This window comes from Oncorhynchus kisutch, linkage group LG10, assembly GCF_002021735.2.
Source record: "Oncorhynchus kisutch isolate 150728-3 linkage group LG10, Okis_V2, whole genome shotgun sequence".
Lineage (NCBI taxonomy): Eukaryota > Metazoa > Chordata > Actinopteri > Salmoniformes > Salmonidae > Oncorhynchus > Oncorhynchus kisutch.
Window position 1 is genome coordinate 37,091,179 of NC_034183.2, and position 133,674 is coordinate 37,224,852.

A 133,674-nucleotide genomic window follows, 5' to 3' on the forward strand; every position below is an offset into this window, starting at 1 on the left:
CTGACTTCTGTTGACTCCACAACATGGCAGGTATCTGTATGGCTTGTTTTGGTGTCTGAGCACTGTACTAAGATTATTGCATGGTGTGCTTTTTCCATAAATCTTTTTAAAAATCTGACAGTGGTTGCATTAAGGAGAAGTATATCTTTAATTCCATGTATAACACTTGTATTTTCATTAACATTTATGATGAGTATTTCTGTAAATTGATGTGGCTCTCTGCAAAATAACCAGATGTTTTGGAAGCAAAACATTACTGAACATAACGCACCAATGTAAACTCCGATTTTTGAATATAAATATGAACTTTAACGAACAAAACATACACGTATTGTGTAACATGAAGTCCTATGAGTGTCATCTGATGAAGATCATCAAAGGTTAGTGATTAATTTTATCTCTATTTCTGCTTTTTGTGACTCATCTCTTTGGCTGGAAAAATGGCTGTGTTTTTCTGTGACTTGGCGCTGACCTAACATAATCGCATGGTATGCTTTTGTCGTAAAGCCTTTTTGAAATTGGACACTGTGGTGGGATTAACAACAAGTTTATCTTGAAAATGGTGTAAAATACTTGTATGTTTGAGGAATTTTAATTATGAGATTTCTGTTTGGCGCCCTAAACTTTCACTGGCTGTTGTCAAATCGATCCCGTTAACCAGATTGGAGCCGTAAGAAGTTAAAAGTCTTTCTCACATCAGCTATGGAGAGCGTGATCACACAGTCATCCGGAACAGCTGATGCTCTCATGCATGCTTCAGTGTTGCTTGCCTCGAAGCACGCTTAGAAGTCATTTAGCTTATCTGGTAGGCTCGTTTCACTGGGCAACTCACGGCTGGGCTTCCCTTTGTAGTCTGTAATAGTTTGCAAGCACTGCCACATCCAACCAGCATCAGAGCCGGTGTAGTAGGATTCCATCTTAGTCCTGTGTTGACGCTTTGCCTGTAAGATGATTCATCGGAGGGCATAGCATGATTTCTTCTAAGCGTCCGGGTTAGAGTCCCTCTCCTTGAAAGCTCTCCTTGAAAGTACGGATGTTGCCTGTAATCCATGGCTTCTGTTTGGGGTATGTACGTACGGTCACTGTGGGATGACGTTAACGATGCACTTATTGATGAAGCTGGTGACTGATGTGGTTCACGCCTCAATGCCATTGGATGAATCCTAAAACATATTCTAGCCTGTGCTAGAAAAACAGTCCTTTAACTTAGCATCTGCGTCCTCTGACCACTTCTGTATTGAGCGAGTCACTTCCTGCTTTAATTTTAGCTTGTAATCAGTAATTAGGAGGATAGAATTATGGTCAGATTTGCAATTGGAGGGCGAGGGAGAGCTTTGTACACATCTCTGTGTGTGAAGTGAAGGTGGTCTAAATGACGTGCTTGTAGAAATGAGGTGAAACAGATTAAAATTACGAATAATATAGGTGAAAACTGTCTTGGTAGATATTGTAGTCTTCAGCTTATCATGAGGTACTCTACCTCAGGCGAGCAATACCTCGAGACTTCTTTAGTACTAGACATCACGCACCATCTTTTACTGACCAATAGACACACACCTCCACACCTTGTCTTACCAGACGTAGCTGCTCTGTCCTGCAGATGCAACAAAAACCCGGCCAGCTCTATATTATCCATGTCGCCGTTCAGCCACAACTCTGTGTAACATAAGATATTACAGTTTTTAATGTCCTGTTGGTAGGATACTCTCGAACGGAGCTCATCTAGTTCATTTTCCAATGATTGCACTTTGGCCAATAGAACGGATGGTAGAGGCAGTTTCTCCACTCACCAACAAATTCTCACAAGACACCCTGACCTCCATCTTTTCTTCATGCAAATGACAGGGATTTGGGCAGTATATCCTTCGCATCATTCTCATTCAAGAAATTGCCCTGCCCCTTGATGCTGTTCAATGTGTCAACAACTATCTGCAGATTATGAGCAGTCAGCAGTTCACACACCAAGTAAGCCATTGGGAAGACAGGCAGCACTTAAAGTAGACGGCCCTAGCTAGCAAAAAAGACAGTACTAGACCACAACAGATTAAGACAAACAATTACAGTGGCAAGAAAAAGTACGTGAACCCTTTGGAATTACCTGGAGTTCTGCATAAATTCGACATCAAATTTGATCTGATCTTCATCTAAGTCACAACAATAAACAAACACAGTGTGCCTAAACTAATAACACACACTGTCAGACTGTGTGCTCAACTAGTCAACTGGAGTCAGGTGCAGGAGAGCAGAGATGAGTGAACAGGCACATTTTAATTGGCAGAAGCAAAAGAGTCGGACACAACAGCATCGTAACACTCCAGCCAAAGGCAAAAGCGAATAGTGCCCTAGTCACACAAAATAATGTAGAACAATACAATACCACAGGTATTGTAAAAAACAGCCTGACGCGTCACAAAATAACGTAACGAACAATTTCACACACAGACATGGGGGGGGAACAGAGGGTTAAATACACGACAAGTAATGAGGGAAATGTAAACCAGGTGTGCGGGAAAACAAGACAAAACAAATGGAAAATGAAAGGTGGATCTGCGATGGCTGGAAGACCGGTGACGCCGAACGCCGCCCGAACAAGGAGAGGAACCGACTTCAGCGGAAGTCGTGACACACACATTATTGTATTTTTCTTGTCTATATTGAATACATCATTTTAACATTCACAGTGTAGGTTGGAAAAAGTATGTGAACCCCTAGGCTAATGACATTTCCAAAAGCTAACTGGAGTCAGGAGTCAGCTAACCTGGAGTCCAATCAATGAGATGAGATTGGAGATTTTGGTTAGAGCTGCCCTGCCCTATAAAAAACACTCACAGAGTTTGCTATTCATAAGAAGCATTGCCTGATGTGAACCAAGCCTCGAACAAAAGAGATCTCAGAAGACCTAAGATTAAGAATTGTTGCCCTGCATAAAGTTGGAAAGAATTACAGAAGTATCTCTAAAAGTCAGTCCACTGTAAGACTAATTGTCTATAAATGGAGAAATTTCAGCACTGCTGCTACTCTCCCTAGGAGTGGCTGTCCTGCAAAGATGAATGCAAGAGCACAGCGCAGAATGCTCAACGAGGTTAAGAAGAATCCTAGAGTGTCAGCTAAAGCCTTACAGAAATCTCTGGAAGATGCTAACATCTTTGTTGACTAGTCTACAAAATTTAAATCACTAAACAAGAATGGTGTTCATGGAAGGACACCATGGAAGATGCCAGTGCTGTCAAAATAAACATTGCTGCACATCCATCTGTAGTTTGCAAAAGAGCACCTGGATGTTCCACAGCGCTACTGCCAACATATTCTGTGGACAGATTAATCTAAAGTTGTGTTGTTTGGAAGGAACACACAACACTATGTGTGGAGAAAAAAATCTCACAGCACACCAACATCAAAACCTCATCCTAACTATAAACTATAGTGGAGGGAGCATCATGGTTTGGGGCTGCTTTGCTGCCTCAGGGCTTGGACAGCTTGCTATCATTGACGAAAAAATTCCCAAGTTTATCAAGACATTTTGCAGGAGAATGTAAGGCTCTCTGTCCGCCAATTGAAGCTCAACAGAAGTTAGGTGATGCAACAGGACAACAACCCAAAAGATAGAAGTAAATCATCAACAGAATGACTTGAATTATCTGCTAATTATCTATGGGTTATGTTTTAAATGATCCATTTCTAATTATTTTCTAACAAGTTTTATTTTCTAGCAACAGTTCGAATTGAGGTGTGTGCCGCCTCCTCATTAATTCACATAGAAGTAGTCCATTTCACTGTTGTGGACAATTTATGTTTGAGGGTTTACAGAGCCGAGAGCCCAAGCACTTCCCCTGTGTTTCCCAGGATCAAGTATGCAGACGTGTGCAAACTTTTTATCCCCTGGCACATTTCCTGGCTGACGCTAGCATTGTCTGCAATGTTATTTTCCTTACAAATAATAACTTTGGACATGTGTGCGTTCTTATCAAAGTAAGTGCCTTATTTTCTGTATATCATGTTGTCGTTTCAACTGTAGCATACCGTATGTAAGTATGTATGTATGTATGCACAGTATGTAACAATATTTAGTATTTCGAGTTTTATTCACATTTTCAAGTACCGGTGACAAATCATGCATTCTGATTATTTGCAAAGATTTTAATGGACACATATGATGTGTGTAAAATACTTTTTTGAAGGTTGTACTGAGTATGATTAGCTAATGCTAAGCTATTTGCCAGCTATGTGTGGCCCCATGTTTGTTGACATGATACAATGGGAGTCATGCAAACGTCTGTCAGACCAAAGATGTTATAACAAAATGAGGTGAAGGGATGGTTCACACATCTTTCAAGTAAACTTCCCGGAAGTGAATGAAGAGAAGTAAATGATGGTAGACGACACACCCCTTCAACATGCATACTGCGAACAGACCAAACTCATCTTGTCTCCTCTTCTTATCTTTGTTGGTGGTGCGCACAAACAACCCATCGTCGGATTACTTTAGAAAGTGTTTTACTCAATTATTTCGATCAATGGTGAGCTCACACCTTGACGTGATGAATTGTAAATTGTAAATGCTATTAGCTAATTTGTATTATGGTTTCTGTCAGCCGAGAGTTAGCGAAATATGACCGCTGTGTTATGTCAATCTTGCCCCAGTTAGCACTAGGACTAATGTAGCCTACATTTTCCAGTTTGTGTTATGCTGTCGCTACTTCCGTGAATGTCTCAACATTGCATGCAAAAATAAACTGGGACAAAATATTGCATGTAAAAATTATCTTGGACAAAACATTGTAAAGACTGTTTGTGCAAAATGTTTCTGTGACAAAACAGTGTGGCCAGCTGAAATGAAGACTGTTGTGTTAATCGAAACTGAACATTTTAAATATTCATTCTAATCACACTGGTTTGAGCGTACGCTGCATGGACCACTGTAGAACGATCACACCCATGTGTTGGTACGTCTCAAAGGGTTAAATGACCTATTATTGTATAATAAAGATAACCTTTCATATTAAACAGCTACAGTGCTGTTCTTTATTTACACCCATTTAGCATTGTTCACACCCTCTAAAGTCTTAGACCCACCCATCTCTTAATGAATTCACAATGGAACGCATTCTCTGGAGTGATGAATCACACTTAACCATCTGGCAGTCCGATGGACAAATCTGAGTTTGGCGGATGTCAGGAGAACGCTATCTGCCCCAATGTATAGTGTCAACTGTAATGTTTGGTGGAGGAGGAATAATGGGCTGAGGGTGTTTTTCATGGTTCTGGCTAGGCCCCTTAGTTCCAGTGAAGGAAATCTTAATGCTACAGCATACAATGACATTCTAGACAATTCTGTGCTTCCAACTTTGTGAAAACAGTTTGGGGAAGGCCCTGTTTCAGATTGACAATGCCCCTGTGAACAAAGCAAGGTCTTTACAGAAATTATTTGTCTAGATTGGTGTGGAAGAACTTGACTGGCCTGCACTGAGCCCTGACTTCAACCCCATCAAACACCTTTGGGATGATTTGGAACACCGACTGAAAGACAGGCCTAATTGCCCAACATCAGTGCCCGACCAAGTTTTGTATGGATTATGTGTATGGATTCTGATGATTCGGCGTTTGGATTCTGATGATTCACGGCAGACTGAAACACTTTCAAAATAATCCTTCCCACTCAGCTTCAACCAGTCCAGACCGCTTTAGCTACAGAAGGCAGAGCTGTGTCAATTACAGCAGTTGTATTCAGAACAACCCTGGTATTGAAAGCTTTAGCTACACTTTGCATACATTCCATTATGAAAATATAAGTAAATCTAATAGGTCTTTTAAACATCCGTGGTGGCAAAGAGCCATTTGAGAGAGAAGCCTTGAGTGACAGAATGGACAATTTTCCTTGTGAATGTCCCAGCCCACTCATTACTCAACCAATCATGCTGAGGCAAGATTCTGTATTTTCTCCTTGTCTCAACAACTTTGTGATTTCACATTGTATTTACATTTACGAGTTTGTTATTAAGGCACATGAAAGTTCACATCCTCTTGAAGGCATTTTTGCAACAAAAAAAAACATTTTGATTATTATTATTATTTTTTAACATTCAAATTCCTCTCCTGTGAAGTAGTAATGTGCGACATATGCCCACCTTTCTGTAACGGGGTCACATTTGTTGCACCCCGTTAGTGAGAGACCAGTTCCAATTTAAGTGATGGATGGTAGTAGTTCTCTAACAGTTAAATGTACAGTTCAAGTTAGAAGTTTACATACACCTTAGCCAAATACATTTAAACTTAGCCAAGACCTCAGAAAAAAGAATTGTAGACCTCCACAAGTCTGGTTCAACCTTGGGAGCAATTTCCAAACGCCTGAAGGTACCACGTTCATCAAGTATAAATACCATGGTACCACACAGCCGTCTTACCGCTCAGGAAGGAGACGCGTTTTGTCTTCGAGAGATGAGCGTACTTTGATGCGAAAAGTGCAAATCAATTCCAGAACAACAGCAAAGGACCTTGTGAAGATGCTGGAGGTGTCACGGCCGTCGAAAGAACTGGACCAAAGTACAGCGCTGTGAGCGTACATTTTTCCTTTATTTAAAATGAGTCCAAAAAAACAATAACCATACAAAACGACCGTGAAGCTCAAGGGCTATAGTGCCACAAACAAAGACAACTTCCTACAAACACAGGTGGGAAAAAGGGCAGCCTAAGTATGGTTCGCAATCAGAGACAACGATAGACAGCTGTCCCTGATTGAGAACCATACCCGGCCAAAACAAAGAAATACAAAAAACATAGAATGCCCACCCAAATCAAACCCTGACCAAACCAAAAATAGAGACATAAAAAGCTCTAAGGTCAGGGCGTGACAGCAGGAAACAGGTACAAAAGTATCTATATTGTCACGAAGGTGAGGAGAGATGGACCAAGTCGCAGCGGATGTTGAGTTCCACATATTTATTATAAAGTGAAACTTAGCAAGAACAATATGTTGTGAATCTTGTGGGAAAATCATCTCTGCATATAGCTAGCTACCATGTAAAATATGTCTACAAGACAACAGCTAGACAGGGTGGGATATTTTGTGTTTGTTCCACTAACACTGTCCCTGATCAGCTGATGGCATATCCATCTCGAATGTGGATGAACCTATCTAGACACAAACAAGCGTTTTACCTTGCCATCGTGCTTCTACACCTGCATTGCTTGCTGTTTGGGGTTTTAGGCTGGTTTTCTGTACAGCACTTTGTGGCATCGGCTGATGTAAGAAGGGCTTTATGAATACATTTGATAGATTTTCTGTAAGTCAGATAATGTCTTTCCGGTTAGCCTACAGCCCTTAATTGACTCAAAATGTTTTTATAGTATGTGTTATGGATTTATGAATCAATAAATACTCTATCTCTCTTTATCAATTCAATTTCAATTAACCCTTTAGAACCCATAGCGGCCGTCGACAGCCTTTCTTTAATTTACTATAGCGGCCATGAACGGCCTTGTTTTTCTAACAGTAATATCGCAAAATGTACTTGCTAACAGCCTGTTGGCGTGTTCGTGTCGCTGTTGTCATCAACCAGAAACCGGAAACAGGGTATGCTGTCATTTGACTTTTCAATGTTTTTTAAACTTTATTACTCAAAATGACACTGAAAATGTTTAATATGAAAGAGGCCGTATCTATGTTGGTTGGTGATACAGATTCGGACACATCCTTGCAGTTTGAAAAGCAATGATGTTGAAGTGAGTGAAATAAGTAAACAGCAGATATATGTTTGGTGTTTCCGATGTTTGAAACCCAGGGAATAGCTCTGTGAAACTCGGGGAATAGCTGTCAGATTAGCAAATCATGTCAGGATAATTTGGTTGGTACAGGCTCATGGACATAGTTGCAGTGTTTAGATGTATATAGTCAGCTTACTAGTTGGTTGTTTTGTCTTGATTTACCGATGTAATTAATATGGACAATTCCCAAGCTGCTTGCTATAGCTAGCCAACTAGTTAGTCTGTCAAACAAGAAAACTTGTACCAGGACGTCGGGGAGGTTTTCAGCAAGGCTCATGCCATCTCACTTCCTCCACATCGGCCCTATAACTACGCCATCAACTACGCACTATACCGCCTTGGGGGTGGCTTTATTCCCTTGGTCCGGAGACCAAGGCGATGGAGACGTACATTGAGATGGATATCCGTCCTTCTGCCTCCCCCGCCAGCACAGAGTTTTTCTTTGTGGAGAAGTAGGAGAAAACCCTGCGCCCGTGTATATCGAATACCGGGGCCTGAATGACATCACGGTTAAAATCCGTTACCCGCTTCCACTCATCGCCTTGGCTTTAGAGCCTCTCTAGGGGGCTACCATCTTCTCCAAGTTGGACCTCCAGAACGCCTACCATGTGGAAGACAGCCTTTAACATGGCTAGCGGGCACTACACATACCTGGTGATGCCATTCGGACTGACCCAACACTCCTGCTGTGTTCCAGGCTCTGGTTAACAATGTTCTCAGTGACATGTTGAACCAGTTTGTGTTCATCTACCTCAATGACATCCTCATTTTTTCCTGCTCGGCCCAAGAACATGTCCTCCATGTCCGATAAGTCCTCGAGCGTCTTCTGGAGAACCAGCTGTTCGTCAAAGCAGAGAAATGCGAATTACATTGCTCCACCACCTCTTTCCTTGGATACACCATAGCTGCAGGCAACATACAGATCGATCCTGGAAAGGTGAGAGTGGTGGTGGATTGGCCGCATCCCACCTCCAGAGTGCAGCTGCAATGCTTCCTGGGGTTTGCCAATTTCTACCGCCGGTTCATCTGGGGTTAAAACACTCTGGCGTCCCCTCTTTCAACACTTACCTCTCCCAAGGTCCCGTTCACGTGGTCTCAAGCTGCAGACTGTGCATTCTTGGACCTAACGCACCAATTAATTACTGCCCCCCCCCTAATCCATCCGATCCGTCCTGGCAGTTGGTGGTGGAGGTCGATGCCTCGGACATCAGAGTGGGGTCTGTCCTGTCCCAGTGTTTGGCCGAAGACCAAAATCTTCATCCCTGCACTTTCCTCTCTCATTGTCTCAACACCACAGAAAGGAATTACGACGTGGGTAACCGAGAACTACTCGCGTTGAAGATGGCGTTGGAAGGGTTTAGGCACTGGTTAGAGAGGGTAGAACACCCATTCATAGTATGGGAAGACCACTTGGAATATCTTCACACCACCAAGCGCCTCAACTTCACCATCTCCTACCACCCGAGGTCCAAAAATGTGAAGCCGGATGTGCTTTCATGCCTCTATAGCCCCACTGCTACACCATCAGAGCCCGAGACCATCATCCCTACCTCTTGTCTTGCCAGGTCCATGAAACGCATAGCGTTCCCAGCCGGACAACGGGGGTTAGCCTGGCTAACTGGATGTTTATCCCGGACTCTGCCCGCTCCCCGGTTCTGTAATGGGCTCATTCCTCTCGACTTGCCTGCCATCCTTGCTCTCGTTAGAGCCTGGCCTTTGTACGACAACCTTTTTGAACCTTTTTGTTCCCGACTTCTCCACGTTTCTTCGCCGCCTGCACCGTGTGTGCCCAGAACAAAACTCTGCGGAAAGCTCGGGCCATTCTTCAGCGCTCCTGATCCCATATATCCCTGGACTTCGTCACAGGTCTCCCTCCATCAGATGGCAACACCACTATCCTCACGACGGTGGATAGGTTTTTCAAAACCGCCCATTTAATTTCCCTTCCCAAGTTACCCTCTGCCTTACCCTTACCCTCAACCTGGAGCCAGCAACTCATGTGGGTGGACTATGCCCGCGACACCATACCTGCTCAGCCACTGGTCTCTCGCCGTTTGAGTGTTCAATAGGTTATCACCCTCCACAACATACCCTCGGCCCAGATGTTCGTCTGCCACCGTTGCTGTACCTGGAACAGAGCACGGTCTACACCCTCCAGGTATCGGCGACAGGCGGACCGCCACCGGACCCCTGCTCCCAGCTCCCTGCTATCATCTCGGGCAGAGGGTATAACTGTCCACTCGGGGTCTGCCCCCCTGGGTGGAGTCCCGCAAACCTTCCCCCTGTTTTATTGGCCCTTTCTCCATCTCTAAGGTCCTTAGCCCCTCTGCTGTTCACCTTCTATTGCCCCGCACTCTCTGCATCTAGAATCTCTGCATCACACTTTCCATGCATCTAGAATAAACCCCTGTCTCACAGCCCTTTGTCTCACTATATTTAACCATTCTGCCTGCCCTGACCCTGCCTGCCGTGTCGTACCTTCTGACACTGTCCTGGATTAATGATCTCTGCCTGTCCTGACCCTGTGTCACACCCTGACCTTAGAGATCCTTTATTTTAAATTTTGGTTAGGTCGGGGTGTGACTAGGGGGGGCATTCTTGACTATTGTGGGATCTTGTCTATGTATAGTTGCCTGCGAGCACTACAATGGTTTCACGTTTTGTTTTGTGCTTTATTGTGTTCTGTGTGTTTCACTTCTAATAAAACATGTGGAACTCTACGCACGCTGCTCCTTGGTCCGATTCTTACAACAACTTTCATGACACCCTGAGCCTGCCTGCCGTTCTGTACCTTACTGATACTGCCCTGGATTACTGACCTCTGCCTGCCTTGACCTGTCATTTGTTTGTAAACATCTGTGATTCGAACGGTCTGTATCTGGGGCTTATCCTGAGTCTTGATATGCTCAACATTTCCATCATAAATGCATACATTGTGTGGGGGACCCTGCACAGGACCCTTCCCAGAAACCACAGATGCTGGTCTCTGAAGGCATTCAAATTGCGGCTTGTGCATTCACTTTGTGATATGGCTACAATGGCAGGAAGAGGGGAGCCAAGACTGTGGCACCAGGGCATGTGGACCGAGTTTCAACTCATTTGAAAGTAGGTGAAGTTTGAAGGGTGCAAGAGAGGGTGTGTGGTGTCCATCCAGAGTTGACGCAGGGCAAAGAGTGGGATATGTCTAGAAACCTCCTTTAGGTGCTCTACGTGTGCTGTGGAACTTTGCAGGATGGGGCTGTGCTCCAAGAAATTCCATATGTTGTAGGCTAAATGCAAACACTAAAGTGACAGTGTGAAATATGAATTTGTCGTACAAATATTTGATTGTCTCTGAACAGTTGTGTTCTGTATCTTCTCTATTTATCTCCATCTAATACTTGTTGCATTCACTGAATTGTTGTCAAAGTAGGCTACAATTTCTACATTTTGTGTCAGGCCTGGTCTGTACTAAATGCTATTGAGAGAAGTTATCTACATTTTGAAATAGTCTCTGAAAAGTTTTTTGTTGCATTTTTACATGCATTACCAGTCAAACATTTGGACACGCCTACTCATTCAAGGGTTCTTCTTTATTTTAAAACATTTCTACAAAGTAAAATAACTATGAAATAGTAACCCAAAAAAGTTTAAAACAAAGCAAAATATATTTTACATTTGAGATTCTTCAAAGTAGCCACACTTTGCCTTGATGACAGCTTTGGACATTCTTGGTATTCTCTCAACCAGCTTCACAAGGTAGTCACCTGGAATGCATATCAATTAACAGATGTGCCTTGTTAAAAGTTCATTTGTGGTACTTATTTCCTTCTTAATGCGTTGGAGGCAATCAGTTGTGTTGTGACAAGGTAGGGTGGTTTACAGAAGATAGCCCTATTTGGTAAAAGACCAAGTCCATATTATGGCAAGAACAGCTCAAATAAGCAAAGAGAAACAACAGTACATCATTAATTTAAGACATGAAGGTCAGGCAATCCAGAAAATTTCAAGAACTTTGAAAGTTTCTTCAAGTGCAGTGGCAAAAATCCTCAAGCGCTATTATGAAATTAGCTCTCGTGAGGACCGCCACAGGAAAGGAAGAACCAGAGTTACCTCTGCTGCAGAGAGGAGGAGGAGTTCATTAGATTTACCAGCCTCAGAAATGGCAGCCCAAATAAATGCTTCACAGAGTTCAAGTAATAGACACATCTCAAAATCATCTGTTCAGAGGAGACTACGTGAATCAGGCCTTCATGGTCTAATTTCTGCAAAGAAACCACCACTAAAGGACACCAATAATAAGAAGAGACTTGCTTGGGCCAAGAAACACGAGCAATGGATATTAGACCGGTGAGATTTTTGGTTCCAACCGCTTGTCTTAGTGTGTCTTAGTGAGACGCAGAGTAGGTGAACGGATGATCTCCGCATGCGTGGTTCCCACTGTGAAGCATCCACCGTGAAGCATGGAGGAGGAAGAGGTGTGATGGTGTGGGAGTGCTTTGCTGGTGACACTGTCAGCAATGTATTTAGAATTCAAGGAACGCTTAAGCAGCATGGCTACAGCATACAGATACGCAATCCCATCTGGTTTGCGCTTAGTGGGACTATTGTTTGTTTTTCAACAGAACAAACACATTTGACCAAGAAGGAGAGTGATGGAGTGCTGTATCAGATGATCTGGCCTCCACAATCACCTGACCTCAACCAAGTTGAGATGGTTTGGAATGAGTTGAATTGCAGAGTGAAGGAAAAGCAGCCAACAAGGGCTCAGCATTGGTAGGAATTCCTTCAAGACTGTTGCAAAAGCATTCTAGGAATTCTAGGAGGTGGTGAAGCTGGTTGAGAGAATGCCAAGAGTGTGCAAAGCTGTTTTGGTTTACATGATTCCATATGTTATTTCATAGAATTGTAGAAAATAGTAATAATAAAGAAAAACCCTTGAATGTGTCCAAACTTTTGACTGGTAGTGTAAGCCTCTGTGTGGGGTTTGAAACACTTTCTGAATTTTTTTCCTCTGGTACCATTTGATAATTGTATTTTTTTATATGTAAATAATATTTATAAATATCCTTAGTACAATTTGAGTGAGTAATTTAGTCAAATTTACTACAATTTAAATACTCTAGGGTGTGATATTCCGTGTTTTTGGACAATGGAAGACAAAATGGGTGTTATTCCTATTGACCTTCAAAAATGGCAGTTGTGCTCTTTAAAAGTAATTTCACTTGCAATTGTAATTTGTTCTTTGGTTATGAGCTATGTCTGTTTGTTTCAAATGTGTGAGAAAATGAGCTTTATCTTGAAAATTCTCAGTAATCTACGTACAGCAGCATTCTAGAATTCTATTGGGGTCTAAAGGCTTAAATTCAAAGGGCTTTAATGGAATGGGAAATATATGTTTACACTGCCAAAGCAAATTGAATAGACAATAAATAAATACATAAATAAACAACGGAATAAATAAATAAACAAACAAACAACGGAAATAAACAACCAGTAAACATTACTTTCACAATAAAGAATATAGGCATTTCAAATGTCATGTTGTTGGTTATGTACAGTGTTGTAACAATGTGCAAATAGTTGAAGTATGACAGGGAAAATAAATAAACAGATAAATATAGGTTGTATTTACAATGTTGTTTGTGCTCCACAGGCAACAGGCCACAAATCTTGCTGCTGTGATTGCACACTGTGTTATTTCACCTAATAGATATGGAAGTTTATCAATGTTTGACTGGTTTTCAAATTCTTTGTGGGTCTGTGTGATCTGTGGGAAATATGTCTCTCCAATGTCGTCATACATTACGCAAGAGGTTAGGAAGTGTACCTCAGCTTCCCCATCATTTTGGGGTTTTGCTTTGTACAGAATTCTGCATGCAGTCTCAATTGGGTGTTTGTCCCATTTAGTGAATTCTTGGTTGGTGAGGGGACCCCAGACATTACAATGATAGAGGGCAATTAGTTTGATAACTGATTGAAGTTTGTTGCCAGATCCTAATCAGGATGTTGAGTTTTATGTTCCTTTTGATGGAATAGAAGGCCCTTCTTGCCTTGTCTCTTAGTTTACAAAGTGTGCAACAGTGTCGAGATAGACTTTGTATGTTGTTGTTTTGGCTACTGGACCATTTTTGTAACACCAATATTTTTTGTCTTACTGAGATTCACTGTCAGGGCCCAAGTCTGACAGAATCTGTGCAGAAGATCTACAGTAGGTGCAGCTGCAGGCCCTCCTTGGTTGGGAACGGAAGCGCCAGATCATCAGCGAACAGTAGACATTTGACTTCAGAGTCCAGTAGGGTGAGGCCGGTTGCAATAGACTGTTGTAGTGTCCTTGACAATTCAGAGATATACAGTATACGTTAAAGAGGGCGATGCTCAAGTCTTTATCTCGCTCTCTCTCTGACTGTAGGAGAGTGTGGTGGACTGTCGGCTCTCAGACCTTCATGAGGTCGCTGTCCCCACGGTGAGAAGGACAGGCAGGACTGGAAAGACTGGACAACATGCTCCCGAGGCTGCAGAAAGGCCCGAGGGACAAATACACCATCACAGGACACACCCTCACCGCCCAGGTGAGCACAATATGATAAGGCAGGGTAACAGGACACACCCTCACCGCCCAGGTGAGCACAATATGATAAGGCAGGGTAACAGGACACACCCTCACCGCCCAGGTGAGCACAATATGATAAGGCAGGGTAACAGGACACACCCTCACCGCCCAGGTGAGCACAATATGATAAGGCAGGGTAACAGGACACACCCTCACCGCCCAGGTGAGCACAATATGATAAGGCAGGGTAACAGGACACACCCTCACCGCCCAGGTGAGCACAATATGATAAGGCAGGGTAACAGGACACACCCTCACCTCCCAGGTGAGCACAATATGATAAGGCAGGGTAACAGGACACACCCTCACCGCCCAGGTGAGCACAATATGATAAGGCAGGGTAACAGGACACACCCTCACCGCCCAGGTGAGCACAATATGATAAGGCAGGGTAACAGGACACACACTAACCGATACACATGACCGGCAGGTGAACATTGGCTGGCAGAGAATCAACATTTGGCTAGCCTGGTGCCAGATCCGATTATGCTGTCTTGCCAACTCCTATTGTATGAGTGTTTTCATGCCATGTTACCTTAGAAGTTGGCTTTTCATAGGAGTTGGTCATATGGCGCAATCTGATAGAAGACCACGCTAACATTTTTCAGAACAGAAAGAGTGAAACTAAGGTACTGGAGGACTACTCTAGAAATCGTAAGCGTTGTTTTTCAGGAAAGATGGAAAGGAGAATAGTAAGTGTTTTGTTTGTGTAGCACCTGAATGCGAGGGCAAGGGTACTGAAATCCCCTACATCGTAGGGGACCGAAATAGATTTAGGTTGTGGCAGTCTAGTTAGTGTGAATCATTGTGTACATAGGCACCAGTAAAGGTAACTATCAAAGATGTCTACACTGACGCCCCGTCTAAGGAATAGGGTTCCATTTGGAACGCAACCCAAACATTGAAAGATTATCAACTATTGTTCCTCCTGTGCAGTTCGAACCTGGCGTTGGCCTACACTGAGCTGACAGAGGAGCTGGGTCATGTGAGAGGTCTGAGTTATAAAGAGGTCTGGCTATAAAGACAGACTGTTTTTCCAGATGATTGTGTGATCTCGCTCTCCGTTGCATATGTGAGTCTTCAAAGACATTTTCAATCTATCCTTGTCCCAGTGTAATCCTAAAAATGTTCAACCAGACCACCATTGTTCCTGTTCCCAAGAGCTCCAAGGTAACCTAAGTATTCAGTAATTTGTTGAAGCACTTTTGGCAGCGTTTACAGTCTAGAGTCTTCTTGGGTATGACGCTACAAGCTTTTGGGGAGTTTCTCTCATTCTTCTCTTGAATGGGGAGTGTTGCTGCACAGCTATTTTCAAGTCTCTCCAGAGATGTTTGATCGGGTTCAAGTCCGGGATCTGGCTGGGCCCCTCAAGGACATTGAGACCTATCCCGAAGCCACTCCTGCGTTGTCTTGGCTGTGTGCTTAGGGTTATTGTCCTGTTGGAAGGTGAACCTTAGGACCTCAGACTGGGGCAAAGTGCTCTGGAGCAGGTTTTCTTCAAGGATCTCTCTGTACTTTATCCTCAGCCCTGACTCGTCTCCCAGTCCCTGCCCCTGAAATACACCCCAACAGCAATGTGCTACACCACCATGCTTCACCGTAGGGACGGTGCCAGGTTTCCTCCAGACGTGGCACTTGGCATTCAGGCCAAAGTGTTCAATCTTGGTTTCATCAGACCAGAGAATCTTGTTCTCATGGTCTGAGAGTCTTTAGGAGTCTTTTGGCAAACTCCAAGCGGGCTGTCATGTGCCTTTTACTGAGGAATGATTTCCGTCTAGCCACTCTACCATAAAGGCCTGATTGGTGGAGGGATGCAGAGACGGTTGTCCTTCTGGTAGCTTCTCCCATCTCCACGATGGAACTATAGAGCTCTGTCAGAGTGACCATCGGGTTCTTGGTCCCCTCCCTGACCAAGGCCCTTCTCCCCTGATTGCTCAGTTTGGCCGGGCGGCCAGCTCTAGGAAGAGTCTTGGTGGTTCCAAACTTCTTCCGTTTAAGAATGATGGTGGCCACTGTGATCTTGGGGACCTTCAACACTGCAGACATTTTTTGGTACCCTTCTGCAGATCTGTGCCTTGACACAATCCTGTCTCGTAGCTCTACAGACAATTCCTTTGACCTCATGGCTTGCTTTTGCTCTGACATGTACTGTCAACTGTTGGACCTTATATAGACAGGTGTGTGCCTTTCCAAATCATGTTCAATCAATGGAATTTCCCACAGGTAGAAACATCTCAAGGATGATTTAATGGAAACAGGGTATACCTGAGCTCAATTTTGATTCTCATAGCAAAGGGTCTGAATACTTATGTAAATAAGGTATTTCAATTTTTAATTTTTAATACATTCACACAATTTTTTAAAATTAAAACCTGTTTTCACTTTTCATTATGGGCTATTTTTATTTATTCCATTTTAGAATAAGGCTGTAACGTAGCAAAATACTTTCCAAATGCAATGTATCTCACGAGGCCTTATTGTGAGGCCTAATTTTACCCTAATACAGTATGCCACAGAGACTTTGAATACCGTATGTGAAAATGTAAACGTGACTAACTTTCCAGTTTTAGAGAGTTGGAAACAGGAGCAAAGAGTCTGAATACTTGTAAATAAGGTTTTTCTGTTTGTGTTTTTAATACATTAGCAAAAAATCTAAACTGTTTTCGCTGTGTTTTTATGGGGTATTGTGTGTTTATAAAAACTTTTGATTTTAGAATAAGGCTGTGACGTAATTTTTTGGGGAAAAAGTCAAGGGGTCTGAATACTTTCCAAAGGCACTGTATATTATCCATGTTCTTGTTCCATCAGGACTCTAAGAAACACAAGGTATTACAGTTCTTTTGATAGGATCGTCTCCAACGGAACTCGTGATTGTACGTTCGCCAATAGAACAGAGGGTGGAGGTGGTTTATTTATTTATGTAGTTTCGTCAGGGTGCCCGCGTGTCGGCCTCACTTTCTCTTTTCTCTTAAGGGCTGGTATGTCTTGCGCTGTCGACTCGTTGAAGTGAAAACCATCATCAAAATCAAGGTTAGTGATTGCTGTTCTGATGTCCAAGAAGCTCTTTTCGGTCATAGGAAACGATGGCGGGAACACAAAATAGCAGAATTGGTCAGACTGGCATTCCTCTCCTGAAGGCTAAGTCAAAGACCCACGCACTGACAGTTATACAAATACTGTACCACACACACAGAAACGACATCCTACATTTCTTTATTTTGTGATTGATCTGTGCCATCTACTGGAAAAAAATTGTCAAATTGACATTTTCATATGGCTGCGGCCACACAGAGATGCATGAGCGCAGATGAAACCGTATATGCATTCATCAGTTTTCTGTTTTTGTCCATCAAAAGTTTAACTCAATGAAACTATCTTAGGACAAGTTGCATGTGTAAAAAGACAAGACGACTTGTGTAGTTTTTGTCTGACAATAATTAACGGATAATGAAAAAGCATTTGCTCAATCTGGAAGTTTTGGACACAACATATCTACGTATCTATGTGGCTGTAGGCTAAATGACAAAAGTAGGAATGTAATATATGAGTTCTAGTTCTATTTTCCATATGTGAGTGAAGTAACATGAATTTACAAATTCTTAAAATAGAGCAGTGGAGGCTGCTGAGGGGAGGACAGCCTTTGCGGTAATGGCTGGAATGAAGTAAACAGAATGGCGTCAAACACATGGAAACCATGTGTTTGATGCGTTTGATACAATTCCACTCCAGCCATTACCAGTAGCCCGTCGTCCCCAATTAAAAAGGTGCCACCAACCTCATGTGCAATAGAGTACTCAAGTTATGCTCTTGGGCCAGAGAACTCAGGAAAACACAGAAGTAGGAGACATGGATCACAGAAACATGTGAGTATGGAAAACAGTTCCCTGAGTCCATCGACTCTCCAACAATACGACAAGGAAGAGACTTCGGTGTACATCCCAAATGGGAGCTTATTTCCAATATAGTGCACTACGTTTGACCAGAGGTACACTACTGTTCCTCACACAGTTACCAGTGCTACACCATGCCATTGTCAAGAACAAGACAGTAATCATAGTACTCCTTACAACAATATGTTGCACTGTTTCATATCTCCTAAGACTTATTCATCTTTCAAACATAATGCATCATGTTAAATATACAGACAATTATGTGTTCAAAGACATAAGTATTTATAAAAACATATGCACATCAATTATAAATATTTCAGCCAATGTATAAAACCCACATCTTTTAAAATCTGTTAATATCTGTTGAAAGGGACACCAGATATAGGCTTTTGTCTAATATAACAAACGTGGGCTGTACGCAGAAGATGCCTGCTGGGTGTCGACGAACGGAGACGATTCAACATGTAGTATTGTCAGGAGATGAATAAAAAATATGTCATATGCAATAGAACGGTCACTCGCTAATTTTAACCGATCAGTGTGGTCTGATTTGTCTAAGACATCAGTGCTCTAGCTTTAATCTTAAACTCTATGATATGGTGCTACTCCATGGTGGGGCTTAACTATTAAGTTGATGCTTAAAACAAACCCAGTCGATTGTAGCAGTGCTTGACTGAAATCCTTTTGTGTGTCGGTACTCATTTTAGGTGCCGGTACAGTTTATATTGGTGTGTTCCGGGCCAAGTCAAGCACTGGATTGTAGAGTATCCTATGTTTCACTGATGATATGAGTTCAAAAGGATTGGCTGAAGTGATTGAAAGTGACCCTATTCATTGTTGAAAGCCTTTTACTCGGCATGGCAGGTATAGCCAGACTAGTAATGCTGTGTGATTATAGGGTAATATCATATAGATTACAGTTAAACAAATAAAGTTGTTGGAAAAAATGTCCTAAAAATACTAACATACATGACAGATTCCCTCCCTTTACAATGACATCCAGATCATATACATACATATCAGTGGTGGCTGGTGGGCGTCAATATAGGAGGGCGGGACCATTGTAACCATGTGTTTGATACCGTACATTCCAGCCATTACAATGGTCTCTGCCCATCAGCCTCATCTGATAAGCAGACTTCGTTAATATAAGCATTGGTTTTCTTGAGAAGATTAAGTCCTCGGTGCACTTCAGGGTCAAGTTTCCTCTAGGAACAGATCTATGATCAGTTCAGATTTCCCCTCACCTAATCTTAACCATAAGTGGGGGAAATGCAAAATCTGACCAGCGTCCAGGTGAAATGTCACCCTACAACTCTGGTGGCAGGGTAAAGATGTTGCTACTGTGCTGCCCTCTGCTGGTAGTTTACAATAATGCAACACATTAGTCTTCTCTACATCGGCATTTCAGTGCAGTATGTACCAGCAGGACAAACTGTATGTGTGTGAGTGTGTGTGTGTGTGTGGTGTGTGAGTGTCTGTGTGTGTGTCCAAGTCTTATTTCTTCAGTGATCCAATCATCACCTTGGAGATGAAGTTGACGATGGCACTGGCAGGTTGTTCGGGGTCGTGTTCAGCAAACAGGTGACACACATTCTCCGTCCCACTCATCGACTTCCTCGCCACAAAACCAAAGATCCTGACAGGAGGAGAAACAGCAGAGAAGCTCAGTAAGCCTTCAGCTTCAACAGCTAAACAGGAGAATCGAGGGTCATATTCACTAGGAATACAACAGAAACATATGGGCCAAAATGGAGAGGGACCTTCCTGAATTTTTCAAAAAATAAAAACTATTGTTTTCATTGCAAAACATTTCCTCTTGCTATTCAGCAAATACAAGTTATATCTCTCTGTGGGATAGAGAGAGATTTGTAAAGATAGAAAGACAAATTGTGAAACACAATGAGAAAGGGGGTTCGAGAGGAAGACAGTGCATAAGAGAGAGAAAAATAATGACAGGAGCTGAAGTGTGGGAATGACTTACTTAGCAGAGGAGCAGCCATCTCTTGTCCACCTTGTGAGGAGAGAATAGTTAGTTGCCGTGCATGATTTTCTGAGACACACACACCCACACAGGAGTGGACAGTACTCACTTGCGGTCCTGTGGGTCAAGGGCACAGAAAATGACGGTATTGACGGTGTAGTGTCTCCTGAAGAACAGCCTACAGACAGAGACAGTGAGGGGTGAGTACACTGTAGTGTAGGTATACAATATCTGTCGTAACTATACTGTTGGAAAAAAGGTTTGGATATTTTTTATTTTTTTCACCTTTATTTAAGCAGGTGAGCTAGTTGAGAACAAGTTTTCATTTACAACTGCGATCTGGCCAAGATAAAGCAAAGCAGTGCGACAGAAACAACAACACAGAGTTACACATGGAATTAACAAGCGTACAGTCAATAACACAGTAGAAAAAAAGAAAGTCTATATACACAGTGTGTTCAAATGACATGAGGTGGTAAGGCAATAAATAGGCCATAGTAGCAAAGTAATTACAATTTAGCAGATTAACACTGGAGTGATAGTTGTGCAGATGATGATGATCAGATGATGATGTGTAAGTAGTGATATTGGTGTGCAAAAGAGCAGCAAAGTAAATAAAAACAATATGGGGATGAAGAGGGGGATGACCGCGGCAGCTTTCCTATCTTTAGGGATCTCGGACGAAACGACAGAGGTTGAACAGATTGGTAATAGGGGTTGCAACAATGGCGGCGGATAATATTAGAAAGAGAGGGTCCAGATTGTCTAGCCCAGCTGATTTGTACGGGTCCAGGATTTGCAGCTCTTTCAGAACATCTGCGATTTGGATTTGGGTGAAGGAGAAGCTGGGGAGGCTCGGGCAAGTAGCTGCGAGGGGTGCGGAGCTGTTGGCCAGGGTTGGGGTAGCCAGGAGGAACACATGTTCCTAAAGGGCTACCAGCTTGTTAATGGGGTGGTACCATGTAAGGTAGTCCTTTGAACCTTTAGTTACAGGTGCATAATTCTACCCCAGTTCATTCCTCAGATACAATACGATATACGTTAATTTTCCATGGAAATTCATTTAGTGACGCCAGCATACAAATACAATAATCACAACACAATATATTACATGCAGCACATAAAACTGGAAAGTTAGTCACATTTACATTTTCACATACGGTATTCAAAGTCTGTGGCATACTGTATTAGGGTCAAATTAGGCCTCACAATAAGGCCTCGTGAGATACATTGCATTTGGAAAGTATTCAGACCCATTGACTTTGCGACATTTTGCTACGTTACAGCCTTATTCTAAAATTGAATAAATACAAATAGCACATAATGAAAAGTGAAAACAGTTTTTTTTTAGTTTTTTTGTGTGAATGTATGAAAAATAAAAAATTGAAATACCTTATTTACATAAGTATTCAGACCCTTTGCTATGAGAATCTAAATTGAGCTCAGGTGTACCCCGTTTCCATTAAATCATCCTTGAGATGTTTCTACAACTTGATTGGAGTCCACCTGTGGGAAATTCAATTGATTGGACATGATTTGGAAAGGCACACACACCTGTCTATATAAGGTCCCAAAGTTTACATTGATTGTCAGAGAAAAAAACTAACCATGAGGTCAAAGGAATTGTCTGTAGAGCTCCGAGACAGGATTGTGTCGAGGCACAGATCTGGGGAAGGGTACCAAAAAATGTCTGCAGTATTGAAGGTCCCCAAGACCACAATAGCCGCAATCATTCTTAAATGGAAGTTGTTTGGAACCACCAAGACTCTTCCTAGAGCTGGCCGCCTGGCCAAACTGAGCAATCGGGGGAGAAGGGCCATGGCCAGGGAGGTGACCAAGAACCCAATGGTCACTCTAACAGAGCTCCAGAGTTCCTCTGTAGTGATAGGAGAATAACCAGAAGGACAACCATTTCTGCAGCACTCCATTAAATCAGGCCTTTATGGTGGAGTGGTCAGACAGAAGAAAGGCACATGACAGCCCGCTTGGAGTTTGCCAAAAGACACCTAAAGACTCTCAGACCATGTGAAACAGGATTCTCTGGTCTGATGAAACCAAGATTTAACTCTTAGGCCTGAATACCAAGCGTCACGTCTGGAGGAAACCAGAACCAGAAGCATGGGGGTGGCAGCATCATGCTGTGGAGATGTTTTTCAGGGGCAGGGACTGGGAGACTAGTAAGGATCAAAGGAAGATGAACAGAGCAAAGTACAGAGAGATCCTTGATGAAAACCTGCTCCGGAGCTTTCAGGACCTCTGACTGTGACGAAAGTTCATCTTCCAACAGGACTTCAACCCTAAGCACACAGCCAAGAGAACACAGAAGTGGCTTCGTGACAAGTCTCTGAGTGTTCTTGAGTGGCCCAGCAAGAGCTTGGACTTGAACCCGTGGGGGAACTGCAAGGAAATATGATAAGTGGTGGAAAAAGTACCCAGTTGTGATACTTTAATAGAAAATGACAAGTTTATTTATCTGTTATTTTACCAGGTAAATTGACAGAGAAAACATCCTCACTTACAGCAACAACCTGGGGATTAGTTACAGGGGAAAGGAGGGGGATGAATGAGCCAATTGTAAACTGGGGATTATTAGGTGACCGTGATGGTTTGAGGGCCAGATTGGGAATTTAGCCAGGACACCAGGGTTAACACCCCTACTCTTACGATAAGTGCCATGGGATCATTAATGACCTCAGAGAGTCAGGACACCCGTTTAATGTCCCATCCAAAACACGGCACCCTACACAGGCAATCACTGCCCTGGGGAATAGGGATATTTTTTTAGACCAGAGGAAAGAGTGCCTCCTACTGGCCCTCCAACACCACTTCCAGCAGAATCTGGTCTACCATTCAAGGACTGACCAGGACCAACCCAGCTTAGCTTCAGAAGCAAGCCAGCAGTGGTATGCAGGGTGGTATGCTGCTGGTGAAAGTCAACCACTAAAATAAAAGTGAAAGTCAACCAGTAAAATACTACTTGAGTAAAAGTCTAAAAGTATTTGGTTTTAAATATACTTATGTATCAAAAGTAAATGTAATTGCTAACATTTCCTTAAGTATCAAAAGTAAAAGTATAAATCATTTAAAATACCTCATATTAAGCAAACCAGGCGGCACCATTTTCTTTTATTTCTGGGAGAGCCAGGGGCCACGCTCCAACACAGTCATATTTACAAACAAAGCATGTGTGTTTAGTGAGTCAGCCAGATCAGAGGCAGTAGGGATGTTCTCTTGATAAGTGCATGAATTTGACCATTTTCCTGTCCTGCTAAGCATTCAAAATGTAACGAGTACTTTTGGCTGTCAGGAAAAATGTATGGGGTTCAAGCATTTTCGTAATCCCTCAATAACATCTGCTAAACACGTGTATGTGACCAATAACATTTGATTCGAGTTAAAAGAACATCATTTTCTTTTGGAATGTAGTGAAGTAAAAGTAAAAGTTGACAAAAGTATAAATAGTAAAGTACAGATACCCCCAAAAACGACTTAGGTACTTTACACCACTTATGATAATGAAGACGGCACAAAATGTGCCTTTTTAGTGTACAACCCCAGTGACAGAGCCATTAGTTCCTTTTAGGTGTCATAAATTAATCATTGCGCCTTATGGTGGGTACAAATATGTACCTTCGTTCAATACATTGCTTTTCTGCAACGTATTGGGAAACCGAAATGTACCTTCAACATACGTCCAGAACTAGAGTGTGATGATTGTATCTTAATATTCAAAATATTGGGTACAAAAATGGACCCTAATACTCTTTATCCGCACATGTACCAAAAGGGTAACGAACAATACCATGTGATATCATTATCTGTACCTCTGAAAGTACATTATCTGTACCTCTGAAAGTACATTATCTGTACCTCTGAAAGTACATTATCTGTACCTCTGAAAGTACATTATCTGTACCTCTGAAAGTACATTATCTGTATTTAGATATTTTTGTTCCCCAGGGAACAATACATACCCTTATTTTGTAGGAGGTTCTTTATATTATATGTGTGTGCAGGCATACGCATGCATGCTCAAGCGTGTGTGTGTGTTCACATGAATGCATGGCATGCCGCGTGCATGTGTGATCATGCAAGTGTGTGTATGACTCACTTCCTCTGATTGTCGGTGAGAGTGATGCCCTGTGTTGAGACTTTGAAATTAACCACAGTGGAGGTTGGAGGAGGGTCCATGGCCAGAGTCAGACTGGCTGCCTTTTGTACAGCCTGGTACCCTGTCAAAGACTCCAGCTCTACTGAGCCCAAGAACCACACACTGCAAGCTAGGGAGAGAGACACACACCAGTTACACACATACAGACTGGTACCCAGTCAGAGACTGCAGCTCTACTGAGCCCATGAACTACACGGAGAAGCATACATGTTACACAATGTCAGAGAAGAGGAGAGCTGAGACTATAAAGTACCTGCTCCCTGTTTGAGTAGCTCAGCAGCAGAGTTGGTTACTGACTGCGTTGAGGGATCACTTGTCTCTTCCAGAGGGTTTGACAACACAGGAAGAAAAGGGAAGTTTAGTGGGAACTGATATAATTGTATTTATAAAAACACAAGGAAAGACACACACACACACACACACACACACACACACACTTACCTCTTTCGGGGATGATGAGTTTACAGGGCAGGGCCAAAGGGGTAATGGAATGTTGACAGACCAACGCAGTCAGACTTCCTGTGAGGAACAGAATACACTGTCTCAGATGCTTCAATATACCTTTCCATCTAGTCATTGGTCAACCAAAAATATTTTTGGGACCAGATTTTGTGGACCTGTTTAGATGCACTACTGAGTATGTCCACCAGAGGAATACATTGTATTACTTCACAAAACTGAACAGATGCACCCACACAGTACACATATGCATAGAACACAACACAAAACACCATAAAAGAACAGAACAGAACACGCATACGTAGGCACATAGCACAACACACATGAATATGTCCTCACCAAAGTAGGGTTCATTGGGACAGCCCTTAAGCTGCACCCCTTTCTGTGTGCACTCAATCAGGAAGTGCCTAACCAGTTCATTGGATAGGTCGCCACCCACTATGGAGATAGGAAGTGACATCAGAGAGGATTGGGGAAATGGCAAGTGCCCTAGGTACAGATCGAGGATCAGCTTCCCCTACCCTAATCCTAACCTTAAATATTTGTGGGAAAAAAATGCTAAAATGACACAGGATCAGCATCTAGCGGCAACTTCACCCTACACCGCCCTGGACTGACAGAAATATCTCATTAGAAGAAAGTCAGAAGTGACATATAACTACAATAGTAAAATGTTATGACATATTCTAATGAGACCATGTTGGAACTTATGGACCTCTCTGAGCCTGCGTCCCAAATGGCATCCTATTCCCATAGGGCTCTGGTCAAATGAAGTGCACTTTATAGGGAATAGCATGCCATTTGAAATGCAGTAATTTGTGGCCTATCACACCCACCTTTCTTGCTCTTTGTTAGGACAGAGGGAGGGGGTGTGGCCACCTTCATAGCCAATCCGTAGGCTCCGCGGAACGAGTGACTGTCCCTGACGATGAAGGATCCAGGTTCTCTGTCCTTCAGCACACCGATGGCTACAGAGCACCACAGGAGTCAAAAAACAACGTTTAACACAGTCACAACACCCATGTCATAGTCAGTAGCGACTGCGATGCCCTTTTCAGACTACTGAGACAAACAGAGCCAAGCCAAGCTGTGCTGCTCTGGCCTGGTTGCACAATGTGTAATGCACATCTAGCATAATGGCTGGAACTGTGCTGGAAAGCAGTGTGAAAAGAAAATATCCAAGGCAACACACACACACACACACACACAGAGAGAAAGAGTTCTTGCAGCACCCGTCTAATTTCCGGAAACAATATTTACCTTGATCTCTGGAGATGTCAGGCTTGTACCAGAATTTGGAAGTGTCCTGAACAAACTTCACATTGTCCTGCTTACTGGAAAACGGGTCTGCAACACAGACAGAGACAGCCACTTGGTGTGAAGAGAGAGAAAGAGAGAAATAGAGCACTATAGCATATAAACATATTTTTTGAGACACAGTGAACATCGTGTACGACAGTATGATTGAGTGCGAATTCAGGCGTGCCATTGTCTTTTAATGTACGGGTGAGAGTCAACGTATAGCTGTCTATACATGTTTACAACATGGGACAGACTCTGTAATGAGTATGGCTGTGGCAGAAGTGGTGGGCTGATGTGTGATTGCAAATGTAAATGTGTGGGTGTGAGTGTGGGCCAGAGTGTCTGTGTAGGCGTGATTGGCAGATGTACATGGAAACAGGGCTGAAAAGTGACTGGTAGCAGAAATACTTATGGTTATATAGTTATGGTAATATATAGAGTGAAACAAATCAAAGCACATTTTATTTGTCTCATGCGCCGAATACAATAGCCTTACAGTTAAATATTTACTTACAAGCCCTTAACCAACAATGCAGTTTTAAGAATATACCTAGAAAAAGTCAGATAAAAATAACAAATAATTAAAGAGCAGCAGTAAAATAGCAATAGCGGGGATATATACAGGGGGTACCGGTACAGAGTCAATGTGCGGGGGCACCGGTGTCAAGGTAATTGAGGAAATATGTACATGCAGGTACAGTTGTTAAAGTGACTATGCATAGATAATAACAGAGTAGCAGCAGCGTAGAACTGTGTGTGTGTGGGTGGGGGGGGGGGGGGGGGGGGGGGAGACCCATGCCAAATCTTTTCAGTCTCCTGAGGGGGAATAGGTTTTGTTGTGCCCTCTTCACGACTGTCTTGGTGTGCCTGGACCATGTTAGTTTGTTGGTGATGTGGACGCCAAGGAACATGAAGCTGTCGCCTCCTCTCTATAGGCTGTCTCATCATTGTTGGTGATCAGGCCTACCACTGTTGTGTCATCAACAAATGATGGTGTTGAAGTCGTGCCTGGCCATGCAGTCATGAGTGAACAGGGAGTACAGGATAGTACTGAGCACGCACACCTGCGGGGTCCCCGTGTTACCTACCCTTATCACCTGGGGGCGGCACGTCAGGAAGTCCAGGATCCAGTTGCAGAGGGAGGTGTTTAGTCCCAGGGTCCTTAGCTTAGTGATGAGCTTTGAGGGCACTATGGTGTTGAACGCTGAACTGTAGTCAATGAATAGCATTCTCATATAGATGAGTACCAGTCAAAAGTTTGGACACACCTACTCATTCCAGGGTTTTTATTTATTTAGACTATTTTCCACATTGTAAAAAAAATTGTTGTGACATAAAAACTATGAGTAAACACATGTGGAATCATGTAGTAACCAAAAAGGTGTTAAACAAATCAAAATATATTCTTCAAATCAGCCACGCTTTGCCTTGATGACAGCTTTGCACACTCTTGTCATTCTCTAAACCAGCTTCACCTAGAATGCTTTTCCAATCGTCTTGAAGAGTTCCCACATATGCTGAGCACGTATTGGCTGCCTATCCTTCACTCTGTAGTCCAGCTCATCCCAAACCATCTCATCTCAGCTGTGACCAAATATTTCACAGCCATTTTAGGCATGTTGACGCTCTTCTTGTTCTAGTCTGTCTGCATGCTCATCTGGTCTTTCCCTGTGCTCCACCTCTAATTTCTGTTGTTCCGATTTTGCCATTAGTTCTATCTCCCTCAGTTGCAAGTCTATGGGAATTGACCTACTACCCACAGGACCCTTTTCACCAACATCCCTCTACGTAAGGATTTCCTCCTCCAGCAGAGCAGCACCGATCAACTCTTTGACTACTGATTTCGGATGGCCAGACACCACCTTGATGTCATAATGATTTGCAGTGACGAGCAGATTCACCTTTGTACATTTATCTAGCATCTCCCATGTAGGGTTTTCCACAAATGTTTCCAACTTAAGGCCCATGGCTTTTTTTTATTACCATGTGTGTTTATGAAACTTTAAAAAAAAATAAAAAATAATAATAATAATAATATTTCCACCAATCAGTGCCGGAAACTCTACCCAAAAGTGTATTCTGAACACTCAAATGTCTGGGCAAAGCAAAGCTTCAGAGTAGGTGATTAGAGCAACTACCATACTCATGGGACACTAGATCCCGGACGAACCCCCATTTTGTTACATTTCCACAAGACAAACTCAACAAGTCTCTCACAACAAAAGGAACTAACAAAGAAAATCACTGACAACCAAACAAAACAGAAAGGGGTTCTGAAAAGCAGTGGGTGCTCACTGAAAGTTGGCAAAGCCATTAGTAAGAGGTTCTAAAAGACACCCACCATGGATGCCCACTAGGTTTGCCTCCAAAAAGACAAACTAAAAGAAAAACCCACAACAACTTAGGATAGGGAGTTAAAAGATGGAGCCAAACAAACAGGGGAAACACCAAAACACAAACAGGTTGAGCTCGAAATTCCACCACAGATGAGGTGAAGTGTAGCTCTTCCCAACATCTCTCAAGCTCCACTGGAGCACTGGGCCAGCCACACCTAAATAGCACCTGGGTCAACACAGGTCAAACACCTTCCCAGTAATGAGTTGGCAACCAGCACACGTGTAACACACACGGACTGACGAGGTGACACCAATCAGTGCACCCTACGTGTTAACAAGCTATACGTGCTAAAGTCCATCCTCAAAACATAAATGGAAAACCAAAGCCAGTAACAGAGGACGGATGATTTTTACGCGTTACACTTTTCAGCACTCGGCGGTCCCGTGTGAGCTTATGTGGCCTACCACTTCTCTGGTGAGGCGTTGTTGCAACTAGACGTTTCCACTTCACAATAACAGCCCTTACAGTTGCATGGGGCAGCTCTAGTAGGGCAGAAATTTTACTAACTGACTTGTTGGAAAGGTGGCATCCTATGACGGTGCCACGTTGAAAGTCACCGAGCTCTTCAGAAAGGCAATTCTTCAGCCAAGGTTTGTCTATGGAGATTGCATGGCAGTGTGCTCGATTTTATACACCTGTCAGCAACTGAAATAGCTGAATCCACTAATTTGAAGTTGTGTCCACATACTTTTGTATATATAGTGACATGTAAATAGGAGTAATAGCAGGAGAAATAAATAGATACTAATGATAATGGCAATCAATAATCAATTAACAGCAGCATAGTGATAGTAATACATCTAATCAATAATAATTTTAGCAGCAGTGTAGTTGTGAGGTTGTGTGTGTGCCATTGGGTATAAGTGTATGGCGTCAATAATGAGTGTGTAAGTGAGCATGTGGTGCCTGGAGAAGTGGGTATACTCAAATTTTGCCAAAATGTTTCCAAACGGCCCTCCAAGCTAAGGAAAGGCGCCCTGTGTGATAGAATCTATGAGAAACAGTGACACTCTGAATGACCTAAAAGAATAAAATCCCAAATTGGTCTTTCACATTCAGGCTACCTAAGTTTTACTATGCAGTAGGCTAATAGTAGGGCTACAAATATTTTCAGGTTTTCGTCCAAAACAATGCTTAATCCACATCAGGAGACCACTTTTGAGGTCTGGAAAAATCTAAGAAATTTAGGTTTTTGAGAGTAGTTACCCTTTAATTCAAGTGTGCAGGCTGCTAGCACTATTGTCTGATTAACAGTGTTTGTTGCACATGAGATGGAGTTTACATTGGAATGGGCACTGGATTGACACCAATGCTCATGATATCATTCTGACAGGTAGGTATATACCTAACAGGTAGCTATATATACACTTAGCTATTTAACATTTAATAGAGAAGGTTTTTGGGAAAGCATTTCCGTCTACTTAAAGACGGTTAAGCCTATAATTAGTGTTGCTATATTTTTCCTGTTCCTTAATCCTTCATTGTTTGAGGCATGTCTTACCTTGCTTCAAAGTAGCCTATTGACAAATTCACACCTTTTGTGTGGACAATTATTTTTTATAAAGACTAACTCTTATGCATTCTCCTGTTCTATCGGTTTTCTTTCAGCTTTCTTTCATTGTCTAGCAGCCGAAGGCTTTATCCTAATCATATTAGCAACCCATGATAGTTGTTGCATCTTTAAATCCCCCCCTTTTTCGAACTGATATTTCCATCTCTGTCCACCAAACCGCTTCCATGTGCGGTGTGCATTTTAGAAGAGTGTTTACCCGCAAATGGCATGTTGCAACATTCACACATAGGCCTACTGCCGTGTGTATTCTGCTGTGCCTAAAATGTGAAGAAATAATAGTTGATCTGCATTTTAATATAAACATTCCAATCTGTTCCATCAGCCCTATTAATTGATACGGCATATACCTCCAAAGCACTACTTTGATAAGTATCAATCGGGATTAAGAAGAGAGTATAAGCAATGTCCACCACACCACTGTGTGTGTAAGTAAGACAGTGAAGGTGTATATGTCTGAGTGGGTGGAGTCCTGTGGATGGGCATAGAGTCAGTGTGGGTAGTCTGTGGGAGAGGGAGAGCAGTAGTTGTTAGCCATTTAACAGTCTTATAGCCAGGGGATAGAAGCTGTATAGGAGTCTGTTGGTCTGAGCCTTGATGCACTGGTACCGCCTGCTGGACAGCAGCATGGCTGTAGTCTTTTGCAATTTTTCTGTCCCTTCTCAGACACTGCCTGGCATGTACATCCTGGATTGACTGAGAGCTCACCCAGAGTAATGTGCTGGGCCGTCCATAACATCACCCTCTGTAGGGCCTTTTGTTCAAGGGCGGTGCAGTTGCCATGCCAGACGGTGATACAGCCAGTCAGGATGCTCTCAATGCTGCAGCTATAAGTTCCTAAGGATCTGAGGGGCTATGCCAAACCATGCCTACTTCACAACTGTTGTGGTGTGAGAGGACCATGTTAAGTCCTTAGTGATGTGGACACCAAGGAACTTGAATCTCTGGACCGTCTCCACTATGGCCCAATCGATGTGGATGGGGGTGTGCACCCGCCCTTGTTTTCTGTAGTCAGCTCCTTGGTCTTGCTGAAGTTGAGGGAGAGACTGTAGACTGTCTCATAGTCAGTCGTTGTTGAGGTTGAAGAGGGCAGTGTGGAGTGGAATAGAGAATGCGTCATCTGTGGATCTGTTGGGGAGGTATGCAAATTGGAGTGGGTCGAATATGTTTGGGAGGATGGAATTGATGTGTGCGATGACCAGCCTTTCAAAGCACTTCATTATTACAGGTCGGTAGTAATCGTAGCAGGATGCCTTAGAGTTTTTTGGGAACAGGAATGATGGTGTGTGTGTGTGTGTGTGTGTCTGCATGCATGTGTACCTGATCCAGGCAAAGGGGCTCCACCACCACCAGGGCTGAGTCCTCTGAAAGGGGCTGGGGTCATGGCTGAGGGGAAGGGGATGCTGAGACTACTACCACTGTGGGGGCTGGATAATCCACTGAGAGAGGGGGAGCGGGACCCAGCCAGCCCTGGTACCCTCTTCTCAGGCAGCACGGGTGGCAATCCTGTCAGTCCACCCTCTCCAAGCCCCAGGCCTAGATCCAGGCCCCCCAGCCCCTCCACAGCTTCCAACAGGCTGTCCTCCAGACCAAGATGTCCATTCCCCAGCAGCAGAGAGACTATATCCCCCTGGCTTTGGGCATCCTGGTTCCTCTCACCCCGGCTCTGGCCCCCAGACCCCTCCAGGTCCCTCTGGGCCCCCAGGGGAGATCTGTGTGCATTGAGGAGGCTGAGGGGAGAAAGAGAGGAAGAGGAAGGGGGGAGGAATGGGGAGGACAGGGACATAGGAGTCCTGTCCAGCCACACTGGAGGTGGGGTTTGGCTGAGGAGAGAGAGAGAGAAGGGGATGATCAAGTACAAGCACAAATGTGTAAGGACAGCAGCTGGGAGATGAGAAGCAAGTACTGGGAGTGAAAATTGAATGCATAAACAGACATGAAACAAACAACGACAGCGTCTGAACAAGGGACAACAATAATGCTGACACGGGGAACAAACTGAGGAACAGACAGATATAGAAGGGGCAATCAACTAAGTGACCAGGTGAGTCCAATGAAGCGCTGATAAGCGCAATGATGTTGACAGGTGTGCGTAATGATGGGCAGCCTGGCATCCTCGAGCGCCAGAGAGGGGGAGCGGGAGCAGGCGTGACAAAATGTAGCTACGGTTAACACACACACACAAAAACATTGCAGTGTGAAAGAAAGACAGTACCTGTTTGTGTGTGGGAGGGTGCTCCTTGACGATACAGAGTGCATGGATCCGAACATTCTCTGACAGGTGGCGGGAGTGAAGGACACTTCCGAGCAGAAAAGCTCTTCATTTGACGAGGCTGGAGTTTGGTTCATACTACTGTCCAGGAAACTTCGGGAATCTGCAAGAAAATAAAAACAACAGCATCCCTTTAAGACTGTGGCATGGCTTCCCCTTTAACATTACAGATAGGTGCATACGTGTCTACTAGAGAGCTCATCTCTTATCTTTGAGACGCTGAATAGATGCCCATGCTAAAACATGCTTTGGATCAAATGCGCCCTCTATCCAACTCTATGGTGCATACAGTGCAATATGTGACTGGAGGTTTGTATGAAGGTTATCCTTTAACATAATCTGTTCAGTTCCCCACTTCCAAAATACGTTTGCTTCTAATTTATTTTACTGTAGCAAGTCTCAGATGAACAGTCCCTGAGATATTTTCTTACACAATGCTCTTTGTGAGTTCTCACCAAATCCTGTGTATTGGCTCTGTACTCCAGCCATATGTTCTGTCGAGAGACAGAGAGAGCAACAGACATGCTCAGCATGAGTTCCTGATTTATCTGGTTTTTGTTTTTAAAATGAGATGAACATCTCCAATCTAAAAATAAATCAAGACAAGACATGATGAACAACTATTCATTCGGAATATATATTTTCTTTAACTTTGCGCCTCAAATGAAGTAGTTTTTACTCTCCTTAACTAGCTACACAACACAAACCTAGCAAGTGCAGCTAACACAACTACATCAAACGACCAAACTGAGTCAATAAAACAAAAAGCAGCATGGACTCTAACTTTAAACATCTATTTTTTTGTGTGTGTAAAGATTTTTCACTATTTAAGATTTTTTTAAAGCTAAATTAGAGTAAGCCAGCAACATAAGCAGACAAACAAAAATGGTTGCCATGGCAATGGTGCAGCAGAACAGGGCAGCAACAGCAGCAGAGCCCACAGGCACCATGTGTTCCCTCAGCGCTGAGTCCATTCTCTACCCTCCAGAGACCAACAAATGACACAAGGAAAGCTTTAACAGAAACTACTAAAGGGGAGGCAAGAAACCCTTTTCACAGACCTGTACAAAAACGGTGATGTGAGTAATTTCATCTCTCTCACTGACCAGCCAAATGTATGGCGCTCAGCAGTCTGCTCTCACTATGGGTGAAAGTAAAAGAGACCGACAACCCTGACAGCACCATGATAACAAGCAAGGTAACCTATTTCATTTAAAGACTGAACATTTGATGTCATTCTCCAAAGATCCTACAAACAAGCCCCTTCAGGCAGGAGAAGCAGTGTGAGTAATGAAGAAAAAATGTAGCCATCATAAAGACCTCCTTGTATCCACTACAGCCCCCTCCTGCCCTCCCCACCTCAGCCCCCTCCCACTCTCCCCACCTCTCTTTCTCTCTTGAGCTCTCTTTATTCCTTCTCTGAAATTCTTTCATCCCTCTCTCTTTCCCTCTTCTCCATTGACTTTATGTTGAGGAATTTAGGCTGAATTAAACCCTCTCTTGTCATCTCTAGTATTATATTACTTACACACACACACCCTGGTCAAAAGTAGTGCACTATATAGGGAATAGGATGGCATTTGGGATGCAAACTTTCTATATGTTAATGGTGACCTTACCCTACATCTTCAATGTAAACTAAAAGCTGGTGCCAATCTGGCCTGGGGAGGTGAGAGAATGCATGTACAGTTGAAGTCGGAAGTTTACATACACCTTAGCCAAACACATTTAAACTCAGTTTCACAATTCCTGACATTTAATCCAAGTAAAAATTACCTGTCGTAGGTCAGTTACGATCACCACTTTATTTTAAGAATGTGAAATGTCAGAATAATAGCAGAGAGAATGATTAATTTCAGCTTTTATTTCTTTCATCACATTCCCAGTGGGTCAGAAGTTTAGATACACTCAATTAGTATTTGGTAGCATTGCCTTTAAAATGGTTTAACTTGGGTCAAACGTTTCAGTTAGCCTTCCACAAGCTTTCCACAATAAGTTGGAAGAATTGTCCCATTCCTCCTGACAGAGCTAGTGTAACTGAGTCAGGTTTGTAGGCCTCCTTGCTCGCACATGCTTATTTCAGTTCTGCCCACAATGTTTCTATGGTATTGAGGTCAGGGCTTTGTGATGGCCACTCCAATACCTTGACTTTGTTGTCCTTAGGCCATTTTGTTACAACTTTGGAAGTATGCTTGGGGTCATTGTCCGTTTGGAAGACCCATTGGCGACCAAGCTTTAACTTCCTGGCTGATGTCTTGAGATGTTCCTTCAATATATCCACAATTTTCCTCCTCATGATGCCATCCATTTTGTGAAGTGCACCAGTCCCTCCTGTAGCAAAGCACCCCCCACAGCATGATGCTGCTACCCCTGCGCTTCACAGTTGGGGTGGTGATCTTAAGCTTGCAAGCCTCCCCCTTTTCCTCCAAACATAACAATGGTCATTATGGCCAAACAGTTCTATTTTTGTTTCATCAGACCAGAGGGCATTTCTCCAAAAAGTACGATCTTTGTCCCCATGTGCAGTTGCAAACCGTAGTCCGGCTTTTTTATGGTGGTTTTGGAGCAGTGGCTTCTTCCTTGCTGAGTGGCCTTTCAAGTTATGTCGATATAGGACTCGTTTTACTGTGGATATAGATACTTTTGTACCCGTTTCTCCAGCATCTTCACAAGGTCCTTTGCTGCTGTTCTGAGACTGATTTGCACTTTTCGCAACAAAGTACATTCATCTCTAGGAGACAGAACCGCTCTTTACTGAGCGGTTTGACGGCTGCGTGGTCCCATGGTGTTTATACTTGTGTACTATTGTTTGTACAGATGAACGTGGTACATTCAGGCATTTGAAAATTGCTCCCAAGGATGAACCAGACTTGGCTGATTTCTTTTGATTTTCCCATGATGTCAAGCAAAGATGCACTGAGTTTGAAGGTATTTCTTGAAATACATCCACAGGTACACCTCCAATTGACTCAAATTATGTCAATTAGCCTATCAGAAGCTTCTAAAGCCATGATATAATTGCTGGAAAAAATACTTGTGGCAAGAAATTTGTGAAGTGGTTGAAAAACAACTTTTAAGGACTACAACCTAAGTGTATGTAAACTTCCGACTTGTATGCCGATGGGTGCGTGTATATGTGTGCGTCCCACGTATTCCTAGGATGGTTAACATGTTAAAGGAGAACTCCTTTCGAGATAAGCAAAACTGTTGATACAACCTAATATCACATCCATCCATCTCTCTACCTTTATCCCCTCTTTCTGTCTGGACTATTGGGGAAGGAACCACTGCCGCTACCACACTGTCCAACCAAATTGCATTAGTTAAGGAACAAATTGAAGTGAAAAGGAATTACAAACAACTCTTGGAGGACGGTGGAAGTCGATAAAAGTGCTTCTTTATTGTTAAATGTAAGAGCAACACGTTTCGGCCCTTAGACTTGTGTAGACCGTTGACCCCGTGCTGATCCCTCTGAGATTGAAGAGGATCAGTCACAGGCCTTAAACTTTAGAGGTTAATGGTCAACAGTCAAGAGGAGCTGATTTCACTGCCATTCTCGAATTACAGCAATTACACGTTCCATGATGCAGTCACAGACACACACGAGGACACACACAAACAACCACACACACAAACACAGGCACATACACTAGATCTGGGCGGCAATGTTTTTTTTTAATGCTGGTCTGCCTTTAATGACTCGATCTCGGTCTTCAAAATTTGAATCTGATCCATTTGCATCTGCATCAGATGAGCGGAATGGTACCACCCTGAGCCCCATCGATTACAGTGGTCTTTGATAGAAATGGTAGATCAATTAAGAATTAAAAGTGACTCATCTCAGCTCTGGCTCATTTTAAAGTCCTCTCGTGGTTACGGTCCTAACCCTAGAACAGGTAGCGCCATAGAAAGAAGCTGGCTTGATGAAAACGATGTCCATTTCGTCTGTCCTTTCTTTTTTTTAGATAAACAGCTCGTTTTTGAACGGTAACTGTGTTAAGGGTGGAGTTTGTGGTGGGGTGAGTACTGGACAGGTGTGACTTTCAGCTTACAATAGGCCGTAAGTATACAGCATATCGCCGATTGTCTTCACTTTGATTATGCTGCTAATCAGGCTAAAAGTGTTTGAAAACCTGTTTTCAAAATGCCACCAGCTTTCCATCACTACTGTAAGTAAGTAAAAACACAGCATATTTTTTATATCTTATTTACATTCTTTATTGTAACCACAATGTTCCAAATAATTTGTATCTACCTTTCAAATTATGTTTAGAGTTTGGGATTTATAAATGTGTGCTTTTCATTTATTTTTGACTGACGCTTTTAGTGAGAGGTCTAATGCTTTAATATTTAATAATATCTGTCCTCCGAATTAATACCAAAGAGACATTTTTCACGCCATTATTAGTTGCATTGTTTTAGTTTGAACATGCAAACTGGCACTAACAACGGGAACGTTTCCCCAGTCAGCGCCATTATTAGTGCAATGCCCCTTAAAGTGTTGCTCTGTGCTACCCCGTGGGGCGGTGTAGCACCCCCCCCCCCTTCCTCCTCCTCCATTCCCCATGGGCTAGGTCCATTTTCTGTGCTCGGCTCTGCCTTGCCCTCATGTCTTGAACCTCGTGCACCCACCACTATTTCAGTGGATACAGCTGGAGAACTGCAAAGGAAATCCCATTGTGCGCCACATGGGAGCCATGACCAGTATGACCAATATATATTGTCCTGCTAATAACAGGGTTAAAAAATATGTCTGTGAGAATATCCAAGGGGCGTTTATATAATTCTAAATTAATAATAATAATAATAATAAATGATAATAATAATAGCATTGTTTAAAAAATAACAATATATTTTGGAGAATATTTTGTTTTCAAATAACGTAAAATGAGCGAGAAAAGGCCATCTCCCAGTTGAGGCTGGCACAGGTATTGAACCAGAATCTGTAGTGACACAGTTTGCACTGTGATGCAGTGTCTTAGACCGCTGCGCCACTGGGGCGCTGCACAATTTGACTGGTTGGGAGTAGGCTACAGTACTACAGTAAGAGCAAAAATAATCCTAACATTTCCACACTCTAAGCGTAGTCTAAGTTTCTCTTAGAATAAAAACCTTAGTGTCGCCCATTCATTGTCAGTTAGACACACAGTAGCGCCTTGGGACCCAAAAGCATAATTAGTGCTCTAACTCCCCCTTGCGCTGGTCTGGAGCAGTGAAGTAGTGACACAGGGTACCGTACTAAACCACAAACTACCTCTAAGTGCCACAGCACAATCACAAAACATTTAGTGGAGCGACCACTTTTTCTTTGCTGTTAAAGACAAACTAGGACCTCTGACTTTATCAGAAACTTTCCCATACTGGTATAAAAAGTTATATTGATAACACCAACCAACCTCTTTAGACCTTGGGGAGTTTATTTATTTAATGCATTATACTGCCATTGTACTATGGTAACGCACAAATAATAAAGATGGTACCATATGATCATTTTTGGTACCATTTGGCATGATTGTACTTTAACATGGTAGAATGTATAATGCAGGTTGAAGCAATGGTATTTCCATGATCCACATCTATACCATGGTAAAATGAGACAATACCATGGTATGATTTAGGTGCATGGCAGTACCATCATACTTCAAAGCTTGGTACATTTCCATGATTCAGACTATACCACTGTATAAGTGAAAGTACCCTAGTAGTACCATGGTATAAATGTAATTATAAACTGTGTTTCGAGCCCTATATGCTGGTTGGCTGACAGCCGTGGTATACCACTGATATGACAAAACATTTATTTTTACTGCTCTAATTATGTTGGTAACCAGTTTATAATAGCAATAAGACACCTGTATATGGCCAATATACCATGGCTAATGTCACGCCCTGACCATAGTTTGATTTGTATGTTTATAGGTTTTGTTTGGTCAGGGTGTGATCTGAGTGGGCATTCTATGTTGGATGTCTAGTTTGTCTGTTTCTGTGTTTGGCCTGATATGGTTCTCAATCAGAGGCAGGTGTTAGTCGTTGTCTCTGATTGGGAACCATATTTAGGTAGCCTGTTTTGTCATTGTGGGTGATTGTCTGTTAGTTGCTTTGGTCCGCTTCTTACGACGATCGTGACAGCTAAGGGCTGTATCCAGCAATGCGTAAATACAGCCCTTAGACGGGGTATATTGGTTATATACAGTACCACACTCCCTCGTGTCTTATTGCTTAATTATAAACTGGATGGTTCCAGCCCAGAATACTGATTGACTGACAGCCGTGGTATATGAGACCGTATACCACGGGTATGACAAAAAATGTGTTTTTACTGCTCTAGTTTCTAATAGCAATAAGGCACCTCAGGGTTTGTGGTACATGGCCAATACACCACGGCTAATGGCTGTATCCAGGCACTCCGCGATGTGTCGTGCCTAAGAACAGCCCTTAGCCATGGTATATTGGCCATAGGCCAACCTCCCTCGGGCCTTATTGCTTAAGTAACATAGTAGTACCATGGTACATTTTGTAAGGGCTGTGTCACTCTCTCACACTCACAGTAACCCACACACACACACACACCGCACAGCACGTGCTAGAGCGTCACCTCGCTCTACCTCTACCTCACGCTTTATCAGCTACAGTTAATAAAGTAGCTTAAAAAATTAAGTAGCGGTTCCAAATGTTTGGTATACTCAGCGTATGTTCTTGGCAACAAATAAATATCTGGTGGCACACTGCTGAGACATTAATGAGCTCCAGACCAAATGGTTGAATGTTCAAATCCCGAGAGCATTTATGCACACTCAATCAAGTACCCCCTGAGCACTGCTACTTTTTCGTTGGGGTTGTCAGATAATCGTACAATTATTGACTTAATTCTGAGCCACGTTTAGCAGTGCATAAATGTATTCTTGCCAATAAATACATTTGACGTGTGAAACCACTTGTTTTTGGAACACTTCACATGACATTTCAGAATTGAAAAACGTGTATTTGGAACACTTCACATGACATTTCAGAAGTGAAAAACGTGTATTTGGAACACTTCAAATGTGACATTTCACATGTGAAAACATTTGTGTTTTTGCTAAATGCTTCAGTCACTCGAAAGGCTATTTTACATGGGAATCAGAAGGATTGTTCGGGACCTTTAAAACCACAATTCCATTTTATTACTTTACATATAATGGTTTAGAACTGGGATCGTCACATGACATCCTGACGACTGTAAATCTGAGACAGTTTACCAACCAATGTCCTTCCAGTAATGCATTGTAAATTCAGCATGCTGCTGTCTTTAGGTGTTCAAGTAAGAAGCTGTAAATGTGTGTTATAGTAAAGGTCCTGAAACTCTACGGTAATTTACTGGCTACCCCAAAAATTACAGGATTTTTTTTACAATGTAGCTAGCCAGTTATTAGCTATCACCAGTATATAGATATAGCGCTGCCGTAATCCACTGAAAACTTCTGATGGCGCATGAAGCCGGAAGCATTTGAATTTGAAGCACGCGATATTGGTGAATGGGGGCTGAATGGCACCAAAAGATTGCTAAAGATTATGGTAAAAGTGTCCATAACTAGCAAAGGATTACGGTCAATGTAGTCACTTTCATCCTTGCTGAGAGTCAACAGGGAACCTCTGATCCTAGCCTGCTGGACAGACAAACGACCAATGTAGTAGTCAGAATAGATCACTATTTAATTACATGTATTTTTTTGTAGCAAACTTTAAAATAATTCACTGTGGGGATGGAAGTTTATCATAATAAACGTCCCAAAATATTGTCGTACATAGGCTTTCTAGGGCAGACCAGAGCTTTTTCCAGCAGAGCTTGTGACTTCAATCTCCAGACCAGACACTGGGGGCCTGCACCAAACCAGATGAAAGCGGAAACATTCAGGTATCTTTGCCTTAGATGAATAATGGAAACCACAAATTATATTTGCTGACACGGTGCAGTCAAATTTTGGAACAACTAGACTACCTAGCAATGTATAAATAAACCCCTCCCTTCCATGAACCCGCCCTCTGTGATATTGGTTACAAGGTGGTACTTATTTAAATTAGGTAAGATAAGATGTTACCATTGGTGTATTCAAATCAAGTTTTTTTTAGGGACTACTTAGTCCAGGACTAGTTTTAATCTCTGTCTGGGAAACTGACTTAGTATTTTCCTCTCCTTTTCTCTTCTCTTAGTATTTTACTCTCCTTTTTCCCCTGGCGTGTGTTCCTCCTCTCTCTCTGCTGTATGTCCCTGACAGTCTGACACACAGTGGACAAAGACTCCTCAGTTAGGACAGAACCATGTAGTACCACTTCTAGATGGCAACGAACCATGGGCATGATTCTTGCCAAACCCCAAACACACACACGCATGTATGTATACACATTCCTGCAAGCATACACACATATTCAGGCAAGCCTACATACACTAAAAAGCAAGCAAACATTCACACATACCTCTCTCTCTCCCTCTCTCAAACATACATTCACACTACGCAGGAACGAAAGGCACTAGCATCCACAAAACTCCCTATTGACCACAGGAATGTGCTCTCGCTCACTCCCCTACACACACTTAGCTGTCAGACTGGGCCTCTATTCACACAGACAGAGAGAGACCTCGCGCAGATCACACAGACAGAGACACAGAGAGATCTCGCACGCACACACACAGGTGTCATTATTCTCATCCTATCTGGAAGTTATTCATCAAAATTAATAGTGCACACTACTCCCATTAGCACCTCCTCCCCCATTGTTCCTCTCGGGACCTCTCAGGGGCTAGCTAGACTCTAAAGCATTCACCTGCACAGAAGACAAACTAGCAGGCTCGTCCCTTTAAATCAACTTCACCTATCCTCTTCTCTGTTGTGTTTTAAATCAGCTTCCCCTGTCCCCCTCTGTTTTATTTGGCCTGAAAGCTTTACCTACTCACTGGAATTTGAGAAACCAGAGAGAGTTATGGGCAGATTGAAGAGTAGAGTAGATAATAATACTAACGCAAACAGGAGAGAGTAACAGAGACAGAGAGACAGAGAGAGAGAAACAAACAGAGAGAGTGCGAGCGAGAGAGAGAGAGAGTAACAGAGAGAGAGAAACAGAGAGAGCGCGAGAGAGCGAGCGCGAGAGCGAGAGAGAGAGCAAGAGTAACAGAGAGCGAGAGAGAGCGAGAGAGAGAGTAACAGAGAGAGCGAGAGGGAGAGTAACAGAGAGAGCGAGAGGGAGAGTAACAGAGAGAGCGAGAGGGAGAGTAACAGAGAGAGCGAGAGGGAGAGTAACAGAGAGAGCGAGAGGGAGAGTAACAGAGAGAGCGAGAGGGAGAGTAACAGAGAGAGCGAGAGGGAGAGTAACAGAGAGAGCGAGAGGGAGAGTAACAGAGAGAGCGAGAGGGAGTGTAACAGAGAGAGCGAGAGGGAGAGTAACAGAGAGAGCGAGAGGGAGAGTAACAGAGAGAGCGAGAGGGAGAGTAACAGAGAGAGCGAGAGGGAGAGTAACAGAGAGAGCGAGAGGGAGAGTAACAGAGAGAGGGAGAGTAACAGAGAGAGGGAGAGTAACAGAGAGAGGGAGAGTAACAGAGAGAGGGAGAGTAACAGAGAGAGCGAGAGTAACAGAGAGAGCGAGAGTAACAGAGAGAGCGAGAGGGAGAGTAACAGAGAGAGCGAGAGGGAGAGTAACAGAGAGAGCGAGAAACAGAGAGAGCGAGAGGGAGAGTAACAGAGAGAGCGAGAGGGAGAGTAACAGAGAGAGCGAGAGGGAGAGTAACAGAGAGAGCGAGAGGGAGAGTAACAGAGAGAGCGAGAGGGAGAGTAACAGAGAGAGCGAGAGGGAGAGTAACAGAGAGAGCGAGAGGGAGAGTAACAGAGAGCGAGAGGGAGAGTAACAGAGAGAGCGAGAGGGAGAGTAACAGAGAGAGCGAGAGGGAGAGTAACAGAGAGAGCGAGAGAGAGCGAGAGAGAGAGTAACAGAGAGAGCGAGAGAGAGCGAGAGAGAGAGTAACAGAGAGAGCGAGAGAGAGAGTAACAGAGAGAGCGAGAGAGAGCGAGAGAGAGAGAGCAAGAGAGTAACAGAGAGAGCGAGCGAGAGAGAGAGTAACAGAGCGAGAGAGAGAGTAACAGAGCGCGAGAGGGAGAGTAACAGAGAGAGCGAGAGGGAGAGTAACAGAGAGAGCGATAGGGAGAGTAACAGAGAGTGCGAGAGGGAGAGTAACAGAGAGTGCGAGAGGGAGAGTAACAGAGAGAGCGAGAGGGAGAGTAACAGAGAGAGCGAGAGGGAGAGTAACAGAGAGAGCGAGAGGGAGAGTAACAGAGAGAGCGAGAGAGAGAGCGAGAGAGAGAGTAACAGAGAGCGAGAGAGAGAGTGAGAGAGAGAGCGAGAGAGAGCGAGAGTAACAGAGAGAGCGAGAGAGAGCGAGAGTAACAGAGAGAGCGAGAGAGAGAGAGAGTAACAGAGAGCGAGAGAGAGTAACAGAGAGAGAGCAAGAGAGTGAGAGTGGGAGAGTAACAGAGAGAGCGAGAGAGGGAGAGTAACAGAGAGAGCGAGAGAGAGCGAGAGCGAGAGTAACAGAGAGAGAGAGCGAGAGAGAGAGAGCAAGAGTAACAGAGAGAGAGAGCGAGAGAGAGAGAGAGAGCGAGAGAGAGTAACAGAGAGAGCGAGAGAGAGAGAGTAACAGAGAGAGCGAGAGGGAGAGTAACAGAGAGGAGCGAGAGGGAGAGTAACAGAGAGCGAGAGGGAGAGTAACAGAGAGCGAGAGGGAGAGTAACAGAGAGCGAGAGGGAGAGCGAGAGAGGGAGAGAGAGAGTGAGAGAGAGAGAGAGCGTGAGAGAGAGAGAGCGAGAGAGAGTGAGAGAGAGAGAGCGAGAGTAACAGAGAGAGCGAGAGAGAGTAACAGAGAGCGAGAGAGAGAGAGAGTAAGAGAGAGCGAGAGAGAGAGAGAGTAACAGAGAGCGAGAGAGAGCAAGAGAGTAACAGAGAGCGAGAGAGAGCGAGAGAGAGAGTAACAGAGAGTAACAGAGAGAGCGAGCGAGAGAGAGAGTAACAGAGAGCGAGAGAGAGTAACAGAGAGCGAGAGAGAGAGTAACAGAGAGCGAGAGTGGGAGAGTAACAGAGAGCGAGAGTGGGAGAGTAACAGAGAGCGAGAGTGGGAGAGTAACAGAGAGCGAGAGTGGGAGAGTAACAGAGAGAGCGAGAGAGGGAGAGTAACAGAGAGCAACAGAGAGAGAGCGAGAGAGAGGAGAGCAAGAGTAACAGAGAGAGAGAGTGAGAGAGAGAGAGCGAGAGAGAGCAACAGAGAGAGCGAGAGAGAGAGTAACAGAGAGCGAGCGAGAGAGTAACAGAGAGAGCAACAGAGAGAGCGCGAGAGAGAGAGCGCGAGAGAGAGAGCGCGAGAGAGAGAGCGCGAGAGAGAGAGCGCGAGAGAGAGAGCGCGAGAGAGAGAGCGCGAGAGAGAGAGCGCGAGAGAGCGCGCGAGAGAGAGAGCGCGAGAGAGCGCGAGAGAGAGAGCGCGAGAGAGAGAGCGCGAGAGAGAAAGAGAGAGCAAGAGTAACAGAGAGCGAGAGAGAGAGAGTAACAGAGAGAGCGAGAGCGAGAGAGAGAGCGAGAGAGAGAGCAAGAGAGTAACAGAGAGCGAGAGAGAGCGAGAGAGTAACAGAGAGAGCGAGCGAGAGAGTAACAGAGAGAGCGAGCGAGAGAGAGAGTAACAGAGAGAGCGAGAGGGAGAGTAACAGAGAGCGCGAGGGAGAGTAACAGAGAGCGCGAGAGGGAGAGTAACAGAGAGCGCGAGAGGGAGAGTAACAGAGAGAGCGAGAGGGAGAGTAACAGAGAGAGGGAGAGTAACAGAGAGAGGGAGAGTAACAGAGAGCGAGAGGGAGAGTAACAGAGAGAGCGAGAGAGGGAGAGTAACAGAGAGAGCGAGAGAGAGAGAGTAACAGAGAGAGCGAGAGAGAGAGCGAGAGCAACAGAGAGAGAGAGCGAGAGAGAGAGAGAGAGCAAGAGTAACAGAGAGAGAGAGTGAGAGAGAGAGAGAGCGAGAGAGAGCAACAGAGAGAGCGAGAGAGAGAGTAACAGAGAGAGCGAGAGAGAGAGTAACAGAGAGCGAGAGGGAGAGTAACAGAGAGAGCGAGAGAGAGAGTAACAGAGAGCGAGCGAGAGAGTAACAGAGAGAGCAACAGAGAGAGAGAGCGAGAGAGAGAGAGAGCGAGAGAGAGAGAGAGCAAGAGTAACAGAGAGAGCGAGAGAGAGAGAGCGAGAGAGAGCAACAGAGAGAGCGAGAGAGAGAGTAACAGAGAGAGCGAGAGAGAGAGTAACAGAGAGCGAGAGGGAGAGTAACAGAGAGAGCGAGAGGGAGAGTAACAGAGAGCGCGAGAGAGCGAGAGAGTGAGACAACCTTATCTTCCACACAAACCATCCCCTGGCATGGCACAGTGCTATATTAGCACACTACCCCTCTGTTACGAGAGGGGTGATTAACGAGGGGTGGAAACTCAGAATACTTGACAACGAGGACTCTGAGTTAAGTATATAAATATCTATAAGTCCGGAACAGTGATGGTACAGCGTAACCACAAACAGTTTCAGCTGGACTTTCACCTAATCAAAGAATTAGCTCAGCAGGAGAAACTCTCCCTTGATAAAGATACCCCCACCCCGAGAGGATCAGACCAGACCTCTTCATTATGTAACCCCACAGATGAGCAACCCCCAGCGGAGGGTCAACCTCCCAGCACAGATTACCACTCCCTCATTGAAATGAAGGACAAATTCACCCAGCTGGAGATAAGGCAGGTGGAGCTGGAACAGCAGGTGATTACACTTCAGTCAGCACAGACCCAGACAACAGTCCAGCACAACAACAGCCCCTTAACCAGACCCGGAGAGCTGGAGGTGGACAGAGACATATCTGCACTTTGGACAGTGGTGAGACGAATACAACAGGAGAAAGAGGAGCAGAACAGAGCACTAGAGGAGAGTATCAGACTGCTGGTGGAGGAGAGGTTGAGGGGGATGGAGGAGAGGGTGAGGGGGATGGAGGAGAAGTTGAGGGGGACGGCATGTGACAGAGAACAACCCACTAGAGAGGTGGCCACCCCCACAGAGAAGCCAGCAGAACAGCCCACCTCAGCACCCAACAAAAGTCTCGACACCACAGCAGAACAGTCCATACCAGACCCTGACCATAGAGTCGACACCACAGCACAACAGACAAATGAAGAACCCCAAGCCCAGAGGCTCTCACACCCTCTGAGCACCCCCCGTCAGCCACCCTGATAGCCCTTCTGTCAACCCCCCCACACCCACTGAGGACAAACACAAGACACAGATTGTACTACTTATGGACTCAAATGGGAAATATATAGAAGAAAAAATACTTTTTCCCAAACACAGTGTGTCTAAACTCTGGTGTCCAAACACCCAGCGTGCCCTAGACCTTCTGTCTGAGGCCAAACTAGGCTCACCCAGCCACATAATAATACACACAGGCACAAACGACCTGAGAGCACAGCAGGAAAGAGTGGCCACAGCACTGAAGGGAGTGATTGAAAAGGCTTCTTCTACTTTCCCCAACGCACAAGTGGTTATCTCCACCCTGCTACCACGAAAAGACTTCCACACCGCCACAATACAGCGGGTAAATCCAAGTATTTCCCGTGACTGTGCCTCAAAACCAAACGTTTTCCTGGCCCACCACTCCACCCTGGACTTGAACAGCCTCTATGACCAGGTCCACCTCTACAAGGCAGCAGTGCCCACCTTTGCCCGGACTCTAAAGGACATCGCTCTCAAACGCATCCCCAACACTCCACACAGGAGCAACAGATCAATAGACACCCCACCCAGACCAGCGAGACACCCTCCCAGATCTGCAGGACCTCCCCCTGGACCTACACATAGAGGACCCACGCCAAGAGGAATTACATCCAGACCACAGTACGCCCAGACACATCCACACCCCCACCCCAACCAATCAACACCCCCCCACGTCAACCATGCCCACACTCCATTTAGGCCCCCTCAGATCAGACCTATGCCACTCCTGCCCACCCCATGCACCCCACCCCCGCAAAGAGGGCCTCAACATGGAAGCCACACATACGCCCAGGTAGTGAGCGGGCAAACAGTCCCAACCCCCACTCTCACACTCGCCCAAGCCAATGGCATGTACCAGATGCTCAGCAGGCTCTGCTCACACTTACTGGCCTGAGGCTAAACCACGACCAACAACATTGGACACTCTATGGAACAAAAAGCCTTCACTATATTATCCTGGAATATCCAAGGCCTGAGGTCATCTGCCTTTGGCCTAAAGAGCAGAAACCCGGACTTCACCAAAGAAATCGGTAATACAGACATTGTCATCCTGCAAGAAACCTGGTATAGAGGAGATGGACCCACTGGTTGCCCTCTAGGTTACAGAGAGCTGGTAGTCCCATCCACCAAACTACCAGGTGTGAAACAGGGAAGGGACTCAGGGGGTATGCTAATTTGGTATAGAGCAGACCTAACTCACTCCATTAAATTAATCAAAACAGGAACATTCTACATTTGGCTAGAAATTCAAAAAGAAATTATCCTAACAGAGAAAAATGTCCTCCTGTGTGCTACCTATATCCCCCCACTAGAATCCCCATATTTTAATGAAGACAGCTTCTCCATCCTGGAGGGGGAAATCAATCATTTCCAGGCCCAGGGACATGTACTAGTCTGTGGTGACCTAAATGCCAGAACCGGACAAGAACCTGACACCCTCAGCACACAGGGGGACAAACACCTGCCTGGAGGTGACAGCATTCCCTCCCCCATATGCCCCCCTAGGCACAACTATGACAACATAACCAACAAAAACGGGTCACAACTCCTGCAGCTCTGTCGCACGCTGGGTATGTACATAGTCAACGGTAGGCTTCGAGGGGACTCCTATGGTAGGTACACCTATAGCTCATCTCTTGGCAGTAGTACTGTAGACTACTTGATCACTGACCTCAACCCAGAGTCTCTCAGAGCGTTCACAGTCAGCCCACTGACACCCCTATCAGACCACAGCAAAATCACAGTCTACTTAAACAGAGCAATACTCAATCATGAGGCATCAAAGCCAAAGGAACTGAGTAACATTAAGAAATGCTATAGATGGAAGGAATGCAGTTTGGAAACCTACCAAAAAACAATTAGGCAACAACAAATTCAATCCCTCTTAGACAATTTCCTGGGTAAAACGTTCCACTGTAATAGTGAAGGTGTAAACTTGGCAGTAGAAAATCTTAACAGTATATTTGACCTCTCAGCTTCCCTATCAAATCTAAAAATCTCAAATAGAAAACCGAAGAAAATTAACAATAATGACAAATGGTTTGATGAAGAATGCAAAAATCTAAGAAAGAAATTGAGAAACCTGTCCAACCAAAAACATAGAGACCCGGAAAACCTGAGTCTACGCCTTCACTATGGTGAATCACTAAAACAATACAGAAATACACTACGGAAAAAGAAGGAACAGCATGTCAGAAATCAGCTCAATGCAATTGAAGAATCCATAGACTCTAACCACTTCTGGGAAAATTGGAAAACACTAAACAAACAACAACACGAAGAATTATCTATCCAAAATGGAGATGTATGGGTAAACCACTTCTCCAATCTTTTTGGCTCTATAACAAAGAATAAAGAGCAAAAACATATACATGATCAAACACAGATCTTAGAATCAACTATTAAAGACTACCAGAACCCACTGGATTCTCCAATTACATTGAAAGAGTTACAGGACAAAATAAAACCCTCCAACGCAAAAAGGCCTGTGGTGTTGATGGTATCCTCAATGAAATGATCAAATATACAGACAACAAATTCCAATTGGCTATACTAAAACTCTTTAACATCATACTTAGCTCTGGCATCTTCCCCAATATTTGGAACCAAGGACTGATCACCCCAATCCACAAAAGTGGAGACAAATTTGACCCCAATAACTACCGTGGAATATGTGTCAACAGTAACCTCGGGAAAATCCTCTGCATTATTATTAACAGCAGACTCGTACATTTCCTCAATGAAAACAATGTACTGAGCAAATGTCAAATTGGCTTTTTACCAAATTACCGTACAACAGACCACGTATTCACCCTGCACACCCTAATTGACAATCAAACAAACCAAAACAAGGCAAAGTCTTCTCATGCTTTGTTGATTTCAAAAAAGCCTTCGACTCAATCTGGCATGAGGGTCTGCTATACAAACTGATGGAAAGCAGTGTTGGGGGTAAAACATACGACATTATAAAATCCATGTACACAAACAACAAGTGTGCGGTTAAAATTGGCAAAAAACACACACATATCTTCACACAGGGTCGTGGGGTTAGACAGGGATGCAGCTTAAGCCCCACCCTCTTCAACATATATATCAACGAATTGGCGAGGGCACTAGAAAAGTCTGCAGCACCCGGCCTCCCCCTGCTAGAATCCGAAGTCAAATGTCTGCTGTTTGCTGATGATCTGGTGCTTCTGTCACCAACCAAGGAGGGCCTACAGCAGCACCTAGATCTTATGCACAGATTCTGTCAGACCTGGGCCCTGACAGTAAATCTCAGTAAGACCAAAATAATGGTGTTCCAAAAAAGGTCCAGTCACCAGGACCACAAATACAAATTCCATCTAGACACTGTTGCCCTAGAGCACACAAAAAACTATACATACCTTGGCCTAAACATCAGCACCACAGGTAACTTCCACAAAGCTGTGAACGATCTGAGAGACAAGGCAAGAAGGGCATTCTATGCCATCAAAAGAAACATAAATTTCAACATACCAATTAGGATTTGGCTAAAATACTTGAATCAGTCATAGAGCCCATTGCCCTTTATGGTTGTGAGGTCTGGGGTCCGCTCACCAACCAAGACTTCACAAAATGGGACAAACACCAAATTGAGACTCTGCACGCAGAATTCTGCAAAAATATCCTCCGTGTACAACGTAGAACACCAAATAATGCATGCAGAGCAGAATTAGGCGATACCCACTAATTATCAAAATCAGAAAAGAGCTGTTAAATTCTACAACCACCTAAAAGGAAGCGATTCACAAACCTTCCATAACAAAGCCATCACCTACAGAGAGATGAACCTGGAGAAGAGTCCCTAAGCAAGCTGGTCATGGGGCTCTGTTCACAAACACAAACACACACTACAGAGCCCCAGGACAGCAGCACAATTAGACCCAACCAAATCATGAGAAAACAAAAAGATAACTACTTAACACATTGGAAAGAATTAACAAAAAAACTGAGCAAACTAGAATGCTATTTGGCCCTACACAGAGAGTACACAGCGGCAGAATACCTGACCACTGTGACTGACCCAAAATTAAGGAAAGCCTTGACTATGTACAGACTCAGTGAGCATAGCCTTGCTATTGAGAAAGGCCGCCGTAGGCAGACATGGCTCTCAAGAGAAGACAGGCTATGTGCTCACTGCCCACAAAATGAGGTGGAAACTGAGCTGCACTTCCTAACCTCCTGCCCAATGTATGACCATATTAGAGAGACATATTTCCCTCAGATTACACAGATCCACAAAGAATTCGAAAACAAATCCAATTTTGAAAAACTCCCATATCTACTGGGTGAAATTCCACAGTGTGCCATCACAGCAGCAAGATTTGTGACCTGTTGCCACGAGAAAAGGGCAACCAGTGAAGAACAAACACCATTGTAAATACAACCCATATTTATGCTTATTTATTTTATCTTGTGTCCTTTAGCCATTGTACATTGTTAGAACACTGTATATTATATATATAATATGAACATTTGTAATGTCTTTACTGTTATGAAACTTCTGTATGTGTAATGTTACTGTTAATTTCTGTTGTTTTTTCACTTTATATATTCACTTTGTATGTTGTCTACCTCACTTTGCTTTGGCAATGTTAACACATGTTTCCCATGCCAATAAAGCCCTTGAATTGAATTGAATTGAATTGAGAGAGAGAGCGAGAGTAACAGAGAGAGAGAGAGTGAGAGTAACGAGAGAGAGAGAGACGAGAGAGAGCGAGCGAGCGAGAGAGTAAACAGAGGAGCAGAAGAGTAGAGGTAACAGAGAGCGTGAGAGGAGAAGTAAGCAGAGAGCGAGAGTGAGAGGGAGAGAGAGAGTAACATGAGAGAGAGAGTTAACAGAGAGAGAGAGAGAGAGTACCAGAGAGAGAGAGAGAGGGAAGTAACAGAGAGAGAGAGCAGCGAGTAACAGAGAGAGAGAGAGAGTAACCAGCGAGAGAGAGTTGAGAGTAACAGAGAGAGAGAGAGAGAGAGTAACAGCGAGAGAGAGTGAGAGAGAGAGAGTAAACTAGAAAAAGGAAATTTAAGAGAGCGGAGAGAGAGAGAGTAACAGAAGAGAGGAGAGAGTAGTAACTAGAGAGAGCGAGGTAACAAGAGAGAGCGAGAGTAAACAGAGAGGAGCGAGAGTAAACAGAGAGAGCGAGAGTAACTAGAGAGAGCGAGAAGTAACAGAGAGAGCGAGAGTAACAGAGAGAGCGAGAGTAACAGAGAGAGCGAGAGTAAGAGAGAGCGAGAGTAACAGAGAGAGCGAGAGTAACAGAGAGAGCGAGTGTAAACAGAGAGAGCGAGAGAGCGAGTAACAGAGAGAGCGAGAGAGCGAGTAACAGAGAGAGCGAGAGAGCGAGTAACAGAGAGAGCGAGAGAGAGAGTAACAGAGAGAGCGAGAGCGAGAGTAACAGAGAGAGCGAGAGTAACAGAGAGAGCGAGAGTAACAGAGAGAGCGAGAGTAACAGAGAGAGCGAGAGTAACAGAGAGAGCGAGAGTAACAGAGAGAGCGAGAGTAACAGAGAGAGCGAGAGTAACAGAGAGAGCGAGAGTAACAGAGAGAGCGAGAGTAACAGAGAGAGCGAGAGTAAGAGAGAGCGAGAGTAACAGAGAGAGCGAGAGTAACAGAGAGAGCGAGAGTAACAGAGAGAGCGAGAGAGCGAGTAACAGAGAGAGCGAGAGAGCGAGTAACAGAGAGAGCGAGAGAGCGAGTAACAGAGAGAGCGAGAGAGCGAGTAACAGAGAGAGCGAGAGAGCGAGTAACAGAGAGAGCGAGTAACAGAGAGAGCGAGAGAGCGAGTAACAGAGAGCGAGAGAGTGAGAAACAGAGAGAGCGAGAGAGTGAGAAACAGAGAGAGCGAGAGTAACAGAGAGCGAGAGCGAGAGAGAGCGAGTAACAGAGAGAGCGAGAGAGAGCGAGTAACAGAGAGAGAGAGAGAGAGTGAGCGAGAGAGTAACAGAGAGAGCGAGCGAGAGTGTAACAGAGAGAGCGAGCGAGAGAGTAACAGAGAGAGCGAGCGAGAGTGTAACAGAGAGAGAGCGAGCGAGAGTGTAACAGAGAGAGAGCGAGCGAGAGTGTAACAGAGAGAGAGCGAGCGAGAGTGTAACAGAGAGAGAGCGAGCGAGAGAGTAACAGAGAGCGAGCGAGAGTAACAGAGAGAGAGAGTAACATAGAGAGCGAGAGAGAGAGTAACAGAGAGAGTAACAGAGAGAGAGTAACAGAGAGAGAGCAACAGAGAGAGAGAGCGAGTAAGAGAGAGAGCAACAGAGAGAGAGAGCAAGAGAGAGCAAGAGAGAGAGCGAGCGAGAGAGTAACAGAGAGCGAGCGAGCGAGAGAGTAACAGAGAGCGAGCGAGAGAGTAACAGAGAGCGAGCGAGAGAGTAACAGAGAGCGAGCGAGAGAGTAACAGAGAGCGAGCGAGAGAGTAACAGAGAGCGAGCGAGAGAGTAACAGAGAGCGAGCGAGAGAGTAACAGAGAGCGAGCGAGACAGTAACAGAGAGCGAGCGAGAGTGTAACAGAGAGCGAGCGAGAGTAACAGTGAGAGAGAGTAACAGAGAGAGAGAGAGCGAGAGAGAGAGTAACAGAGAGAGTAACAGAGAGAGAGTAACAGAGAGAGAGAGCAACAGAGAGAGAGAGCGAGAGAGAGAGTAACAGAGAGAGAGACGAGTAAGAGAGAGCAACAGAGAGAGAGAGAGCAAGAGAGAGAGAGAGAGAGCGAGAGAGAGTAACAGAGAGAGAGAGTAACAGAGAGAGAGTAACAGAGAGAGAGTAACAGAGAGAGAGTAACAGAGAGAGAGAGCGAGAGTAACAGAGAGAGAATAACAGCGAGGGAGTGAGAGAAGGAAAAAAGAGAGGGAGCGAAAGGCAGCGAGAGAGAGGCCAACCACACAAGAAACATTCCAGAAGCCATATGTAAATACCAGGGGTCTGCAAGAGAGAGGGGGAGAGAAGGGTGCTCTCTCAGAACCTCAGAATGGAGGGAGATAACACAATATAAGCAGAGAGAAGGGTGCTCTCTCAGAACCTCAGAATGGAGGGAGATAACACAATATAAGCAGAGAGAAGGGTGCTCTCTCAGAACCTCAGAATGGAGGGAGATAACACAATATAAGCAGAGAGAAGGGTGCTCTCTCAGAACCTCAGAATGGAGGGAGATAACATAAGCAGAGAGAAGGAACGGGAAAAGACAGAAAGAGAATAAAAACTGAAAAACGACAGAACCCAAAAGACAGAAAGACAGCGCAGATAAACACATATTTACAACAACATTTACTGGCACACAAACACACGATATACTGTCAGCACTGAGATGGTTTGGCCCAGTAAGTAGGAAGTATACTGTGTGCAGCTCACCCTGCACTATCAGCTCAAACATACAATACCAGTCAAAAGTTTGGACACACCTACTCATTCCAGGGTTTTTCTTTATTTGTACTATGTTCTACATTGTAGAATAATAGTGAAGACATCAAAACTATGAAATAACACATATGGAATCATGTAGTAACCAAAAAAAGTGTTAAACAAAATCAAAATATATTGTATATTTGAGATTCTTCAAAAGTAGCCACCCTTTGCCTTGATAACAGCTTTGAACACTCTTGGCATTCTCTCAACCAGCTTCATGAGGTAAGGGAAAGGGGGATACCTAGTAAGTTGTATAACTGAATGCATTCAACTGAAATGTGTATTCCGCGTTTTACCCAACCCCTCTGAATCAGAGAGGTGTGTAGGTATGTCATAATTGGCATCCATGTCATCGGTGCCCGGGGTACAGTGGGTTAACTGCCTTGCTTAGGGGCAGAAGGACAGATTTTTACCTTGTCAGGTTGGATCAGATTCGATCCAGTAATTCGATCCAGTAAACCTTCGGTTACTGGCACAACGCTCCTACCCGCAAGGCTACCTGCCGCACCAGTCACCTTGAATGCATTTCAATTAACAGGTGTCTTGTTAAATTAATTTGTGGAATTTCTTTCCTTCTTAATGCGTTTGAGCCAATCAGTTGTGTTGTGACAAGGTAGGGGTGGTATACAGAAGCTAGCCCTATTTGGTGAAAGACCAAGTCCATATTATGGCAAGAACAGCTCAAATAAGCAAAGAGAAAAAACAGTCCATCATTACTTTAAGACATGAAGGTCATTACTTTAAGACATGAAGGTCAGTCAATCCAGAAGATTTGAAGAACTTTGAAAGTTTTTTTTCAAGTGCAGTGGCAACAATCATCAAGCGCTATGATGAAACTGGCTCTCATGAGGATCGCCACAGGAAAGGAGGACCCAGAGTTACCTAATATATATATATATATATTTATGGAAATGAGAAAATGAGATATATATATAATATATCTCATTTTCCATCTACTGACTGAACATACTCTCCTGCAACCCACCTCACCCAATGTGGTATGGATCTGCTATTTTTACACTTTTGAACTGGAACCCCCTTCAGCAGCTAGCCAGCTAACTAGCCAGTAGTTAGCCTGGAGCTAGCCTCGAACTAGGCCCATCTCCCGGCTAGCATCAAGCAATCAATTACCTCTTTTGCCAATTGGCCAAGTTTTCAATTACCTCTTTTGCCAATTGGCCTGGACACTTTGCTGCCGACACGGAGCCAAGCCGATCCATCACGAATTGTCTACCGACGTAACCGTCCGAGGGGGTTTCCGTCCCGAAGCAAGCAACAGTTAACCTGGAGCTAGCCTCGAGCTAGGCACTTCTCCCGGCTAGCCGAAGAATTCTATCAGATAATTCCTGTGCTTTAATACCTCTTCTGCCAATTGGCCTAGACCTTTTGCCGCCGACAAGGAGCCCCGCCGATCCATCACGACTGGTCTGTCGACGTAACCGGGGGTTTCAACAGACTCTCCCGTTGCGAAGTCCCCCTGAGGCCCATCTGCTAGCCTGCTTCGAGCCCCGGCCTGCTAGCTGTCTTAAAATCGCCATGCCTCCAGCTCACCTAGCTACTCACTGGACCCTATTATCACTCAGCTACATATGCCTCTCCCTAATGTCAATATGCCTTGTCTATTACTGTTTTGGTTAGTAATTTCTCTTATTTCACTGTAGAGCCTCCAGCCCTCATCAATATGCCTAGCCCTTATGTTCCATTGCCCACACATGCGGTGACCGCACCTGGCTTAAATGGTGAATTGGACAGTGCAGTTAGATTAACAAGAATATAAGCTTTCTGCCCATATAAGATGTCTATGTCCTGGGATTTCTTTTTTGTTACTTACAACGTGATGCTAATCACATTAAACAGGTCAACATTCATAAAGCCGCGGGGCCAGACGGATTACCAGCACATGTGCTCAAAGCATGCGTGGACCAACTGGCTAGTGTCATCACAAATATTTTCAACATCTCCCTGACCGAGTCTGTAATACCTACATGTTTCAAGCAGACCACCACAGTCCCTGTGCCCAAGAAAGCGAAGGTAACCTGACTAAATAACTACCACCCCGTAGTACTCACGTCGGTAGCCATAAAGTGTTTAAAAAAGTTTGGTCATGTCTCACATCAACCCCGTCAACCCGGAAACCCTAGAGCCACTTCAATTTGCATACCGCCTCAACAGATGAAGCAATCTTAACTCCACTCCACACTGCCATTTCACACCTGGACAAAAGGAACACCTATTTGAGAACGCAGCTCAGCGTTCACCATCACAGTGCCCACAAAGCTCATAACTAAGCTAAGGACCCGAGGACTAAACACCTCCCTCTGCAACTGGATCCTGGACTTCCTGACGGCCACCCCCAGGTGGTAAGGGTAGGCAACAACACATCTGCAATGCTGATCCTCAACACTGGTTCCCCTCAGGGGTGCATGCTTATTCCCCTCCTGTAGTCAATGTTCACCCACAACTGCGTGGCCATCACTAAGTTTGGGAGGAGATCAGAGACCTGGCAATGTGGTGCCAGGAAAATAACCTCTCCCTCAATGTGAGCAAGACAGAGGAGCTAATCATGGACTATAGGAAAAAAGAAGGCCCGAATAGGCCCCCATTAACATTGACAGGGCTGAAGTGGAGCGAGTCGAGAGTTAAGTTCCTTGGTGTCCACATATCCAACTAAATATCATGGTCCAAACACACCAAGACAGTTGAAGAGGGCACGACAGCACCTGTTCCCTCTCAGGAGACTAAAAAGATTTTGCATGGGACCCCAGATCCTCAAAAAGTTATACGACTACACCACCGAGACAATCCTGACCGGTTGCACCACTGCCTGGTATGGCAACTGCTCGGCATCTGACCGAACGTAGCTACGGAGTCTTTTGCGTTGTTTGTAACTTATTTTGTACATAATGTTGCTGCTATCACCGTCTCTTATGACCGAAAAGAGCTTATGGACATCAGAACATCGATTACTCACCACGAACTGGTAGAAGCTTTTTCCTTTAACGAGTCCGACGTGAAGGAGATACTGCTTTCCCGGGAACAGGCCCAAATCCCCAAAATTTGGTAAAGAGAAAAAGAGGGCGGAGGTCGGGCTGCCTTCTGAGAATTCGTAGGCGAGCGAGTAAACCCCCACAGCCATCCGTTCTATTGGCCAATGTGCACTCTTTGAATAATTCAATCAATGACCTACGAGCAAGATTAAACTACCAACGGAACATTAAAAACTGTAATAACTTATGTTTTGCTATTGTTATTTTACTGCTGCTATTTAATCATTTGTTACTTTTATTTATTATTCATATTTTATTTATTTATTTATTTATTTTTTAACTGTATTGTTGGTTAAGGGCTTGTAAGTAAACATTTCACTGAAAGGTCTACACCGGTTGTATTCGGCGCATGTGACAAATACAAATGTATTTGATTCGATTTTTAGTGCGTACTGCCCAGTACATCACTGGGGCCAAGCTTCTTGACATCCAAATCAAGTAAAATTGAATTTTATTATATCACATACACATGGTTAGCAGATGTTAATGCGAGTGTAGCGAAATGCTTGTGCTTCTAGTTCCGACAATACCTAACAAGTAATCTAACAAATTCACAATAACTACCTTATACACAAATGTAAAGGGATGAATAAGTATGAGTGATGGTCGTGCAGCATAGGCAAGATGCAGTAGATGGCATATAATACAGTATATACATGTGAGATGAGTAATGTAGGATATGTAAACATTATTAAAGTGCTGATATTTAAAGTGACTAGTGATACCTGTATTAAGTCCATGTATTAAAGTGGCCAGAGATTTGAGTCTGTATGTTGGCAGCAGCCTCTCTATGTTAGGGATGGCCTTGAGATAGAGGTTTTTCAGTTTCTCTCCACAGGCAGTGGCTCGGGTGGTTCATGTCCTTGATGATCTTTTTGGCCAACCTATGACATTGGGTGCTGTAGGTGTCCTGGAGGTCAGGCAGTGTGCCCCCGGTGATGAGTTGTGCAGATTGCACCACCCTCTGGAGAGCCCTATAGTTGCGGGCGGTGCAGGTACCATACCAGGCATCGAATCAGCCCAATAGGATGCTCTCAATTGTGCACCTGTAAAAGTGTATGGAGGTCTTAGGGGCCATGCCACATTTCTTCAGCCTACTGAGTTTGAAGAGGCGCTGTTGCACCTTCTTACCCGCTATCTGTGTGGGTGGACCATTTCAGACTGTCAATGACATGTACACCGAAGAATTTAAGCTTTTTACCTTCTCCACTGCGGTCCCATCAATGTGGATAGGGGCGTGCTCCCTCTGCTGTCCACGGTCAGCTCCTTTGTTTTTTTGACGTTGAGTTTATTTTCATGGTACCACTCCACCAGGGCCCCCACCTCCTCCCGGTAGGCTGTCTTGTCATTGTTGGTAATCAGGCCTACTACTATTGCGTCGTCTGCAAACTTGATGATTGAGTTGGAGGCGTGAAAGGGTGGGTGAACTGGGATTAGAGGAGGGGGTTGAGCACGCACCCTTGTGGGGCCCCTGTGTTGAGGATAAACAAAGTAGAGGTGTTGTTTCCTACCCTCACCACCTGGGGCAGCCTGTCAGAAAGTCCAGGACCCAGTTGCACAGGGCGGGTTTCAGACCCAGGGCCCCGAGCTTAATGATGAGCTTGAAGTGTACTCTGCTGTTGAAGGCTGAGCGATAGTCAATGAACAACATTCTTACATAGGTATTCCTCTTGTCCAGATGGGATAGGCCACTGTAAAGTGCAATGGCGAATGCATCGTTGCAGTTTGTCTAGGACGTCAGATAAGGTAGAGGTGACGCTTAAATGTCTTACTCACGTCAGCCACGGAGAACGAGATCCCACAGTCCTTGTGAGCTGGCTGCGTTAGTGGCACTGTGTTATCCTCAAAGCGTGAAAAGGTGTTTAGCTTGTCTGGGAGGAAGACGTCAATGTTCACAACATGGCTGGTTTTCGCTTTGTAATCCGTGGTTGTCTGTAAACCCTGCCACATACGTCTCGTGTCTGAGCCACTGAATTGTGACTCCACTTTGTCTCTGTACTGATGTTTTACCTGTTTGATTGCCTTACGGAGGGAATAACTACACTGTTTGTATTCATCCATAATCCCAGTCACCTTGCCATGGTTAAATGTGGTTGTTCGAGCGTTCAGTTTTGCACAAATGCTGCCATCTATCCACGGTTTCTGGTTTGGGTAGGTTTTAATATTCACAGAGGGAACAACATCCCATATACACTTCCTGATGAACTAGGTCACGGTGTCCGTGTATACGTCAATGTTTTTCTCAGAGGCTACCCGGAACATATCCCAGTCCGCGTGATTGAAACAATCTTGAAGCTTGGATTCCGATTGGTCAGACCAGCATTGAATAGATCTTAGCACAGGTACTTCCCATTTGAGAATCTGCCTATTGGAGTCGTGATTTAATTTGCCAAAGGGAGGGCGGGGAAGGGCCTTGTAAGCATACCGGAAGAGGGAGTAACAGTGGTTGAGCATTTTAGCAGCTCGAGAACTACAGTCAATGTGTTGGTATAACTTCAGTAGCGTTTTCCTCAAATTTGCTTTGTTAAAATCCCCAGCTACAATAAATGCGACCTCGGGATATGTGTTTTCCAGTTTGCACAAAGTCCAGTGTAGTTCCTTGAGGACTGTCATGGTATCGGCTTGAGGGGCAATATACGTGGCTGTGACTATTACCGAAGAGAATTCTCTTGGGAGATAATACGGTCAGCATTTGATTATGAGGTATTCTAGGTTGGGGGAACAAAATGACTTGTACGTTATCAGAATCAAACCATGAGTAGTTAATCATGAAACATACACCACCACGTTTCTTTTTCCCGGAGAGTTCTTCATTCCTGTCTGCGTGATGTACCGAGAACCCAGCTGGCTGTATGGATGGGGACAGTATACCTGGAGAGAGTCTTTGTGGCAACCGTTTGGGGAAGGCCCTTTCCTGTTTCAGCATGACAATGCCCCCGTGCACAAAGAAAGGTCCATACAAAAATAGTTTGTCGAGATCAGTGTGGAAGAACTTGACTGGCCTGCACAGAGCCCTGACCTCAACCCCATCGAAAAGCTTTGGGATGAACTGGAATGCTGACTGCGAGCCAGGCCTAATTGCCCCAGTGCTCGACCTCACTAATGGTCGTGTGGCTAAATGGTAGAAGTCACCGCTGCAAAGTTCCAACATCTACTGGAAAGCGTTCACAGAAGAATGGAGTCTGTTATAGCAGCAAAGGGGTACCAAATCCATATTAATGCACATGATTTTGGAATAAAATGTTTGACGAGCAGGTGTCCACATACTTTTGGTCATGTAGTGTATGTGGTAGTGGAGTAGTGGCCTGAGGGCACACACTTCACACTTTGTGAAATCTGTTGTGAATTGTAATATGTTTTATTATTGTATATAACTGCCAACATTTTGCCAGACCCCAGGAGGAGAAGCTGCTGCCTTGGCAGCTAACAGGGATCCATAATAAAAACAAATACACACACACACACACTGTGTCCAGTAACAGTACATACCGAGAGATGCAGTCATGATGGAGAGATGTTCAGAGGACTATCCCACTGTGTCTATCTGGAGGAAACTGGAGCTGCACACTGCCACAGCTCTGTCAGCTAAACAGATCTCCTCTCTCTTGCTCTCACTCCTCTCTCTCCCCTCTGCCGCTTTCTCTCTAAAACTCTGAACTTCTCTTTTTCTTTACTGAATCCTCTATCACTCTTTTCCTTTCTGTCTCTCCTTCTGGCTCAGCTGGTCTTTTCCGTGGGGCTGAAGAATGTTTGTCTGCCCCCCGGCACAAATAAGGGAGTAATTAAAATGAGAGAACTGTCTGTTCTCTCCCTCTCCTCCCACTTTCACTTGCTCACTGCCCCTCTGTCCCTTTTCAATCACTCCTCTACATTTAATCTCTCTGACTATTAACTCTGTTGTAAGGCAGCAGTGTGTTCTCTGGTTAAACTTCTGTGGTCGTGAGTGAAGTCATTTAGGAACTGGAACAGAACACAGAGACAAACCATATTTCATTCCTATGATACACTGCACTCCACATTGGAAAATAGTTATATGTTCGCTACTGACTTGGTATATATATATCTCTATCTATCTATCTATCTATCGAGAGAGAGAGAGTGGCCCACCACTCCACCCTGGACTTGAACAGCCTCTATGACCAGGTCCACCTCTACAAGGCAGCAGTGCCCACCTTTGCCCGGACTCTAAAGGACATCGCTCTCAAACGTATCCCCAACACTCCACACAGGAGCAACAGATCAATAGACACCCCACCCAGACCAGCGAGACACCCTCCCAGATCTGCAGGACCTCCCCCTGGACCTACACATAGAGGACCCACGCCAAGAGGAATTACATCCAGACCACAGTACACCCAGACACATCCACACCCCCACCCCAACCAATCAACACCCCCCCACGTCAACCATGCCCACACTCCATTTAGGCCCCCTCAGATCAGACCTATGCCACTCCTGCCCACCCCATGCACCCCACCCCCGCAAAGAGGGCCTCAACATGGAAGCCACACATACGCCCAGGTAGTGAGCGGGCAAACAGTCCCAACCCCCACTCTCACACTCGCCCAAGCCAATGGCATGTACCAGATGCTCAGCAGGCTCTGCTCACACTTACTGGCCTGAGGCTAAACCACGACCAACAACATTGGACACTCTATGGAACAAAAAGCCTTCACTATATTATCCTGGAATATCCAAGGCCTGAGGTCATCTGCCTTTGGCCTAAAGAGCAGAAACCCGGACTTCACCAAAGAAATCGGTAATACAGACATTGTCATCCTGCAAGAAACCTGGTATAGAGGAGATGGACCCACTGGTTGCCCTCTAGGTTACAGAGAGCTGGTAGTCCCATCCACCAAACTACCAGGTGTGAAACAGGGAAGGGACTCAGGGGTATGCTAATTTGGTATAGAGCAGACCTAACTCACTCCATTAAATTAATCAAAACAGGAACATTCTACATTTGGCTAGAAATTCAAAAAGAAATTATCCTAACAGAGAAAAATGTCCTCCTGTGTGCTACCTATATCCCCCCACTAGAATCCCCATATTTTAATGAAGACAGCTTCTCCATCCTGGAGGGGGAAATCAATCATTTCCAGGCCCAGGGACATGTACTAGTCTGTGGTGACCTAAATGCCAGAACCGGACAAGAACCTGACACCCTCAGCACACAGGGGGACAAACACCTGCCTGGAGGTGACAGCATTCCCTCCCCCATATGCCCCCCTAGGCACAACTATGACAACATAACCAACAAAAACGGGTCACAACTCCTGCAGCTCTGTCGCACGCTGGGTATGTACATAGTCAACGGTAGGCTTCGAGGGGACTCCTATGGTAGGTACACCTATAGCTCATCTCTTGGCAGTAGTACTGTAGACTACTTGATCACTGACCTCAACCCAGAGTCTCTCAGAGCGTTCACAGTCAGCCCACTGACACCCCTATCAGACCACAGCAAAATCACAGTCTACTTAAACAGAGCAATACTCAATCATGAGGCATCAAAGCCAAAGGAACTGAGTAACATTAAGAAATGCTATAGATGGAAGGAATGCAGTTTGGAAACCTACCAAAAAACAATTAGGCAACAACAAATTCAATCCCTCTTAGACAATTTCCTGGGTAAAACGTTCCACTGTAATAGTGAAGGTGTAAACTTGGCAGTAGAAAATCTTAACAGTATATTTGACCTCTCAGCTTCCCTATCAAATCTAAAAATCTCAAATAGAAAACCGAAGAAAATTAACAATAATGACAAATGGTTTGATGAAGAATGCAAAAATCTAAGAAAGAAATTGAGAAACCTGTCCAACCAAAAACATAGAGACCCGGAAAACCTGAGTCTACGCCTTCACTATGGTGAATCACTAAAACAATACAGAAATACACTACGGAAAAAGAAGGAACAGCATGTCAGAAATCAGCTCAATGCAATTGAAGAATCCATAGACTCTAACCACTTCTGGGAAAATTGGAAAACACTAAACAAACAACAACACGAAGAATTATCTATCCAAAATGGAGATGTATGGGTAAACCACTTCTCCAATCTTTTTGGCTCTATAACAAAGAATAAAGAGCAAAAACATATACATGATCAAACACAGATCAACTATTAAAGACTACCAGAACCCACTGGATTCTCCAATTACATTGAAAGAGTTACAGGACAAAATAAAAACCCTCCAACCCAAAAAGGCCTGTGGTGTTGATGGTCTCCTCAATGAAATGATCAAATATACAGACAACAAATTCCAATTGGCTATACTAAAACTCTTTAACATCATACTTAGCTCTGGCATCTTCCCCAATATTTGGAACCAAGGACTGATCACCCCAATCCACAAAAGTGGAGACAAATTTGACCCCAATAACTACCGTGGAATATGTGTCAACAGTAACCTTGGGAAAATCCTCTGCATCATTATTAACAGCAGACTCGTACATTTCCTCAATGAAAACAATGTACTGAGCAAATGTCAAATTGGCTTTTTACCAAATTACCGTACAACAGACCATGTATTCACCCTGCACACCCTAATTGACAATCAAACAAACCAAAACAAAGGCAAAGTCTTCTCATGCTTTGTTGATTTCAAAAAAGCCTTCAACTCAATCTGGCATGAGGGTCTGCTATACAAACTGATGGAAAGTGGTGTTGGGGGTAAAACATACGACATTATAAAATCCATGTACACAAACAACAAGTGTGCGGTTAAAATTGGCAAAAAACACACATTTCTTCACACAGGGTCGTGGGGTTAGACAGGGATGCAGCTTAAGCCCCACCCTCTTCAACATATGTATCAACGAATTGGCGAGGGCACTAGAAAAGTCTGCAGCACCCGGCCTCCCCCTGCTAGAATCCGAAGTCAAATGTCTGCTGTTTGCTGATGATCTGGTGCTTCTGTCACCAACCAAGGAGGGCCTACAGCAGCACCTAGATCTTATGCACAGATTCTATCAGACCTGGGCCCTGACAGTAAATCTCAGTAAGACCAAAATAATGGTGTTCCAAAAAAGGTCCAGTCACCAGGACCACAAATACAAATTCCATCTAGACACTGTTGCCCTAGAGCACACAAAAAACTATACATACCTTGGCCTAAACATCAGCACCACAGGTAACTTCCACAAAGCTGTGAACGATCTGAGAGACAAGGCAAGAAGGGCATTCTATGCCATCAAAAGAAACAAATTTCAACATACCAATTAGGATCTGGCTAAAAATACTTGAATCAGTCATAGAGCCCATTGCCCTTTATGGTTGTGAGGTCTGGGGTCCGCTCACCAACCAAGACTTCACAAAATGGGACAAACACCAAATTGAGACTCTGCACGCAGAATTCTGCAAAAATATCCTCCATGTACAACGTAGAACACCAAATAATGCATGCAGAGCAGAATTAGGCCGATACCCACTAATTATCAAAATCCAGAAAAGAGCTGTTAAATTCTACAACCACCTAAAAGGAAGCGATTCCCAAACCTTCCATAACAAAGCCATCACCTACAGAGAGATGAACCTGGAGAAGAGTCCCCTAAGCAAGCTGGTCCTGGGGCTCTGTTCACAAACACAAACACACACTACAGAGCCCCAGGACAGCAGCACAATTAGACCCAACCAAATCATGAGAGTACACAGCGGCAGAATACCTGACCACTGTGACTGACCCAAAATTAAGGAAAGCCTTGACTAGGTACAGACTCAGTGAGCATAGCCTTGCTATTGAGAAAGGCCGCCGTAGGCAGACTTGGCTCTCAAGAGAAGACAGGCTATGTGCTCACTGCCCACAAAATGAGGTGGAAACTGAGCTGCACTTCCTAACCTCCTGCCCAATGTATGACCATATTAGAGAGACATATTTCCCTCAGATTACACAGATCCACAAAGAATTCGAAAACAAATCCAATTTTGAAAAACTCCCATATCTACTGGGTGAAATTCCACAGTGTGCCACCACAGCAGCAAGATTTGTGACCTGTTGCCACGAGAAAAGGGCAACCAGTGAAGAACAAACACCATTGTAAATACAACCCATATTTATGCTTATTTATTTTATCTTGTGTCCTTTAGCCATTTGTACATTGTTAGAACACTGTATATATATATATATATATAATATGACATTTGTAATGTCTTTACTGTTTTGAAACTTCTGTATGTGTAATGTTTACTGTTCATTTTTGTTGTTTTTCACTTTATATATTCACTTTGTATGTTGTCTACCTCACTTGCTTTAACACATGTTTCCCATGCCAATAAAGCCCTTGAATTGAATTGAATTGAGTATTCCCTCTGTCTAGATAGAGTAGGCCCCCCTCCCCTTCCTCTCACTGACCACTCTGCATTGTCTTCTACAGAGCCTCCAATCTGTTTCCTCCAATGCATTCTTGAAGGTCAGGGGTCGCATATTTACTTTTATGGCCATGTAGGGGGTCCAGCTAAGGGTTCTATGAATAATGAATACAAATGAAGAGTAAAATAACATGGCTGTATATAGGGAGTAGAAAATAACATGGCTATAAACAGGGAGTACTAGTATCGAGTCGATGTGCAGGGGTACAAGGTCTTTGAGGTAGATATGTACTGTACATATACAGTAGGTAGGGTTAAACTGACTAGCAGCAGCGCATGTGGTGTGTGTGTGCGCAGAGAGAACAGTCTGTGGCTTGGGTGGCTGGAGTCTTTGACAATTTGTTGGTGTTTCCTCTGACACCGCATGGTATAGAGGTCGTGGATGGCAGGGAGATCAGTCCCAGTGATGTACTGGGCTGTACATACTACACTCTGTAGCGCCTTGCGGTCAGATGCCAAGCAGTTGCCATACCAAGCAGTGATGCAGCCAGTCAAGATGCTCTCGATGGTGCAGCTGTTTAACTTTTTTACTCTTTTCAGCCTGTTAAGGGGGAAGAGGCGTTGTTGTGCCATCTTCATGATTGTTTTGATGTGTTTGGATGTGATAGATCCTTAGTGAAGGAACTTCAACATTTCGAACCGCTCCACTACAGCCCCATTGATGTGAATTGGGGCATGCTCAGCCCTCTGTTTCCTGTGGTCCAAGATCAGCTCCTTTTGTCTTACCGACATTGAGGGAGAGGTTGTTGTCCTGGTACCACAATGCCAGGTCTCTGACCTCCTCCCTGTATGATGTCTAATTGTCGTCAGTGATCAGGCCCACCACCGTTGTGCTGTCGGCAAACTTAATGATGTTGTTGGAGTCACGCGTGGCCACTGAACTGTAGTTTTTTTGTATGTGGGCATCCTGCCAACAGTAGTCACTTCATCTCTGCACAGTGGGTTAATTATACCATGATTTACAGTATCAGCTGGACTGGCTTCTGTCAATGGGATAGAAAGAGAATGATCTCTTTATTTCCCCATTACCTCTGGTTTGTCCCAAACTAAAAACATCCTAAACAGGACAATGAATACCAATGCATCTCACAAAACTCCTATCTACAGTAACAATTTTGTAATTTAGCAGAAACTCTTAACCAGAGTGACTTACAGGAACAATAAGGGCACATCAACAGATTGTTCACATAGTCGGCTCGGGGAGTCAAACCAGCAACCTTTTGTGTACTAACCCAACGCTCTTAAACGCTAGGCTACCAGAGCCCTACGGGTTAGTGACCCTAGACAAATCCCTCATGCCCATCGGTATTACAAAATGCAACCATGTGCACATCAGCAGTGGAGAGGCCAGGTTCAGAGGGCAAAGTGGGGGCATAATAATGAAAGTATAATGGATTATGCGTACCACTTAAGGATTCCACCCTGCCTCTGAACTCTGTCCAGCATTAATCACAACTCAAAGGTTTGGGTTTACACTGGGTGTTCTTTACAACCAAGCAGGAACATCTTTCTCTCTTCTCTCTCACTCACACATACACACACACAAAAAGCATACAAATACACACACACAAACACACATAGTAACAGAGTATAAATGTACCTTGTGATGTTCTGCTCATCTCCCACTGTCCCTTGCTATGCCTCATGTAAGAGACAACTGGACAACTTTTCACTGGGGAAGAGAGAAGATGTCTGATCAGATATGATATAATAACACACACACACACCTTAATTGTTTTATTCGCTGTCTCTTACCATAGGGCGTTGGAGGAGAAACAGGAAATGCTGGTGTGGGTGAGACGATGTCACAGTTCTCCGTCACTGGAGTCTGTCCTTCATAGTCCTCCATCCTGTAGAGACGGCCACGCTGTAAACACACACACATGCCGGGCAGACTTGTGATTTGTGTGTGACTGTTCTTGCTATTCATGCTGCCCTGCCATGAGAATAGGTGTGAGAGTTGCATCCCAAATGGCACCTTATTCCCATTCTAGTGCACTACTTTTCCCAGGGACTGCAGAGGGCTCTGGTTAAAATAGCGCACTTTATATGGAGTAGGGTGCCATTTGGGACACAAATCAGGAATCTCAGCGATTCAGACAAAACAGCCTGACCACCACAGTTCTTCTGCTTCACACCAACAAACATGAACTACTGTAGTTTGAATGGAATTCAACATAGTGTCACATTCATCATATGAAGGAGACCAAGGTGCAGCATTCTTCTTGATTTAAGAATGAACACTGAATAAACAAACTAAATAACAAACAAACCGTGAAGCTAATATGAGTAGTGCAGACAGGCAACTAAACATAGAACAAGAACCCACAACCACAAAATGGGAAATGGCTACCTAAATATGATCCCCAATCAGAGACAACGATAAACAGCTGCCTCTGATTGGGAACCATATCAGGCCACCATAGACATACATATTACCTAGACCTACAAAACCCCTAGACATACAAAACCCTAGACAATAAAAAAACTAGCACGCCCATCCTCGTTACACCCTGACCTAACCAAAAAATAAGAAAACAGAGATATCTAAGGTCAGAGCGTGACACATAGATTAACCATGGACATAGCCAGGTGTTTTTCTAACCGCATGATCATGACCAAGGAAAAGAACTCCTAGCATACCCATGACTATTGCGTATTATGGTGTATAGCAGGTGTGTAACCAGTGGGGGGTGGTGTGTTTAACTGGGAGGTGGGTAAGTTGAGGTGTTGTGTGTGTGTATACCTGGGAGGGAAGAAGGTTGGGCCTGAAGATCAGAGAGTTCTGGAACGTCTGGGCTCCGCTCCAACCCGGACTATGGAACCCTGGGTAATCTGTGACATCACTGGCCTGTCTGTGCTTCCAGCCTGAAGACAGAAAGACAAGACAGAAAGATAGAGACAGAGACACAGAGAGAGAGAAACAGAGAGAATAGATCATGTGTGTTTTTGCTTGCAGCCTTTTTATGAACATTCCAGGGTTTTTCTTAAATTTGTACAATTTTCTACATTGTAGAATAATAGTGAAGACATCTAAACTATGAAATAACACATGGAATCATGCAGTAACCAAAGAAGTGTTAAACAAATCAAATATATATATTTGAGATTTGAGATTCTTTAAAGTAGCCACCCTTAGCCTTGATGATAGCTTTGCACACTCTTGGCATTCTCTCAACCAGCTTCATGAGGTAGTCACCCACAATGCTTTTCAATTAACAGGTGTGTCTTGTTAAAAGTTCATTTGTGGAATTTCTTTCCTTCTTAACGCGTTTGAGCCAATCACTTGTGTTGTGACAAGGTAAGGGTGGTTTACAGAAGATAGTCATATTTGGTAAAATACCAAGTCCATATTATGTCAAGAACAGCTCAAATAAGCAAAGAGAAGCGACAGTCCATTATTACTTTAAGACATGAAGGTCAGTCAATACGGAACATTTCTAAAACTTTGGAAGTTTCTTCAAGTGCAGTCGCTGAAACCATCAAGCGCTATGATGAAACTAGCTCTCGTGTGGACCGCCACAGTAAAGGAAAACCCAGAGTTATCTCTGCTGGAGAAGATAAGTTCATTAGTCACCAGCCTTAGAAATTACATCCAAAATAAATGCTTCACAGAGTTCAAGTAGCAGACATATCTCAACATCAACTGTTCAGAGGAAAGAAAGAACTACTAAAGGACACCAATAAGAAAAATAGACTTGATTGGGCCAAGAAACACAAGCAATGACCCGTGGAAATGGGTCCGTTGGTCTGATGAGTCCAAATTTGAGATTTTTGGTTCCAACCTCCATATAAGTGGACGGATGATCTCTCCATGTGTGGTTCCCACCGTGAAGCATGAAGGACGATGGTCTGGGGATGATGATGATTTATGGTGATTTATTTAGAATTCAAGGCACACTTAACCTGTATTCTGCAGCGATATGGTTTGATCCCATCTGGTTTTTGATTAGTGGGACTAACAATTATTGTTCAACAGGACAATGACCCAACACACCTCCAGGCGGTGTAAGGGCTATTTGACCAAGAAGGAGAGTGATGGATTGCTGCATCAGATAACCTGGCCTCCACAATCACCCAATCTCAACCCATTTGAGATGGTTTGGGATGAGTTGGACCGCAGAGTGAAGGAAAAGCAGCCAACAAGTGCTAAGCATATGTGGGAACTCTTTCAAGACTTTTGGAAAACCATTCCAGGTGAAGCTGGTTGAGAGAATGCCAAGAGTGTGCAAAGCTGTCATCAAGGCAAAGGGTGGCTACTTTGAAAATTCTAAAATCAAAAATAGATTTGGATTTGTTTAACACTTTTTTGGTTTCTACATGATTCCATATGTTTAATTTCATAGTTTTGATGTCTTCACTATTATTCTACAATGTATAATAAAAATATGAATGAGTAGGTGTGTGCAAACTTTTGACTGGTATTGCACAAATGTTTATTATTTCCTTCTTTATTTCCCCCCCAACCCTATCATCCCTCTCTGATTGGAGTGAATTAATGGACAACACTACTTAGGCTTCTACTTCAGGCTTATACATACTATATACATTTTATTTACAGTATATTTTACATTAGTTATATTGGTTTTTGTTAGTTTTAGTCCCCCATATATTGTTAAATTGTGTTGTGATTTTTCACAAAAGTTAAAAAAATATATATATTCTCATAGTTTCTACAGATTGTAAATTAAAGATTTTTCTTTGCTAACAGTATTATTATGTTATTGATCGATTGACTATGACTTTCCAAATCACCCAGCAGTGCTATTTGCAGAGTTATCTCCAAGTAAATGTTACAATTCTTCAACCATTCCCGAACCTGTGACCAGAAACAAACTACATATGGGTGATCTAGTGATCTAATGTAATCTAATGATTCCGTCCCTTAAAAGAAAAAATCTGCAGAGCTGGGATGGTTGTATCCCCCATATATATGACATTTACATTTGTTTGAATCATTTTGTATAATAATTTAAATGTAAAAAATCTAAGCTTTGAATCCAGCGTCATTTTGTGTTTCAGTTCATAAACCATGTGCCATAGAATCGGTACAACGAAAATCTCTCCCAACTACTTTGCAACCTGCATGGCACACAGCTGTCATATAATTTAAAAAACAAGATGTTAGGTGTAGGCGGGGCCATAAGCAACTTGGTAAACTAGTATATGACTAGAGTTCATCAGGGTGATTTTTCCACAAACAGACAGGTATTTTCCTTTCCATGGTATCAATATGTTATCTATTCTTGCTAATGTTCTATTCAAATGTATTGTAGTGAGAATGTATTTCTTTGGGATATAAATACCTAGTTTGTCCACTTCACCGTCAGACCATTTTTTTGGTAAACTATATATTGGTAAACTGTGATCCATTAAGTAATGTAGTACACTTACACATTTGGATGAAATTATCCTTAATTAATATCATCACCCCTTTCGAGTTTCTTTGCCCGTTGGAGTAGATATTATATTCCTTATCTTTTGGCCAGGTAAATACTGATCGTGCTTTTTTTTATTATCTGCAAAGCCATTACAATTACAACTGGCTATACACATTTCACCATTTGCCTTAATGAGATACAAGCTTCAATTTCATTTATCATAATATATGTTTGTAAACTTACCATTAAAAAGTACCATAATGATTGAGTGTCCATATAGCTGTAACATGATATTTTCACTGCGACTGAGTAAACCTCCAATTCTTCTCCACTACCCGCTAAAACCTCCCCGCATCCCAAGTTGGGTTGTCTTCCAAATTGAGGGGCAGACCACCCCTTGCCCACCTGGATACCAGGGCCCCCCAGAGACTGGGACCCCTTCTTTGAAAAGAGCACACTATGCAAGCTAGAGAAAAGAAGCAGATCAACAACCAAAAGCATTTCCAATGCCCACACCTTGATTATGCTGTATGTAGTTTTAAAAACGATATATATATATATATATATATATATATATTATGTAGAAAATGATTGCTTAGTTTGTTTTCACAATTAACGAATAGTATGTGTAATAATGTAGGACCTTCATATGAAGGATTGTTACCATAACTAGGAATGACATTACAAAAATTACATTTTCGGCAAGCAATTATTATTTTATCAAACAATTTATTGTGAATCATCCTACCCTGTTCCTAACATCATTACCCCATAGCAAACATATGTGGGATACATACACACACTCTCTCCACCCCTCCCCCACAAACAACCGCAAGCTCAGATGTTCAACAGTTGTTCCAACCCCGAGCCCAACTCAAGAGGAGACTTGATGTGTGAATGCGTATACAGTTGTAGCTGTTTGAGAAGGCATGCCAAATTGAGCAAGAATTGGGAGATTTGATTAACCAATGTCTTGTCCTAGCTTATGGAACTCGGACACACCCCTTTCCTCCGACAAACACTCTCATTGGTCCCCCGTTGTGACCATTTTTCCAATCACCCCAGTGCAGTCAGACCACTCTATGATTTTGTGACGGCAGGGCCACAATAATTTTCCCCCTCTCTATTTGTCCCAGTGCGACCTCATCCCAAAGGGTTACTGCAGCTACTGTAGTGTTGCCAGCACTGCCACTGGGTGGGGGTACTCCACCAGAATCCCCACCAGCGTGGTACGAGGTCAAGGTTCTCATCAGTGGCTTTGAGCGATATTATGCTCACCCATCTGGGGGCTTTGGCTTTATAGGACCAACCCCGCCAGGCAGGCTCAGACACTTGAGTAGGCGGTGCTGCTTTAGTGGGTCTCCGACCGTGTTAATCTTTCTGTCTTGGCTGCATATAGGCTACTTGCAGTAAGCCTATAAAACAGAGAAGGACTCCTTCTTAGTGTGTGGGTGTCTAGGATATAGGATTGGGGATTGTTCTATCATGATAGGACAATAAATATGTAAACTATATTTGGAATTTATTTTAAAATGTATATCGCATTTCTATACAAAATGTAAAACTCTCTCTCTGTCACAACTCCTGCCCGCAGACACAAATTGGCTCTGGCTTTTGCAACCAATTTCCCTTTTCACTCACTTAACTCATCACACCAGAACCAACACAACTTCCAGCCCCAACACCAGCACTAACCCTGGACATAGCACCGACCAACCACAACTGTCACCTTCAGCCAGCAACTGCCAGCTCAGACTCCACCCCTTCCCCTCCCCCAACACAAAGAAACATTGTAGACTGAGTGACTGATGGATGGATTCTCCTGATTCTTTTGTGTTTGATTGATTGCTGTTGTTTGATTGAATGACCATTTGGTTTGCCTAATTTGAATTGATGGTTCATTGTTTGAATGATTTATTATTTAGAATTTTCAATTAATGATGACTGAATTTGAACTTATTTGACCTTTTACCTGTGAAGATTTTTGGAAACCACAAACGACAATACATTACATGTCTCATAAGGTCTTATTTTGATGCCTAGTTTTACCCTAATACAGGTGCTAGAAAAAGGCCTGCAAAGTAGGGTTGCAAAATTCAGGTACCTAAGGCAGGAGAGACACACACATACACACACACACACACAGTTCACAGTTCACATCTAGTTAATTGTCATTACACCAGTTTGTTTGTCACATTATCCCCTTGTCCTGATACATACAGTACAGTGCCAACTGCAACAAATACAGCTATGTTTTCTTACGCACTGCTACATATAATCCTAGCTGTGAAGACATTTCTTCCAGTCACTTCAAAAGATTAGTTTAAGTCAGTTACTGTACTGTACCTATGAGAACCTGGTTTTACAGTGCTTATATAAAAGTTCCAATTACTGGTTTAAGTCAAACTTTTACACCCACTCAGCAAACATAGAGGACAAAGGCGAATAAAGCATGTCTGTGTTGGAAGTAGTGAACTTTCTAGGAGAACATACCCAAACCAAACTATGATTAACTCAACTACCTGCGGTTCAGCTCTCTGTCTAAACAGCTGAAAGCTGGCACAGCTTTATTTTCTTTAGCCTGGCCTTTGGCATCATGTCAGAGTCCTCATGCCAGACAGACAGACAGTCAGAGGACTGTTGTACAGTATGTTTCTGAGGGATTCCAATGTAAATATGTACTGTAACTGAAGAGCTGTACTGTCAGGGTTTGGGAGTAATGGATTACATGTAATCTGTTACATAAAACTGTAACTGTAATCCGTTACGGTACCAGCAAAAATATAGTAATTTGATTACAGATACTTTTGAAAAACTAGATGAACACTTCTAGGATTTCTTTGAGAAAAAAATTGGGGGACACAATTCTGTTTTCTCAATGACATTCAAATCAGCATTGAAAACAGTTGCAAGTTTAAGTTTGTTCCACCTGAGCGAGTCTGAACACAAGTCAGAGACCACTACGATGACACACCAAATGCGTTGGCTGGATCGTGGGAAACGAGCAGGAATAGGTTTTTGTAGGAAACAGTCCAAGCTATGTCTTCCAACGGTGTGACTGTTATCGGCATCCAAAGATTATACATCCAACTTGAATAAAATTTATTAAGAAGGAAAGAAATTCCACAAATGAACTTTTAACAAGGCACACCTGTTCATTGAAATAAATTCCAGGTGACTACCTAATGAAGCTGGTTGAGAGAATATCAAGTGTATGCAAAGCTGTCATCAAGGCAAAGTGTGGCTACTTTGAAAAATCACAAATATAAAATATATTTTGATTTGTTTCAAATATTTTTGGTTACTTCATGATTCCATATGTGTTATTTTATAGTTTCGATGTCTTCACAATTATTATGCAATGATGAAAATAGTACAAATGAACTTCTTATGGACCCCTTCTCTTGCCAACCCCTTTAGCGGGATCGATTTGACAACACCCAGTGAAATTGCAGCCGCCAAATTCAAAAACAGAAATACTCATAATAAGAATTCCTAAAGCAAACAAGTGTTATACATCGGTTTAAAGATTAATTTATTGTTAATCTAGCCGCAGTGTCAGATTTCAAAAAGGCTTTACAGTGAAAACAGACCATGAGATTATCAAAGTTTGGACACACCTACTCATTCCAGGGTTATTCTTAATTTGTACTTTTTTATACATTGAAGAATAATAGTGAAGACATCAAAACAATGAAATAACACATATGGAATCATGTAGTAAACAATAAAGTGTTAAACAAATCAACATTAATTTTAGATTTGAGATTCTTCAAAGTAGCCACCCTTTGCCTTGATGACAGCTTTGCACACTCTTGGCATTCTCTCAACCTGCTTCATGAGGTACTCATCTAGAATACATTTCAATTAACAGGTGTGCGTGCCTTAAAAGTAAATTTGTGGAATCTCAGTTTGAGCCAATCAGTTGTGACAAGGTAGGGGTGGTATACAGAAGATAGCCACCCTTTGACTTGATGATAGCTTTGCACACTCTTGGCATTCTCTCAACCAGCTTCATGAGGAATGCTTTTCCAACAGTCTTGAAGGAGTTCCCACATATGCTGAGCACTTGTTGGCTTGTTTTCCTTCATTCTACGGTCTAATTTATCCCAAACCATCTCAATTGGGGTGAGGTCTGGTGATTGAAGAGGCCAGGTTGTCTAATAAAGCACTCCATCTCTCTCCTTGGTCAATAGGCTTTTACACAGTCTGGAGGTGTGTTGGGTCATTGTCCTGTTGAAAAACAAATGATAGTCCCACTAAGCGCAAACCAGATGGGATGGAGTGTCGTTGTAGAATGCTGAGGTAGCTATGCTGGTTAAGTGCACCTTGAACACTAAATAAATCACAGACAGTGTCACCAGCAAAGCACCCTAACACCATCACACCTCCTCCTCCATGCTTCACGTTGGGAACCACACATGCGGAGATCATCCGTTCACCTACTCTGCGTCTCAGAAAGACACGGCGGTTGGAACCAAAAATCTCAAATTTGGACTCATCAGACCAAAGGACAGATTTCCACCGATCTAATGTCCATTGCTCGTGTTTCTTGGCCCAAGCAAGTCTCTTCTTATTATTGGTGTCCGTTAGTGGTGTTTTATTTTCAGCAATTGGACCATGAAGGCCTACCAGATGAGCTAAATGGCTTTTATCCTCGCTTCGAGGCGAGCAACAATGAAGCATGCACGAGAGCACCAGATGTTCTGGACGACTGTGTGCCCACGCTCTCCATAGCCAATTTGAGCAATACTTTTAAACAGGTCAACATTTACAAAGCCGCAGGGCCAGACGAATTACCAGGATGTGTACTCAACTGGCAAGTGTCTTCACTGACATTTTCAACCTCTCCCTGACGGAGTCTGTAATTCCTACATGTTTCAAACAGACAACCATATTCCCTGTGCCCAAGAAAGTGAAGGTAACCTGCCTAAATGATTACCACCCCGAAGCCATCCAACGGTAGCCATAAAATGCTTTGAAAGGTTGGTCATGGCTCACATCAACACCATAATGCAGGAAACCCTAGACCCACTCCAATTCGCATACCGCCCCAACAGATCCACAGGTGATGCAATCTCAGTCGCGCTCCACACTGCCCTTTCCCACCTGGACAAAAGGAATTCCTACATGAGAATTTTGTTCATTGACTACAGCTCAGCATTCAACACCATAGTTCCCACAATGCTCATCACTAAGCTAATGACCCTGGGACTACACACCTCCCTCTGCAACTGGATCCTGGACTTCCCGATGGGCTGCCCCCAGGTGGTGAGGGTAGGCAACAACACATCTGCCATGCTGATCCTCAACACTGGGGCCCCTCAGCAGTGCGTGTTTAGTCCCCTGTTTACTCATGACTGCGTGGCAAAGCATGACTCCAACACCATCATTACGTTTGCTGACGACACAACAGTGGTAGGCCTGATCACCGACAATGATGAGACTATAGTGAAGAGGTCAGAAACCTGCCAGGACAACAACATCTCCCTCGATGTGATCAAGACAAAGGAGGTGATTGTGGACTATAGGAAAAGACAGGCTAAACAGGCCCCAATTAACATCGATGGGCTTAAGTGGAGTGGTTTGAGGGTTTCAAGTTCCTTGGTGTCCACATCACCAATGAACTATCACGGTCAAAACACACCAAGAGGGCACAACAAAACCTTTTCCCCCTCAGGAGACAAAGGATTTGGCATGGGTCCCGAGATCCTCAAAATGTTCTACAGCTGCACCATCAAGAGCATCCTGCCCGGATGCATCATAGCCTGGTATGGCAACTGCTCGGCATCTGACTGTAAGGCGCTACAGAGGGTAGTGCGTACAGCCCAGTACATCTCTGGGGCCAAGCTTCCTGACATCCAGGGCCTATATACTAGGAGGGGTCAGAGGAAGGCCCAAAAATAGGTCAAAGACTACATCCAGTCACCCAAGTCATAGACTGTTCTATCTGCTACCACATGGTAAGCTGTACCAGAACGCCCAGTCTAGGACCAGAAGGCCCCTTAATAGCTTCTGCCCCCAAGCCATAAGACTGCTGAACAATTAATCGATCCAGACTATTTACATTGACATCCCCTTTGTTTTTACACTGCTGCTACTCGCTGTTTATTATCCATGTATAGTCACTTTACAAATTTCCTCAACTGACCTGCACATTGACTTTGGACTGGTAGCCCCTGTATATACAGTAGACTCATTATTGTTATGTATTTTTCAGGTGTTACTTTTTGATTTGATTTATTTTGTAAATATTTTCTTAACTCTATTTCTTGAACTGCATTGTTAGTTAAGGGCTTTAAGTAAACATTTCATGGTAAGGTCTACACCTAAAATTAGATTTGATTAGAATTTGATTCACATAATCTGTTCTCAACAATTAATGTTGAGAAATGTCTGTTACTTGAACTCTGTGAAGCGTTTATTTGGGAAGCCATTTCTGAGGCTGGTAACTCGAATAAACTTATCCTCTGCGGGAGAGGTAACTCTGGGTCTTCTTTCCTGTTACAGTCCTCATGAGAGACGATTGTTGCGACTGCACTTGAAGAAACTTTAAAAGTTCTTGAATTCTCTTTGCTTATTTGAGCTGTTCTTGTCACAATATGGACTTGGTCTTTTACCAAATAGGGCTATCTTCTGTAAACCACCCCTACCTTGTCACAACACAACTAAAATTTATTAAGAAGGAAAGAAATTCCACAAATGAACTTTTAACAAGGCACACCTGTTCATTGAAATAAATTCCAGGTGACTACCTAATGAAGCTGGTTGAGAGAATATCAAGTGTATGCAAAGCTGTCATCAAGGCAAAGTGTGGCTACTTTGAAAAATCACAAATATAAAATATATTTTGATTTGTTTCAAATATTTTTGGTTACTTCATGATTCCATATGTGTTATTTTATAGTTTCGATGTCTTCACAATTATTATGCAATGATGAAAATAGTACAAATGAACTTCTTATGGACCCCTTCTCTTGCCAACCCCTTTAGCGGGATCGATTTGACAACACCCAGTGAAATTGCAGCCGCCAAATTCAAAAACAGAAATACTCATAATAAGAATTCCTAAAGCAAACAAGTGTTATACATCGGTTTAAAGATTAATTTATTGTTAATCTAGCCGCAGTGTCAGATTTCAAAAAGGCTTTACAGTGAAAACAGACCATGAGATTATCTGAGGACAGCGCCCAGCGTACCAACACATGAAGATAAGATTTCAACCAGGCAGGTGCTACACAAAAGTCAGAAATAACGATATCATTCATGCCTTACCTTTGAAGATCTTCTGCTGTTGGCACTCCAAAATGTCCCATAAACATCACAAATGGTCTTTATGTTCGATAAATTGCTTCTTTATATCCCCAAAATGTCAATTTATTTGGCGCGTTTGATTCAGAAGAACACCGGTTCCAACTCGCCCAACATGCCTACAAAGTATCTAATAAGTTACCTGTGAACTTGGTCCAAACATTTCAAACAACGTTCCTAATCCAAATGTATGTATCCTAAAACGTAAATAATCGATCAAATTTAAGACGGGAAATACTGTGCTCAATACCAGTTGAAAACAATGTAAAGCACGTGCCAGGTCCCGCACACCAAAACATTAGAGTGCACCTGGAGTGACACATGGAAATAACAGGGCTACTTCTTCATTTCTCAAAGGAAAAACATCAACCAATTTCTAAAGACTGTTGACATCTAGTGGAAGCCATTGGACCTGCAAGCATATTTCTATTAAAAAAGGATTGCCATAGAAACCTAATGGAAAACAGATTGAGCTAAAAAAAAGGAATCACTGGATGGATTGTGCTCGAGGTTTTGCCTGCCAAATCAGTACTGTTATACTCACACAGTTTTAGGAACCTCAGGATGTTTCTATCCAAATCTACTGATAATATGCATATCCTTGCTTCCGGGCCTGAGTAGCAGGCAGTTTACTTTGGGCGCGCTATTTTCATCCGGACTTGAAAATTAGAGGTTGACCAATTAAGAATTTTTCAATGCCAATACCGATACCGATTATTGGAGGACCAAAAAAGCTAATATCGATTAATCTGCCAATTTTTTTAATTTATTTGTAATAATGACAATTACAACAATACTGAATGAACACTTATTTTAACTTAATATAATACATCAATAAAATCAATTTAGCCTCCAAAAAATAATGAAACATGTTCAATTTGGTTTAAATAATGCAAAAACAAAGTGTTGGAGAAGAAAGTAAAAGTGCAATTTGTTCCATGTAAGAAAGCTAATGTTTAAGTTCCTTGCTCATGTCATGTACTTCTAGAAGTAGTGGGTGGATGAGTCAGGTGCAGAGAGCAGGGTAGTTGATATGTGGAATGTTAATTTCCAAAACAACAGTGTCGGTCAACGCCACACACACGGGGGCAATAAGACCCAGTCCAAAACAACAGGACGAAACGGTTCAAGAACAAAACACTTCCACAGAAATCACACACATCAAATAACAGAAAACAAGCCCGCACAAAAGCCGGCGGGCCTACCGGGTTTAAATAGCCCAAAACCAAAACCTAAACAAGAAACAGGTGCAACTAATCAGACAAAACTAAATGAAACAGAAAAGGGGATCGGTGGCAGCTAATAGGCCGGCGACGACGAGCGCCGCCCGAACAGGAAGAGGCACCATCTTCGGCGGGATTCGTGACAGCTCAGAACATGAGAACATATGAAAGCTGGTGGTTCCTTTTAACAGTCTTCAATAGTCTTCAATATTCCCAAGTAAGAAGTTTTAGGTTGTAGTTATTATAGGAATTATAGGACTATTTCTCTCTATACCATTTGTATTTCATTAACCTTTGACTATTGGATGTTCTTATAGGCACTTTAGTATTGCCAGTGTAACAGTATAGTATAGCCTCTCCTCGCTCCTACCTGGGCTCGAACCAGGAACACAATGACAACAGCCACCCTCGAAGTAGCGTTACCCATGTAGAGCAAGGGGAACAACCACTCCAAGTGTCAGAGCAAGTGACGTTTGAAATGCTATTAGCGCGCACCCAGCTAACTAATCTCTATTCTCGGGAGTTGATAGGCTTGAAGTCATAAACAGCTGCTGGCAAATGCACGAAAGTGCTGTTTGAAGGAATCCTACGAGCCTGCTGGTGCCTACCGTTATAACATGATAACACACAGAAATACGAGCCTTAGGTATTTTATCTAACGGGTGGCATCCATAAGTCTAAATATTCCTGTTACATTGCACAACCTTTAATGTTATGTCATAATTACGTAAAATTCTGGCAAATTAGGCAGCCCAAACTGTTGCATATACACTGCTCTGCGTGCAATGAACGCAAGAGAAGTGACACAATTTCACCTGGTTAATATTGCCTGCTAACCTGGATTTCTTTTAGCTAAATATGCAGGTTTAAAAATATATACTTCTGTGTATTGATTTTAAGAAAGGCATTGATGTTTATGGTTAGGTACACATTGGAGGAACGATATGCACCGTATCGATTATATGCAACGCAGGACACGCTAGATAAATTAGTAATATCATCAACCAATGTGAGTTTAACTAGTGATTATGATTGATTGTTTTTTATGAGATAAGTTTAATGCTAGCTAGCAACTTACCTTGGCTTACTGCATTCGCGTAACAGGCAGTCTCCTCGTGGAGTGCAATGTAATCAGGTGGTTAGAGCGTTGGACTAGTTAACGGTAAGGTTGCAAGATTGAATCCCCCGAGCTGACAAGGTAAAAATCTGTCGTTCTGCCCCTGAACGAGGCAGTTAAACCACCGTTCCTCCACCGTCATTGAAAGTAAGAATGTGTTCTTAACTGACTTGCCCAGTTAAATAAAGATTAAATAAAGGTGTAAAATAATAATAATAATAAATTGGCCAAACCGGTGTCCAAAAATACCGATTTACGATTGTTATGAAAACTTGAAATCGGCCCTAATTAATCGTCCATTCTGATTAATCGGTCAACCTCTAGTGAGAATACTGCCCCCTAGCCCAAAGTGGTTTATGAAAAACCATGGAATGAGTGTCCAATCTTTTGACTGGTACTGTGTATAAATGCCCAAACTGTGCATGAACTGTAGCCAACTCGGCCATCTGGCCGCAGCCTGCACAGCCATCATCTGTAAGAGCTGTAAACACAACCTTCCCACTTTGGACTGCACCCTGTAACCGGTGCAGGAACGGCAGCCACTTCTTCAGAACCTGCCCCAATTCCCACACAGGCAGGGTAAGAGCCAAAAAACCCAAACCCACTAACCCCCACCCCATCCACCAGACAACAACAATGAAGAAGCCAGAACCAGTATCAGACCCAGAACTTTCCACATTCAACGCCCAACCCACCACCCAAAATGTCCCAGAAACAGCCCCCACCATCACCCAAGTCATCCCAGAAACCATGACCCTGACATTACCATCAGAACAGAAATACACACTCCAGATGGCTGTTCACGGTTGCCTCCCCACTAGGGAATTCATCCATAGATGGCAGAGGATACAACCACAACTGTCGCCTCCAATCCAGCAATTGCCAGCCCAGACCCCACCCCTCCCCCAACACACAGACTGACTGACAGATTGACTGACAGACTAAGTCTTCTGATTATTTTTTGATTGCTTTTCTTTGATTTATTCTTTGATTGGATGACCATTTGGTTATTGTTTGAATTGTTAATTCTTTAGAATTTTTTATTGACGATGGATTGAGTGATTGATTCTCATTTTAACTGATTGAATGTTTTACCTGTAAGAATTTAGGAAAACAACGAATAAAATCACCCTCTAATATGCATTTTTATCATAACTGTAACAGGGACAGAGCCTTTCCCTGTGATTCTATTGTGATTCTACTGTAACTCAAATTAGACAAACAGATGTTCAATTTGAAGTCATTGCTAGCTCATCAGTATGATGTTATTTGAATGAGAAGGATGGAACCCCGCTCTGGTTAACATAGTCTCACCTGATTGGCTGGCGTTGGCGTGGGTTGTCGTTTGGCTTATCCCATTGGTGTGGAGGGAGGCGGAGCGGGACAGGGGGAGGGCGGGATGTCGGTTGGGGACAGGTATGAAGCTGGGGTCCAGGTCAAGGATCAACTGGTTGAGCTGTTCGATGGACTCATCCATGTCTGTTACTAACGAGGCAAGCTCCTCCTGCCCACAGGGTTCCCCTGAGGGTAAGGGTGTGTGTGTGGTGTGTGTGACATGTGTACTGTGTTGGACATGTGTGGTGTGTGTGGCATATGTGGTGTGTGTGAAATGTTTGTCCCTGTCCATCTGCACAGGCAACTTCTCAACCCCCACCCCACCCTCCACTCGTCTCTGCACCGCCTCTCTTCTGATGGTCCCCGTATTGGGCATGTCTGGAACTGACAGGGTGTCTGGACCACTCAGAGGAGGTGTATCCACAGGGCTGTCCCACCCCTGCTCTGTTTGCTCCTCCCCCTCTGGGGCGTCGACTGCCTGCTGCTGCTGCACCCATGATTGGGTGGTGTAGGTGGAGGGGGTGGAGTATCCACTTCCACTCTGGACCAATTGCTGGGCTTCAGGCATGCTCTCAGAGGACAATGAGCCGATGCTAGCCAAGCTATGCCTGTCCAAGGCAGGGCTAGCCTCAGGGATAAACTCGTCATCATCCAGGATGTCTGTCTCCCTCTCGCTGGGCAAGGCCTCCTCGTTGACAGGCTGCCCTAAGCCTTCCTTGTCCCCGTCCATCTTCCCCTCTCCATTACTGGAGGCTGGGAGCTTTGTCATGTCTTCCAGAGGAGGCTGAGCCTTCTCCAGGCCAACCCCAGATAGAAGCCTCCTTTGCTGGGTACGTTCGTCCTCACTGGGCCCTCTCCCGGGGCTCACTGCAGTAATAACCCCTGTCCACTGGGAGGCAATAGAGAAGCCTGAATCACTACTGGCTGACAGGGCAAGGTCACTGGGGATAAGGCCGCTGGTTGACTGGGGAAACATATCACCTCCTTTGTCACTACTCCTCTTCCTCACTCTGGCGTAGAGGCTGCCATTGGCAGGGCCAGGGCTATGAGGCAGAGCTGAGGAAGAGGCAGAGAAGATGTGTAAAACAGGCAGCGGTAACTCAGAGTACTTAGACACACCGACACAAAAAGTATGACACGCTTAACAACCTAGAACCCTCAACCTCTTTTAATCATCCTTCGACACACACACAGAGGCCTGGTGCACTGGACACACACACACAGTGCCAAGTGTAGGTCCAAAAGGCTTCTTAACAGCTTCTACCCCCAGGTCTTGCATTGACCCCACCTTTTTTTACGCTGGTCTTACTCGCTGTTTATTATCCATGCATAGCCACTTTACCCCTACCTACATGTACATGTTACCTGAATTACCTCAATTAACCTCTGTCTATAGACTCGGTACTTGTACCCCCTGTGTATAGCCTTGTTATTGTTATTACATTTCAATCTCAGTTGAACCTCCCCTCCCCTTTGCCCTCAGTACAGCCTCAATTCATCAGGGCATGGACTCTACAAGGTGTGGAAAAAGTTCCACAGGGATGCTGGCCCATGTTGACTCCAAATGCTTCCCACAGTTGTGTCAAGTAGGCTCGATGTCCTTTGGGTGGTGGACCATTCTTGATACACACGGGAAACTGTTGAGCTTGAAAAACCCAGCAGTGGTGGAGTTCTTGACACAAACCGGTGTGCCTGGCACCAACTACCATACCCCGTTGAAAGGCACTTACATCATTTGTCTTGCCCCTTCACCCTCTGAATGGCACTCATACACAATCCATGTCTCAATTGTCTCAAGGCTTAAAAATCCTTCTTTAACCCTTCTCCTCCACTTCAACTACACTGATTTGAAGTGGATTTAGCAAGTGACGTCAATAAGGGATCATAGCTTTCACCTGGATTCACCTAGAAGGTCTGTATCATGGAAAGAGTGTCCTTAATGTTTTGTGCAGTCAGTGTAGTTTCAGCAGAGAGGAAGAGGCTAAGCAAGAGGGTTCACTCGCCAAAATCTGTCCATTATTAGCCCAATGTTTTTCTATGGGAATAATATGCAGACCTAAGTTTGTCGCCTGCCTTCCCAACTTTGGGACAGAGACTCCCGTTGTTAGGTCGGAGACATGAGCATCTCATCATTATATCAGATCTTTGGGTTCAGCCTCTTGCAAATAGGAAAGGAAAGTGCACAGTGCACTGTTAGGATGCCCTAATGTAAATTGAAATTTCAGCAAAATTATATAATTACTCCTGTCTAAATAAAGGGAGCATGACTTAGCCACAGAGGATCATTAGATTTTTAAATATATTGAGCTGGTGTCTATTCCACAAGTTATCACCAAATCTATGACGTTCAAATGCCTAATTGCTCTGTTCCATCTGACTCCTCACACCATTGTCTCACCAGCTCAGCCAGCTCAGTATAATTTATATACTAGATCTACACTGTAAAAAGCATTTAGACATTATCTCCCATTTCTTTTAGACTAGCATTTGGTTTTCCACAGCGGAGATTTGTAATAACCTTGCTGTCTCTCCGAGATTTGAAACATTGTTTCAGTAGTGAAATCCGATCTCCAGCTGTCCTGTGGTAAAAAAAAAATGTGTTGAGAGTCGGGATTAGAGAGTCAGGCTGGCAGCTTTTCTCAGCCAGTCGAAATAATGAATCAGTATCAGTATCATTTTTATGGATATATACAGAAAAATGTCAATAGAAAACACGAAATTGCAACTAGTTTGCTGTCATATCAGCTTCAGTTTGAAGTGATTGTGTTAGCTGTGTAGTTGGCTATCTCTTCTGAACAGTGGCCTAGCGAGAGAGCAAATGTTATATGCCAGGCGAAACCGCACATCATTAGCTTATTGTTATGGATGTATGCCCAAAAAATCACTAGAAAACATACTAAACAAATGCAAATGCGGCAACTTTGCTGTCATTCTGGCTGCACAGTTTGAAGTGACTGTGTTAGCCAAATGTGGAAAGCTAGAGCATCTTAGGAATAGGACCCTTTTTTCTCCATTTCCCGTCTGAATGATGTGCCCAAAGTAAACTGTTTGTAGCTCAGGCCCTGAAGCCAGGATATGCATATAATTGGTATCATTTGAAAGAAAACACTTTGAAGTTTGTTAAAATAATATAACACAATAGATATGGTTGGAGAAAATCTAAAGAAAAACCAACCAGACATTTTTTTATTTGAGAGGCCATCCTCTTAGAAATGCAAGAGAAATGTCATATTGAAAATGAGCTCCCTGGATGCAATTCCTATGGCTTCCACGGGGTGTCAGCAGTCTATGTTCAAGGCTTCAGGCTTTTAACTTTTCAAAAAATAATAAGAAATCACAGTTTCAGTAGAAGGACACAGTCTTGGAAATTTGTGTTTGCTCGCGCCATGGAGACATTACTGCTAAAATAGGTTTCCTATTGAACATACTTCTTTCTGAAAGAAATGTTATAGTTTGATTGCATTTTGGGGTATCTGAAGAGTAAATAGAAACGTACTTTGACTTGTTTAAACAAAGTTTAGGGGTAGATTTTTGGATTCCTTTCTCTGCAAGTCGAACGAGTGGATTACTCAAATCGATGGCGCCAACTAAACAGACCTTTTGGGATATAAAGATGGATTTTATCTAACAAAACTACACTACATTTATAGCTGGGACCCTTTGGATGTCAAATCAGAGGAATTTTCAAAAATTAAGTGAATATTTAATCGTTAAATGTGAATGTATGAAACCTGTGCCGGTGGAAAAATATTTTGATGTGGGGCGCCATCCTCAAACAATTGCATGGCATGTTTTCGCTGTGATAGCTACTGTAAATCAGGCAGTGCAGTTATATTAACAGGAATGTAAGCTTTCGGACAATATAAGACACTTATATGTACCTAAATGTTTAAAATCCATAATATTTATGATTATTTATTTGAATTGCGCGCCCTCCAGTTTCACGGGAAGTTGTCCCGTTAGCGGGACACCGATCCTTAAGACAAGCAAGCAAGGGATAAGAACATTCACAGCCATCATGGTAATGGAACATTTAGAATGAACGACTGTTCTTTTTGAATATCCATAGATATAGAACAAAAAGACTTAACGACTGGGTCACAACTCCGGCAACCAAACCGATAGGACGAATGACCAGCCGGCTTGGGTAGCAACCCTAGATTTGTGTCAGGACTATATCTCGTGGAAGGATGAAATAGTATGAGTTTATTTTTATGAATTATGTTTTTAATTAAAATATGTCAATCATTATTTGAATATGTTGGTAACCCGTTGTATAAAAGTGATAATTCCTTCAAAGCCAGTGTTTTGAGGATATATTGGCACAGTTTGCCGGCCCTCAACTTTGTCTCGGCCCTAACATCACCTATGCAATATATGCTCCAAACACCAACTTTTCAGGCATTATAACTTAATCACAAGTGTGTAGGCCTATACCTATTTGGGAAGCCTGCAATTTGGGTAGTGTGACTAGCAATACTGCCCTACCAAGCATAAAGGTAGTAACTGCTCATAGAGTGGAACTGGGAGAAATAGCTTTTATTTACCTTGGTTTCACAGTAACTTTATGCAGTTACTGCTAACATGACCCCCATTTTCTCCAAAACACAATAAATATTTTTAAATGTTTTACATTTTATTTCACCTTTATTTAACCAGGTAGGCTAGTAGAGAACAAGTTATCATTTACAACTGTGACCTGGCCAAGAATAAAGCAAAGCAGTTTGACACATACAACAACACAGAGTTACACATGGAATACACAAACATACAGTCAATTATACAGTAAAGAAAATATATATACAGTTTGTGCAAATGAGGTAAGATAAGGGAGGTAAGGCAATAAATACGGCATGGTGGCAAAGTAATTACAATATACCAATTAAACACTGAAGTGATTGACGAGCAGAAGATGAATGTGCAAGTAGAGATACTGGGGTGCAAAGGAACAAGATTAATAAATAAATACAGTACGGGGATGAGGTAGTTGGATGGGCAATATTACAGATGGGCTATGGAGCCAGTGGGTTTGGCGATGAGCATGAAGCGAGTGCCAGCCAACGAAAGTGTACAGGTCGTAATGGTGAGTAGTACATGGGGCTTTGGTGACAAAATGGATGGCACTGTGATAGACTGCATCCAATTTGCTGAGTAGAGTGTTGCAGGATATTTTGTAAATGACATCGCCAAAATCGAGGATCGGTAGGATACTCAGTTTTACGAGGGTATGTTTGGCAGCATGAGTGAAGGATGCTTTGTTGTGAAATAGGAGGCTAGATTTAATTTAGGATTGGAGATGCTTAATGTGAGTCTGGAAGGAGAGTTTACAGTCTAACCAGGTACCTAGGTATTTGTAGTTGTCCACATAAGTCAGAACCATCCAGAGTGTTGATGCTTGATGGGCGGGCAGGTGCGGGCAGCAATCGGTTGAAGAGCATGCATTTAGTTTTACTTGCATTGAAGAGCAGTTGGAGGCCACGGAAGGAAAGTTGTATGGCATTGAAGCTCGTCTGGAGGTTAGTTAACACAGTTTCCAAAGAAGGGCCAGAGGTATACAAAATGGTGTCGTCTGCATAGAGGTGGATCAGAGAATGACCAGCAGCAAGAGCAACATCATTGATGTATACAGAGAAGAGAGCCAACCCGAGAATTTAACCCTGTGGCACCTCCATAGAGACTGCCAGAGGTCCAGACAACAGGCTCTCCGATTTGACACACTGAACTCTATCAGAGCAGTAGTTGGCAGTCATTTGAGAAACCAAGGCTGTTGAGTCTGCCGATAAGAATGTGGTGATTGACAGAGTCAAAAGCCTTGGCCAGGTCGATGAATAAGACTGCACAGTAATATCTCTTATCGATGGTGGTTATGATATCATTTAGGACCTTGGGCATGGATGAGGTGCACGCATGACCAGCTCTGAAACCAGATTGCATAGTGGAGAAGGTACGGTGGGATTCGAAATGGTCGGTAATCTGTTTGCTAACTTGGCTATCGAAGACCTCAGAAAGGCAGGGTAGGATAGATATAGGTCTGTAGCAGTTTGAGTCTAGAGTGTCTCCCCCTTTGAAGAAGGGGATGATCGCGGCAGCTTTCCAATCTTTGGGAATCTCAGACGATACAAAAGAGATGTTGAACAGCCTAGTAATAGGGGTTGCAACAATTTCAGCAGATAATTTTAGAAAGAGAGGGTCCAGATTGTATAGCCCGGTTGATTTGTAGGGGTCCAGATTTTGCAGCTCTTTCAGAACATCAGCTATATGGATTTGGGTGGAGGAGAAATGGGGGAGGCTTGGGCGAGTTGCTGTGGGGAGTGCCGGGCAGTTGACCGGGGTAGGGGTAGGGATAGCCAGGTGGAAAGCATGGTCAGCTGTGGAAAAATGCTTATTGAAATTCTCAATTATAGTGGACTTATCGGTGGTGACAGTGTTTCCTAGCCTCAGTGCAGTGGGCAGCTGGGAGGAGGTGCTCTTATTCTCCATGAACTTTGCAGTGTCCCAGAACCTTTTTGAGTTTGTGCTACAGGATGCAAATTTCTGTTTGAAAAAGCTAGCCTTAGCTTTCCTAACTGCCTGTGTATATTGGTTCCTAAATTCCCTGAAAAGTTGCATATCACGGGGGCTATTCGATGCTAACTCAAGTTTATTTTTTGTGAAGAAGAAGGATGGAGGTCTGCGCCCGTGCATTGATTATAGAGGTCTCAATCAAATCACGGTGAGGTACAGTTACCCCGCTACCTCTTATCTCCATGGTAATTGAGTCAATGCACGGGGTACTCTTCTTCACTAAACTGGATCTCAGGTGTGCGTACAATCTGGTGCGTATTCGAGAGGGAGACGAGTGGAAGACGGCATTTAGTACCACCTCAGGGCATTATGAGTACCTCGTCATGCCGTTTTTGTTGATGAATGCTCCATCAGTCTTCCAAACCTTCGTAGACGAGATTTTCAGAGACCTGCACGGGCAGGGTGTAGTGGTGTATATCGATGACATTCTGATATACTCCACTACACGCGCTGAGCATGTGTCCTAGGTGCACAAGGTACTTGGACAACTGTTGGAGCATGACCTGTACGTCAAGGCTGAGAAATGCCTGTTCTTTCAACAGTCCACCTCCTTCCTAGGGTATCACAATTCCACATCAGGGGTGGCGATGGAGAGTGACCGCTTTTCAGACGTGTGTAATTGGCCGACTCCCACCACGGTAAAGGAGGTGCAGCGATTTTTAGGGTTTGCCAATTACTACTGGAGATTTATCCGGGGTTTTGGCCAGGTGGCCATTACCTCACTGCTGAAGTTGGGTCCTGTACATCTGCAGTGGTCGGTTGAGGCAGACAGGGCTTTTGGGCAGCTGAGAGCTCTGTTTACCTCGGCTCCGGTGGTGGCCCATCTGGATTCCTCTTTGGCATTCATAGTGGAGGTGTACACGTCAGAGGCTGGGATTCGAGCTGTGCTCTCTCAGCGCTCGGGCACGCCACCGATGCTCCGCCCCTGTGCTTTCTTCTCGAAGAAGCTCAGCCCGGCGGAGTGGAACTATGATGTGGGGGACCGGGAGCTGTTGCCTGTGGTTAAGGCTTTGAAGGCATGGAGACATTGGCTTGAGGGGGATAAACACCCTTTCCTCATCTGGACTGACCACCGCAACCTGGAGTACATACGGGCAGCTAGGAGACTGAATCCTCATCAGGCAAGGTGGGCCATGTTCTTTACCCGTTTTGTGTTTACAGTCCTACTGACCAGGTTCCTAGAATGTTAAGGCAGATGCACTGTTCCAACTGTATGACACAGAGGTGCAGCCCATGGATCAGACTCCCATTCTCCCGGCCTCCTGCTTGGTAGCACCGGTCGTCTGGGAGCTGGACGCGGACATTGAGCGGGTGTTGGTTACTGAACCCGCTCCACTCCAGTGTCGCGTCAGACAACAACAAAGTCAAGGTATTGGAGTGGCCATCACACAGCCATGACCTCAATCCTATACAGAATTTGTGGGCAGAACTGAAAAAAATACGTGTCGAGTAAGGAGGCCTGCAATCCTGACTCATTTACACCAGCTCTGTCAGGAGGAATGGGCCAAAATTCACCCAACTTATTGTGGGAAGCTTGTGGATGGCTTCCCAAAATGTTTGACCCAAGTTAAACCATTTTAAGGCAATGCTACCAAAACCTATTTGAGTGTATGTAAACTTCTGACCCACTGGCAATATGTTGAAAGAAATAACAGCTGAAATAAATAATTCTCTCTACTATTATTCTGATGTTTCACATTCTTAAAATAAAGTGGTGATCTAACTGACCTAAGACAGGACATTTTTACTAGAATTAAATGTCAGGAATTGGTAAAAACTGAGTTTAAATGTATTTGACTAAGGTGTATGTAAACTTCCGACTTCAACTGTATGAAAGTGCCCATCTGTCAGATTTTTTAACCACATACACAACAAATAAGCTGAGCTTCTCAATAATTTTTTGTTTACCTCACGCAAGTCAACAAAGTCTGTTTTTTAACATTCATTGCGAATAATAGTTCCTCAGTACTTTAAAAAATCTATCCAACACTCCCAGCCTCGATAATCACCAACGCTTTGGTGTGGAAGAGCCAAATATCATGATCTGATGATCCCATATATCGAGTAGAAACATCACTAGAGCAGGAAACTCTGAGGGCCTGGAATAGGCTAGTTGATACAATGTTCACTAGCTACAGCTTCAGGCTGGACCCAGTGATGATGTGATACAATGTTGCACTTCACTAGCAATAGATCAAGTCAAGACAGATAGAAAGGGAGGCAGAGTAGAGAAAACCGGAATGTTTTCTACTGTTATATTTGTTGGCTTTAGACCTATGTGTTTTACTTAGTTGACGATGGAAGTTATAGGCTTACTTCTGAATTGTCCTAAAGGCTATCTTAGCGTTCTATACAGTTTACCAATGTGTCCATATGGCAGAGGCTGGTCCTCTTGCCATAGTTGAATTTTAACTTTAAGATTTTTATAATTTTACTTCAGATTTTTATGATTAACCATCTGACAATGATTTATTATTGAAAGGAAACTGTTCCATGACAATTTGCATATAAAAATAATCATAACTGGCACGCAGATTGGTATAAATGGTAAGATAAATCATAAGCTTCCCCAAACTTGAAACTCACAAGCTTCCTACGTTTTTTACTATTACACCTGGTAAGAAATTGAAGGTCCCATGAAAAAACGTGCCCACCTTTGGAAATCAAAGGCCCCTCCAACTGATTTGTTCTGGCGCCGGCCCTGCTCTGACAGGACACAGATGGCAAGCTCTCTCCCTCACACACACACACATGCACACCACACACAACGTGACCTCTAATATCAGAGTAAACCAGGAAAGACTAAAAGGATTGTAGAATGAACTAGAGAGTGGTTCCAGCTGACTATCCACTCTGTTCAACACACTTTCACATACACACTTTCACATACACTTTCACATACACTTTCACATACATGACTACATTGTGTATGTTTCTTTTTTCAGTAATTATTATTCAACATGTTGTCACCAGGGATTTAAACTCACAACCTCTTGGTTCATGGCATTCGGATCTGTCTTCTACGTCCCCACGCCTGTGTTCATAACTGATTTCACCTGTACTCTTTCTTACACTTTGGAGTGCAATGTTAATCTCAGCTTTGTTAAAAGTCAACTCATGAAAAACGATTATATTTATTATAGTGATTCAGGAGTAACGTTGAACTATACAGAAAACCCTCAAATCGCTAAAATAAGTCAATGAAATCAATAATGAGAGAATAGTCACAATAACTGATAACTCAAAAAACAATGAAAGATGGCAGTCTTTTGCTAAGTGCAGAGATGTATTATAGGTAATGAAATGAACGTGTATGGGAATGCTACAGACTTTGTGGCACAGCATAAAGAATTGTGCGCCCCAAAAGTGATGAGTTCAAATCCCATACTTAGGCTGAACAAAGTACCCCAAACTTTAAAACTACCATTTCATCGCAGTCATTTATTACAAGGGTTTGGGATGGTTTAAAACCATATTGGACCATCATGTGATGTCCTGATGATTGGTAAAACAAATGTCTTGAGAAACCTTTACAAACATCCTACAACACAAGAATACATTTCTGCACTGCTAAATGTTGCCCAGTTTTGTGTCCCTGAGCACTGCTGCTTTTTCGTTTGTGTAATTGCACAGTCATTGACTTGATTCTGGGCAACTTTTAGCAGTGTAGAAATGTATTCTTGCCAATAAACCCGTAGCCGATCTCTGTCATGGACACAGACCTGGTGGTGTAGAAGGAAATTCAGATTGCTGGCATCAACCTTATGGGAAAAAAACCACATTATTGCTCTCGGGATTTGAACTTGCAACCTTGTGGTCTGGAGTGCATTAAAGGTTGACTTTGGGCAACAATAACATATTTAAACTGTATGCCTGATCAATGCACCATCATACCAGCAGAAACATTGCACCATCATGCAATCAGTGAAATCTGACTTAAAAATACACCTTATGGAACAGCGGGGACTGTGATGAGACACACACGCAAGTAAAGACACACACATGATAACATATGCACTATACAACCACATACACATGAATGTTGTGTTGTAGATATGTGGGAGTAGAGTAGTAGCCTGAGTGTATTTGGGATTTGGGATTTTATTAGGATCATCATTAGCTGTTGCAAAAGCAGCAGCTACTCTTCCTGGGGTCCTCACAAAACATGAAACATAATACAGAATGACATAATACAGAACGTCATAATGCAGAACATCATTAGACAAGAACAGCTCAAGGACAGAACTACATACATTTTTAAAAAGGCACACCTACACACCTACTTACCAATGCATACACACAAACGATCTAGGTCAAATAAGGGAGGGCACACACTTAATGTGTTGTGAAATCTGTTGTATATAACTGTCTTAGTTTTGCTGGACCCCAGGAAGAGTAGCTGCTGCCTTGGCAGGTTTGGTGAATTAGCATAGCAGGATAGTAGACTGAGGTTAAGTTTAGGAAAAGGATTAGGGTTAGGCTTAGCTACAATGCAACAGTTGTCAACAAATGTTGTTCCAGACGCGAATGAACCTGCCACGGACCAATGGCAAGCATCAATGGGTGTAACTTCATATCAAGAAACGCCTCTACCAGAAAACACCTCTAATTGTGGTCTGCACTTACACCATTCTCAATAAGTATGAACCTGGTGGCACTGCAGAAACACCGATGCACTCAAGAGGTTGCAAGTTCAAATTCTCGAAGCAGTCATGTATACTCTATGTCAAGTACACTTGAGCACTGCTGGTTTTATGTTGATGTAACGTGAGTGGTGATAATTGGACCATTATTGACTTGAATCTCGTCAGCTTTCAGCAAAGTGCAAGAATGTATTCTGGTGGTGTAGCAGATCATGTTATCGCGTGTAGTTCCAGGTTATCACGTGTTGACATTTTGAATCCCAATGTTGTCACATTTATTTCACATGAGATCATGTTTTCACATGTGGTCACATGTTGTCGCATGCTGTCACATGAACTTCACATAAAATTACGTGGTCACATGAGATCATGCAAGATCACACACTTCATGTGTTTTTTCCGTAATGGTGGTTTTGAACCCAGTATGATATCCAGATGGACAAAAATCCATCCTAACAAAGCTACATACATACGCTCAAATGCGCACAAATACGCACAAATGCAAAAACGCACACATACATGCACGCACGCATACACACGAAATGGTAAATACCCAGTGTAGCCTCCTCAGTCCAGCGAGACTATGAAACTCAAAACCAGACTGGCATAGTAAAGCCTCTCTCAACCTCAAGTCACACACACACACACACACACACACACACACACACACACACACACATGGACACACACACACACACACCCCTCTACTCCACTCCCTCCCACAGAGCATACACACAAACACACACACCAGCACGCAAACATCCCTTCCCACTCATCAATGTAGCACACATATTGAACAAGCTGCAACACAGACAAAAACTATACCCTTGTAACTTACACCAACTCCTCTCCCACCAAAAACACTCACTACCATCACTAACACCACATGCATTCACTAATACAAATAGTACTACAACAACTTACAGAAACAACGTCATCCCTATAGCAACTGTAACACAGCTTACATCATCACTACATCTGGAAACAACATGCAACGCCTCATTCCACAAGTCGGAGAGAACCCAGATGACAAACACATGAGTGAAACAAGAAAGATAAATAAAATAATAAATGAAAAGTAGAGGGGAAGAAGAGAAGAGTAAGAGAGGAGAAAGAGAAGGAAAAGAGTGGTAACCGTTCAGACCAGGTTTTGCGTAGAGCTCCTCTCCTCTCCTGTCGTCTCTCTTTCTCTCAGGCAGCTAAAGGATGACTAGCAGAGAGTAACATTCTTTCTCTCTTACTCTATAGGTGCTAACTGCCCCCCTGGGTCCCCCCACGCCCTCTCTCTCTCTGTCTCTGCTCTCTCACACTCTCCTTCTCAATTCAATTTCAATTTAAGGGGCTTTATTGGCATGGGAAACATATGTTTACATTACCAAAACAAGTGAAATAGATAAGTAGATAATAAAGAAAAGTGAAATAAACAATAAAAAATGAACAGTTAACATTACACTCACAAAAGTTCCAAAAGAATAAAGGCATTTCAAAGTCATACAGTATATGACCTTGACTTTCTATATACAGTGTTGTAATGATGTTCAAATAGTTAAAGTACAAAAGGGAAAACAAATTCATATAAATATAGGTTGTATTTACAATGGTGTTTGTTCTTTACTGGTTGCCTTTTTCTTCTGGCAGCAGGTCACATATCTTGCTGCTGTGATTGCAAACTGGTATTTCACCCAATAGTTATGGGAGTTTATCAAAATTTGATTTGTTTTCTAATTCTTTGTGGGTCTGTGTAATCTGAGGGAAATATGTGTCTCTGTTATGGCCATACATTTGTCAGGAGGTTAGGAAGTGCAGCTCATTTTCTTTGAGGGAAGTGTGCACATAGCCTGTCTTCTTTTGAGAGACAGATCTGCCGTCGGCAGCCCTTCTCAATAACAAGGCTATGCTGACTGAGTCTGTACATAGTCAAAGATGTCCTTGATTTTGGGTCAGTCACAGTGGTCGGGTATTCTGCCACTGTGTACTCTCTGTTAAGGGCAATCGGCCTAATTCTGCTCTGCATGCATTATTTGGTGTTTTACATTGTACACAGATGATATTTCTGGAGAATTGTGCATGCAGAGTCTCAATTTGGTGTTTGTCCCATTTTGTGAATTCTTGGTTGGTGAGTAGAACTCAGACCTCACAACCATAAAGGGCAATGGGTTCTGTAACGGATTCAAGTATTTTTTAGCCAGATCCTAATTGGTATGATGAATTTTGTGTTGCTTTTGATGCCATAGATTGCCCTTCTTGCCTTGTCTCTCAGATTGTTCACAGCTTTGTGGAAGTTACCTGTGGTGCTGATGTTTAGGCCGAGGTATGTATAATTTTGTGTGTGCTCTAAGATTACGGTGTCTAGATGGAATTTATATTCGTGGTCCTGGCAACTGAACCTTTTTTTGGAAAACCATTATTTTGTCTTACTGAGATTAACTATCAGGGCCCAGGTCTGACAGAATCTGTGCAGAAGATATAGCTGCTGCTGTAGGCCCTCCTTGGTTGGGGACAGAAGCACCAGATCCTCAGCAAACAGTGGACATTTGACTTCAGATTCTAATAGGATGAGGCCGGGTGCTGCAGACTGTTATAGTATATATGATATATATGTTGAAGAGGGTGGGGCTTAAGCTGCGTCCCTGTCTCACCCCCCGGCCCTGTGTAAAGAAATGTGTGTGTTTTTAGCCAATTTTAAACACACACTTGTTGTTTGTGTACATGGATTTTATAATGTCGTATGTTTTCCCCCCCATCACCACTTTCCATCACTTTGTATAGCAGTCCCTCATGCCAAATTAAATCAAAAGCTTTTTTGAAATCAACAAATATGAGAAGACTTTGCCTTTGTTTTGCTTTGTTTGTTTGTCAATGAGGGGGTGCAGAGTGAATACGTAGTCAGTCATACAGTAATTTGGTAAAAAGCCAATTTGACATTTGCTGAGTACATTGTTTTCACTGAGGAGTCTGCTGTTAATAATAATGCAGAGGATTTCCCTGTGGTTTCTCCACCTTTGTGGATTGGGGTGATCAGTCCTTGGTTCTAAATATTGGGGAATATGCCAGAGCTGAGGATGATGTTAAAGAGTTTAAGTATAGCCAGTTGGAATTTGTGGTCTGTGTATTTTATCATTTAATTTAGGATTCCATCAACCCCACAGGCCTTTTTGGGTTGAAGGGTTTGTATTTTGTCCTGTAGCTCATTCAAGGTAATTGGAGAATCCAGTGGGTTCTGGTAGTCTTTAATAGTTGATTCTAAGATTTGTATTTGATCATGTATATGTTTTTACTCTTTATTCTTTTTTATAGAGACAAAAAGATTGGAGAAGTGGTTTATCCATACATCTCCATTTTGGATAGATAACTTTGTGTTGTTGTTTGTTCAGAGTTTTCCAATGTTCCCAGAAGTGGTTAGATTCTGTGGATTCTTCAATTACAATGAGCATATTTCTGACGTGCTGTTACTACTTTTTCCATAGTGTATTTCTGTATTGTTTTAGTGATTCACCATAGGCTCAGGTTTTCTGGGTCTCTATGTTTTTGCTTGGATGGGTTCTTTCTTTGGTTTTTGCATTTTTAATCAAACCATTTGTCATTGTTCTTCATTTTCTTAGGTTGTCTGCTTGAAATGTTTAGATTTGATAGGGAAGCTGAGCAGTCAAATATACTGTAGTTTTTCAACTGACAAGTTTTCACCGTCACTATTACAGTGACACATTTTGTCCAGGAAATTGTCTGGAAGGGATTTAATTTGTTGTTGCATAATAGTTTTTTTTGTAGATTTCCACACTGCTTTCCTTCTATCTATAGCATGTTGAGATAATTTTCTACATAATTTCTAGCCAGATGTACAATGTTCCTGTTATGACCAATTTAATAGAGTGGGTTTGGTCTGCTCTATACCAAATTAGCATAACCCCCCCTAGTCTCTTACTGATTATTGCACTGTACTCCTCGCCTACTCTGTTGCTCCAAAAGTTCTCCTCTCTAGTCTCTCCTCGCTCCTCTCTCCTCTCTCCTCACTCCTCTCTCCTCGCTCCTCGCTCCTCTCTCCCTCCATCTCCTGCTCTCTCGGTACCTCCAGACCCAGGTAACAGTGTTGCTTATCTTCATGTGTATCTGTGGTGAAAGGGTGAAGGAGGGATCATTCTACTGCTAGCATCCATAAACACACACAAGATTAAGATGTGTATTCTTTACACACACACACACACACACACACACACACACACACACACACACACACACACACACACACACACACACACACCAACACGCACACACCAACACGCACATACACATAAAACCTTGAGCTTCCCAAATAAGGCGAAGGGAATGTAAACATGGGGGTGGGGTCTCAAGGGGGTTGTGTGTGTTGAGGAGGGGGGTGGGGGGCAGTGGGTAGATCAACGGATGGAAACCTGCAACCTGAACCTGACAAAGTAGGTTGGGGGGAGAGGAGAGAGAGGGAGAGAAGGGACAGGTAGAAGGGAAAGGTAGAGAAAAAGAGAGGTGATACGTAGAGAGAAGAAGAGTGGTGAAATGTAGAGAGAGAGAGAGAGAGAGAGAGAGAGAGAGTAAGATATAGAGGGAGAAAGAAGAGGACTTAAAGCAGAACCATCTGCGGCTGAAAAAAACATTATTCTGATTGCATGAGCGTGTGTTTACCTGTTAATGTACGGTGTGTGTGTGTGTGTGTGCGTGTGCATGTGTGTGTGTGTTTGAATATACTTGTATAACTGTTTGCATGGTGCTTTGCCACATTGCTTTCCCAACGCGCGGTCTGTCTAATTTACACGGCTGCCCGACTGTGCCAATTTAGCCCTGGTGTGTGTGTGTGTGTGTGTGTGTGTGTGTGTGTGTGTGTGTGTGTGTGTGTGTGTGTGTGTGTGTGTGTGTGTGTGTGTGTGTGTGCTTGTGTTTCGATCCATTCGAAATGAAAAACCTCTCGAAAAGATGCAGCTTTAAATACCTTGCTGTGGAATGTCTGACCTCTCTACTACGCCCATCCATTCCCTGGAAACACTAAAATGCTCATTTAACAACAGAACTCCAGCCATTCTTCATATACATCATCATCTCAGTATCATCAGAAAACAAGAAGTGCATCAACCAAAACAACAAGCAGTCATAGATCAGCCAAAGACAGTAGTGGTCATAAAGTGGTTATTAGAAGGTCATTGGGTAGATTAAGCGTTAAGCGTTAGATCCAGAGAATTACCAGGGTCTCCCAGAACCCCCTTTCAAACCTAACCTGTTACACCATGTCTAATAATTAAGTGCTATGCAAACAGAGACAAAGAGAGAGGGAGCCAGTTACCCCAAAACAATTACATTTCCTTAGTATGACTGGCGAGAAGCAGCCTACATGTTCTTGCAGTGAGCTGCTTCCTTGAATGCTAACTTTCTCTCTGAGTAAGTCTGACCTTAATTGAATGGGTCATGTTACAATACCTAGTATATCTGGAGAGATGTCCTCATAGGAGTCCCGTCAAACTAGGGGGTCCAATGAATCATTGTCCAGATGACAGAGGGTCCATTTTGCCAACCAGGACTCAGGGGTAGACATATTTTATTTATTTATTTCACCTTTATTTAACCAGGTAGGCTAGTTGAGAGCAAGTTCTCATTTGCAACTGCGACCTGGCCAAGACAAAGCGTAGCAATTCGACACATACAACAACACAGAGTTACACATGGAATAAACAAAACATACAGTCAATAATACAGTAGAACAAAATAAAACAAAAAAGTATATTTACAGTGAGTGCAAATGAGGTAAGTTAAGGAAATAAATAGGCCATGGGGGCGAAGTAATTACAATATAGCAATTAAACATGGTAGGTTGGTAGGTCGGCAGAAGATGAATGTGTGGGTAGAGATACTGGGGTGCAAAAGAGCAAAATAAATAAATAAATACCAGTATGGGGATGAGGTAGGTAGATAGATGGGCTGTTTACAGATGGGCTATGTACAGGTGAAGTGATCTGTAAGCTACTCTGACAGCTGGTGCTTAAAGCTAGTGAGGGAGATGTGAGTCTCCAGCTTCAGAGATTTTTGCAATTTGTTCCAGTCATGGGCAGCAGAGAACTGGAAGGAAAGACGACCAAACGAGGAATTGGCTTTGGGGGTGACCAGTGAGATATACCTACTGGAGCATGTGCTACGAGTGGGTGCTGCTATGGTGACCAGTGAGCTGAGATAAGGCGGGGCTTTACCTAGCAGAGACTTGTAGATAACCTGTAGCCAGTGGGTTTGGCGACGAGTATGAAGCCAACCAACGAGAGCGTACAGGTCGCAATGATGGGTAGTGTATGGGGCTTTGGTGACAAAACAGATGGCACTGTGATAGACTGCATCCAGTTTGTTGAGTAGAGTGTTGGAGGCTATTTTGTAAATGACATCACCGAAGTCGAGGATCGGTAGGATGGTCAGTTTTACAAGGGTATGTTTGGCAGCATGAGTGAAGGATGCTTTGTTGCAATATAGGAAGCCGATTCTAGATTTAATTTTGGATAGGAGATGCTTAATGTGAGTCTGGAAGGTAGAGTTTACAGTCTAACCAGACACCCAGGTATTTGTAGTTGTCCACATATTCAGAGTCAGAGCCGTCCAGAGTAGTGATGCTGGACGGGCGGGCAGGTGCGGGCAGTGATCGTTTGAATAGCATGCATTTAGTTTTACTTGCGTTTAAGAGCAGTTGGAGGCCACGGAAGGAGAGTTGTATGGCATTGAAGCTCGTCTGGAGGTTAGTTAACACAGTGTCCAAGGAGGGGCCAGAAGTATACAGAATGATGTCGTCTGCGTAGAGGTGGATCAGAGAATCACCAGCAGCAAGAGCAACATCATTGATGTATACAGAAAAGAGAGTCGGCCTGAAAAGAATTGAACCCTGTGGCACACCCATAGAGACTGTCAGAGGTCCGGACAACAGGCCCTCCGATTTGACACACTGAACTCTATCAGAGAAGTAGTTGGTAAACCAGGCAAGGCAATCAGTTGAGAAACCAAGGCTGTCGAGTCTGCCAATAAGAATGTTATGATTGACAGAGTCGAAAGCCTTGGCCAGGTGGATGAATACGGCTGCACAGTAATGTCTCTTATCGATGGCGGTTATGATGTTGTTTAGATCCTTGAGCGTGGCTGAGGTGCACCCATGACCAGCTCTGAAACCAGATTGCATAGCGGAGAAGGTATGGTGGGATTCGAAATGGTCAGTAATCTGTTTGTTAACTTGGCTTTCGAAGACCTTAGAATGACAGGGTAGGATAGATATAGGTTTGTAGCAGTTTGGGTCTAGTGTGTCACCCCCTTTGAAAAGGGGGATGACCGCGGCAGCTTTTCAATCTTTGGGAATCTCAGACGATACGAAAGAGAGGTTGAACAGGCTAGTAATAGGGGTTGCAACAATTTCGGCAGATAATTTTAGAAAGAGAGGGTTCACATTGTCTAGCCCGACTGATTTGTAGGGGTCCAGATGTTGCAGCTCTTTCAGAACATCAGCTATCTGGATTTGGCAGTTGACCGGGGTAGGGGTAGCCATGTGGAAAGCATGTCCAGCAGTAGAGAAATGCTTCTTGAAATTCTCAATTATAGTGGATTTATTGGTGGTGACAGTGTTTACTAGCCTCAGAGCAGTGGGCAGCTGGGAGGAGGTGCTCTTATTCCCCATGGACTTTACAGTGTCCCAGAACTTTTTTGAGTTAGTACTACAGGATGTTTAGCATGTCCCAGTTTAGGTCACCTAGTAGCACGAGCTCAGAAGATAGATGGGGGGCAATCAATTCACATATGGTATTGAGGGCACAGCTGGGGTGCAGAGGGAGGTCTATAGCAAGCGGCAACAGTGAGAGACTTGTTTCTGGAAAGATGAATTTTTAGAAGTAGAAGCTCAAATTGTTTGGGTACAGACTTAGATAGTAATACAGAACTCTGCAGGCTATCTTTGCAGTAGATTGCAACACTGCCCCATTTGGCAGTTCTATCTTGGCGGAAAACGTTATAGTTAGCAATGGAGATTTCAGTGTTTTTGGTGGTTTTCCTAAGCCAGGATTCAGACACGGCTAAGACATCTGGGTTGGCAGAGTAGGCTTCAAACTTAGGGAGTAGGCTTCTAATATTAACATGCATGAAACCAAGGCTTTTACGTTTACAGAAGTCAACAAATGAGAGCACCTGGGGGTGGGAGTGGAGCTAGGCACTGCAGGACCTGGATTAACCTCCACATCACCAGAGGAACAGAGGAGAAGTAGGATAAGGGTACGGCTAAAGACTATACGAACTGGCCGTCTATCACGTTCAGAAAGAGAGTAAAAAGAGCAGGTTTCTGGGCACGATAGCATAGATTCAAGGCATAGTGTACAGACAAAGGTAAGGTAGGATGTGAGTACATTGGAGGTAAACCTAGGCATTGAGTAATGAATAGAGAGATATAGTCTCTAGAGATGTTTAAACCAGGTAATGTCATCGCATATGTAGGAGGTGTAACAACATGGTTGGTTAAGGCATATTGAGCAGGGCTAGAGGCTCTACAGTGAAATAAGACAGTAATCACTAACCAGGACAGTAATGGACAAGGCATATTGATATTAGAGACAGGCATGCGTAGCCAAGTGAATAAATGGGTCCAGTGAGGGGTTGGGCTGGCTGGGGACACGGCGATTCAGACAGTTAGCAGGCCGATGCTAACAAGCTAACAGTTAGTAGGCCGGGGCTAAACAAGCTAGCAGCTAGTAGACCGGGGCAAGTTAGCAGTTAGCAGGCCGGGTTAGCAAGCAAGCAGTTGGCATGGGCTAGCAGTTACAGACCGGGCAGGTAAGCTAGCAGTTAGCAGGCCGGCAGCCAGCAGTTAGTAGACCGGGGCAAACTAGTAACTGGCCGGGTTAGCAAGCAGTTAGCAGGGGCTAGCAGTTAGCAGACCGGGTTAGCAAGCAAGCAGTTAGCAAGGGCTAACAGTTAGCAGACCGGGTTAGCAAGCAAGCAGTTAGCAAGGGCTAGCAGACCGGGCAGGCAAGCTAGCAGTTAGCAGACCAGGCCCGGCAAGCTAGCAGTTAGCATACCGGGTCAGCAAGCAAGCAGATAGCAGGGGCTAGAAAGTTAGCCTTTGGGGGACGTCGCGGTGGGGGTAAGTCTGTTTTTGCCTCTTCGTGCGGTGACGTCGATAGACCAGTCGTGGAATTAGTAGGGTTCCATGTAGCTCTAGGTAGCTAGCAGGCCTAGCTGGTTAGCATAATGGACCTTCAGCGGGCGTCGCGCCTGAGGGGCCTGTTGGAATCCTCTGGCAGATTATGTCGGTATTCCAGTCGATCTGCGGGGTTCCATGCCCCGTACCGGCTGTCGAAGGGGTCCGGATATTGTAGCCCGGGAGTATACTTCGGTGGTAGCACAGGAGCCCTGGCCGGGCTAGCTTCAAGCTAATTGGTGCTTGCTCTGGGATGGAAACGTTAGCCAGGAGTAGTCATCCGGTATTGCTGTTAGCTAGTTGTGAAGATCCAGATAAAAATGTTCAGTTTGTGGTAGGAATCCGGGGATAAAAATAACAGGTCCGTTATGCTCTGGTTAGAGTCACGTTGTTTGAACTGACGAGAGCTTTCCGAGCTGAAGGTTAGCTGATGACCGCTGGCAATAGTTTGCTGACTGATAGCTGGTAGTTAGCTGGCTAATTTCAGTTGAGGGATTCCAGATCCGAAGTAAATATAAATAGGGGAAAAAAGCAGATCCACGCCACATTGGGTGAGGCGGGTTGCAGGAGAATATTTAGATGTTGAGGTTTAGCAAAATATTTTAAAGGATATGCATGAAAAAGATGTAAAACGATATATACAAGGGACACGACAGGACAACGACGTCTGACTGCTACGCCATCTTGGATTATTAAGAATTATTACTACATAACATAGTAAGCAAAAATGATTATTTGTTACGTTTGGCATGTATTAATCTGAGGCTGTCCATAATATATCTGGTATGATATGTTACGAATTCCATTTTTGTGGTTAACGTTAGCTAGGATAGGGTTTAGGGGTTAAGTTCAGGGTTACGTGTTAGGTTAAATGGTTAGGGTTAGGGAAAAGGTATGTAACCATACCAAACGTAACATATCATATTAATTTTAGTGTCCCGGATTTTCATTTACTATGTTACGTCTAGACTATGAGACCAGCCTGGTTTTGCAAGTGGCTGCTGCCTTCACATGACAACAATCATATAGAGCACACGAGAAAGAGAGACAAGTAAGACAGAGGCAGTGTCGGTCATGAGTTTGTTTCACAACAGCCCAGCATTGTCAAGGAATACACACATACAGTGCCTTGCAAAAGTATTCATCCACCTTTGTGTTTTTCCTATTTTGGTGCATTACAATCTGTAATTTACATGGATTTTATTTGGATTTCATGCAATGGACATACACAAAATTGTCCAAATTGGTGAAGTGATATTGGTCAAGTCCGTTATTACTCATCCTCTGTGTCCTGCGCCTGACTCCGTCCCACCTGCTGCACATCGACCCTTTACATTGTGTGTGTGTGTTACAGAGCCGTCACCTACAGTGCAATATGTATACAGTGCCTTCGGAATGTATTCAGACCCCTTGACCTTTTCCACATTTTGTTGCGTACAGCCTTATTCTAAAATTGATTAAATATTGTAACTATTTTAGCAATCTACACAAAATACCCCATATTTCCAAAGTGAATACAGGTTTTAGAATTTTTTGCAAATGTATTTCAAATCAAAAACAGAAATACCTTATTAAAGTAATAAGACCCTTTGCTATGAGACTCAAAATTGATCTCAGGTGCATCCTGTTTGTTTCTGCAACTTGATTGGAGCCCAGCTGTGGTAAAATTAATTTATTGGACATGATTTGGAAAGGCACACACCTGTCTATATAAAAGGTCCCACAGTTGACAGTGGATGTCAGAGCAAAAACCAAGCCATGAGGTCGAAGGAATTGTCCGTAGAGCTCTGAGACAGGATTGTGTCGAGGCACAAATCTGGGGAAGGGTACCAAAACATTTCTGGATCATTGAAGGTACCAAATTACAGAGTGGCTTCCATCATTCTTAAATGGAAGAAGTTTGGAACTATCAAGATTCTTCCTAGAGCTGGCCGCCCAGCCAAGCTGAGCAATCGGGGGAGAAGAGCCTTGGTCAGAGAGATGACCAGGAACCCGATGGTCACATTGACAGAGCTTTAGTGTTCCTCTGTGGAGTTGGGAGAACCTTTCAGATGGACAACCATCTCTACGACACTCCACCAATCAGGCCTTCATGGTAGAGTGTCCAGACAGAAGCCACTCCTCAGTGAATGGCACATGACAGCCGGCTTGGAGTTTGCCAAAAGGCACCCAATGACTCTCAGACCATGGTCTGATGAAACCAAGATTGAACTCTTTGGCCTGAATGCCTAGCGTCACGTTTGGAGAAAACCTGACACCATCCCTACGGTGAAACATGGTGGTGGCAGCTTCATGCTGTGGGGATGTTTTTCTGCGACAAGGATTGGGAGACTAGTCAGGATCGAGGCAAAGATGAACGGAGCAAAGTACAGAGAGATTCTTGAATAAAATCTGCTCAAGAGTGCTCAGAACCTCAGTCTGGGGCGAAGGTTCACCTTCCAACAAGTCGATGATCCTCAGCACACTACCAAGACTATGTACGAGTCTCTGAATGTCCTTGAGTGGCCCAGCCAGAGCCTGGACTTGAACCCAGTCAAACATCCGTGGAGAGACCTGAAAATAGCTGTGCGGCAATGCTCCCCATCCAACCTGACAGAGCTTGAGAGAATATGCACAAAAAAAAAAAAAAAAAAAAAATATCCCTCATCAATCGATACACAATAGCCCATAATGACAAAGCAAAAACAGGAAAACAAATGTGCAAATGTAGTAAAAAAAAAAATGAAATATCACATTTACATAAGTTTCTCCCATTCCTCTCTGCATATCAAATCAAATCAAATGTATTTATAAAGGAATGACCATGCTGGTCATCTATGAACATTTGAACATCTTGGCCATGTTCTGTTATAATCTCCACCCGGCACAGCCAGAAGAGGACTGGCCACCCACATAGCCTGGTTCCTCTCTAGGTTTCTTCCTAGGTTCTGGCCCTTCTAGGGAGTTTTTCCTAGCCACCATGCTTCTACACCTGCATTGCTTGCTGTTTGGGGTTTTAGACTGGGTTTCTGTACAGCACTTTGAGATATCAGCTGATGTAAGAAGGGCTTTATAAATACATTTGATTTGATTTGATATGCAGAGAGGAATGGGAGAAGCTCCCCAAATACAGGTGTCCCAAGCTTGTAGCGTCATACCCAAGAAGACTTGAGTGTAACGTTCGTCGGAAGAAGTGGACCAAGGTGCAGCATGGTACGTGTTCATGATTCTTTATTTAATCCGAACACCAAACAAAACAACAAAAGAACAACGAATGTTATGTAGGCTATGCAGAGCTAACAAAAAAACAACATCCCACAACCTAAGGTGGCAAATCAGGCTGCCTAAGTATGATTCCCAATCAGAGACAACGATAGACAGCTGTCTCTGATTGAGAACCATACCCGGCCAAAACACAGAAACACAAAACCTAGAAATAAAGAACATAAAATGCCCACCCAAATCACACCCTGACCAAACCAAATAGAGACATAAAAAGGCTCTCTAAGGTCAGGGCGTGACATGAGGCTGTAATTGCTTTCCAAATGCACTGTATACAAGCTCCCAGCACATCAGATGCTGCTGCCTATAGACATAGATTAGGAATCACTGGCCACTTTAAGGAAATGAAACACTAGCCACTTTGATCATGTCTCTGTATCTTTCATTACTCATCTCATATATATAAACTGTACTCTATACTATTCTACGGTATCTCAGTCACTTTAATTGTGTGTAAATATTGCATCACCCTTCTCATATGTATATTCTGTATTCTATACTATGCCGCTCTGACATATATGTATATATATTCTTAATCCATTCCTTACTTAGATTTACGTGTATTTTGGGTATATGTGAAACTGTTAGATATTACTTGTTAGATATTACTGCACGGTCGGAGGTAGAAGCATAAGCATTTCGCTACACCCGCAATAACATCTGTTAAACACATGTATGTGACCAATAACATTTTATTTTATTCAATGGATTTTATTCCAGCCTTTCAGGCTCTGCATTCTGCTGAATACTGTCCCCTTCTGGCTAGAGCAAGGAGGCACAGGTAGGCTGGACTCTTCACTTTGGTCAAGCAGGCCCAGAATAAACCAAACCTTTTTGCACAATTTCTGTATTTCACATGTATTGTGAAAACAGACGTGCCTGTGTATCTGTTCAGACTCTGACTGAACAGGTGAACAATTGTGATGCACTGGTCCCAGAAGGAATTATTTGATTTGTGACGGAGTCATGATGTGTGTCACCTCTGCTCTGCTCTGCTTGGCCTGACAGATACAACAAAGCAGGTTGAATGTCTGTGACGGTGACTGACAGGATGTGTGACTGCATGGTGACCGGGGTTGGTAGGGGCTATTAGTCAGCCACACCAGCTGTAGTGGTGGTCTAGGTGTGTGTTCGTTGGACCGTGGTGGTTTGAGGGGGTTTGAGAGTTCAGGATTATGCCTAAATACGATGATGGCTGGGAATTACCCAGCATCTTCTCAGGACTCTCAGAGAACATCAACGCAACATTCCCATCATCTGGAAACCTGGGATCTGGATGTAGGAGGGAAGTTGAACATCTATCTCTATCTGTGCGCGTGTGTGTGTGTCTTTGCTTCCGTGTGTATTTCACACATGTACTCATCACCTGGTGACTGGACCAAGGTTAGCCCATGACAATATTTACAGAGAGAGAGCGAGAAAGCAGGGAGTGTGTGTATGTGTGAGAGAAAGAGAGAGAGCGAGAAAGCAGGGAGTGTGTGTATGTGTGAGAGAAAGAGAGAGAGCGAGAAAGAAAGAGAGAGAGAGGTGGGTGTGTGTGAGAGAGGGAGAGTAGTTAATTTAATTAGGCTTCACAGTAGGCATTCTGCTGTACCTGTATTGGCTGTGTCAAAGGTCTACCTTGTGGAAAAGGAGGGGCTGTCTGTGGATAATGCCAGTGTGAAATTGGAGCCTGAAGATGACCTCTCGGCTGGCTGGCTGAGAATTTTTATCATCGCACTCCACCGACAGTAGAGACAGACATCCCAGTCCACTAATGTTTGTACAACATTACATGTCCCATGTGGGTTTCAGGATTTCAGAGTTCAAAAGTTTCGGGAGAATGCGAATTGTATTGTTACATTTGGGGAGGATACATTTTTTTCACAGAACTTCCTATTTGCACATTTCTTTCAACATTTTTATGGGTCTAAGAGTAAAATATATATTTTAATGGTACAAATGTATTTCCTTTTAATGTGTCATGAACACAACCAGTCATTAAGTTTTCATTTAAATGCCAAACAAATCACTTCAAAAAGTAGGCTACCTGCTACCTGCACACTCCTCCAAAGAGTGCACTATGCACCCGCCATTTGGGCTGGACACAGTCGATGCTGTCACGCCCTGGTCTTAGTATTTTATGTTTTCTTTATTATTTTGATCAGGCCAGGGTGTGACATGGGTTATTTTATGTGGTGTGTTTTGTCTAGGGGTTTGTTGTAGGTAATGGGATAGTGGTTAGTGGGGTTGTCTAGAATAGTCTATGGCTGCCTGGAGTGGTTCTCAATCAGAGGCAGGTGTTTATCGTTGTCTCTGATTGGGAACCATATTTAGGCAGCCATTTTCTTTGAGTGTTTCGTGGGTGATTGTTCCTGTCTCTGTGTTTGTTTGCACCAAATAGGCTGTTTAGGTTTTTCCACGTTTATTGTTTTTGTATATTGTTCGTGGTTTCATCTTTATTAAAGATGTATACAAATAACCACGCTACATTTTGGTCCTCCTCTCCATCAACAGAAGAATCCCGTAACAGATGCAATGTTGCAAGTTCACTAGCGAAAGCTCAAGACAGAGAGAGCGAGGCAGACAGGCGGAGTAGCGAGATGAATGCGATTGGAAAACCTTACCATTGTTGTCACGACTTCCGCCAAAGTCGGTTTCTCTCCTTGTTCGGGCGACGTCACCGGTCTTCTAGCCACCGCCGATCCACCTTTCATTTACCATTTGTTTTGTCTTGTTTTCCCACACACCTGGTTTACATTTCTCTACATTTCCCTCTTTACTTGTCGTGTATTTAACCCTCTGTTCCCCCCATGTCTGTGTGTGTATTTGTTTATTGTCAGGTTGGCACACTTCCGGCGGGTTTGCGTCGGGTTCTGTTTCATACCCATGCTTTGTGGCAGCCGGTACTTTGTACTTCGTTTGTGGTACTTTGTGCTGCCTCACTTGTTCTTTGGGCATTTGTCATCTCTGCTCTGCTGCGCCTGACTTCTATGCACCAGCTACACCCACCGTTGATAATTGTGTCCCACTTCAGCAGTTGAGCTGGTTGCAGTACAAAGTAAACCCTGTCTGTCTTTACTGGTTGCACGTGACTGTGACAGATACAAACAAAGTAAACACACATATCATTTTATTACCATTGCTGGTTTTCCATCATTATGCCAGTGTACAAAACATTAGGAACACTTGCTCTTTCCATGACATACACTGACCTTGTGAATCCAGGTGAAAGTTGATGATCCCTAATTGATGTCACCTGTTAAATCCACTTCAATCAGTGTAGATGAAGGGGAGGAGACAAGTTAAAGAAGGACTTTTAAGCCTTGAGACATGGATTGCGTATGTGTGCCATTCAGAGGGTGAATGGGCAAAACTAAATATTTAAGTGCCTTTGAACTGGATATGGTGGTAGGTGCCAGGAGCACCGGTTTGAGTGTGTCAAGAACTGCAGCGCTGCTGGGTTTTTCACACTCAACAGTTTTGCGTGAATGGTCCACAAGAATGGTCCACCACGCAGAAGATATCCAGCCAACTTGACACAACTGTGGGAAGCATTGGAGTCAACATGGGCCAGCATCTCTATGGAATGCTTTCAACACCTTGTAGAGTCCATGTCCCGACAAATTGAGCCTGTTCTTAGGGCAAAGGGGGTGCAACTTAATATTAGGAAGGTTGGTCCTAATGCTTTGTACACTCAGTGTATATAATATAAATGTATAATAACTGAAGTATTATATCTCACTATACTGCTGAGGTGCAGACAGCCTGCAGGCTCTGGTACACTCTCAGGAACAGACGACATCCTGCACACAACACAAAAATTAAATATGCAGCGCAAATTCAGCAGTGCATCAAATTGTATATCTGAGAACAATGTGTATCATTTTAATGTGAGATGTGTAGTGGGGTGTTTGTCAGTATTTCTAACTTCCCTCAGGCTTGATGTTGAGCATGCCTTGAAGAACAACACAGAGGAGGAAGAGAGGGATTCCTCTTCATCGCTCCCTTTAGCGGACTGCTGAACATCCACATGTACAAGATGTGGGAAGAGAGAGGGGGAGAGGAGAAAGAGGGAGGATAGAGAGGGAGGGGGTACAGAGAGAAAGAGAGAGGGAGGGAGAAAGAGACAGAGAGAGGGTTGAGACAGAGGGGATAGAGAGAGAGAAAGCAAGAGAAAGAAAGTCACATCTGCTCCTGCCACGCCCTCTAATGCTCATCCTGTGTCTCCTTGACCTGCCGCCACTCCCCCAGTGCTCTCTCCCTCTGTGTGTGTGTGTGTGAGACAGGTGTGCTGGAGTCAGAGCAGATCCCCACCAGCTGCAATCTGTTCCATATTCAAGACCTCTACAAATACTCAGTCCTGCATCTTCCACACTGCCAGATCATAATCTCGGCTCTGTCAGTCCATGTTTCTAGCCGTTTGTTCCTGTTGTCCTGTTTTCCCTTGCCTGACGCTGTTTTCCTCTCCGCTACAGATCTATCCGCTCTGACTCTGGTCCTTGTCTCCAGTCCGACTTCTCGTCAGTCCTGCTACTCTGTCCTGAATTCCCCACTCTACGCTCCCTTGGATTCCCCTCCCGACCTGCTTACCCTGTCCCAACACCTCTCACTCCAGCCTCAGCCTCCACTTTTGGTTCCCGGCAATCCGCCCGAGCTTTCCCTGGCCTGCACTCAATCTTCCCCCCGTGTTTCAATAAATACCTTGATTACCTCATTCCACTCTCCTAGTCTGAGTCTTCCTTTGGGTTCCCCTATTCCGCTCCGTGTGACAAGAAGTATGTCAAGTGATTGACCTCCCAAGTCTGACCCCTGACCGTGTAATCTCAGGTAAAACTTCAGAACAAGGAAGCCCTCAACCAGAAAACATCTGAATCGCACTGTTGACCTGAGAGTTGACCTTTGAAATATATTGACCTGTTGTGCAGAGGAGCTTTTGCAGATCGAAGTCAACCAACCAGATTCCTACTGTTTCTGTGAGGGAGTCATTAACGAAGACACTTTGTTGTTGGAAAAACATTCTCATGGCAAAAGGGTCTAGAACCAGGTCTGCACTGAGGGAGACACACACATATTCAGTCTAGACCCAGGTCTGCACTGAGCTAGGCACACACATTTAGTCTAGACCCAGGCTTTCACAGAGAGACACACACACACATTTCAACACCACAGCTATGGCCCAATCACAGGCCAGCCCACACCCCAGCCTCTCTTTTAACAACACTCAAAGCGAATGGTTTTATTGTCTTCCCATGAATTCAACCTTCAACCTTCTTGGGTTTGTACTCCAAACCCCTGATTCTGTCACACCTTCCGTTTATTGGCAATGTTAATTTTTGCCATTTATTTCCAAATACTTATTTTTACATTCTCTAGCTGGACAGGCAAACGGCGCTGAGTACTAAACTGTAAACCATTCAAAACTTGTGTACTATCACGGTACCATCTCTGATGATCACGTCAGCCAATCAAGTTCTCCGGATCTAAGGTACTAAACACAGCTGGTGACAGCTCGAGAGAGATCTCTATCTCTCTAGCTTGCTAGTTACAACAAGTAGATCTGTTGCTAGCTAGCAGGAGCAGATAGCTTTAATCACGACCTAACATGTCATTCTGGGACAAGCAGTGTTTTAGGTATCAGTTTATTCCAAGTAATAATTTAACTCTTTAGAACCCATAGCAGCCATCGACAGCCTTTCTTTAAATTACAATAGCGACCGCGAACAGCCTTGTTTTTCTACAATATTATCTGTGCAACATTATCTATTGCAACATTTACTTGCTAACAACCTGTTGTAGTATTCACATGGCTGTTGTCATCAACCAGAAAACTCAAACAGGGTATGTTGTCATTTGACTTTTCCCCCCAAAATTGACTTCATTACTCAAAATGACAGCGCCGAAGTAGACACAACTTTTCACTGTGAAAGAGGCTTTATCTATGTTAGTTGGTGATACGGATCCGCACACATCCTTGCACTTTGAAAAGCGATGATGTTGAGGTGACTGAAATACGTAAACAGCATATAAGGCAGTTAACCCACTGTTCCCCGGTAGGCCGTCATTGCAAATAAAAATGCGTTCTTAACTGAATTGCCTAGTTAAATAAAGGTTAAATAAAAAATAAAATAAAGATATATGTTTAGTGTTGTCAATGTTTGATGCTGCGAAACTTGGGGTATAGTTTATAGATTAGCAAGTTCTTTCATGCCATGATGACTTGGTTGGTACAGTCGAGCACATCAGCTGTAGAGCTCAAATGATTGCTCCCTTTACCATGGAAATTGTTGCAGTGTTTATTTGTATATAGTCAGCTAACTAGTTGGTTGTTTTGTCTTGTTTTTTACCGATGTAATTCATATGGAAAAGTTAGCTGCTTGCTAACTAGTTAGTCTGTCAGGCAAGAAAGGTTGTGTGTAGCTGTGAATTTGGGCTGCGCTCACAAAGCGTAAACCTCATCTATCACTTTCACCAGCTATCCATACAGACAACCAGCTAACTAGTCACCGAAATGAAGGCTAGAGTACATTTTGTTTATTTGTTGGGCTTAGGTTATGATGTGTCATGTTTGCTAGGTGAAGATATTCATAGGCTATAAAATGTTTATTATATATATATATATATATTTTTATTTTTTATTTTTTATTGACCTTATTTAACTAGACAAGTCAGTGAAGAACACATTCTTATTTTCAATGACGGCCTAGAAACAGTGGGCCTTGTTCAGGGGCAGAACGACAGATTGCCTCGTTTTCCTATTATTTGACTGTTTAGCTGTCTTGTTAGGTTAGTAGATGCCCTGGGAGTGGAGGTCATATGACGAGTTGGAGAGTTGTTTACATGGCCAGCTAGCATGTTGCTTGTTTTGTCCTGTTTCAACCAATCCAATTCATTTGGAAACTGTCACAGCTTCGTAACTAATCAGCTGACATTGGCAAACTCTGTAGATAGTCTGTCAGGCAAGAAAACAGTTGATTGCAGGAGACAGACACAGAGACACAGAGAGAGAGAGAGAGAGAGAGAGAGAGAGAGAGAGAGAGAGAGAGAGAGACAGAGACAGAGACAGAGACAGAGACAGAGACAGAGACAGAGAGAGAGTGTGTGGAATGGGAGCTGTGCAACTATCACACAATTTATTATGGAAACCTCTTATTAGGAAGAGAGTATGTGTATGGTTGAGAAAAAGAAAGAGCGGAAGGAAGGAAGAGAAAGACAGTGTGAGAAGGAGAAAGGGAGATTATGTTCCTGACTACAATTGTATCCTATTTGTTGCTCCTCTCCCTAAGTTACTCTTTTCCTCTAGGTCAGTGATAGTGAAGGAAGTGATGTGGAGAGTCAGGGCTCAGCAGCAAAAGGCAGGGAGGAAGAGGAGTTAGAGATGATTGGAGGGATAGAGATGTGGAGCAATGAGGAAGAGGAGTGGAGCCTACCTTTCCATAGAGTGTGTCTGCTCTAAGTCCCAACATTCACCCTTGGACCGCACTGCCTGGGCCTAAAGTGACAGTGTCAGGGGTGTGGTATCCCAGGAGGTCTACCCCGGGGGATGGTAATAGAGGGGAGGTACGTGAGGCGACGTTGGCTCCCTCTGCTGGGAATACGGGAGCTGGGCACCCCGACACGGACAGCTCTAAGTGGAGGTAATTAGAGGAAAGTGCCAACCAGCCGTGGAGGCCAAATAAAAGGAGCACGGTGGCACACTGTGGGAGTGAATGGGGAGAGACCGACACCAAGCCATAGAAGAGAAGAAGGACCGAGCCAAACCTTTGTGATTGTCTTTATGTTTATTTTCTGTGTTAGTAAAGTTGTTTTTGCAGACTAAAGCCTCCCTGTCTCTGTGTCAATCTCTGCACGCTCAACCCAACACCCCACGGTTTACCACAGGGGTTTAGTGTCACGAACGTCATAGTGAGGAGACCAAAGCGCAGCATGATGTGAATCCATTCTTTTAATAAAAGACAAAAAAATAACACGAAGTACACTAAAACAAAACGAACGTGACCGCTATAAACACTGAGTGCAAACATGCAACATCACATAGACAATAACCCACCAAATACCCAAAGAGGATGGCTGCCTAAATATGGTTCCCAATCAGAGACAACGATAAACACCTGCCTCTAATTGAGAACCAATCTAGGCAACCATAGACCTACATAAACACCTAGATGGTAAACAACCCCATAAATCTACAAAACCCCTAGACAGTACAAAAACCACAGATGAGACCAAAACACACACATACCACCCTCGTCACACCCTGACCTAACCAAAATATATAAAGAAAACAAAGAATACTCAGGTCAGGGCGTGACATTTAGGGATTGTTTTTAAAAGTGGTAGGAACTTATATCTGTTCCAGAGCTGGTAATGGATCACAACAAGAAAACAGGTGCAGTTGACCATCTTGACCAATGAAGGAGCTATTATAATGTTGTACACACAGGCAGAAAATGCTGGAGGTATGTGTTTTGGAAGATGCTCAACATTCCTGTCAATAGTTAAGAGTAGGATGATTGCAGAGCATCCTGCCTCAGACGGTTGAGATGTTCATTTTCTAGCTCTCAAACTACATTCCTGTGATTTATTTTATTAATTGTTGTCGCTCACCTTTATATTGCATAATCTTTTCAGCTCCCCTGTGTCCTGCTCCCAGCGATCAACCAAGTGCTACTCATTAAGCATGAGCTGATTCAATCACCTATGAGGAGAACCATCCTACTGCATTGTGAACTAGCCCTGCCACCTCTATTTGGACAGTGGGACCACTAGGCATTTGCATGGTGTCTCTTCTTTGTGGATTTTGTCTTACACAGCTAAGTGCATTTTAGAGTTGAAAAACACCCATTTCGGATACACGTGCTTGTTTAACTTCTTGATGCTACCCATCCTTGTCGCGGGATCATTTTCGTCAGCAACCGCTGAATAGCATATCGCCACAGTCAAATAATATTACAAAAAATATTCATATTCATGAAATCACAAAGTGAAAAAAAAGTGAAATATTGCAAAACACAGTTTAGCCTTTTGTTAATCCACCTGTCGTCTCAGATTTTGAAATTATGCTTTGCAGCGAAAGCAATCCAAGCGTTTGTGTAAATGTATCGATAGCCCAGCATAGCATTATGTACACTTAGCATCAGGAAGCTTGGTCACGAAAATCAGAAAAGCAATCAAATTAACCGTTTACCTTTGATGGTTCCAAAACATAGCATATATTTACAAAATGGCCAAGTGGGTAAGCTGGAAGGCAAGACAAATCAAAGTCAAGTAAGATATTCAGGTAAGAAATGGACTGATATCAAACTCTTGATTTTGACCTCTAGGAGACATGGTACACAAATGGGGAATCCAATCCAATTCTCTTCTCAATAATGGATTATCAGTATCTCCACACCTCCTATGAGTCTTAAACATTTTCCTTGCCAATGTGTCTCAAAGAGCTAATGTTGTGATGAGTCTCCATGAAATGCGCAGCCACAGGGTTTCTCTGGTCAAGGGCCCTGATATTACTCCTGTGTTCTGCCATCGAGCTCCATTTTTATGGAATGGTCTGCCTATCCATGTGAGAGACGCAGACTCGGTCTCAACCTTTAAGTCTTTATTGAAGACTCATCTCTTCAGTAGGTCCTATGATTGAGTATAGTCTGGTCCAGGAGTGTGAAGGTGAATGGAAAGGACATCAAAAGTTCAATACACCCAGATTATTTGAGGCTTGACACATTAATTGACACACAGAAACTCAATGCTTGCGGGAAGTGATTTTTTTGTTTACACAGATATTTGAGTTCAAATCCAGCCATGCGTATTAGCTCATTCTTTAGTACTAAATCCTTTGAAGGACAGTGATGCTCAATGAATGTGGAATTGAGGACTTAAAAAAAGAACCGATTAGTGTTACTGTAACAGTTTAGTTATAACCCTCGACACCCCCTCACTCACCCTTTCCATCTCTCATTTACTTATTACACTAATTCAATAGCACACACACACACACACACACACACACACACACACACACCTCCAGTCGGTTGAGGCAAATGCGGATGAGGCGGTGTCTGGAAGGGTGATGATGAGCGTTAGCCACAGAGTCGAGGCTGAACGACAACATGGATAAGATTCAGCTGATGTGTTTTAAGCTTTTTCGGCAGGATAGAACAGCGGCCTCTGGTAAGACAAGGGGTGGTGGTCGATGTATATTTGTAACAACAGCTGGTCAATGAATTCTAACGAAGGTAGAGTATCTCATGATAAGCTGTAGACCATACTATTTACCATTTTTTTCCCCGTAGCTGTCTAAATACAATGACAAACTGATATTGGCACTAAGTACACACTCAATGAGCTGTATACAGCCATAAGTTAACAGGAAACGCTCACCCAGAGGCAGCGCTCCTAGTGGCCGGGGACTTTAATGCAGGAAAACTCAAATCTGTTTTATCCAACTTCTACAAGCATGTTAAATGTGCAACCAGATGGGAAAAAAAAACTCTAGACCACCTCTACTCCACACACCAGAAGCAATGGATTACAGGCAACATCTGCGCTGAGCTAAAGGTTAAGGATGCCGCTTTCAAGGAGCAGGACTCTAACCCGGATGCTTATAAGAAATCCCGCTATGCCCTCCAACGAACCATGAAACAGGCAAAGCGTCAATACAGCGTCAATAAAGGAGATTCATGGCTCACATCAACACCATTATCCAAGAAACCATAGACCCACTCCAATTTGAATACTGCCCCAACAGATCCACAGATGATGCAATCTCTGTTGCATTCCACACTGGCCTTTCCCACCTGGACAAAAGGAACACCTACGTGAGAATGCTATTCATTGACTACAGTTCAGCATTCAACACCGTTGTGCCCTCAAAGCTCATCAATAAGCTAAGGACCCTGGGACTAAACACCTCCCTATTCAACTGGATCCTGGACTTCCTGACAGGCCGTCCCCAGGTGGTAAGGGTAGGTAACAATACATCTGCCACACTGGTCCTCAACACTGTGGCCTCTCAGGGGTGTGTACTTAGTTCCCTCCTGTACTCCCTGTTCACCCATGACTGCGTGGTCAAACACGACTCCAACACCATCATTAAGTTTGCAGATGGCACAACAGTGGTAGGCCTGATCACCGACAACGATGAGACAGCCTATAGGGGGAGGTCAGAGAACTGGCAGTGTGGTGCCAGGACAACAACCTCTCCCTCGATGTGAGCAAGACAAAGGAGCTGATCGTGGACTACAGGAAAAGGCGGGCCGAACAGGACCCCATTAACATTTATGGGGCTGTAGTGGAACAGGTTGAGAGCTTCAAGTTCCTTCGTGTCCACATCACCAACACACTATCATGGTCCAAACATACCAAGACAGTCATGAAGAGGGCACGACAAAGCCTATTCCCCCTCAGGAGACTGTAAAGATTTGGCATGGGTCCTCAAATGCTCAAAAAGTTATACAGCTGCACCATCAAGAGCTTCCTGACTTGTTGCATCACCGCCATATGACAACTGCTCGGCCTCCGACCGCAAGGCTCTACAGAGGTTAGTACTTACGGCCCAGTACATCACTTTGGCCAAGCTTCCTGCCTTCCAGGATCTCTATACCAGGCGTTGTCTGTTGAAGGCTCAAAAATTGCCAAAGACTCCAGCCACCCTTGTCATAGACTGTTCTCTCTGCTACCGCACGGCAAGTGGTACCGGAGCGCCAAGTCCAAAAGTATTTTTACAGCTCCTACCTCCAAGCCATAAGACTCCTGAACAGCTAATCAAATGGGTATCCAGACTATTTGCATTGTCCCTCCCACCCCCATTGCTGCAACTCTCTTGTTTATCTTCCATGCATTGTCACTTTACCTCTACCTACATACACGTATTATCGTAATTACCTCGACTAACCGGTGCCCCCGGTGCATATTGACTCTGTACCAGTACCCCCTGTATATAGTCTTGCTACTGTTATTTTTATTTATTTTTTTATTTTTATTTAATTTAAATTTTAAATTATTATTATTATTTTTTTTACTTCAGTTCATTTTTCCAAATACTTTCTTAACACTTGTTTCTTAAAACAGCATTGTTGGTTCAGGCCTTGTAAGTAAGCATTTCACTGCTGTATTTGGCGCATGTGACAAATAACATTTTATTTTATTTGTTACTCTTCTATGTGCGGGTTGAATTGTGTTTCTCTTGTATGTTATACAGTTCAATTTGGTTAATAAAAGTCGCTTTATTGAATCACCGCCTCTGAATCACCGCCTCTGACAGTGTGTTCTCAGTGTACAGAGTAGTCCTCAAACCAAACAAGCCACGTCTAGTTACATGTTCTTTACCTGGATAGCACAAGCTGGTAGTGAGACTGTCCCACAGCCTGTTCTTCTCTCTATCAATTTGGAAACACGGTTTGGATCAATTCCATCTCAATTCCACTTGCTATTACACAAAATGAATTGATTTCTCATGGGGGAAAGCAATAGCCAATTCAAGTGACATTAGTTGAAATTGAACTCCTCAACCGAAAGCTTAGAACAGTAGGAAGCTAAAGCACTTTTACTAAGAGCAGATTAACATTTTTGTATTTAACCTTCATTTAACTAGGCATGTCAGTTAAGAACAAAATTCTTATTTACCATGACGGCCTACCCCGGCCAAACCCAGATGACACTGGGCCAATTGTGCGCCGCTCTATGGGACTCCCAATCACAGCTGGATGTGATTCAGCCTGGATTCGAACCAGGGACTGTAGTGATGCCTTTTGCACTGAGATGCAGTGCCTTACTCCTTGATGCTTAAACCATTGCATACCTGCAAGGGTAATACTCCAGTTCCAGTAGGGTTAAAAAAAAATTGTGCGGGGGGTGTTGATAAACCTTATAGAGGTTGTTGATCTTGGATGAGGCAATCATAGCAGATAAGCAGAGTCTTATCTGGTTGCGGAACACCCTTTTCAGGTCGCTCTTCCTCTCGCAAGTCCAGAAAGATTGCAGGCACTCTGCACCTGGCAAAATCATCAAATTTGGCAGAAAAGGTTGTGGAACGAGAACAACTCAACAAGCCTAGGGGCAACAAAGAGAGGTAGCTGAAAATTAAGGCAAAATGTAATGCAAATGTTGCAGTATATTCTACATTATTACACCCTAAACCCTCACCCCAACAATGATCATGCCTTAATTTGGAGAATTTGGAGAAATGTGTGAATGCTTTTCCATTCTACCTGACCAAAAATGGTACAAAATGTACTTCAAAGACCCTGTTTATCATGAACTATGCCCGGATTAACAAATAACACGAACAGATAAAACATTGCAGTATGAACAACTGCAAAAGAAAGTAATTTCACAAGGAAATAAAACCTAATTTATTACAGCACTTATTTCTTTAAAAAGTATACTATTTGGGCAGCATATTACTATGTTATGTTGACTTGACTTTCCATGTGAAATGTGTATCTAATGATTGTTATTAAAATGAACGTGTGACTCAATCCCTTTTGTAGGGAAATTAACCCAAGTGATATTCACAAGAGGTGAATGTGTCACGCCCTGGTCGAAGTATTTTGTGTTTATCTTCATTTATTTGGTCAGGCCAGGGTGTGGAATGGGTTTTTGTATGTGGTGTGTATGTATTGGGATTGTAGCTTAGTTGGGTGTTCTAGTTAAGTCTATGGCTGTCTGAAGTGGTTCTCAATCAGAGGCAGGTGTTTATCGTTGTCTCTGATTGGGAACCATATTTAGGCAGCCATATTCTTTGAGTGTTTTGTGGGTGATTGTCCTTAGTGTCCTTGTTCCTGGCTCAGTTTACACTAGTATAGGCTGTTTCGGTTTTCGTTACGTTCTTTGTTTTGTAGTGTTTGAATTGATTCGTGTTTTACGTTTGTTTATTAAACATGGATCGCAATCTACACGCTGCATTTTGGTCCGACTCTTCTTCACCACAAGAGAACCGTTACAGAATGGCCATACCTCTCCTCACTTCCCCTACACCGTACAGTTATCTAGGTAACATACAATACATGACACCGCTCAGTGAACCACAAGATATCCAGTCCTTTTATCGATGTGATCAAAATACACTTAGAATGTCACAAATATAGGCTTTATTCTATTTGAACATATTCTTAGTTAGATAATGTACAAATGATCTGTTAGCCTTAATTTATGGTTCTTTACAGACCTATATTGTCACTATATCTGTCAAAAAAACAATAATATTGTACTTGACAGACTACTGTGGAATTGTAATGGTCATATGACATTTTCTTTTTTTTTTCAATAGAAATTGGGTTTCTTAGAGACAGAAGTCAATATAATTAAGAAACGTCATGACCACAATTTGAATGGTTCTCCAGATACTCCATCTGTAGAACACTGGAACAATTCTGGTGGCTGACAGTTTTGCCACCGAATGGATGCTGGAAGATATCGGCCACAAGCTTGACCCAAGACAGCTTGGATGCAAAATGGGCAAGTGGACTACAGATGTATTGGTCAGCCTCCTAGACATTATGTAAAAACACTGATGCAAGTAAGACCATTGCACTTTAATAACAGCAGATTTAGCCAAAGTCTTCCAGTCTTCCACAAAGACCTTACAGTGGTAACCATGTGCCTGAGTCAGCTAGGAGTCAGAGAGTCTCTTATCACCTAGGTCTGTACCTTTATCTTCAAAAGGAAGCAGAGGGTGAGGTACTAAGGCTCCCTTTCACCATGGCAACATCTGACCCTTATCTTCCTGGCCATCATCGACAACAGACTTCAAAAGTTCAATCACAGGTGGAAATTTATTGATGACATGATCATTTCAGAGGGCATTAGGGTGGGCCAGCTCTCCAGCCTTCAACATGGTCTAGAAAATATGTGCTCCTAGGTGGATGAGCACTCCATGCAGTTCAACCCAAACAAATGCAAAGTCCTGCATGTTTGCTTTACCAACAACCCACCCCCGTTATAACCCCTGCACCTAAACAGACACATCCTGCAAACAACATCTGATATTAAAATTATGGGTTAACAGGGTGACATGAGGTGGACTAGCAAGTGGAACATGGTAACCAGAACCTCTTTGTGGTTCTCTGTGTCTTCGTTGGTAGAACATGCCCATGAGGCATGGTGGGTTCCATTCCCAAACCCGGCCTAGTCACCATCTACGCCACACACACTCAGACCTGTCAGAACAAGAACTGAACGATCTCAAAGATCATCCATCCCCTACATGACTCGGTTATTGAGCAACACATCATAACAGCAGCAACAATAGTTCCCTAAACGTATGCTGCATGCATGTTCCTTTTGTTGTTACATTTTGTATCATGCAATTCAGAGTTCAGTCGTATTCTGCTATGTGAATGAATTAAATTAATATGTACTTGTAATATCTAAGAAATAAAAATAAGGACAAAGCACTAGTAATGTCTAATACTTTATGCCACTTGTGTAATTTTAGCCTTGAATTCGCCACGAGCCACGGCATCCTGATAAGTTTTCTAGATTGCTTGTCATCCGCATGTGGCGGACAAGGCTCCCTTGATATCTGAGTATGACAGGGTGGACAACGATAGGAGAATGGCCTTCATCTTCTCCCAATGTAATTACAGCTATCGTACACGCACAAGGAAGAGATAGAAGGAATAAAGCGGCTTGGGAGTAAAAAAAAAATCGGCTCGTGAAATCGCCCAGTGTGAAGGCTACAATCAGGCCATGTTGTGCAGAGGGAATTTGAAGTGGAAATCTGTACTGAACAGTGGGACGAACAAGTATATTATACACTGCCGATTTTGCAGGTTTTCCCACTTACAAAGCATGTAGAGGTCTGTAATTTTTATCAAAGTAATTCATTTGCATTTTATTGCATGACATAAGTATTTGATCACCTACCAACCAGTAAGAACTCCGGCTCTCACAGACCTGTTAGTTTTTCTTTAAGAATTCCTCCTGTTCTCCACTCGTTACATGTATTAACTGCACCTGTTTGAACTCGTTACCTGTATAAAAGACACCTGTCCACACACTCAATCAAACAGACTCCAACCTCTCCACAATGGCCAAGACCTCAGGACATCAGGGATAAAATTGTAGACCTGCACAAGGCTGGGATGGGATACAGGACAATAGGCAAGCAGCTTGGTGGGAAGGCAACAACTGTTGGCGCAATTATTACAAAATGGAAGAAGTTCAAGATGACGGTCAATCACCCTCGGTCTGGGGCTCCATGCAAGATCTCACCTCGTGGGGCATCAATGATCATGAGGAAGGTGAGGGATCAGCCCAGAACTACACGGCAGGACCTGGTCAATGACCCAAAGAGAACTTGGACCACAGTCTCAAAGAAAACCATTAGTAACACATTACGCCGTCATGGATTAAAATCCTGCAGCACATGCAAGGTCCCCCTGCTCAAGCCAGCACATGTCCAGGCCCGTCTGAAGTTGGCCAATGACCATCTGGATGATCCAGAGGAGGAATGGGAGAAGGTCATGTGGTCTGATGAGACAAAAATAGAGCTTTTTGGTCTAAACTCCACTCGCCGTGTTTGGAGGAAGAAGAAGGATGAGTACCCAAGAACACCATCTCAACCGTGAAGCAAGGAGGTGGAAACATCATTCTTTGGGGATGCTTTCCTATTTCTATTTCTATTTACATAAGTATTTGCATTTCAACAAATGATGAAAAGTTACAATAAATGTGATCACAAAATCTGAAAATACTCTCCCCTGGCTCAACGTGATGGAGAGATTGACTGCATCACTACTTGTCTTTGTGAGAGGTATTGCCATGTTTAAAGCACTGAGCTGTCTGTTCAAACAACTAGTACACAACTCAGACACCCATGCGTACCCTTCAAAATATGCCACCAGGGGTCTCTTAACAGTCCAAGTCCACAACAGATTTTAGAAAACGCACAGTACTACACAGAGCCACAGACACTACATGGAACTCTATTTCACATCAAGTAACTCATGCGAGCAGTAAAATCTGATTTTTTTTTAAACCCAGATGAAACTACACTAACAATGTGAACTGTGATGAGACACACATCAATCAACTAATAATCAGTGGTTGTAGGGAGGGCAACAGGTCAATACCTCAAGAGTAAATGTCAGTTGGCTTTTCATAGCCGAGCATTGAATGAGTGAGTGACTAAAACAGCAGGTCTAGGACAAGGTAGCATGTCCGGTGAAAAGATCAGGGTTCCCTAGCTGCAAGCAGAACAGTTGAAACTGGAGCAGCAGCACGATCAGGTGGACTGGGGACAGTCAGGAGTCATCAGGCCAGGTAGTCCTGAGGACCTAGCCCCCCGGCACATAGACTATTACAGCATAGTTGGGAGACTGAGGCAGGGGTGGGTCGGGGGACAGTGTGGCCCGGTCCGACAATGCCCCCAGACAGGGCCAACCAGGCAGGATATAACCCCACCCACATTGCAAAAGCACAGCCTCTACACCACTAGAGGCATATCAACAGACCCCCAACTTACTACCCTGAGACAAGGCTGAGTATAGCCCACAACAATCTCCTCCACCTCACAAGCCTGAGAGAGCGCAAAACCAGACAGGAAGATTACATCTGTGATTCAACCCACTCAAGTGACACACCCCTCCTAGGAACGGCATGGAAGAGCACCACTAAGCCAGTGACTCAGCCCCCGTAATAGGGTCAGAGGCAGAGAATCCCAGTAGAGAGAGGGGAACCGGCCAGGCAGAGACAGCAAGGGCAGTTCGTCGCTCCAGTGCCTTACTGTTCACCTTCACACCCCTGGGCCAAACTACACTCAAAGGACCTACTAATGACTTAAAGGTCGATACCAAGTCTGTCTCTCTAACATGGATAGGCAGACCATTCCATAAGGAATGGTCTGAATGGTTCTATAGGAGAAAGCCCTTAAACCAGCTGTTTACTTTGAAATTCTAAGGACAATAAGGAGGCCTGCGTCTTGTGACCGTAGCGTACGTGTAGGTCATGCGACAGAACATGTCATGTATAGCAGGACATGCATATGTTGACATACACCAGCACATGCATCCTACACACGTATGTATGATGGTATTATAAATGTTGTATTTTAGATATGTTGTGGTGTCATATTATATGTGCCATTTTATTTAATCAAATGTTTTGCCTTAATTTGTTTGGACCCCAGGAAGAATAGCTGCTGCCTTGACAGCGACTAACGGGGATCCTTAATAAACACAAATAAAAAGACACATCTCCAAAGTGAGCACAGTTCCAAAGTAATTGCAATGTACTTTTATGACTCAAAGAAGACTTCAACTATAAGGGGCTTTTTTGAACTCTCCTATCTGTGTCGTTGAGTAACTACAGAAAGCACACATTGTACACGGTTTTGTTTGGAACACAACCCTGCATCCCCGCCATAACGCAATTACTGTTGTTGTTTATGCAATGCGTGTGCCGAAGCAAATTCTCTTCGCAATAGACAAACATAGGCTCATTCTGTTCAATACAACCCAGGGTATGACGTCGTGTCATCTTGTAACAAACATGGTGATCCTAAACTTTGACACTGTAATGGAATTGTGAAGTGCACATTTGGACTGGTGTTTTTGCTTGCTTATTTGACATCAAAGCGGTATTTATTATAATCCTCAAGGTCTCATCTTTCAAAATACATAGAGGCCTCTTAATAGGAAATAGGGTGCCATTTGGGAAGCAACAAGGTCTATCTATGACTGACAGGAACTATTAATAGACCACTCTTTAACCTGCTACACATTTCCACAATTACAGATCCTACCCACCAAGCTGTCCTTAACCACAGATCTGGGGTTAAGTTTTGCTGGCATTTCTAATCACAGGCGGTGATAAAAATGACTTCTGATCTGCTGTTTGAGGCGACTGCTACCCATGCATGGCTTACACACACAGCAAATATGCAAATGTAAAAAAGTCAGTTTTGGAGGTTAAAAGTGTGTCCTATATCTGTGTTGATTTGAGTGGGGTTAAAGGTCCTGGACAGTCATCCTGAAAAGTACTTTCTCTCTCATAGCTAACTACCAGGAAGTTTGAAAAGACAGGGGAAGTGGGCGGGGAGTTTATATTTATGAGCTCGCCTTGACTGACAGCTCTTTGAAATCCCTGTGTCAAGCAACTTGGATGCAGTGAACAATGTTGCAGGGAAATCAAGCAAATTTGGTTAAACACAAAGCAACTTGAAAATGCATCAACTCTATATAAAAAAAATTATATACACATCTCCCATTTGGCATGTCTCTTGTGCTGCAGTTCACAGCAGCACTGATTGATGTGTTGACATGACAACTGCATCAGAATTTTGAAAGACCCTTCCCCCTCCCTTTGTTCCATGCTGGCTGAAGACCTAGCTACCCAGTAACTAACTAACACCAGGCAAAGATGAAAGATGAGACATAACTATACAGTGCATTCGGAAAGTATTCAGACCCCTTGACTTTTTCCACTTTCTTACGTTACAGCCTTTTTCTAAAATAAAAAAATCTATTTAATCCATTTATCTACACAATACTCCATTAATGGCACAGTGAAAACAGTTTTATTGGTATTTTTGCAAATGTATTAAAAATAAACAACAAAAATACCTTAATTACATATCTTTATGGACCCTTTGCTAGGAGAATCAAATTGAGCTCAGGTGCATCCTCTTTCCATTGATCATCCTTGAGATGTTTCTACAACTTGAGTGGAGCCCACATGTGGTAAAGTCAATTGATTGGACATCATTTGAAAAGGCACAAACCTGTCTATATATCAGGTCCCACAGTTGACAGTGCATGTCAGAGAAAAAAAACAAGCCATGAGGTCGAAGGAATTGTCCTTAGAGCTCAGAGACAGGAGTTTGTCGAGGCACAGATCTAAGGATGGGTAACAAAAAATGTCTGCAGCATTGAAGGTCCAAAAGAACACAATGGCCTACATCATTCTTAAATGGAAGAAGTTTGGAACCACCAAGACTCTTCCTAGAGCTGGCCGCAGCACCAAACTGAGCAATCGCGGGAGAAGGGCCTTGGTCAGGGAGGTGAACAAGAACCCCATGGTCACACGATCTCCAAAGTTCCTTTGTGGAGGTGGGAGAACCTTCCAGAAGGACAACTCTCTGCATCCCTCCACCAATCAGGCTTTTATGGTAGAGTGGCCAGACGGAAGCCTCTCCTCAGAAAAAGGCACATGACAGCCCGCTTGGAGTATGCCAAAAGGCACCTAAAGACTCTCAGACCACGAGAAACAAGATTCTCTGGTCTGATCAAATGAAGATTGAACCTCGCATCATCCCTACAGTGAAGCAACGTGGTGGCAGCATCATGCTGATGGGATGTTTTTCAGCGGCAGGTACAGGGAGACTAGTCAGGATCGAGGGAAAGATGAACAGAACAAAGCACAGAGAGATCCTTCATGAAAACTTGCTCCAGAGAGCTCAGGACATCAGACTGGGGTGAAGGTTCACTTTCCAACATGATAGAGATTGAGAGGATTTACAGAGAAGAGTGGGAGAAACTCCCCAAATACAGGTGTGCCAAGCTTGTAACGTCATACCCAAGAAGACTTGAGGCTGTTATCGCTGCCAAAGGTGCTTCAACAAAGTACTAAGGGGTTTGAGTACTTATGTAACTATGATATTTTTAAATTTTTAATTTAATTTATTTATTATTTATTCATTTTCAAAAACTATATATGTTTTGCTTTGTCATCATGGGGTATTGTGTAGATCTATGAGGGGGGGAAACTATTTAATTATCAATTTTAGAATAAGACTAACATAACAAAATGTGGAAAAAGGCAAGGGGTCTGAATAATTCCCAAATGCACTGTGTGTGTGTGTGTGTGTGTGTGTGTCTGTGTGCGTCTGTGTGTGCGTCTGTGTGTGCGTCTGTGTGTGCGTGTGTGCGTCTGTGTGTGCGTGTCTGTGTGTGTGTGTCTGTGTAATATACAGTTGAAGTCGGAAGTTTACAGCCCAATACATTTAAACTCAGTTTCACAATTCCTGATGTTTAAAAAATTCCCTGTCTTAGGTCAGTTAGGATCACCACTTAATTTTAAGAATGTGAAATATCAGAATAATAGTAGAGAGAATGACTTATTTCAGCTTTTATTTCTTTCATCACATTCCCAGTGGGTCAAAGTCTACATACACTCAATTAGAATTTGGTAGCATTGCCTTTAAATTGTTAAACTTGGGTCAAACCTTTTGGGGTCGCCTTCCACAAGCTTCCCACAATAAGTTGGGTGAAGTTTGGCCCATTCCTCCTGACAGAGCAGGTGTAAATGAGTCAGGTTTGTAGGCCGCCTTGCTCACACACGCTTTTTCAATTCTTCCCACACATTTTGTATGGGATTGAGGTCAGGGCTTTGTGATGGCCACTTCAATACCTTGACTTTGTTGTCCTTAAGCCATTTTGCCACAACTTTGGAGGGATGCTTGGGGTCATTGTCCATTTGGAAGAACCATTTGCGACCAAGCAGATCATTGGGACGCTAGCGTTCCACCTCGACAACATCCGGTGAAATTGCAGAGCGCCAAATTCAGATTACAGAAATCGTAATATTAAACATTCATGAAAATACAAGTGTCATAAATCATTTAAAAGCTTAACTTCTTCTTAATCCAGCTGCGTTGTCAGATTTCAAAAAGCTTTAAGGCGAAAGCACGCCATGCGATTATCTGAGGACAGCGCCCCGCACACAAAAGTATTACATACATTTTCCAACAAGATATCACTATTTTCAGAAATAGTGATAAAATAAATCACTTACCTTTGAAGATCTGGTTGCAATCACAAGGGTCCCATCTACATAACAAATAATAAAGTCCTTCTTTATATCCCACAAAAGTCAGTTTCAATGGCGCGCTTGACTCAGTATTCCACCGGTTTCCCTCCTTCAAAATGCATATAAAAGGAATCCCGTAAGTTACCAATTAACTTCTTCTAAACAAGTCAAACAACGTTCCTAATCAATCCTCAGGTATCCTATTATGTAAATAAACAATCAAATTTAAGACGGAGAATACCGGAGACCATTACCGGAGATAAATAACGAAGTACGCTCACTCACCGGAACGCGCTACAAACACTACAGCCAAAATGGGAGCCAAGTATAAAAACAACAAATTCTAGCTCATTTTTCAAAAAACAAGCCTGAAACTCTAAAGACTGTTGTCATCTATTGGAATCCCTAGGAACTGCAATCTGGGAGGACTTCCTTTTATATTCCCAAGAATCTGGATGGATTGTCCTCGGGTTTTCGCCTGCCATATCAGTTCTGTTATACTCACAGACATGGAAACTTCAGAGTGTTTTCTATCCAATACTACCAATTATATGCACATACTAGCTTCTGGGCCTGAGTAACAGGCAGGTTACTTTGGGCACCTCATTCATCCAAACTTCCAAATACTTCCCCCTAGCCTGAAATTGAAATGTTGCTTCAATATAGCCACAATTTTCCTACCTCATGATGCCATCTGTTTTGTGAAGTGCACCAGTCCCAGTCCCAAAGCACCCCCACAACATGATGCTGCCACCCCCTTGCATCACGGGTTGGGATGTGTTCTTCGGCTTGCGAGCCTTCCCCTTTTTCCTCCAAACATAACGATGGTCATTATGGCCAAACAGTTCTAATTTTGTTTCATCAGACCGGAGGACATTTCTCAAAAAATTAAGATCTTTGTCCCCATAGGTTTTTTATGGCGGTTTTGGAGCAGTGGCTTCTTCCTTGCTGAGCGGCCTTTCAGGTTATGTCCATATAGGACTCGTTTTACTTTGGAAATAGAAACTGTTGTACCCGTTTCCTCCAGCATCTTCACAAGATCCTTTCCTGTTGTTCTGGGATTGATTTGCACATTTCGCACCAAAGTACGTTAATCTGTTGGAGACAGAACGCGTCTACATCCTGAGCGGTATGACGGCTGCGTGGTCGCACAAACGTTTTTCAGAGGTCTTGGCTCATTTCTTTTGATTTTCCCATGATGTCAAGCAAAGAGGCACTGAGTTTGAAGGTAGGCCTTGAAATACATCCACACATGACTCAAATGATGTCAATTAGCCTATCAGAAGCTTCTAAAGCCGTGACATCATTTTCTGGAATTTTCAAAGCTGTTTAAAGGCACAGTCAACTTAGTGTATGTAAACGTCTGACCCACTGGAATTGTGGTACATTGAATTAAAAGTGAAATAATCTGTATGTAAACAATTATTGGAAAAATTGCCTGTGTCATGCACACAGTACATATCCTAACCGACTTGCCAGAACTATAGTTTGTCAACAAGAAATGTGTGGAGTGGTTGAAAACTAGTTTTAAATCACTCACCTAAGTGTATGTGAACTTCCAACTTCAACTGTATACAGTACCAGTCAAAACTTTGGACACACCTTTATTTTCACTATTTTCTACTTTGTAGAATAATAGTGTAGACATCGAAACTATGTAACAACACATATTGAGTCATGTAGTAACCAGAAAAAAAAACATATTTAGATGGTAGATTCTTCAAAGTAGCCACCCTTTGCCTTGATGACAGCTTTACACAGTCTTGGCATTCTCTCCACCAGCTTCACCTGGAATGCTTTTCCAACAGTTTTGAAGGAGTTCACACATAATATGGTGAGCACTCGTTGGCTGCGGTTCAACTCATCCCAAACCATCTCAATTGAGTTGAGGTCGGGTGATTGTGGAGACCATGTCATCTTATGCAGCACTCCATCCCTCTCATTCTTGGTCAAATATCCCTTACACAGCTTAAGGTTTGTTGGGTGATTGTCCTGTTGAAAAACAAATGATAGTCCCACTAAGCACAAACCAGATGGGATGTCGTATCGCTGCATAATGCTGTTGTGGCCATGTTGGTTAAGTGTGCCTTGTATTCTAAATAAATCACGGACAGTGTCATCCGCAAAGCACCCCCACACCATCACACCTCCTCCTCTATGCTTCATGGTGGGAACCACACATGCGGAGATCATCCGTTCACGTACTCTGTGTCTCACAAAGACACGGCTGTTTGAATCAAAAATCTCAAATATCCATTGCTTGTGTTTCTTGGCCCAATCAAGTCTCTTATTCTTATTGGTGTCCTTTAGTAGAGGTTTCTTTGCAGCAATTCGACCATGAAGGCCTGATTCACGCAGTCTCCTCTGAACAGTTGATGTTGAGATGTGTCTGTTACTTGACCTCTGTGAAGCATTTATTTGGGCTGCAATCTGAGGTGCAGTTAACTCTAATGACCTTATCCTCTGCAGTCTTTCTTTCCTGTGGCTGTCCTCATAAGGGCCAGTTTCATCATAGCGCTTGATGGTTTTTGCAAGAATACTTCAATTGGAATTTTCCAGATTGACTGACCTTCAGGTCTTAAAATGATGGATTTTACTTTCTCTTTACTTATTTCGAGCTGTTCATAATATGGACTTTTACTGAATATAGATATCTTCTGTAAACCACCCCTACCTTGTCACAACACAACTGATTGGCTCAAATGTATTAAGAAAGAAAGAAATTCCACAAATGAACTTTTAACAAGGCACAGCTGTTAATTGAAATGCATTCCAGGTGAGTACCTCATGAAGCTGGTTGAGAGTGTGCAAAGCTGTCATCAAGGCAATGGGTGACTACTTTTAAGAATCTAAAATAAAAATAAAACGTTGATTCGTTTAACACTTTTTTGTTTCATAGATGATTCCATACGTGTTAATTCATAATTTGATTTATGGTATATAGGAAACCCTGGAATGACTACGTGTGCCCAAACTTTTGACTGGTACTGTATATATTGATAAAAAAAATATGTGGGGGATTGGAAATGATGCAGACAATTACATTAATGGAAGCTAGAATATTAAATCTGATCCACTCCCCAAAAAACTACCTGTGCTTAGTCTAATACAGTGACAACTAAAAGATACCAAAAATAATTTGGTATAGTCAATGTTACCAAATATGATGTGGCTCTCTATTGTTCTGATATATGTGTGTGTGCGTGTGTAACCGGTGTGAAATGGATAGCTCGTTAGCGGGGTGCGCGCTAATAGCACTTCAATCGCGGATGTCACTCACTCTGAGACCTTGAAGTAGTTGTTTTTTTTGCTCCGTTTTTGTGGACCGATGAGTAACGATGCTTCGTGGGAGGAAGTTGTAGATGTGTGCAGAGGGTCCCTGGTTCAAGCCCAGGTAGGGGCGAGGAGAGGGACAGAAGCTATACTGTTACGTGTATTTTTTGTTGTCGTAGGCTACCTTGCTAAAATGTTTGCTCTCTAGCCTAACTTCCTTTCATGAGTAACGTTAGCTAACCTTCAACATTAGCCTTCTACATCTAGCTACATATTGAACTTCCATCCTCTTAGGCAAGGGGCACAATGTTTGAATGTGGTTATGGTTGGATCACAATTGCCGTTATAATCATTGGCCAGTATGGAGAATTAAGTAAAGTCCAAATCCATATCTCCATCCATGGCTAATTTACAAAAGGGCCAATATTAACAAGCTAGCTAGCCACGGGAGGACATTGAGGTGCAGCAATTCATGACATATCGGTCTCGATGTGATTGGAGGGAAGCCAAATCCAAACTGGCTTCCCTTGACACTTTTTTTTGGTGCGCCAGGACCATTCATATTGATGCAGTAGTAGCTGAGATGGGGAGAAGTCTGTCTATAATAAAGAAAAGTGGTGTGACACAAACAACAACACATGTAATAAACAAACATACAGTCAATAACACAATAGAGAAAAATGTCTATATACAGTGTTTGCAAATGAGATAAGATAAGGGAGGTAAAGGCAATAAATAGGCCATAGTGGAGAAATAATTACAATTTAGCAATTAAACACTGGAGTGATATATGTGCAGAATATGAATGTGCAAGTAGAGATACTGGGGTGCAAAGGAGCAAAAAAAAAAATAACAGTATGGGGATGAGGTAGTTGAATGGGCTATTTACAGATGGGCTATGTGGAGTGATCTGTGGGCTGCTATGACAGCTGGAGCTTAAGGTTAGTGAGGGAGATATGGGTCTCCAGCTTCAGTGATTTTTGCAATTCATTCCATTCATTAGCAGCTCAGAACTGGAAGGAAAGGCGGCCTTTGTAGGAATTGGCTTTGGGGGAGACCAGTGAAATGTACCTGCTGGAGCACGTGCTGCGGGTGGGTGCTGCTATGGAGACCAGTGAGCTGAGATAAGGCGGGGCTTTACCTAGCAAAGCCGTATAGATGACCTGGAGCCAGTGGGTTTGGCGACAAATATAAAGCGAGCCAACGAGAGCGTACAGGTCGCAGTGGTGGGTAGTATATGGGGCTTTGGTGACAAAACAGATGGCACTGTGATAGGCTGGATCCAATTTGCTGAGTAGAGTGTTGGAGGCTATTTTGTAAATGACATCGCCGAAGTCAAGGATCAGTAGGATTGTCAGTTTTACAAGGGTATGTTTGGCAGCATGAGTGAAGGATGCTTTGTTGCGAAATAGGAAGCCGATTCTAGATTTAATTTTGGATTGGAGATGCTTAATGTGAGTCTGGAAGGAGAGTTCACAGTCTAACCAGACACGTACGTATTTGTAGGTGTCCAGATATTCTAAGTCAGAACCGTCCAGATTAGTGATGCTGGGCAGGCAGGCAGCGATCGGTTGAAGAGCATGCATTTAGTTATACTTTAGTTAAAAGCAGTTGGAGGCCATGGAAGGAGAGTTGTATGCCATTGAAGCTCGTCTGGAGGTTAGTTAACACAGTGTCCAAAGAAGGGCCAGAAGGATACAGAATAGTGTCGTCTGCGTAGAGGTGGATCAGAGAATCACCAGCAGCAAGACCGACATTATTGATATATACAGAGAATAGAGTCGGCCCGAGAATTTAACCCTGTGTCACCCCCATAGAGACTGCTAGAGGTCCGGACAACGCTTTGACACACTGAACTCTGTCTGATAAGTAGTTGGTGAACCAGGCGATGCAGTCATTTGAGAAACCAAGGCTGTTGAGTCCGCCGATAAGAATGTGGTGATTGACATAGTCAAAAGCCTTGGCCAGGTCGATGAATACAGCTGCACAGTATTGTCTCTTATCGATGGCGGTTATGATATCGTTTAGGACCTTGAGCGTGGTTGAGATGCACCCATGACCAGCTCTGAAACCAGATTGCATAGCGGAGAAGATAAGGTGGGATTCGAAATGGTCGGTGATCTGTTTGTTAACTTGGCTTTTGAAGTCCTCAGAAAGGCAGGGTAGGATAGATATAGGTCTGTAGCAGTTTGGGTCTAGAGTGTCTCCCCCTTTTGAAGAGGGGGATGACCGTGGCAGCTTTCCAATCTTTGGGGATCTCAGACGATACGAAATCAAGTTTGAACAGGCTAGTAATAGGTGTTGCAACATTTTGGGCTGATAATTTTAGAAAGAGAGGGTCCAGATTGTCTAGCCCTGCTGATTTGTAGGGGTCCAGATTTTGCAGGTCTTTCAGAAAATCAGCTATCTGGCTTTGGGTGAAGGATAAATGGGGAGGCTTGGGCAAGTTGCTGTTGGTGGTGCAGGGCTGTTGACCAAGGTAGGGGTGGCCAGGTGGAAAGCATGGCCAGCCGTAGAAAAATGCTTATTGAAATTCTCAATTATTGTGGATTTATTCTTGGTGAAAGTGTTTCCTAGCCTCAGTGCAGTCGGCAGCTGGGAGGAGGTGCTCTTATTCTCTGTGGACTTTACAGTGTTCCAGACCTTTTTGGAGTTTGTGCTGCAGGATGCAAATTTCTGCTTGAAAAAGCTAGCCTTTGCTTTCCTAACTGCCTGTGTATATTGGTTCCTAACTTCCCTGAAAAGTTGCATATTGCGGGGGCTATTCAATGCTAATGCCGTTAGCCACAGGAAGTTTTTGTGCTGGTCAAGGACAGTCAGGTATGGAGTGAACAACGGGCTATATCTATACTTATGACTGTATTTGTTAGTGACAGACACATGATTGTTGCATTCATCCATTTTCGGTCCTATGGACTTCACCAAATGAGATCCTAAGGGAATATGTTGTCATTGTAATTCATTTGTAACACAATACTATGCATATTTCACAAGGCCTTATTTTGAGGGCCTAGTTTTACCCTAATACAGGGGCCTGAAACTCATCACAAAACTTTGAACCAAAACCACACCCATTATTAATCATATTTACCAACATGCTTTATTGCAGGTTGATTTTTACAATTGCTTATTTCAATATCTATGTTTGTGCTGGGTTGGGCCCAGTGTACTGGGTTGGGCCCAGTGGTAGGGGCTTCTATGCAAAGCTCGCCAATGTTCTATATCTCCCGGCATCTATGCTGAATGTCCAGTATTAATAGTCTTCTCTGCTTTTAGAATCTTGTGTAAGTTTCAATTTTAAAACTCAAGAAAATAAAGCGGTCAGCACTCATCATCTGCTGTATTTTTTTTCTTCTTCAAATGCCTTATTATAACTTTTGAAACCTGTTTTAGGTTTGCAGAATGGACAAAGCCTTAGTGATGGTTTGGTTGAAGATATAAAAAGGAATTTGAAGAAGAAAAAATACAACAAATGATGAGGAGCTACCTGAAACTGCTATATTTGGAGTATTGAAACTTACGCATGATTTTAGAGTAGAGTAATAATACTGGACATCCAGCACGGATGCAGGAAGAAATAAAACATTGGCTAGCTTTGTATAGAAGCCCCTACCACTGGGCTCCAAGAATGGCTCCTTGTTTTGGGTGAAGGAGTGTCATAGTTTTTACATCTAATACAACTCACCACAGTAATTCATCATTTCAAGCATCCTAGTCTTAACCATGGTCCTAACCAACCAAATCAATCCCTAACTTTTGAGACCTGTTTAAGGTTTGCAGAATGGACGAAGCCTTGTCGATTGTTTAGTTTAGTTCAAGATAGATAGATTTGGTTGGTTAGGACCATGGTTAAGACTAGGATGCTTGAAATTATGGTGATTTGTATTAGTTGCAAAAACTATGACACTCCTTTACCCAAAACAAGGAGGCATCCCTAAAGTGTAAAAAATAAGAAAAAAACTATCCAATGTCATTTGCGTGAAATATATTTTATTTTGTTTTTGTATTGTTAAAGTAATATTATTTGATGGACTATACTGTTTTTATGTTTTAGGCAATATTTAGATAATCTTTGGTTTAGGTCCCTAAATGACGAAATTTCCAAAACCTATCCATATCCTTTCGTGGCCCCTCGTGATTCCATTCA

The 133,674-nt window shown here is 43.3% G+C and overlaps 1 protein-coding gene across 1 annotated transcript; it reads right to left on the reverse strand.

The window, feature by feature from the left end:
• Positions 1-17,549: 17,549 nt before the first annotated feature.
• Positions 17,550-88,302, reverse strand: LOC109897209 (tensin-3). Its single transcript, XM_020491761.2, has 16 exons — positions 88,258-88,302; positions 80,871-81,999; positions 67,271-67,392; positions 66,280-66,391; positions 66,125-66,196; positions 32,342-32,501; positions 31,447-31,949; positions 26,118-26,204; positions 25,694-25,825; positions 25,197-25,295; positions 24,840-24,917; positions 24,652-24,717; positions 24,339-24,507; positions 20,337-20,405; positions 20,228-20,257; positions 17,550-19,882 (listed from the first exon to the last, which is right to left on the reverse strand). The coding sequence occupies exons 1-16, from the start codon at positions 88,300-88,302 to the stop codon at positions 19,741-19,743; spliced, it is 3,015 nt and encodes a 1,004-aa protein (XP_020347350.1). The 3' UTR covers positions 17,550-19,740.
• Positions 88,303-133,674: the final 45,372 nt, after the last annotated feature.

Coding starts and splice junctions, on each gene's coding strand:
- LOC109897209 (XM_020491761.2), bottom strand. CDS start 88,302: ATGAATGCCAAAGAGGAATCCAGATGGGCCACCACCGGAGCCGAG. Junction 25,826..26,117: donor TGACATCTCCAGAGATCAAG/GTAAATATTGTT, acceptor GGTGCTCTGTAG/CCATCGGTGTGCTGAAGGAC. Junction 24,508..24,651: donor GCTACTCAAACAGGGAGCAG/GTACTTTATAGT, acceptor CTCTCTCCCTAG/CTTGCAGTGTGTGGTTCTTG.